The sequence below is a fragment of the Homalodisca vitripennis genome, chromosome 4, assembly GCF_021130785.1.
Source record: "Homalodisca vitripennis isolate AUS2020 chromosome 4, UT_GWSS_2.1, whole genome shotgun sequence".
In the NCBI taxonomy this organism is placed as follows: Eukaryota; Metazoa; Arthropoda; class Insecta; order Hemiptera; family Cicadellidae; genus Homalodisca; species Homalodisca vitripennis.
Window position 1 is genome coordinate 159541500 of NC_060210.1, and position 122469 is coordinate 159663968.

At 31.2% G+C, this 122469-nt stretch overlaps 3 protein-coding genes and 1 long non-coding RNA gene across 4 annotated transcripts; 2 read left to right on the plus strand and 2 right to left on the minus strand.

Moving 5' to 3' along the window:
- Window positions 1-14331: 14331 nt before the first annotated feature.
- On the plus strand, window positions 14332-46000 carry LOC124360446 (UTP--glucose-1-phosphate uridylyltransferase). Its single transcript, XM_046814084.1, is given in 12 exon segments — window positions 14332-14490; window positions 21846-22082; window positions 23961-24143; window positions 24765-24947; window positions 24949-24971; window positions 28249-28324; window positions 29026-29172; window positions 35726-35864; window positions 36810-36947; window positions 41555-41721; window positions 43496-43600; window positions 45650-46000. Coding segments are annotated over 12 exon segments (1581 nt in total). The 5' UTR covers window positions 14332-14415; the 3' UTR covers window positions 45758-46000.
- Window positions 46001-48382: 2382 nt separating this feature from the next.
- LOC124360447 (transmembrane protein 267) lies at window positions 48383-64953 on the minus strand. Its single transcript, XM_046814085.1, has 2 exons — window positions 64259-64953; window positions 48383-52938 (listed from the first exon to the last, which is right to left on the minus strand). Exons 1-2 carry the CDS (start codon window positions 64526-64528, stop codon window positions 52606-52608), a joined length of 603 nt encoding a protein of 200 aa, XP_046670041.1. The 5' UTR covers window positions 64529-64953; the 3' UTR covers window positions 48383-52605.
- A 3387-nt stretch (window positions 64954-68340) lies between these two features.
- On the plus strand, window positions 68341-70739 carry LOC124361512. Its single transcript, XR_006922311.1, has 3 exons — window positions 68341-68460; window positions 68683-68829; window positions 70540-70739. It is a non-coding gene; the product is annotated as an uncharacterized LOC124361512 (long non-coding RNA).
- A 15128-nt stretch (window positions 70740-85867) lies between these two features.
- LOC124361248 (TELO2-interacting protein 2-like) lies at window positions 85868-103237 on the minus strand. The gene is made up of 6 exons (XM_046815292.1): window positions 103174-103237; window positions 101395-101492; window positions 98259-98381; window positions 93647-93808; window positions 92475-92678; window positions 85868-88188 (listed from the first exon to the last, which is right to left on the minus strand). The coding sequence occupies exons 1-6, from the start codon at window positions 103235-103237 to the stop codon at window positions 87904-87906; spliced, it is 936 nt and encodes a 311-aa protein (XP_046671248.1). The 3' UTR covers window positions 85868-87903.
- Between the last annotated feature and the right edge of the window lie 19232 nt (window positions 103238-122469).

The window sequence follows — 122469 nt, forward strand, 5'->3', positions numbered from 1 at the left end:
AAGTAGCCTTACATAGAGTGGTACATACAATGTAATCAAGATAACTCTTGAGAAAGGTTAATTCTGTTTTGCAGCGTTTCTTGATGTAAGGCTGGTATTCGACAAATTTTGGCACGATGGCCTTTTAATAAATTAACTTATACTTCATACTTTCTACAATGTTACTAAATTATAACTATCTGAAATATTCCTCAGAATTTAATTTCAAAACTATTATTCAGGTCTGAAAAATAGTTCCGCAGGGGAGTTTACTAGCCTCTTTTCTGTACAACTCTTCCAGCAGATATACCAACGAATCAAGCGCGTTAACTACAACCTTTGCAGATTACACTGCAGTTGAGGCTTTTCATCAAAACCCATTTGTGACTTCACAGGTTGAGCAAGATGTTTTGAATTTGATATTTGAATGTAAAGTTTGATAGTTCCAGTATATTACTAATTATCTTAAAAAGTATTGCCGTATTTTAGGACTTTCAAGTGACAGCAGATATCTCAAATCCCATATCTAATAGTGAATTTCACAATCCTCCTTGAGCGCAACCACCCCCCTCATATTAATTTTCATCAACACAGCGTGACGAGTCACATGTATAACGATTCTCGCTATATTGGAGGTCTTTTGTTAGATAAAGTTAAAGCTAACCTTGGTTGAAAGATATCTTTATCAGTCTATATAGTGATTTCTGTAAAAACGCTTGTCAGAAAGAGGTGGCAGGCTAGTTAGGAAATTTGGCTGGTTAGGAAATTTGGCTGGTTAAGGAAAATGAAGTTTTAGTGCTATTATTTAGGTATTATAAATACAGAATAAACGCGGAAGGTTTAATTAGCCTAGTTATGTTAATAAATTAAGTATTTACGATTTTTTTTAGAACTCAAGCCTGACAGTTCGCAATACTTTATTGTATAACGACTCGTCAGGGATGTAAACATACGTTCCGACATACACTTACAGAGATACAGGATTACAGTTTTCCTCTTTCTGGACTCTTTAATTTCGACTGTGCGACATTGTGTCGTGTCTTCCACTCACACCATTTGTACAAAGCCAAACGCCAAAGCCAGTCGTGTCGTGCTCTCTGGCATGTACAGCCAGTGGCATAACCAGGAGGAAGGTACTGGGATGTATCCCCAAAACGAAATTAAAAAGTCAATATGCCAAAACAACATCAGATAAAAGATTAAAGGAGTGCATGATCTTTAATATTACAGTAACAGATAACTATTTCGTTAGTTATTGATAGAGAAAACCAGACTGTTAGTGTTTTCAACTAATCAGCATCATATCGTTAGGTTCAAGAGGGTCATGTGTCAATGTGTTGTTTAGTGGTAATACACGTACTCCGAGCGTTCAACTGGCGTTTGTAATACGTTAACATTTGTTGGGTGAAATAACCAAATTTTGAGTATTATTTCACAGTACTTATTAAACAATCACTATAATATTTACAAAACTGTCGCTAGGCTTAAGTTTTAGATATTTTAGGCTATTTGCTTGAAAAATAACCAAAGTTTTCGGTAGGCTACAGCCTTAAACCCATATTTTTCTTATGCGAATGTAAAAAAGAAGCTAGAAGCATTCATATATTGTTTTTTATTAATTTGAATAAATTAAGTGACGACGACAATTCTTTCATATTTCTGTCGTTTTTATCTTTCTACTATTTATTACAGTAATCAATCCTTATTTAATGCAGTCAGGAATGAAATTAAAGCATGGAGCAAAGTAAGGGAAAAAGTATGTTTGACCTTCCAGTTCCAGACAAGGTCATTATTGGATGGTATTTGTTTACATGTCATGTTCACTGCTGTCACTACATTCATTTGGTTCCATCAGTACACAGATCTTAACAGAACGCATGTTAGGTTAGGTAGCGGCCTGATGTTCTTTTTTTATTTTACGTTTTAATAAGTTCTGATTAAAAATTGGATTTGATTTATGTTTTAAATCCTGCTTACAATGGGAACACATACCAATATTTTGAACGTAAGTGTTTTTTAATTTACTATTTCAACTATTTTAGGGTACTATATGTTCAGACATGCCAATTCGTGCAACATTTGTATATTTTACACTATTCACACAATTTCTCTTAAATATTTGGTGTAATGCTCATAAATAAATAATATACGGAAAAATCAACTATTCATTGCACAGTTTGGTCTATCCAAGTTCAAGGTTACTGTATCTAAATAGTAGTAAAGTTGCCAAAATGTTCTGTCATACAGCCAAGTATATTTTTTCATTGGGAAAACGAGCATCAAGGTGATTTTATGTGTAATAGGATTATCCTTTAGATTTTTAGCATTTGCTTGAAACTTTTAGGCTAAATAACAGTTTAAACCCATTTTATTATTTTGGTTTTTCTGGAAATATTTGTTTCAATGGAACAAATTACCCCAAATCCTCTACTATTAACAACAAACGAATCAAAAGTAAGTATTAACTTCATGCATGTTGGGTAAACTGTATGTGTACAGTTCACCTTTTGAAGGCCAGGTGAAAAATTCAGGTTTAGCCTAGATCTCAATCAAGGCTAGGCATTAATCATATCAGAATGACTATGTTCATTAAGATAACTTTGATACTTTCCTGTATCCTAAGAATGTTTTAATTATAAAATGTGTTTGTAGATTAGGGTCAATAACTTTTGATTTTCTTGTACCTGCTTCTTAAAAACTACTTTCAAAACATTTACCCAAAAAGATCTTATTTTTTAATTTTTAATTTATTATTAAATTTGTTTTCTGAGCTATTGATAATAACTATAATAAGTAACTGAAAACTAAATTATCATCAGTAAATTTAGTACTGTATGAACTTAATTTTTTTACTATTGAACTGTATTACAAGATTAATGTAAATCATACTATGGTAAATGATTTTAATCTATCATATTCCAATTTCACTGTGTAATAATTCGAACAAAAAGTTTCTGAAGTGAAAGTAAAGGATAAAAAGCACACATGACTGAGGATTGGAAAACAAATTGAGATAAACACAACTGCAACACCACCACACTGATGGAATTCGTAACCAGACTTTCCCGATCTCAGGTTAATTTGTACTGCATGGTACAGCAAAGTTCTGTACGAAACTGCTCTTGGCCATCAGTGACAGCAATGGTGGTGCCTTAGGTGCCACTTCTCGCTTCAGTTTGTAAAAAAATCCCTTGGTGCCTAAATTTAAGTTCAGACTTTGTAAGTGACTCCAACCTTCATGATAGTGCAGATATGACAAAAGTAATTGAATAAGATAACCAAATGAAGTAATGAACAGATCTACAAAATGAATATAAAAAATATTACCAACAATACGCATGATAATCAATAAGTCCATTTCTGTCTGCTAATTTTTGAAATAGGATATCTTACCAAGTCAGTTTGCCCATTTTTAGCTGCACACATACACTTTGTATAATTGCTTATATTAAAATGTGCTTATTAATCAAATAGCAATCCTCTTCCTTTTTGTGTTATAACAATGAACTTTTTTATGTGATACTCAAGATCTTAAGCAATATTTTGTTATGTTGAATTTTGATTTTATCTGAGAGGAGATGGTTACTTTGTGTATATTGCACAAAAGTGAAATTTTTCCAATAAGTATAAAGAAGACATAATTTGTATGGGTCCACTTTAACTTTAGTTCTAGTAGGCCTAAATATAAATAACAAGTAAAGTTGTGGCCATCTAATTTTTGTCAAATATCTTGTCTTGTTCCTTGTAAAAGATGAACTTAGATACAGAACAATCTTTTTACACTGGAAGGGTGTTGCTTGTATTACAGTGTTTTATCTCGTTACAATAGAGGAGATTCTCTCTATTTGAAAAGTGTGATGTGAAGGCTTCTTCCTTGGTGAATACAATAACCTGAGAATGTATAACCCGGGATATGGCTGTTGAAATTCCTGTAATGTCGAGCACTGTTTTGTTAGTTGTGCACATCATAATTCCAACCTATGCAGAATGTTTATTATTGAAGTAAAGTATATAGGCTAATGTTATATGTTGTATTTTGCAATACATTGCAAGGAATATCTGATTTCATGATGAAAAGTTTGATGTCACTTGATACAACCACAACTTTATAATGAAAAAAAAAAAAAATAATAGGACTAATCAAAACTAGTAGTTTGATATTACATAAATTACTGTACTGCTAGCCATGATTCCAATAGATGTCTCCCATCAGACCACAGAGTAATAAACAGATGTTCGAAGCAAATACTCTTGTTGTGGAAGAAATTCTGAACACAGTGATTTAACCAATCTTTTTCTCAAATGAAATTTCCTGCGTCAATAGTAGAAGACAAAATACCATTATTTTGCATTCTGATAAAGTGGGCAGGCAGAAACGCCAAACCGTTTTATATTACACTGTATAATTTCGCTTGGACTTATTATGTATTGTTATTCAATAAACAATACATTACATTATACTGTGAAACGTCTCAGATAATTTGATATATAATTTGTTATACTTAAATCTGATTTCAATAGCAAAAGTTTGATTAAGAAGATGACTCATTTGACATTGGAGAAATATTTTTAAGTAAAATAGTCACTTGTTTTAAATGACAGATCCACGGTTAAGAGGCAAAAATAATTTCACATAGCTAAAAAGCATTCTCTAAGTACTTTAAGCTCATTATTGACAATAGATGGTTTAACCCTTTCAGGGCCAGGAGCAAATATGAGATGTTGCAAAATTTTTTCACATCTCATATCCCCTTGTGACTAGTCAAAAAGTGCCAGGCTAAAATTGGCGATTTTGCAGTCTCTTAGATTAAAATTTTCATTAAGTTTTCATAAAAATTAGAGAATGACCTAAAAGTTGCACCAAATTACTCGTATAGATATATATATATATCACCAAAAAAAATATATAGATGTAGTTTTAAGTAATTTAAAATTAAAAAAAAAAATGTTTTAATAGATTAAGTTACACAAAAAATATTAAAAAAAATTTTTTTTGCAATTAACTAAAAAAGGAAAAATAATTTTAATGTGGGAAGCTACTTTATTATATTATACATTTAGAAAGGAACAACCATACAAAATTTTGTGTTATTTCTCTTATAAATAAATTTTTTATGACATATTTGGTATAAATACGCATAATTGTACTTCGCAACATTTTATAAGTGTTAAAGCAACTGACTCTTATATTGCAAGAAACTTAAAATAGATATTCACATTATGGATGTACCGGTAAACAGATGATTGTAGGATCTATAAACAGTTTCAATACAGTTAAAAAACACTATTTACCAAGAAATATTTACACAATTTTATTTGAAATTTATTTACACTTTTTCTTTTTACAAATGGCTATTTACAAGTGAGATCGCAAATTGTCAGTCACTGTAACTACTACACACAATAGCTAAGCACGTAACAACTAACACTACTAATATTTACAACCACAAAATAAAATATTGAAGAAGAATCCAGCATACAATAATACGATTACACTAAAGCATAAAGAATTAACAATGAACGATCAAGTCAACTGATAATGTCACGTGACAATTACGAAATAAAAATGCATAGACCTCCAAAATAAAAATGATATTCATATTAATTATCTACAAATATACTAGAGAATAAAAAAACATAAAACTTTAATCATTTTACATTATATTTATTTAAGAAAACGACGAATATCAAGGAGACAATATATTGCCACCAGGCACTTTTCAGACAAGATCTATGGCGGCAATATATTGCCGCCTGGCCCGGAAAGGGTTAAGGGACACTTGCCATCATTAAGTATTATGTAACTGAAACATTACATGTTAGGACTATTTAATTAAGTTAAATTATAGTTGAAGTTGTACATTAAAAAAAACAAACATACCTGAAACAAGCACCTTGACAAGAGAAGCATAAATGAAAAATCACATCAAAGCACAAATACTGCTGAAACACCTTATAATATGCACACCATACACCAGGATAAGAATGTTAAGGCAAATTAATGACAGATTGGTGTGGGCTAGGGGAAGAGGAGGAATGACAAATCTCCGGCCTATTATTTAGTCCTTTTCGCCACATCTTCAGTTTGAATTTAGTAGAAGCCAAGTATTTGCCCTAATTATTCTGTAAGAGTATTTGTGAAAATGAGCAATAGAGGAGACTCTGTTGCCATTATGTTGTCTTGATGAAAGACTCAGCTCAACATTGTTGCATCTGAATAATTCCAGTGATTATGTTAGACTTGTTTTTTTAAACGTTTGGTCTTACTTTGATTGAAATGCATTAGTTGTAAGTGTTGAGATGTCTGGCACATAATTTGTGGTGGGCAAAGCTTCCCCACAACAATTTCATGAACTAAAGTTTTGTAAATTTTGGTAGAAATTTTCTGAAAGGTCAGTGTTATATATGTATAAAAGGTAATTCTAAGCAATCTATGGGTCAACCTCGATTTTTCTCATATTACAATACATGCTGTTCCAATAGTCAATTAAAAAGGAAATGACTAGATTTTCTTGCCGGAAAGCAGTTATAGAGAGCAGGCAACCGCCAGACGGTCATATATTGCTTAGAGTTACCTATTAGTTATCAAGTGGCACTGACGTGATCTGGGCTTCAAATTTGGAACTACTCGAGTTAATTTTTTCCTAAAAGAGCAAGCAGCGCGAAGCGCTGCGTAGCGGGCAGCATCTTGCGTGATCCTTTTTTTTATTAAAAATTTCTGATAAATTGTTATTACATATTACAATATAATGTAGTTAATGTATGGTAAAACAATTTTAAACACATAATTACATGCTGGAAAAGCAAAGTAAACCAATAAAATCCGCCCAATACAAAATCTCCGTAAAAATCTGGTAAAGGAATCTGTGTCATTCCTTTGGCCTGAATCAATTATATATACGAAGATCCACGCACGATGCTTGCCCGCTGCGCAGCGCTTCGCGCTGCTTTGCTCTTTTAGAAAAAAAATTAACTCGAGTAGTTCCAAATTTTGAAGCCCAGATCACGTCAGTGGCCCCTGATCACTAATAGGTAATTCTCGCGGTTGCCTGCTCCCTATAACTGCTTCTCCAGCAAGAAATTCTAGTCATTTCCTTTTCTAATTGACTATTGGAACATTATATTGTAATATGAATGCCTGCTCCCTATAACTGCTTTCCGGCAAGAAATTCTAGTCATTTCCTTTTCTAATTGACTATTGGAACATTATATTGTAATATGAGAAAAATCGAGGTTGACCCATATATTGCTTAGAATTACCGTATAAAAAAATTAGTTTGCTGTTCACTGTATGAAAATACATGCTGAACATAACAAATATTGTTTTCTTTTTTTTAAAAAAAAGCCTGTAAATTCATAAAAATTGTGACAGAGTCCAATGTCATCCAGTCTTTTAGGAGTTCAATACCTTCTTGTCAGGATGGGAGCTCTTGGATTAGTCAATCTAGAGTAGGGTACAGCTGATAGATGGGTGGAATTGTGTGAAGTGCTATCTCACAACATTTTCAGGTAATGTAACAATAAAAATCTGACTGCTGTTAATTATCTGTAGCCTACTTAAAGAAGTAGTAGTTTAGTTTTTAAGTTTTACTAAATATAAATAGGTATTTATTATAAATACTTAATATTTAAAATTCAGGCTAGATCAATAAGCATTATTTTTTGTTTCAAGTGACAGAAACCAGGACTGTGCATACTGATTCAACTAGCACTATCATTTTTGAATGCTTGCAAGTGAAATATTACAAAAATATAATCAAAGAACAAGTTTAAATTATTAATTTTCTAACGGTATAAAACAACATACTTCCTCTTTCAATGGTTGGATCATATACATATATATACACAATGAGAGATATTCTATTGTTTATTGAGAGACAAATATTATCCTAACCTGTGATCTCTGTAGCACTGTGAAATACTATTAGTTTTTATCAAACATATAAAAATTTAAATACTAATACCACACTATATTTACTTTATTTTCACATAAATACAAAATTATTAATAGTGTAATAGTGATCTGTAGATACCAAATTGTTCTTTTAGCATTTTAAAAGACAAGTTTCCATATGATTGGTAAACATTTTTGGTCAGCAGTAAATGTGTAATTATTTATTTTTGTAATACTAATAGTTTTCATAGTAACAAATATATTGTTTCATTGTTATGGATTTTTCTTTCTTTTTGTATTTGGTTTCAACTTTGACACTATCCCAGGATTTATTAAATTCATATTAAATACTAAAATATTTAACAATTTATAATGAAAGATTCTGTAAGTAAAATCATTGCGGATGTTTCATTCATTTGGGCAGATTATAAGGTAAGTAAGTGATATTGTACCTGTATTGGTATTTAGATATGTCCTCCAGATATTATTTAATGCTTGATTATCTAACACGTTTGTATGGAAATATACATTATGCTGTAATCTGAATAGTAGTCAGGCTGTATGCTAGTTGCAGGGTATTTATGACAAGCCATCCAAAGAGAAATGTGTTACTGTCTACTCAGCACACAGGCATCATAGCTCTCTGAGAGTACAGTTATTTGACAAGCACAGCTGACAAAGCAGGCAATATAGTCTCTTTGGTTTTCTGACCTATACAAAATTCACCTGTCCTACCATAGGTACTGTGCATGTATGTCCAGATGGATATATCCTGTTCTGTAACAACTAGGAATGAAATTAAAGAAACATTACATTATTCCTATCAAAGGGACGTCATCATTACAATCTTGTGTTGGATTCATTAATAATTATTTGAACATTCAGAAATACATTGTAGTGGAATTATTTTATTCAAATATATTGACTATGGTAGACATTGACTAGCATCTGTATTGAGATTGTTTTTCCATCTGAGATGGCATTAAAACTTTGTGTTCTGATAATACTTGCAATTCTGTACATTTGTAATTTGGCTTGCCCAATATCCTAAAATTATGGCGTAACTCTTAACTGTTTTCAGTCATTCTTATGTTTTTGACTATTTTGTGGTCTATTCTTCATTTTAAAATATGTTTTCTGATCAATTGCATTCGTTCATGCTTTTAATAGTTGGACATATGTTGTAACCAAGATAACAAGCTGGACTATGCCCTTAGATGTCAGTCAGTTTTTGTGTTTGATGCCCTCTATGTTATCTTCAAGGCCCTCGGCTCTTTGGATTTTATTATAATTTTAAGTTTATCAAATGCAAATGGGATGAATATAATATTGTTAATAAATTTGTTTAATTTTACAATAATTTCATAATCTTTATCTCACTTAATATAGGTCTTTCACTTTAGGCATCTATATAAAATTTCTCAGATTTATAAATGGCATTTCAAAATATATTATGAGGTATCAAAATATTAAATTTTTTCTTTGAGTATTAATATGCATTTTACTAACTTCTCCTGAGTTAGTTTCACTAACTTAATGTTTTTTTTCATTGTCTTTTTTCATCTGTGTTGCTAGTGGCAAATTCATGGACTAATTTTAATACAATTTTGCCTTAGATGAAGTTGTAATTACATGCAGGAGCAGTTATTTTGAAATTGTGTTTTACGTTTTTGTACATACAATGTTCAAACTTTTTAATGTATTAATGTTTTTGAACAAAAATACTTTTTCAACAGTATTTTTCAGTTCATTTGATAAAAATGTTGCAAATAGATTAAACAACGTACATAACTAAGATTTTTAAATTATAATAAGTTAGTTAAAACTTTTGACACATTGAAGTGTTTTTAATATGTAATTGAGATCAATGTAAGTGCTATTAGTAGTTGAATATAATATAATGATTTACTTTCAAACATTATATAAAGTGTATGTTTTCAATTAAAAGGTTGATTGTTTAGTTAAGTGTAAATAGCATATAGAGAAATATCATGTTAGCTTCAATAAAGGATATACATATGACAAATATGTACTATATTTAACATAAGTGAAACAATTGTTGTCTTTACATTCCATATTGAATGAAATTAATAAGCTATTTTAACCCTTTGTATCTATACACGTTGAACAAAAATAACTGAAGCTTTATATGATTTACTTAAATTGTACAATTTTATGTAGTTTAATATCAGCAACAGTAACATTTTGTAATTAATGAGTGTTTTTTAAATTCACTCTGTCAAAGACCAATATTGATTGTTTTTATGAAAAATTATTTTGATGACTTCTAACATTTAACTATCCTAAAAAATGTTTTCATACTTTTTGACATTGTATATCATGGTCATCCTTGATCACATGGCAGGCTGGTTAAATACCACAATGTTTTTTCATTTATTTTTGTTAAATATCTTCCTTTTTTAAATAGATAAGCTTCCAACGTTTATTGAGATATATTTATGTATATTTTTTAGTTTAGTTTTTAAGAAGTATTAATTTGCTAATTATTACAAGGTACCTACATAAATTTGAGAAGAATTTTATCTTTTATTTAATTTCACCATTTCCATGAATTTTGTTATTTTTTATCGGTACATCTTAGAAAATCCTTTCTTATTTTTATAATTGTTTACCTTTGATGCTTTTTAACTTGATTTTGATGTTTTTCTCCAAATTTGATTTGGAATACAATATAAATAGTTGTAAATAATTCCTTTATTGGATTTTGATTGTTTTCTTAAGTATGTAAACACTGCAGACGTTGTATATTACTTTAGTTACAAAGACTGAACCTGAAATTAATATTAACCACATCTACTGTTTGTTTATATTTATTTGATTATCTCCAGTTTAATTAAGTAGATATCATAGAATTATTTCTGCTGTAATCACTCTCAGACAAAATTTCCAGGAGATTTAATGAATTTTCTGTGTTCATTGCTCAGAATATAAATAACCATAATCCAAATGATATTTATGGCTTATTCACTATAATGTGATATGCTTTAGTATGTACCGTGTATGGCTTGAGTAAGATTGTTTATTAGTTTTAACTAATAAAGGTTTCAAGATGTTGGCCATTCATACTTGTGTTAAGTTTTTATCTTGTGTATCTCACAAAATGAACTAAAAATAACACATTTTTGAAAGTTCAGACAACTTCTGTACTTACTACCTTTTTAGTATCTAAGGTTTTAAAATGGCAGCCATTCAAAGTTCGGGAATGGTTAATAATATAAGTTATTAAACATCAGGTAAAAATCTTGGAACATTCAGGTCATTACATAATTACAATATTGTTTGTATTTACATGGTTCTTGATATCTTGTAAAGTTTTGGGGTAAATATCATACAAAGCTTTTAGAAATAAAATGATAATCAAATTAAATTTTAAGTGGGTTTACAAACTTAATTTTTAATTGATTGCAATTAAACCAAAGCTATATTTATAAAACAACTGTATAGTTGTATAAAAAATTTTGTTCTGGTATCAAGATTGTAGAGTTTCACAATCTTTGAAGGTTTTACTTTTATAAAACACACAACTTTAGAGTCATCATACCTCTAAAGTGATGTAAATTAACCTTCTAAACTAGTAATAAAAATTCAGTTTGATATTTTTACAAGACAGCCACCACACAGTAAATCTATCCTTTTCTTACTAAGCCAAGGATGGGATTTTTTGTATTTTTAACTTACTGATATAATTGTGGAATAAATTATTATGTCACATATCAGTATGCATACTTTTTAGATGCCAGTTAAGAATATTAAACTTTAAATAAAACTCTACTAGTATCAATTCAGTTGTCCATTAAAAAATCACAATAACACAGAAAAGATTAAATACATAAGTTTTACTGGAACAACTGTTCACAGAGAGGGATGCTACGGCTAGATCTAGGAAGTACCATTCATGGGACACTAGTACATTATCAAGCTTATGATTTTCATTTGCACAATTACATTTTGGTTCATTTGTGGATGTAAACCCTTTGTTTTGTCTGCCCTTTAGCTCCAGGAAGCTAAGCTAAAAATGTTGAACTTGTAGACCAGACAAATCCAACAGTGATAAAAAGTTGTATATAATATGTGTTTCAACTTATTCAAAATTGGTAAATGATATTTACAGAGTTCCAAAAAATATCAGTATTATTCAGATAATATGACAAAGACAATCATATTTTTCTACCAAAGTCCTCATGGAAAATACTCAGAAACACTTCAAACATAAATCAAAACAATGTTAAAAATAAAGGTATCTTATCTGTCATAATATAATAAGTAAACAGTTTATAAAAAAAAACTTAACTGGCTATTAAGAACCATTCTATCAGTGAAAATAATACAAAAATGTTCAGTGATTTTTAAAACAATTCAGCTTAATTAAGCTATTAGTCTGTAATTCTTTATATTTTTTAAACATTATTTAAAAAATTATATAAGATATAAAAGATAGTAAGAAGTCTTCTGACCATCTCACATATCTACAAATATTTGGTTTCAATTTCATCAAATTTTAAAATGGCTGCCAAGTGAATATTTTAAGGTCATGTTGCGTAAAAATCAGTATGTTAAAAAAATACAAGACAACAGTTTTTAAACTTTGAAATGAGAATCTATCAGTATCTTATTTATTGAAATTGATTCATAAATAACATGTTACATTACATTTTACTGTGCTTATAATGGAAACCTTCCATTAAAAAATTAAACTTGATTAAAAAAATTTAAAGGGTACGAATATATTTATCATGAATATCAAACTTTTACTTTTTATCTGTAAATTCTATTAAAATTAAATGATCCTAAATTGAAAACAAAATTAATGATAAAAATGATCACCACAGGTTGAAGATACGCCAAAATGATATTTATATACATATACTAGCTGAACCGTCCCACGCTTCGCTTTGGCTTGTTTGACGGTTGTGAGAACACTTTATTTAGTTTCACGGTCAAGTGAAGATCAGGAAAAGTTAAAACGTTTTATGTACGAACACGGCGTTTTTGCAACGCACCAAAGTTTGCCCTCCGTAGAATTTGATATTTTACTGATAGGTACTATCTCGAGGGATGTTTTTCAAGAAAATGTATCAAAGAAACCCAATTTCGATCATAAAGTGTTTTCTTTCGGCTCTTTTTCATTTACCTTCCATGTAACCAAATTCGATTACCTTATGTGCAAACATTCACGGATTTTTACAATGAGGTTGTTTTCATAATAGTGTTTAATAGTATTTTCATTGCATTAGATAGTTTATTGATCATTGGTGCAATCTGAATTTAAAATTAGGCAATGACGTCTTCTATGCAACCTGCATTACACTACTGATCAAGCACTTTACAATAAACATTTTCTAAATTTTAAATGTAAACAAATGTTTCTGCCTCTTTGATGAACTTCAGCTGAAAGTATTAACAGCTGTTAAGTATCAGTTCGCTTTGTATTATGTGTCGTAGCGCAGTCTGTCGGATCCAATATAAAACACTAACATCAACAACGATTTATAATTAAAAAATTAATTAAATAAACTATTTAAATTGGACCAAATTTACTCTAGAATCTATGCCTATGTTACTTCCAGGAACGTGTAGAATCACTGTACAAAATTTCACGATGTTTCGTGCATTGGTTCCAGAGTTATAACGGAACATACAAACAAACATTCGCATTTATATATATAGATAATATATATATAGGATTGTTTTGAAATATAAATTAAGGTGTAATTAATTGTTGTTATACAAATTAAATAGTAAGTGAAATAAATTATTTAAGAATATTAAAAATTCTATGAATAAATATTGTGCATTATTAAGTATTATAGGTGTAATACATTTTGAATACGCTCATACAGTCAGACTTAAACTACAGTGGAAATTGATTCTGATTATTTGTAATGTTATATTGATAAAATAATATTAAAGTATAAAAACAATAACTTACACTCTGGTGGGTTTACTGGTGTTACACAACCTATTATTTTCCCTCAGTATAGCTACGTTCATGATAAGTATACATAGTACATGTAGGTTCCAGAGGTGAAGTATTAATATGAGCAGAAAGAAAAACTTTTACGTCCATCCCCACAAAAACTCAGCTGAACTCATGAAGGTTTGTTAGAAGACAGCTTGACAGAGCAAGCAGGTGCACATACGTCTATAACTTAACAAGATTTAATATAAAATCGATGCAGTAGTTGAAAATAATATTTTAATTTTAAATTCCGATGAGAAAAGTGAGGAGTCTAACCTCGCTAGATACGATAGGCTGCCCTATCAGTGTACACAGTGACGTGGCGTCGTTTAGATATAGACCTATTGTCGGTGTCGCAGGTACGGGTGTGGGGGTCACAGCACTGTGGATGGATCGGTGAAGCAGAACAAATATTATTAGAGCACTTTGTTAAAGCGCAAACTAAATTTACAAGAGTGATGTTTTCGGGTTTTATCTTTGACCGCGTGACGCAGCAGTGAAGGGCCTTGATAACGAGTTCGGTAATGAGTTGAGTGGAGTCGGTCGCATTGTTGTTGTAGACATGGTGCTCGGCGCTACTCAGGGCTGGTCCGGCGTGAACGTGGGGGCAGTCAGCTCCCCGTCCGATCTCGACAAGGTAAACTAGCTTCCGTCATCTCAAGGCTTTCTCTTTCTTTTTCTATTGAATTTGAGTTGATTTCAGCATATAATTTTAATGTGGATTTCCTTTCGTTTTGTTTTGGAGCTTCGTTTTAAATAACTAATTAACAGAATCAGGTGTATTTTGGTCCTACGAAATTGGTAATCATTGAAAAGGTTTCGTTGATTGCGTTCGAAAGGAATATTAACGTCAATACCGCCACTAAACAACGCCGCAATTAACTCCCAATTTCAGAAATATATCTACAATTATCAAATGCACTTTAGTATTATTTACAGTAGTGTAAACGTTTTAATTTATTTATAATGTAATTTGAAGGGGCTAACATCATCGGAAGTTTGGAATCGGTGATATAACTTATTGTATGTATTGCATCACTTATTTCGTTTATGGTAAAAATGTGTACTATGAAGAAGTGTACATAAATTCAACCATAGGCAATACTAGACATTATTAATAACAGTAGCCTACGTCTGTGTGTTTGTAACTGAGTATTTTATAAAGAAAAATATAGGTGCTGAAATGTTAAATGAATAGTATCTGCTAGAGTTATGGAACTATAATAGCAATTAGAATTAATCATTAAAAGTATAGAATTTAGACCAAATTCTTCTAATTAAATGCGATACTATAATTTTGTGGTAGTTAAACATGTTTTAAAGGGTAGCGCTAATAAATTATTTTAATCATAAAGGAAATGTGGTACTCGGCCCACCCTCTGTTATCTTCTATGTCTTATCTTGAATGGACTCCAACTACGGACACAGCCTACTCTCAGATGTGTTATCACTGAATCTCGGTGTCAGTCGTAGTCGCCACTAATAAACCAGCACAAGAACATAGGGTGTTATCAGAGGCTGATTATACAATGTTTGTGCCATCTCCGTGCCAGTTAAATAGTCGGCATGGCTCTTCTCTGGTTCGCTTGGAATTTAAAATAAGAAAGAAAATAAATATTAATTTCTTGCCAATAAGATATTTTTATTCTGTTGCAACTTAGAATACAAAAATATTTTGTTAAATGTAACTTAAAAATGTGTTGTACTATTTTCCGTATTGACGCTAAAAGGATGATATAAGTAGAACTGTTGAAATAACAACAGAAAACCTCAATAATAGGATAAGAGAGTTAGTAATTGCCTGAGCTTCAGCAAAGCCTACCACTAGAGAGGTTGAAAAAATTTAATTTCTGTCTGTCTGTCACATGATTTATCTCGAAAACAAAATTGACTGTAGATCTAATATTTGAACACTGTTATAAAAACCTAACTTAATGATAAAAAATGTGTCAATTTCTTTTCTGTATGATTGTATGTCGATATCTAGAATAAAATGAGTTATAGATTTGAAATTTTGCATGCAACCTCAGCAAAGTGGCATACTTGTACCTTGTATTGTAATAGCTTACAAGTAATCAGTAAAGTGTGAGCATTGAATAATTTGTTGTAAGAATATATTATCTTAAATTAGTTATAGATATTTGAGGTGCAGAGTATAGTATAAAGTCTTTTATAAAAAAAATAAAGATATATAGATCAAAAAGGATAATTCATGAAAAACTTTCTGCTCAAAAATAAGGAGATATATAATTTAAACCTTCATATTTTTTTGGGATGCAATCATATATTATTATCAGCATACCCAACAAAAGTGTCTGGTAGATACTGGTTTTTTGCTGCATATATATACAGGGTGAGTTTTTTAAAGTGATCCAATAGCTAACTTTTTAATTACACGACTTAGCACCACACTTTAAATTTGGAACTTGCTCAATTTTAAGTTTCACTCAGGGATACAGTTTTCGGATTTTTTCGGACTGATGATAAAAACTTGCAGTCCACGTAGCTCCTGAACCATTAGAGATATAGAAAAACTCTAAAACACAAAAATGTCTTATTTTGTAGTGTAGAATATAAAAACAACATAAAATACAGGGTTTTCCATAAAATATTTTTAAAGTTGGCCGCCATATTGGCAAAAATTATGAAAACTTCCAGTCCACGTAGCTCCTGAACCATTAGAGATATTGAAAAACTCTCAAAAACAATAATGTATTATTTTGTTGAGTAGAATCTAAAAACAACATAAAATACAGGGTGTTCCATAAGAGATTTTAAAGTTGACCGCCATATTGGAAAATGGCGGCCATCTTCAAAAAAATCTGAAAGTGTATCCCTGAGTGAAACTTAAAATTGAGCAAGTTCCAAATTTAAAGTGTGGTGTTAAGTCGTGTAATTAAAAAGTTAGCTATTGGATCACTTTAGAAAACTCACCCTGTATATATATATGTGTGTGTGTGTGTGTGTGTGTGTGTGTGTGTGTGTGTGTGTGCGTGTGTGCGCGTGCGTGCGTGTGTGTAAAAAGATTAAAGTTTGAATCTAGATTGGAAACATCAATACAGGTTTATAATATGTATCTTCTGTACCTTAAATAATGTATAAAACAATAATTTGTTTTAAGATTTATATTTCTTATTTTGTGACAAATTTTTAAAGAGTAATATCTTGTTTTCCTTTTCATTACAAAGTGTGTGTGATGTATTTTTTCCACTCTTCAGAAGAAGGGAGTTTTTCAGCACCTAAAACGTTCCTTGGATGCTCTCTTCATTATTTTAAAATATTAAGGCTACACAAGCAGAAATAAATCAAGAAGCATTACTCAATATGCCAAAATGAAGTGAACAATATGATTTGTGCAGAGTGAAATGGTGCATTGTCCATAACAATGACTAAAGATTCTTCCAGCCTGGTAGATTTTCACAAAACCACATTTTAAATGACTCATGATTCATCTCAGAATGATATATGTCTGTATCAGCTGTTTTAGATTGAAATAGCCATTTACACTGTGGAATAAATACATTTTCATTTCCCGCATGGCACACTACTACAACCTTTCCCTTTCCCTGTAGGCACTTTCAAACCACTAATTTTGTCAGAATGCTGCCAGATAAAATGTTTTGTATGTTTCCTATATATATATATATATATATATATATATATATATATATATATATATATATATATATATATATATATATATATATAAATACCAATAAATAGAAGTTTTCCTCATTTACCTATTAAAGCTTTCTCAACTGATATTAGAAGTGTAAAAGCATCACCCGGAATATGTGTAATAAGAACATTTTACATTTTACTTTGGAATTTGCCTATAAGGGCTCTTAATATCCTGAAATATTTTGTTCCTTTCAAGAGTATAATACAAACCAGTAGATTATGATTTTTCTAATTATATTTGATCTCCCAGTCTTATTTCAACTCTTTAAATACAATTGTTAATACAATGTTAATAAAGACAATTAATCTAAAAGGTTGGTGTTGCAAGCACAGAACAAAGGGTGTATTGTTAGATATTTACAATGTCTTATGAATAGATCTTGTGGAATCATAGTGATAATGACATTTCACCTTGTAACAGGGCCCTGCTATCTTGTTCTATGTATAGATTTTACAATGTTCTAAATGAAGCAAATTCAATAAGAGTTTTGTCATTACAGTGGAGTCCCGCTAATCCGAACACGTGTAATCCGAACGTCGGTTAATCCGAACAGGTCCAGGAGGAATTATTTATAACGATAATGAACAGTTATATGAACTAATTACTTAAAAAATAAAAATGGGTGCATCGTTTCGTACATAAACAAAGAAAACTTTAATTAAATAGACATACAGTATTTTATTAAGACAAATTGTGTACGGTACAATACATAAATAACCCTTTGAATGCCACAAGGCAAAAAATTTAGTACAAAAGAAATGCACTAGCAACTATATTGCAAGTCATATGCGAAAAATGCCAGGGAATAATAAGAAGTATTACCGGGCTTCCGGAAAAAGAATATATTTTTATTATTTTTCATACTATTTTTATGAAAACAGGTATCAAAATATTTGTAAAAAGTTGTATTACAATAAAATGTTACAAAACAAATGAAACAACATAAAATAATATTAGTTTTGGCATGTCAAAACCAAAAAATGTATAAAGCAATTTTTATTTTTTAGTTTTTATTTTTTTTGACAAATTAATAAGAAACAATTTTACTATGGGAAGAATTTTTTTAATATTCTTTATAACATTGTTAATGTGAAAAAAAATAATGGTTAACTTTTTTATATAATTACTATAGTTACATAACAATGCTTGAAATTATGTACATAATGAAAAAATCATTTTTCAGTACCGGTAACACAACACTAAAACAAAAATAATTAATGCATTACTTACATTTATCCTTTGGTTCTAAAGTATATCTAATATATGGTCTTCATATTTTCCCAAAAAATATGTACACACACACACGCGCGCGCGCACACACACACACACACACGCGCGCGCGCGCGCGCGCGCACGCACGTACGCACGGGAGATATCAATTTAACAAAATCATTTTAGAGATCCTAACCTCAAAACGATGTAAACACAACCATGTAACCGAACGTATTATTTTAGATATTACGCATACTATAAGTAGCGAGTTGTTTACGCGCCAACGATGTTACGCGCCCGGTTAATCACCGCCCGCTGTTGTTGCTTCTATTATTCTGTGTTTTTTTTATCTTCACTAATATAAAGTACTATGTGAACTATTATTTATCTATTGCAGGATAGTTAAGAAATAAAACAATATTGGTTGTGAAAAGAATTCATGAAAAATAAAGCGTTAAAAATTACGATAACAGACGGCGACGACGGATCGTCGCCTGGCACTTTTCGCACAGTAAGTCGGCGACGATAGATCGTCGCCGTGGCACTTTTCGCAAGGGTTTTTGGCGACGATGTATCGTCGCCGTGGCACGCAAAGGGTTAATGAAGTTAAATACAGTACCAAATTGAAACTTATAGGTTAAGTATGAGTTAAATTACTGTATTAAGAAGTGAAATCAAACAAGAATTGGACGTACAAAACTGATATTATTATTAAGTACAATATTAATTGTTAAAAGACATAAGTTCAGTTATTGTCTTCTGTCGCAATTGAAGAGAGTTTATTGGATGACTCACATTGCTTAACAATAGAACTCACACTAAATACGGTAAATGTGCTTAGTATTCGCAAACACGTTTATTTGTCAAGAAATACAATGCAACAGTCAGAAAACATGTTTTAATAAACAATGTTGATAATTCTATAACAAAATAGACCCATTCTCAAGTTTAAAACCGTATTTTTCCGTAATTCTGGCTAATCCGAACAATTACATAATCCGAATAGGGCTCTGTCCCAATTAGGTCGGATTAACGGGACTCTACTGTACTTTATTTAAAACAAGATGTCAAAAGTACATAGATAACTCTTAAGGATTTTGAGTTTTTCATGAATAATTAAAATACCATTTATATATTACATTACGTATTAATTTTTTTTATTTTTAAGCAATCTAAATATACTGTTGATATATTTCACCACGACGGCGAGGTCCATCATCATCTTAACTGTTTCTCATAAAATTTAAAAATCAAACAGCATAAAAAAAAATAAAATTGTTATAAACACATATAAACTACTTAGTTTAAGACAAGTACTCTAATAAGAAACACATATAAACTACTTAGTTTAAGACAAGTACTCTAATAACAAACACATATAAACTACTTAGTTTAAGATAAGTACTCTAATAACAAACACATATAAACTACTTAGTTTAAGACAAGTACTCTTATAGCTGAAGTGCACTAATCTATTATGGCTGAGAAACACGTGGTAGAATTAAATCATCACAGCTTATTCCACATCACATTACAACATATCTCTTAAATATACAAACAAAGCTGAATCAATTCAACTTAAAATTATCATTTATAGACTGAAATATTAAGTATAGACCTATTAAACTGCATAAATAAATAAATCATGTATCATTGTGCTATTATGTATATTATACACAGAAATACTTGTAGAATAGGAATTGTGTAGTAATATTTAATTATAATTTATGGCTTAACTTATAAAATAAACACTCTGATACAAAATAGAATGTTTTACAGCATTATACATCAGTTTCTCAATACCGAATTTAGAGGCATTTAAACCTCATTATGATGTATTTATTATCCTGTATTCATAAGTTGTACTTTAACATAATTTTAATAGGGTTGTCCTTTTAATTATGAATGTTATTTGTTTCATCTCATCAACATCTTAAAAATTATATAAAATTCTTATCTGTGCCCATATCTAAATTTTTATTGTCTACTTCTCAAAGGCCCACCACCACCCAGGGAATCTCCCCTACCCCTTACCCTTACCCTTATGAGGTGAGGAATCACTCATTGTGCAAAACATTTTCAGAAAACTTTAAAGTTAACTATCCCAGAAAAGCTAAAAACATTAAGATTTATTAGAGAATCTATTGGTAATGGTGAGCAACATTGATGATTTCATAACATTTACTATAAAATATTAAATCTCATTTGGATTATACATAGAATTAAACACTTTGGCCAGCAAGGTGCTCAACATCTAATAAAATGAGTGTAATCACTACTGTGCTCTTCAGTAGATAACATATTCTTCTACTCATTTTAAAATGTTTTACGTGTTTACTATCCTTTTGCTGCTTAGCAAATTTTTAAAACCTTTTCCTTAAATGGGTTTAAAAACCCAATACAGTACGTGAAAATAGTGTCTCATTGAATCATCGGGCCAATGAAAGTATTTTGTTTGCATTCTGTCCGTTTTTTTCTAAAGTATAATTTTATGTCTTATTCATTTTACTGATTTTAATAGTGATTAAATTAAAACAATATGACTGAATAAAAATTAAAATATTCTTTGTTTTAAAGTATATTAACTATTGAAATGGCAACTGATTGATAATGTACAAGTTAAACAAAATTATTTATGTTTTTTCCAGTTGTAATATTCTTTGATTGTTCAACTGAAGTTTGTGTATAAAATTGTCAATATTTATTAAAACCTATGTTTCAAATATATTTTACTACATCTATAACTGAAAACTTGAATGAGTATTTTAAGATTTGTAAAACAATTCCATGCTTTCCTCGTGTTTTTATAAGAATATTTATTTTTTAATAAATATTACTTTAAAACACTGTAATTGAAGTTATTAATTTTTAAAGTGTAAACACTACTTGTGTTGCTAGGGATCATTTCAGTCCTCTTTCCTAGACATTGAATAGCAAACAATGTTTGTTTTGAATTTAGCACAGCTCATGCGGGGGGTTTAAATTATTATTAATGATTAAGTTAAATTGTATATTATGTATCATCACCATTGTATTCTTTATTTGGATAACTGTAAATATTCATAGTTATGAAATGCTAATACTAGTACTGATTTCAGATCCGAGGTCATCAAAGAATACCATCTGGCTCTCAAGAGTTCTTAGAAGTTACGAAGCGAGATGCTGAAAATCGTTTACAGCTTGAGTTGGATCGATTGCTGGATAAAGCTACAGAATATGATCGACCTAAATTCAAGAGAGAGTTTGATGGTTTTCAACGTTTATTTGATCGGTTCCTGAGAGAAACTGGACCATCCATCGTCTGGAACAAAATTGAAAAGTTGCCCCCTGGATCTGTAAGTACTGATACTGAAAAGGAGCATTGCTTTTGTGATATTGCAAAATAATTCATATAATAATAATATTTAAGATTAAATTTAACCTCAGTTTATTTGTTATTTCTCTTAAAATTGTGAGTTAATTCCAATGTTACCTTGTGGTTCATAGTATACAGCATGTTTCATATACAAGACCTATATAAAAGACATTCCATCATCTCAAATTGATATAATTTCAAATTTCAGACACTGCATTAAGCAGTAGGTGAAATGGAGCTAAACTAAATATTCACATTGAATCAATCCTTCTCACCATAGCTGTACTATGTGTAAATTATAAAACAGAGATATAAACATGAATTAGGATAATTATTATTGTTTGTTTACTCATAGAAGAAAACCCATACAAATAATTTGAAATTGGAATAATAATATCAAACATAAAAAATGTAATACTAATTTTGAATAACTGTCTTGTGAATATTAATGAACCTTTGGCTTAATTTACTAATATTTAACTTTCTTAACATATTATAAAATGTAAATCACATTAAAGTAACACTTGAACACACTTTTTATCCTAATGTTTTAATGGAGTTAGAAAAAAGTTAAAACAACAGTTCTCTTGTTTGCTAAGACAGACACAAATGTATACAGTGCCTTTAAACACTACAAAATTAATTAACTAAAGTTTTGTTAATTATATATTGTTATGAAAAAATATATATTTATATATGAAACTAAATGATTTAATTATAAAACTTTATTTTGAAAAATAATTGGGAATGTCTACACTTATATAAGTGCTTAAAATATCATGTACTCCATTTGGAACACCGATTAAAAATTTGTTTGAGGCATAAAATAATCATAAATAAATTCTTGTCATATTTATATGTATATATATATATATATATATATATATATATATATATATATATATATATATATATACTGTGTGTGTTATGAAACAATTAATTTATAGAACAAAAAGAAAGTTTCTGAATTAGAAACAAAAAATTAAGCACTAAAAGTTTGTTTATAGACTGCTCCATAAATAGAGTACACTTCAATTTATACAGAGAGGATTAATCTTAAATTTATATCAATGTTGTCTGTGTTGCATTTAAGCTTAGTTTGAAGTCACACGTATTTTCAATGCTGTAAACCATATATTATGTTTTTATCATTGTTTTGTGAAGCATTGTTACCTAGCTGATACAAACAATTATAATGAACTCATTAAGTTGGTTTGTTTCCTTAATCGTAGCAACAAGAGTCTATATTGGCGTCGGAAATATCATTCATTAGAACCAGAAGGGCTCATACATGTACAAAGCTGCGAATAACTGCTAGTATTCAATATAACCACTGTAGACCCAAAAACTGATGACCAAACATCCTTAGTAAAATACTAAAAATATATAGATTGTGAAAGTTTGAAATCTTTTCTCAAAGGACTGAGTAACATGGGTAATAACAGAGCCAGACTGGAATTTGTGTACATTTAAATAATTAACTAGATCTTAAATTGTTTTCCTAACAAAAATTAAAAATTTAGTCCTGTATGTATTTATTCTAATACAAATTCAGCTTTTGTTTGTGATAAAACTGTCTTAGCAAAAAGAAATTAATATGATTTATATACCGAAATTAGTAAGTAAGTTGCTTGGTAAGAGATAACTCTATTTATTTTTAATTTTCAAAGCACCAATAGAATAATCTTTAGAAATATACAACTACATTAAATATCAAATAAATAAAGGTAATGATTTATCTTATCTGTGAATGGTACTGTTACATTTGGGTTTTTCATAAAATTAGTAAATCAATGATAATTTACGTAGTGATTATGAAAATTATTACTCAGAGTTAATATGCTTACTATTTGATTAGGTCCGTGACTATGGAACACTAACAACTCCTTCAGCGGATGTTATACATGAGATGCTGAGTAAACTTATTGTGGTCAAGTTAAATGGAGGTCTTGGCACATCAATGGGTTGTCATGGTCCGAAATCGGTGATCCCTGTTAGAAATGATTTCACTTTTCTTGATCTCACAGTCCAACAGATAGAGGTAAGTGTTGTAAAATAAATGCAAATATTTTTTACAATACCAGCATGTAAATGTTTTTTTTTCAGTTCACACTGCTGTAAAATACCTTTTACATGATTCAAAATAATCATGAAATATTTTGGCCTCGCTGTGAGCATCAACAGACGTTCTGTTAACTGTAGATTTCTCCACGGCCAGGCTGAAATATTTAATTGTGTGAGCAGTTTGACGTGTTAACAGAAAAACTTAGATAATAGTTATGGCTCCAGCCAGCCATGTAAACTTAAGAACTAAGAATAGTACTGACCACAGAAAATACCTGTTTTGCCTGTTACAGAAAAAAAACCATTACAAAATTTATCCAATTTGTGAGAAATTACTGAAGCTAGTAGGGTAACCTTAGTCTAAGCCTTAGGGAAAGTGTTGCTGCATTGGTGTATTTAAATTTTCAAAGTTGCTAAATGACCATCAGAATCTTTACTGAGTGATGAAAAGTAAAAATAGTGTTCCTATGTACAAGTAGGTTTAAAAGCAAGTTATGAAAGGAGTGACATATTGTGCCAATATATTTAATATGTTTTGCTATATTTAGTATGTTACTTAATATTTTTGACAAATAGTTAACACTTCTTTATTTTACAGCATCTCAACAAAAAGTATAAGGTGAATGTTCCATTGGTACTGATGAACTCCTTTAATACGGACGAAGACACCCAGAAGATAATCCGCAAATATCAAGGTCTTCAGGTAGAGATCTACACGTTTCAGCAGAGTGGCTATCCTCGAGTAAACAAAGACACACTGCTTCCAATTGCGAAAAATGTTTTCAGTTCAAGAGGATATTGAAGCGTAAGTAAATACAATTTATTGTATTATGACATGTGTAAACTATCAACAGAAATAAGGTGATATTAAGATGGTTATTGGATGTTATAACTACGCAGATGATATTAAGTTTGTTATGATTAAGAATAGCTACCTTACTAACTGTCTTAGTAATCAGCAGTTTTTATCTAAACAAAAATACTCCTAAGATTATAGATGTGATAACCAAAAATAAAAAAAGAAGAATCATCAAAGGCAACCATAGAGGAAAACAGTGCAAAAGTTTTATTAAGCGAAAATTGACTTCATGGTGTAATTCCAAGTCAGCCGTAAGGCATTTAGAATAAAAACCACATTGGAACAGGAAGCCTGTGGGAAAGAGCCCTAAACGTCGGATGTATTTCAAATCCATAAAAGGCATATCCATAATGTAAGGACTTTCAATTACTAAAATTCCCATGTGAAATAATAGTTTTATATACCTGAAATCAAGAATTCTTTTAAAAATATAGATAGTAGAAAAGCTTTTTTACATACAATAAGTAGGACAGGCATAGGAATTAGAGTAGGTCTAATCATTATTGTGGTTTATAAACTTAGTACAGTATTGAGAAAATGTTAAAAATGTTGTAAAATACACGACAGAGTATAAAATAACAATTTTTAGAAGTTTTGTATATTCAGTGGATATTAATAATTAATATATCCAACATAAAAAATATTACCTAATAAATTTTATTTTTCCATTTGATCTCCATGATTTCCATTTGTGTTGTAAGTATTTAAAACCAATTTAAAAGTAATTTTTCTGTTACGTTGATTTTAACATTTAACATTGCAAATACTTTTCAGACGTTTTTAAGACTTTGTATTAGGGTTTCTCATTGATTATTTGTTTATACTTTAAAACTATTGGTAGAATTACATCGATTCAGGTTTGGTTATTCTGAAACCACTACATCAGACACCAAGTATTTAACACTATAAGATTGTGCTGGGTAAGTTGCAGAGTATGTAGTGGCTGGAGAATGAACCAACTTGTTTTGATTAGGCAAAGTTACTTACCATCCACATCCAGTCTTTGATTAGAGTGAGTTGTAACTGAAATGTTACTTTTACACAAGGCATTTTAGCTTAAGGAATGGTTAAAAGGGTTGTAAAGATGTCACAGATTTGTTTCCAATATTTCTGTTTCTGAATGCATCAGCAAAATCCACATGTGTAACAGATTTATTTGGGTAAACAATCCATTTGTTTTAGTTTTGGATCGTTTTAAATAACCAATTTCTTTGTGAAAAACACATTTTGCAAAGTGGGTTATTCGGCAAAGCTTAAACGAGATAAAATTGAACCTAATTCAAGTGTCTTTTTTCACTCTAGTCTAGCTGTTATTCGCAGCTTCACACACACTTTTCAAGTTCAAAGTTCTTGTACTACTTAGTAAAAGTACTTATGAAGAAGTTCTATGTAATTTTTCAACATAAGTATGTATATATCAGGTAGATAATATTTAAGCTCTCATGGTTAAGAGTATAAAAGCTTAACCTGACTATTGTATTATGTTTTTTACGCATATGAGCATTTCGAGTTCTAATTATTTATTTTCAACATCACAATTGAGTCTGCCTTGTTGCCCTGATTGAGAAAATACAAATACACAGGTTTTGGAAACTTACTTCAGTCAAAAAACGTTTACTTCTAGCTCTTGTCATATACTTCTGGTCTAGGTTATTTCCAGTACCATAGTAGAGTCTGCCTTGTCCTGATGAAGAAACAATATATACATATGTAGGCCTTAGAAGCTTTATTCGGTTAAAAGATGCATACTTTCAGCCGTTTAAATTCACTTATGGTGTCACAGTTTATTTTGCTATTTTGTCCCAATGAAAAAAACCATATACGTATGCAGCTCTGGAAATATAATGTGGTCAAAAAAAACGTCTTCTTCCAGCTCTTGTAATCTACTTTCAGTGTAAAATATTTCCAATGCCATAGATAAATTTGCCTTGTTGTCACAGTGAATAAAATATACATAGGAATGAGAAGCTTATTACTGCCTATGGTAAAATCTTACCTATTTCCTATCTAATTCCGGTGTAAGGAGGAAATCCTTATTTCATGTAGCATTCCAAAATAATCGTTTTGTTTTTCAGACTGTAATCTGGGAAAGAATGGATCATTGAGGTTCTTAGTGTTTATTTCTCTGTTTTTACATAAGCCACTGTTAAAATGCCATATCATAATATCAAGGAAGCCCACCAGTTTATAGTACCTTATGTGAGGATTTCCTTCACAGCTTTGTTCATTAAGATTAGTTTTGTAACATTGTATAATGTATAATGTTGTATAATACTGTATTTAATATGAATTAGATGTTTTTAATTCATCACTGGAATAAAATTAAGATATTAACTTTTTATTTGCTATCTATCTGCATTACACTACATATCAAGCAATGTATACTTAATATTTTATAGACTTTAAACTTAAACAGTTGTTTCAGCCAATTTGTTGAGCTTTATCTGAAAGGGTCAAAAGCTGTTTAGTGTAAGTCAAATTTGGATAATGAAACATTAATACTAAAATTGTTCAGTATCCTGAAATATTCCAGATATCTTTTCTAATCTTACTCTTTATATAAACTTTCCTTGGATTTCAATCAATATTTTACAAAAATAATTAACTGAATTGGTTCAGCTGTTAGCACTTAGAAACACATTTTGCCATTCATTTTCATTTATAATATGTTGCAAACATAGCTAGGAGTGTAAGCCTTTTATATCTTTGCATTTGGCGTCTGTTTCGACTTCAGTTCGCCTGCTCAGTTTTGTTGAGTAAAAGTAATAGATTTCATCTCCAATATAGTTTATCCTAAGGCAGGATGTGCATGGTAAGATAATGTCTTTACCTCAACAATTATCACATTTTAAAATTGCTTGTTAGACTGAATAGTCATGAACTTAAGGCTTTTAGATGTGCAATTTTTAATTACAAATAGTTAATTTTGACACAGCTAAATCATAACCATAACTTGGCTAGTAATAGTAATAGGATTTTGGACATTTTGCCATTGTAATTTGTTAAAAATATAAAACCATGTTTCAAGGATTAGAATCTATGCTCTCTTCATATGTCAAAAAATCTTAACATGCTCTCAAGTACAGACGAGATCAGTGATTTTCTAATATAGGCTCATTTATTATTGTATTATTGTACAAGAGTTAAAAATCCATTTATACTACAATTACCATTTATCAAATATAAGCACCGCATCAAAGGGTTAATTCAATTTGTTTTCTAGATGGTATCCACCTGGCCATGGTGATTTTTATGAGAGTTTAAGAAATTCTGGTCTACTAAAAAAGTTTATTGAACAAGTAAGTTAGTCATAAACATTAACTTTTTTGAAATATAGTGGTACAAACTGTATTTTTTCTATATTATGCTAATTTTTTAACTAAATTTATATTTTGGATTTGTTGCTGTACATACTTCAAGTTATTACCTATAGGATGGAATTTAGACATGCCGTCCATCTTTTTGTTATTTATAAAGTTTTTGCAAATATAATGAATTTTACACATATGATATATATTATCCAAATTATCCATATGTGTAAAAGAGATTTAACTTCAAAAATGTATGAGAAACAAGTTTATATATGTTTGTGTATGTTTTAATTGATCAATTTATTTTTAAACTTAATGTTATCTGGGAAATGTTGTATACTCTTTCCCATATATGTTGTATCTTTATAAAACAGTAATGTAAATGAACCGAGATAATGCCACCTTTGTCTAGTATAGTATTTATAATATGAGAAGAATTTGGAATTTACAACCTTATTCTTGCTCTATTAGTATGTAGAGAACTAATTAAGTATTTTAAGTATTATATAATACTTATTCCATCGAGACTTGATGAGTTTGTGCTAGCTTTTATAAACTATTGCTTTTCCAGATTGTGTAAAGCTGTTATTTTAGTTTGTATCTGTTACTTTGATAGTTTGTTTAAAATGTTAGTAAATTCTGATTGTTACTTAAAGAAATTTATTTATAGTAACTAAAATGTTACACAGGGCCGTGAGTACTGCTTTATCTCCAATATTGACAACTTGGGGGCAACAGTTGACGTCAATATTCTCAACCTTCTCCTGAACTCTTCTCCTGATAGCAGGCCAGAGTTCGTCATGGAGATAACTGATAAGACAAAGGCTGATGTTAAGGTAAAATTGATTTTAAATAAATTTAAAACAGTGTGAAAATTTTTAAGATATTATTTTGAAATAAAGACAAAATTATCTTTATTAAAGCACCTTAGATTATAAGTTTGGTAAGAACAATTTGATGAAAACAACTTCAAGAGAAAATAAATTTCTCTTCTTTGTTATTTTTTGTAAATTGTTTGTTTTTAACTCTATGGATTATTTTAGTGCATTTGTTAATAACTTTAATTAGATGATCAGAAATTGTAGTTTGAAAGCAGTGTATTACTTCAGGATAGGCCATTAACATTATTTGTTATGCGTAAATACATCTTTGATGTAAACAAGACTCAGATTTGATTAGTAATATAAAATTCAAAGTTATTGTTTTTTTTAACAAGTAAAAAATGCCATGTACTTACTAAAACATTTATGTTAATCTACATGCAAACATTGTAGACATTCCATTACTTAGAAAAATTAAATTTTAAATACGGCATTCTTTTATAAAAAAGAATTGTAAAAATAAAAAAGAAAATAAAACGATATTTTAATTTAATAACTGAGTTATGAATTAATAACTGCAGTAATAACTAAGTTATGAATGTTTTAATACATTTTTACAGTATTTTAAAAATTGGCTTCAGATTTTTGCACATTCCTAGAGGGAATGACCAGGGCTAAAAAGGTTAATACTAGTAGAACGAATTAAAATTGTTGAATTCTTAATAATGTGTTGTCTATTTCTATAGTAATGTAGGTATATTGGTATAAACCAAATTTAGTTGTCGGGTGTACCTTGCAGTCAATAGATATTTGGTATATCATAATTTACTGTTCGTTTTGAAATATACGAGGGTCTTCCAGAAAGTAAAGAACGTTTTGTTATAAGTCAATAAAAACAAAAGATAAGAGCATGAAAATTTATTTATAAATACTTATAAACTTACTCTATTTTTCTACAAAATCGCCGGAACTGTCAAGGCACTTGTTGTAGCGTGGCACCAGTTTTTCTATACCGACGTTATACTGTTCTGCCGCCAAGGAATGAAGCCACGTTTTTACTCCTTCTTTGAGGTCTTCGTCACCCAAAAAGTTTTTTCCGCCTAAAAACACTTTCAACTTTGGAAAACAAGTGATAGTCACTCGGAGCCAGATCTGGACTATACGGAGGGTGTCCGAAGATTTGCCATTTGAAAGAATTGAGTTCTGCTTTGGTTCGTGCACTGCAATGAGGCCGAGCATTGTTGTGGATCAGCACCACTTTCAACGACAGCATTCCGCGTCGTTTGTTCTGAATAGCGCGGCGAAGCCGATGCAAGGTCTCGATGTAGGCCTCTGAGTTGATTGTTTCGCCTCTCGGCATGAACTCCACATGGATTAGGCCTTTTCGGTCCCAAAAAACTGTTGCCATCAATTTCCTGGTGTTCAAATTTGGTTTTTCTTTCCTGTTTTTTGTTGGTGAATTCGAGTGATGCCATTCCATTGACTGGAGCTTTGTTTCCGGGGTTCTGATAGGAAACCCAAGTTTCGTCACCCGTTACGATGCGGTCAAGAAACGCATCACCTTCTTCGTCATACTGAGTCAAAAACTCAAGAGCTGCTCCCATCCGTTTAGTCTTGTGGACATCAGTAAGAATCTTAGGCACCCAACGAGCACACATTTTCTGATAACCAAGACGTTCAGTCACTATTTCGTGCAAAAGCGACCTTGAAATTTGTGGAAAAAATTCCACTAGACCACTCAAAGTGAAACGACGGTTTTGTTGAATTTTTCCATCAACTTTCGCTGCCAACTCGTCAGTAACGAGTGACGGACTTCCACTTCGTTCCTCGTCGTGCACATTAGTTCGACCTTCCTTAAATTGAATGCACCATTTTCTCACTGATGACTCGTTCATCGCATTGTCACCGTAAACTGCCTTAATTTGCCTATAAATTTCAATAGGTCGAACATTCTGTGCATTCAGAAACCGTATCACACTACGCAGTTCACACTTGGCGGGATTTTCAATTAACGCCGCCATTTTAAACTTTCACAGGAGACGCAAACGTGACCTCACGGTACCGCTACTCAGCTCACACTGAGGCAGAAGGTGTGGCTAACGAACAAGCTATCTACCGCGGTGGTGGGGGAACTGCGCCGCCCGTGATGCGCAATTGTTCTTTACTTTCTGGAAGACCCTCGTACATTCTTGACGTTAAATTTTGTATAATTAATGTTATTAGGATATGATTAGCTGATATGGTCAGGTTAGAGGACTATTGTTACAATTCAATTTTTCTTTGTCCTAGCACCTTTTCCATTATCAAAATTATTGTGTCCGATCTCAGTTTCCCATAACACATTTCATACCAGTAAAAAGCTGAGATTCCAGTGTTCAATCTTCATACATTGACATTTATGATCAGCCAAGTGTGTGCATAATTATGTAATATATATATATATATATATATATATATATAAATATTGCCATTTATACAATTTAATGTATATATATATATATATATATATATACTTAAAGAAGAGTAAAGAAATTGTGTAACAATGAGTGCTTAAAAATAGTTTTCAAAATTATTTTCTATAAAACATATTTGTTGAATAAACATAGCACCATTACTAAGATTGACTTCTGCTCTTTATTTTAGAATATTATTTGAGTTATTTTCAATTTGTGGTTGTAAAAAACATTACCTTCTGCTCTCAGATTAAATAGTTGTTATTATACAAGGGTTATCCAGAACATAAGGTCCGTTTCACAATAACTATTTGAGTGGCGAGTGATGAACAGCGCAATGTGTATGCATGCTGTTTGCAGTGAAATCATTACAGAGTGTTGTTTAGTTTACTGTGCGAATTTAAGATGTTCAAGACAACCCACCGACTGCGAAATACAATAGGCTTTCAACAGCAAGGAACATTCTTGCAGCGGATATTCATAGACAGATGAGTGAAGTGTACAGCCCTAATTTGATAAGTGACAGCAAAGTGCAGAAGTGGGTGAGAGCTTTCAAAGATAGACAGGAAAATGTCCATGATGAACCGTGATCTGGCCGGCCATCAGTGATCACAGAAGATTTGGTCAATGTCATTTATGATAAGATTTGTCAAGATCAGCGATTTACCATTTTATCAATACCATTGGAATTACCAACCGTAAGTAAAACGATATTGCACAAAATTGACTCTGAACATTTGAAATTTCGCAAGTTGTGCTCACGTTGCGTTCCCAGGTTGCCTATTGAGGAGCACAAAATGAGTGCTCTTGAGTTTTTGGTCCAATATCATAAGAAAGACTACACTTTTAGAGAACATTGTCACAGGTGAGACATGAATTTCTCACATAACCCCAGAAATGAAACGCCAATAATCGAGTGGCATCACACAACGTCACTGGTTAAAGTCAAGGCCAAACAAACAATCTCAACAAGCAAGGTTATGGCGACTGTGTTTTGGGATAGACATGGAATATTGTTAGTCAAGTTTATGGAATGGGTAAGAACAATAAATGCTGCCACTTAATGCGGTATTCTGACTAAACTTCGACGTGCAATACAGAATAATGAACATGGCCTATTGTCATCTGGAGTTCTCTTCTTGCATGACAATGCCAGACCCAATGTGCCATTTAAACTCAAAATCTTATCAGATCATTTGTTAGGGAATTTGATAGACCACATGCCGTACAGCCCGGTCTTAGCACCGAGCGACTTTCACTTGCTTTGCTAACTAAACGTGTTTCTCAGCAGTAAGGGCCTCAGCCCTGATGATGAGATGAAAGAAGTAGTTAAAAATTGGTTATCCTCATAGGCGGCATCAACGACATCAATATTCAAAAGCTTCTAGAATGTTATGACAAAAGTTTAAACAAAAATGGATCTATGTAAAAAGATGTCAGGAATCAAATTTAAAAAATCTGTTCTGTTATTTATTTTTTATAAGAAATCGGACCTTACTTTCCAGATGACCCTTGCAAGATATTTGTACGATATTTTAGTATATTTCTAACTAAAATATCAAAATTATAAATTTTTAATTTTGTTTTGTTTATTCCAAACTTACAAGTAACTAATTTGCATATAATTATAAAGGATGGAAATAACCAAATTTTTGTTTAAACCAGTTACACATTTAATTAGCTTCAAATCACTAACTTTGTTTTGTATGTTTCCATATTATCATCCAAACAAAGTACATTGTTGTAAAACCGGTTTTTGATGAGTTTGATACCTAATTAAAAAAAAAAACTGCTGTAAAATGTATTTATTATTCTATTTATAAAAACCCTTGTATCTCTCTCTATGTTTATATCTAATAGGATTGTCTTTAGTTTATATTCTCAGATTTTTTTATGACTGACAACTTTTTTGGTATGGATATTTTGTCAGAAAAGTTGTTATAACCAAAATGTATGTTCATTACAACACCTACAATTTAATTAGTAAAAATGTTTATTTTTATAAATTATTATTCTACAAAAATTTGCATACAAAGATAAATGGATGATATTTGGACAACAGATATAATTGTGAATATTCTAAAAAAAGATTGAATAGAACTGTGATCTTTAGACATTGTACAAAAAAAAAGACAATGAAACACTCTTTGTTAAATTTATTTTGTAAAATTCATATGAAAACCATATTTTAAACCAATGCATGATATTAAATATTTTTTAAGTTTTATTTCTTGTTTTTATTTTATTTCTCAAGTAATGGGGTTTTCAAACACTAATCATGTGAGCTTAGTATTTAGATCTACAAAAAAGGTTGTGAGTCTGGTAGTTTTTTAAGGAAATATACATTCTAGTCAAGTGAATAAATATTTTTATTTTGAATTTAATATTAAGATGCTACAAAACTTGAGTTTGAAAAAGTAAATAGCTACAGGTCTCCTCCAATGTAGATAGCTGAAGATTAACTTATCTGCTATTGCAAATTTGTAATCATTGGTTTATTTTCATGTCAAGGCCAGCAGCTGTAGGCTAAACATCTGTGTAACACATATTCAGTTCACTACAGGATTAATTATTTGTAACTAACACTAACAGATAATTACTGCCTTCTCCAAGTTGATTAATAGCCTATCTAATTTGTTTTTTTTTTTACAACACAATCTCATTTTTAGTACTTGTCTGAAAGGACAAGTGTGACTTTGTGTGTATATATATATATATATATATATATATATATATATATATATATATATATATATATATAGAGAGAGAGAGAGAGAGAGAGAGAGAGAGTAACATAGATTATTGTAAATTACAATTAAAATTTTATTTTATAAATTAAATTGCTCATATAAAATAGCTTATATCTGCTAATATGTCAGTGTAGTGTTTGTAAATACTGTTCAGTAACAATAAATTATTTTAAAGTGCGTAAAACATGTTATTCCAAACATTTATTTTTAATACAGCAAGTGATCTCTCCTGTATGCTATTGTACTATATTTTGTTTAATACACTTTATTTATGTACATTTGAATGTTGGTGTACATTTCTGTGAATTGGTGTGATTATCTTGATTAACCCTTGAACTGGAGTTTTAAATTTCTTGTAGTTTCTGGCTACTTGTACCTTTTCCGTAAAAGTATTATTTACATTACATATTTATTTTAAACTAACATGAGTTATTTATAATTATTTTACAAAAATGTGTTGAATTTAAACATCATTGTATAAATTAATATATAAAAAATAGAGTTACAAATTTTGCAACATAAAATGATACGAAATCCTATTAGTCTTTCAAATCTTTCATTGCCAGTAATAAACTTCAAACAAAGAATTATTTCCTATTATAAAAAAGGTATTTTTAAGAAATCTTTTCTATAAAATTAAAGCGGACAATGCACCTGGCAAAACGTGATTTTAAACTTCCAAAATAGCCAAAAGTTTTCAGATTTATCTATATAAAAAATTTATTATTTTTTTGTTAAGTTTGTTTTTGACAATGGAAGGATTGTGAAAAAATGAAAATTTGTCCGGACATTTGCCATTGTTCAATGTTAAAAAAAATAGTAACGCTAAGTTTTGAGATTTTTAATCTGATCTCTTCCTCAGGTGAATAACTAACCTAAAACATAACTACAATCTAGGTTAAAATAAACATCATACCATGTTGTGTGTCAATTCCGTGGACACTAACTTTAAAACATGCACTTAATAAAAACAACATAACACAACACTAATTATTAACACTGAACTACAGAATACAGGTCACAATAGGTCTGCACTTATTATACTGCACTGGGACACCAGTGCAAACAAACAAATAATGAAATGTTTTATTTCAAATAATAAACGTTTTGTGATGATTCATGAAGATGTAACACTCAGCTATGGAAAAAAACCCAATGAAAAAAATTCAATTTTTTTTAATCCAATGATATATGAATTGTGATGAAGGTTCTTATATAATGTAAGAAATGCCAAAACGGGTGCGTGTCGATCAGTATTATAATGATGACTGCCAGTTGGAGGGTTAAGTTTTAGTGCTTCGATCGGAATTAATTTACTCTTGTGCTACATTTTCTATATACCAATATCTTAATTGATGTTTACAGGGTGGAACATTAATTCAATATGAGAATAAATTAAGACTTCTCGAGATTGCTCAGGTACCCAAAGATCATGTTGATGAGTTTAAATCCATCAAAACTTTCAAGTTCTTCAATACAAACAACTTGTGGATCAAATTAGATGGTGAGTTTAGTTAGTGCAATGTGCTTGCATAACGTTATTAGTATATGAGGCAGTGATAATTTTAACAAGTTAATATATTTTAGTTTATTAGTTTGACTATCATTCAAGGTTACAAAATGACGGAACTAGTTATAGAAATGTTTGTTATTGTTAAGATTGTATTTAAACTGACAACTTTTTTGTTAGTTTTGTCAACTTCTTAAACAAAACAAAATCTGCAATTTTATAAGCAAATTTTTTTTATCAAATAATCAGATTGCTGATGTTTTTCAGGAAATATTAAAAAAACCTGTTCTAATAAAAGATTAAATGTTAATCAAATTTATTTAGTTGTAAAGAGATTGGTTTTTTTCACTGACATCCATAAGTAATGGGTATGCACGTCAGGGAGACTTATGTGATATTAAGTATAGAGCAACATAATACTTCAGTTCTGTATTATATAGTGAAATTATGTAGTAGAAAATACTATAAATTTAATGAAATTTGAGCAAACTTTTGTTGGGGAAGTAAATAAAATTTCATGTTCAGTAAATATGTCCAGGAATCATGTATATATGTATATTTTATTTATTTATAATTTTATGGCCTACATTGGACCACTTTAGTCACTTTATATTTTCTAGTCTTTCTTCTTTTATCCACCCAATATATATATATATATATATATATATATATATATATATATATATATATATATATATATAAACTGTACTTTATAAAACAATACTTTATTGCAAACATTCTTTTCTATTACAAATGAAAATGAATTGATTACATTGATCAGGATGACAATTTTGGTTGACAGTAAGTGGATTCTATTGTATTTTTTTCTATAAATTGGACTTTAGTGATTCAGTTACCTCTCAAAGACCATTATACTTAGCCTAAATTACAGATTATAAGCCATAATCCAAATTTTAAACTTTATTGTTTCTTCCATAGCAATTGACAGAGTTCTGTCAGAAGGTTCTTTAGTGATGGAGGTCATCGTCAATCCAAAAGTCTTGGAAAACAATGTTCCTGTGATTCAGCTAGAGACTGCTGTGGGTGCAGCTATGAAATGTTTTGAAAGAGGCCTTGGTAAGTATGAATTACTCATATTGTGAAGCCACTTCCTCATTAACTGTATGATGATCAACGTTAACATTATATTTTTTACTGGTTATGGTTAAACAGCTGGTTAATATCTTTCAAACAATGCTGACACCGATATTGTGACTAGGAATCACAAAATGCTTTATTTTTCAAAACAAAACTTTTGAATTTTTAAGCACAATGCTTGAGCAGCCAGATTTTATTATCTGTTTGTAGGAGACTTGTTTTAAACGAAGATATTAAAACGACATTTAGCTTTACTCCATAAGAACAATGTTAAATTTTAAACAAGTGTTTGAAGAACTTTTCCTTAGTATATTATTTCAGTTTCTGGCCTATTTTAACCCTCCCCCATCAACTAAAATATAGTTGAAGCGACATATTTCCTTTTATCACATATTAAATTATCAATTCAAATATTAACCACAATAAATTTGTCATCTATTTGTTTATAACGAATTAAACTATAAAAAGAGATATTTTAATAATAAAATGTTGATGGTGAATTTTAATAAAGCTTAAAATTTAACGTATAGTTCGTGCTGACTGTCATGTTGATACATTAGTTCGTTATTTCAACCTTGATACAAATAAAAATGAAAGTATCCTCAAGAAGTGTTGTATATCAATCAAAAACTTAGATTATCAGCTACAAGGTACAGTACAACCCCGATAAGTCGGCTCCCGTTAACCCGGAAGTCCGGCTAACCCGGACCGATTTTCAATTAAAAATAAAAAATCAGACAAACATTTCAATAATAAAAACGTAATATTTTTGAGTGGTATAGTATCCGTGAAACGATGTTGCATCAGTATTTGATGGGACTGTACGACAGTGAGTGTGTGACTCATGGCATACGGCGGCAGAGTGGCGGTCATTGTCCCGGATTCTCGGAAACAATAACAGACGCATATTTCCCCAAATCCTGACCCTTTCCACTTACTGATGAGGAAGTGATCGCGTCGTTTTTACCTGATGCTAATGAATCAGACGCTGAGGAGGCAGACGGGGACATTGAAGATCCAGTGATGAGTCATGGAGATGCAATGACCAAACTAAACAAACTAATGGTTTATTTCGAGCGGCAGGCAGAAACATCGCCGGCTGAATTGCTCATGTTGAAGAGACTGCGGGATCGCACAGCACGCAAGCGGCAGATGACATTGGCACAACCAAAGCTGACTGAGTTTTTTTACCAGGAAATTAACAGCTATAAATGTACTGTAAGGATTAATAATATTTTAATGTGCATATGTTTGATGTTTTTACAATTATAATGGAGTTTATCTGTAAGTATACCGTATTTTATTAATTTTTACCTAATTCTCCGGCTCACCCGGATTTTCGTTAACCTGGATCGGCCGCGGTCCCGATTAATCCGACTTATCGAGGTTCCACTGTACAACTATGTATTGTCAGTATTTTTTTTCTGAAGACTAGGTATTTTATACATAATTTTATAGACGTTCCAATGTTAGAAATGTCATACATAGATTCCTAATTTCTATTTAGTATAAGGTACAATAAAAAAATATTACTCATCTAGTAAAACATACTTCTGTAATACTTTTACTATTACAAAGGTTGGGGTAATTTACATAATTATATTTTTATTGTTCAATCAAAGAGTTTGTTTCACTCTTGAGTTTGCTTCATAAGACAATTGTTTCTGTCAGTTTGCAATTTTTAGTAAGTTTTAGTATAGCATTTTTTATTTTGTGAAATTTTAAACTATTTATTACTAATAGACAGATATATTCACAATTATTTGTTGTCTATCTGCAAACGTTTATCTGGCTACTTTGTTACAAAAATTATTTACAAAGCTTTCCCAGCTTAATCTACTATCTATAACAATTCCTAGTAATTGTATGGGTTTGAGACAAGTGTAAATTTTATGATAAAATGAGAAAACAATATTTTGTTTTACTATTATTTACAACTAGGCTATTAGCTTGAAACCACTCAGTTGCTACCTTCATGGCATTTTCTTGATTTTTAATTAGACCATTAAGAATACTTATTATTTAAAACAGTGTACTTGTATCATCAGCAAACACTGATTAAATTGGAAGAAGAGCTATTAGACAATAGTTTAAATGTTAGTCTCAATGTTCCTTTGATCAGGTTTGATATTAGTGCACTTTAGATCGTCAGGTAAAATGATCTGACTGAAAGAACTGTTAAGATTTTAATGTGAATATTACAAGAAAATAATGGCATAATATGATATACAAGTTTAGTTCATTAGCTCTCACTCCATAACAATCCAGTTTACTTATAAGTAACTCAAGTGAGATGCTATCAGAGGATATAGTTAGGTAAATTAACCCTTAAAGCGCTAATCTAATTTACTGTCAAACGCTAAGACATAAAAAAAATATTTTTTTTTTATATTTCCCAATGCTAATTTTTGTTTCATATACCTTGGTATTACCTTAATAAGAAAAAATAATAAACATGTAATATTACATATTTTTGAAAATTTTATACGCACGAAAATATTTGAAATTTTGAATAAACTGCATTGCAGGATAATGTACATAGCAACACTATTTGACAGATTACATTACATTTATACAGGTTATTTACTGTATTATGTAATGTATTACATTTATAATGAGTAAATTGTAACTGAAGTTCCTGTATAATTAGTACATCAAATAAATAAGTTCAGTATAAGATTTTGAAATGTAATAATGTGAAATTCAACACAAACTTATTTATATGATAGCCTACAAGGGAAATGAAACAAATATTGTACTTATAAACCCTATTTATTTAGAATAAATAAACTGGACTTGTATGGTGAAACTGGTATAAAATACAAAACAAATAATTGAAAAAAAATATTACACATAATATATATACCAAAAATGCGCTCATTTGTCAAAACTTGGATCATCTGGATTAGCCATTATAACAAAAAATTATAGTAAATGTTAGTAAAAACAATTTTATAAGAATTGTATAAGATAATTGTATAAGAATTACAACGGACTGATTCAAAACACTGTTTAACAATGTAACCAACATACGACCAACACACACGTAGTTAAACAGCTGAATGAAATGAACGCGTCTGTAGGCGTATGCCGCGTCACAGGCCATACAAAAAATAGCGGCGATTGCTTTCAACCCGAGTAGATACGGTTACAAAGTCCACCAACGGTGACAAAGCGTTTTGTCTAGTCCCGACAGTCGAAAGGAACATCGATCTGCTCTCTTACGGAAGTTTTAACAACTAATTCTTCGCAATTTCATAAGTAAAGCTTTTGCGTTTGTAGACGTAATCCGCGTTTAAAGCATCAGCAGTTCCGCGTCTTTAGGCGTTAGCCGCGTTGGAAGGGTTAATGATGCACATGATAATGATTTGTTTTCACAGTGGTTTAAATATTACCGATTAAAGTCCTGGTAAAAAGTCAACGGCTTGTTACGAAAGAATCCCCACAGAAAAACTATTGTAATTGGTTTTTAATATAGAGTTCAAATATTTTACTGCAAATAGGTATTAAGAAGATGGGCCCATAAGCTAGAGGAGCTTTTATCTCCCGAGATAGGAACTACTTTGACTACTTTTAAACAATCGGGAAATATACCTTTTCAATTTTTTTAAATAGGTAGGTAGGTAGGTTTAATGTTCAGCAATAACATCAATGATTTGCTTAATAATCTACAGAACTTAAAAATATCATTAGAGTCACGTTTCTGTTAAAAGAAATACAAATATTCATTCAAGGTATATTAGAAATTATACAACTTTTTATAAATTCAATTTAAATCAGTTTCATTGATGAAAATCGTCACCACAATTATCAGCTGGGAAATAACGTTGTTACTGCCTTACCTTGTTTAAGTGAGACCTACTCATTTAAGAGCTAAAGTGTCAATTGAAGAGTTTATAGTTTTTCTCGGACGCCATTTCATCAACCGAGAATATTACCCTGTTGATGAACGTTATAAAAATTAAGTTATTAGTTCTCACCTTGTGGTTGTAATCCATAAGAAATTTATATTTATACCTTCCATTATCAAATTTTGAATTCCTTTGTTAATTCAAACAGTCTTTTGTATATATTATGAAATTATTTTTAAGTAGATAGTCCACTTGAGTGTGTTTTGAAGCATGTAGTTTTTTTCAAAAGTTACAAGTCTAATGTATGCAATATTTATAATATTCGTCCAATATTTTATGTATGACATTGTTATGTATCCTCTTAAAAGTATAGGATACATTTCATTTTAGCCTAAATTTGTAATAATTTTGTGAGTTTTGAGGTATTGTGAAGAGGATTGTGGATGCCAAGAAATATTTGACTACCATAAGATAATTTGAATTTTATTCATAAAAATGTTGTTTTAAATAAAAATTAATATTAGCTTATTTGTAAATTTTTAAAAAGCATGCCAATTTTTTATTACTACCACTGTTATTGTACTTGCGTGTTTGATACTATAAATATAAAACATAGAATTGTTAGGCCTACTATTTAAACTAATAGCTTCAGCTTATTTTCTTTTGTTTCAAATGTAAAACATAACAATATTTTTGACATATTAACTTCATTTGATAAGTAATTATTGCCATTAGGAATCAATGTGCCTAGAAGTCGTTTTCTACCAGTTAAGAAGACCTCTGACTTGATGCTTGTGATGAGCAACCTTTATGCTCTGAATCACGGTTCGCTTGAAATGAGTCCTCAGCGAATGTTTCCAACTACCCCTCTGGTGAAACTGGGTGACAATCACTTTTCCAAGGTAAAGTTTATCCAACTTAAATATTAATTAGTCTAATTGAATGTATTTTTGAAATGTGTAGTTGATCAAAACAGTTAAATGCTATAAAGTGTATATTAACATCCAGACAAATATTAAGTTTTATGAAATCCAGAATTGCTTTTCTTAGTTGATTTGATATCCATACAATATATCAGACTTTAACAAAGGTCAATGTGAATAAAATTAATAAACTTGTAAGCACAATTGCATTTTATTCAGGATTATACTGATGTTGTGTTTATTTTAGATATTATTCAAAACATAGTGTGGTATGGTAAATACACCGAACCGAAAGGAACTATATTGTATGGTTATTTTTGGTGTTAATGTTTTATTTAGATGTACAATTTTCTTAAATTTTACACTATTTAAACGTACAGGTACAGTTTGTTTTACTTTATTGTACACTATATTTTATAATAAGAACAAAGAGGCTAATGGTACAATTTTGGTTTCCAGCAAATTTATAAATTTAATAATTCATTTTAATTTAAAATTAATTCCATAATTAAGTTTAGTTTATTTTTTTTACTTAATGTTACTTTTTTATAAACTGTAAATAACATATCACATCAATAAAATTGGTTTGGTGCTACTTCTAGAAATAAATTTATGAATCTATAAATTGCTTATGTTCAATTACTAAATTTACACAGGACTTTCTCAATTATATGTAGTATAGGGGCGTGATAAGTTTATATACTAAGATACCTTAAATGTAAATTAATCTAATTGTATTTTTACTACTAGAAAAAGCCTGATTTTGTCATGAAAAACAGCAAAATTATGACTGTTTATGGATATACTGTGGGCTAACAATTGCTAAGTTGGCTCTGGCACGATTTCAAGCACCATGATAGAACAGCCTGGTACCCCGACACAGAATGATTCAGCTGAAAAACTCTGACATTGTACAATTAGCTTGGTGCTAAAAAGATTTTGTAAAGTTAAATAGATAAATGCTTTTACTTCAAAAAGTATGCAAACAGCATTTTTGTCCAACAGTAACACTTTTACAGTTCAGTCAATCCTTGACAGATTTTTACAAATTTGGTATCATTGGTGCATATTTTTTATTAAGTTATCAGTACTAGTAAAAAACTTCAGTTTTGATTAAAGATAGTAATACAACTTGAAAACTGTTACCATTTTGAAACTATACATGTCATAATTTGTTTATTATTTACTGTAAAATGTAAGTATAATATATATACCAGATGTCATTGCTCTAGCTCAAAACTATGTTTAAATAAAATTGTTCATATACAGCATAATGCCAGAAAGATGGAAAACTAAACATTTTCAGTCATATGTTCCATTTGATTTTTATTTTATTGCTCTGAATTCATTTTTGAAAGATCAATAGTCTTTTATGGCACACCCTGTATAATGTTTACCATGCCCGAAAGGTGCACATCTTCAAATTTTGTATATATGTTCAAAAGTACATAATTTAAGAATAAAAAAAAGAAAGACATTTAAAAGAGAATATTTTAAAACCATTTTTCCTTTGACACAATTATATCTACAAAAAACCCTAACTTGTTTGCCTATATATTACTTCTGGCAAACAAAGCCAGGTAACCCAGCTTTGAAGACAGCCTGAAGAAACGCAGTCAGCATCAATAAGTTTTCCATAATTCATACAAAATTTATGTTTGTGGTTTTCAGGTTTGTCGACTATGATTAAAACAGTTTTTTTTGTTTGAAATATATTGGCATAATTAAACTAAATTTCTTAAAATTTTTTCAGGTGAAAGATTTCCTTGCACGTTTTGCCACTATACCTGACATGATAGAATTGGACCACTTGACTGTATCGGGTGACGTTACATTTGGGAAAAACGTCTCTCTCAAGGTAAATCATTTGCTTTGCATTATAATTCAATATTTTTGGATAATTGACTAGTTACCATTTAAAAACTATAAGACACAGCACAGGGAAATTTGATATGGCTATAATTTGACTGGATTATGAAATCACAACAAAGTTAATAAAAATAAATAACATAATAATATAGGTTTTCACAAACATTACTCTGGTGTTTTGAGATTAAATGTTTTAAGTAATCAAACACTGCATTTAATGTGCTATGCATGACTTGGAAGGTAATATAAATATTTGTTTACAATTTCGTAAATTTCAATGTGGGTTAGTGGCAAGGCACACACCCTGTGATATTCTTCTTCCTATATCCTGACCAACATATCTAAGGTAACGGTGGCAACTAAGTATCCATTGCCTAAGATGGTTTATGTTTCAAATTTTCTCTTTGTATATGAGGTTTGTTTATATGCCTCTAGATAAATATTTTTAAAAAACCCATACTGGGTTCCTTGAAGGTCATGGAGCAGGGCCTGCAATTCCAATCCACCTGTTGCTGAATGGAGTATCAAGTGCTTCCTGCACACGCAAACTAAAGTTAGGCAGTCTTCCACCTGAAGCTGCCATCAGTAGTATAAACTAGATCTATGATTAGATCTTGACAGCAAAAGAAACCTTTGGCTAGACCCAACACATGTATTTGTATACTTTGTGTTCAGCAAATTTAGAGTTGCTGAGAACTTGGTACATGCTACTGTTTACTGTCTGAAATTATCTCTTTGAATTGATCTTGACAGAGAAAGAGAAACCTTTGGGTACGCCCAACATATTCATTTGTATACTTTGTCATCAGCAAATGAGTTGCTGTATCCCTTATCTTTGCCCTCTGTAATTAGCCCTTTGAATGGATTTTGGCATAAAACATTATATGATTAAATGAAATTGTGAGTTATTATTTGGGGATTTATAAATTGGAAATATAAAATAATCCAATTTATTGTTGTCTTAATAGTTGGTGTTAATAAGGTTAGATGATAAATTCAGTAAAAAGTAAACAAAACAATGTATTTGATGCATCAAAACTATTAAATAACTAACGTGGAACTGCTTCAGTAATTTTAGGCGTGGGTGCAAAGAGATATAAGTGTTTAGTTACCAAAAATTATTTTTAATTCTCTAATAACACATATTTATAACTAAAATTCTATCGACATTCAAAGTAGAGTTCACAACTGAAATTAAGTATTATCGACATTTTAGGATGATTTAACAAAATTATACAGAATTGAGCCATTATGTTCAAAAAATTTGTTCCAGTAAAGGTGAGTATCTTAATTTAAAAATGGAAGAGATGTTAAGTTGCAAATATCCTAATCCAAATACTTCTTGAAACATGTTAGGTACCAATATGCACAGTGTCAATATTGAGATTGCCAAAAGCTGAAGTCTAAAAGAAAAATGAAAAATTCATAATCTAAAATTGTGATTAAATATATAAATGTTACAGTATTTACATTTGCACAGGTTTGTTTTCTGTGTGGCATTTTGTAAAAAATAATTATTATAATAAACTTTTTATTTTTTTGTGTAGTTGTGTCAAAATCTTACCAGAATTTGACTACTGGAAAGAACATATTATTAAACTGTATTTTAATTATCTAAAGAGTGTACAAATTCTACTTTTTAAGTAGCCTACATCTAGAGAACTTCTAATCACAATATTAAACAGTAATCAGACACAAACTTTTATGATTGAATCATTATTATTTTTACTTGGAGATAACAATAGTCAATGACAGAAGATTATTTTTACTTTGAGATACAAGTTTCCACTTGTCATAATCAATGATAAAAGACTATTTAAGTTGAGACCTGTTGTTTCACTTTCTGGGAACCAGCCGGTGAAGTGTTTGATTAGTTAGGGGGCTATATTAGGAGAACAACTGATATAATGCACAATAATACATTTGTCAATATTGAGACAATATTTTTTTTTGATAATACACTACTGATAGAAAAGTGTCGTCTACTATTATTCTTTGTTATGATACAATACTATCTTCTTTATTATGGTTTTTCTAGGGCACTGTGATAATAATTGCGAACCATGGAGACAGAATCGACATTCCAGCAGGAGCCAACCTTGAAAACAAAATTGTCTCTGGCAACTTGAGAATATTGGACCACTAATGAAAAGTTCTTTGCATATGTCTTGAAATAGCACAAATCACTGTAGAAATAAAGATCCAGTCTTTGAAAAAAGTTTGATTATATTTGCATAAACAAAATATGTATTTTTTGTTGTTTTTATGTGATACTTTATTTTTTAGGTTGCAATTAATTGTTAAATTATTGTTACTTTAGATTCATTTTTGAATTAGTATATAGTGTTGTTATTTAGACTGAAGTATAATATATACATATATTTATTTATATTACATCTATTTATTTAACCTTTAACCAATATTGATCAATTTTGTTTTGTGGCTAGAGGGATAAGTATTTTCTATGCTACGAGAGTGAATAAACGTTTATACTTTTTAGGAATAGAATATTCTCAGGTATTTAGAAGAATACCATGTTAATGTGGGAATAAAGAGATTTTTAGTTTCATACTTTATTTTCTGATATAAGAGTACACAATCTGATGATGGCTTGAAAATAAGGATAAAAAAGTACAAAACGAAAATCCCTGTCTGACTACACGGCTGGAATTGACATGATAAAAGATGTAGATAACATGTATTACCATATTACCAACATGACCACATAAAATATGTTTAATAAGGACATTTTTGCATATAGAATCATGATTTTACAATGTTTTGTGACTCATAACATTGAAACAAAAGCCGCTCATCTTTTTAGGCATGACTACTGAGGACTACATTTAGCCTGCATCATCTTGTGAGCTTTACAGGCTGTAAATAACCCGCTCGTCCTAAAAGAATTAAGGTATTCACAAGTTGGATATAAATGTAAAATTTCACCATATTACAATTTAATCCTATAAGTGGCAAGCGCCGTCTGAGACGTATGATTCATGCCACCGCGAAGTGGCAAGCGCCGTCACAGCCGTCACTTCACATTTAAGGCTGTTGCTCCACAACCATCCATTATTTTTAGGCCTAGTTTGAACTATTCTCCATGAAATTTCTCCATGAAATTTCCTATATATATATATATATATATATATATATATATATATATATATCATATAGTATAGTGTGTATTCATGTTACTAATGTTTGCTGGCCTAAATGAATCCAACAATTTTTCGTTTGACCTGGCGGCAGACGAGAGAACAGCTGTCTACTCGTCTCGTCACTGTTTTGTTTGGCGACTTTGCGTACTGTTATTGTCAGTATATTATTGTTTATTGCGTTGTTTGTTTTACCAGTAAATGTTTAGGTTATTCGTTCGTCATGGAAAATGTTGGGGTACTTTGGGATTATACCGACCACACCAGTATGAGGAACACAAACATATAAATCTTTAATAGAAAAAAACATTATAGAACGAAAAAGCAACTCTTCAATTACACTAACAACGATTATTAAATTGTTAATGGGTTTCCTGTGACGCCCAGAATGCAGCAATATCAAGGATGAGTGAGTGTAGTGGATTTCCACCTTCAGCCGCAACTGCCGACCGCCACGTATATTTTGGATTTAGGCAACTAGTCATGATCTTGTAAAAAACGAATGGTCCCCTTCTTCGCTCCTGGGTAAATCCCAAATTCTCATAGTGTCACCCATCACTAATCTATTACACACACAGTAAAACACGAAAGTACAAGAATGCAGTGCACCAGCTGAACGGGCGGCGAGATTCTGTAATCACGTTATCTACTAGACCGCTCGACTTTGACATCTGTCTGAGGATGGGGAGGGGTTTGCGATAAGACAATTCCTGTTTTATGTTTACGAAATATACTGTGCTATGACAAACTAAGCCACTATTATAGGCCCTACACTACTGGGAGGAAAAGACAAGCCCATTCTAGTGACTCGGAGTAAAAAAAAAACAAAAAAAAACAAAAAAAAACAGTTTGTACATAGATTTAGTTTTTCCCATCTAACTTTTTTGTTCTTGTAAATAGAAAAAAATGCATAGGAAGTAATTTGTTTAGAATAAAATTGTGTAAATTCTGTGAATATGACATTATTTTGTAGCTCCAGTAGTTTCAAAGTGACGGACAGTAGAACTTAAAAATTATTTTTTCTAAAAGAAAATCTTTACACATCTACAATGATATTCATCTGAAAATAAAAATAAGGAACCAAATATCATATTTATTCTTATTCTATAGTTCATAAGGAAAACAAAAATATATAATGTTGCTAGGTTATTACTCAGACAATATTTTCTAAAAATAAGTTTAACGATCACGGCAATTTACCCGAAAACGGCCTGCCACTGAGACCACAAATGACCGCCACTTAAAGGGTTAAATGATTTTGAACTTCAATTCTTTGTAACTAAAATAAGAATTTGTGTCAATAATTGTTAGTGATATTTTATTAAATCCATGTTATGGAAATGAAAATAATGGAAGTTTAATTAAAATCATTAAAGATGGTTTAAAAAGTATTGATTTTTTGTGACTAAGAGCGTCGTTTGCAGAATAGTCCTCAAAATTTAAATTTAAACCAAATTACTTTTTTGACTTAATGGTACTGAAAAGGATATGTCCATCAAAGACTAAAGTTTGATTTTATGGATGAACATAATACTGTCTATACAAGAGATCTTGTATTAAGTTATGGTCATTTTTTAAATTGCTTTATCAGGTTTGAAAATCAGTAGAACCAGTTATACTGATAATGCACTTTTATTATTGATTATCAATAAATACAAATTGCAACAGTCTAAAATATCACAGCAGAAACACAAATTGCATGTGTATCTAATAATAAATAAATTCACTTCAAAGTAGTATACAGTAACACTAGAGTTATTACTATCTTAAATAAGTCATATAAAAAAGAAATATATGTATTAAGTCTATGGCAAGCCTTTACAGAAAAATAACATTTTCAAGAGATATTTAATAAATGTATTACTAATAAATTGGGCACTGTTGCACAAGTGCAAATGTGAAACATAAAATATTCACATTTGAAATAACATTTACTAAATCTCATCAAAATTACATGTCTTGTATTTAAACTTCACAAAAAATCAATAACATTATCATTAGTTATTGAAATTATATTCAGTCTGAAATAAAACCTTTATTTATTTAATGTTAAAATAATATAAATGCATGTTTTATTGTCGTAATATGGAGGAAAGATTATCATTAAAAGTATGATTGAAAAGTTGTACATGTAAATCTAATTTACCTAATCTAGTGTAAGCACTATAATAGCAAGCATAAATTTTCTATCTGGATCATATTCAAACCAAAGTGGTACAGATATTGAAAAATCTACTTATATGATAGAATTACATGGGAAAAATTTGAGGAACATTTTGTAGAACTATAAATTGTATGCCATGGTGATTAGTTTTTCTTCTGTTGACATCGTACAATCAAATAGTAATTAAATATTCAGTCTTCAATATAATTTTTTAAACTAGATAAAAGAATTCAATAATTTTTTATAGGTACCCATGAAATTTCTCTCCAATATTTAATATTTTATTGAATAGCTGCAATGATTTCAGTAACAATTGAACTATTTTCAGCCAGTATGGAGAAATCCTGTCTAAAGGGAGACTAAAGTTGAAGTCCTTAGCTTTCCCGTTAGCACACTAATGGTGTAATAAATTTTAGATATGATAGAATAGCTTTTCATTTGATGTTTTAAATGTTGGCATTATATTGCATTTGATTAAAATTCAATAAAAACAAATCCAGACAAAGTAAAACTTCTGCACATATATGGCATTTGTAAAGTGTAACTGACCTTGACAGATAATTATATGAAACATTTACTATCACCTGTTTAAATGTGTATAAATTGACACCTTTGACATGTGATTAAAAACACATTTACTATCTGGTAATTAAGCCAAGTCCATAAATTAATATACTGGGTAGTGAAGTGCTCAAGGATTTTCAAAATAGGAATAGGGCTATTTGTTAACCAGGGACCCTAATAATGTCCATATATAAATTTCAGTCCAATCGGTCCAGTAGTTTTTACGTGTTGAGTAGCATCCACTCAGACATCATTAGATGTTTATATTAGTATAGATAAGTTAATATTGAGTTATAGTAAAACCTTGATTATCAGAAATAATTGTGGCTGAACATGTTTCAGACAACCAAAATATCCAATAATAAGAGTTATATTAATATGAAGAACCTCATTGTAGATATACTCAAATCATAACTTTAATGTATTATTTTACAATATTTGCAATCAACTTATTTATTCTTGAAAAATCAGAGGCCAGAGTAAACAACAAAGAACTTGCCACAGCAAAATAAGCACTGAGCAACAGATTTTGGTACTGCCAGCAAGGTTGGCGAGTGCGCCACTGATATTCCAAGATAAGATATGGAAGGGATTGTGGTGGCAGAGTGGGGAGGATGAAGGAATGGTGACTATGGCGTTCTGTGCTGTCCTCCATTGACAGCCTCTGCAATAAATACTTTGCTGTCAATATAATATTGGGGTTGCCGCTTGCCAATATTATTTGTCCTTTCTGTAGCTTCTCAATTCAAGGTTACTGGAACTGTTTTCACTACTTCTTAAGTAGTTTCTGATAACCTATGTTTGCTATAATCAAAATTCTGATAATCAGGGTTTTACTGTACCAATTTGTTCTACATCTTCAGGATAATATCTAAAATTATGTTAGTATTTGTAACAAAATAATATATACCCTCTAAGAGGTAATGCATTTTTTATCTTTAAAATATGGTAAAATTATAAATTAACAATTGTCACTTCATAATTCAGTTTTAACTAACTTACTTATACTCATTTTAAACAGTGAATGACATAGTAATACAAAGAAAGAAAACTTCAATATGGTTTTTTTCTATAACAAGCTTGTGGGTGGTTTTAATTATTGATGAAAGAACTCCATATAGTGAGTTTTTGTTCTTTGTGTATTTTTGGTTGGTGTGTATTTATTGAAAGGTCAATCATTAAGAAGCCTATCCCTTGTCACTATTTTTATTTAAAAAATTAATATTTTAAACATAAAAAATAATAAATTGTGAGGAAACAATATTTTAGGAAATAAGTTGTTGACAATAAAAAAATAACATTTAACTTAAATAGTTTATACATAAAATTTCAATAACCTTTCAAAAATAGTTCTTTCAAACCCCTCATTTAATGTTTGAAATATTATTTTATTTTTGTTAATTTATTATTAACAAATTTAAGTAATAATAGAGTTCTCAAAATACTTAATAAAACATGAAATATCACGTTATAATTTCAAACAAGGCAAAAACTCGCTTCTAACACAAACTTTTTATTGTAATCAGTGTGTAGCCTATGAGGGCGGAAGCACTGTGAATCTAAGGTTTACATCACAGGTGACACAAGTGAGCAGGAACAGTCTACACAAAACATAAGCTCATCACTACTTTCAATACAGAACTTGTCCTTTGTAAGAATCAAATCTATTTACATTGCTTGTGGTTGGTTAAAAATTCTCAACAAATTCTGTGAACTATTTATATAGGATTTGAGTAAAAATTAGAGGTGCTTTTATCTTGAAATATGGTAGATATCAAAATGTAATGCAAAATGCTACAGCTAAGTGCAAGTGTAAATTATGATAGAATTTCTTAAAATGTTTAAAATAGCTAAGTTAATATCCACATGAAGTACAAAGTCAAAATCATCTATTTTATCAATTGATTTAATAGTTGAGGAAAACATTGTAATATCAACAATAAATAATTATATAACTTAAGTTGTGTTTTATGTAATTTCTTGGAGGAATGATTTCTGTATAGTCAAAAATAATGAAATTATTAATGGTTTTAGTTAACAAAAATATCAACTCTTTTAGTGCCATGCCGTTTTATCAATTCCTGTGTAAAAAGTACAGTAACTTACCATTGGAAAATGTAATTTAGAGATCATTTTGCTGCACCATTCATAACCTTTTTTTAACGAATCTTGTATAAGTTTTCATTATGTTGTAAACAATAAAGAATAAACAAGGCTTGATACACATTACGTTAATTAATATGTATTATACATTCAAGAAAGATATTTTCTGCCGTAGAAGTGGCAGTCAGAATTTTACTGGGTGACAAGCTGATTCCTGCCTTTGTGCAGAGATTCACAGAATATTTTATAAATTGCACATATATGCTGAAATTCTAATGTTACATATTTTTTCTTAAGTCATAACTGATTTACTTATATTCTAAACACTGCTGGATCTATGGAAATCAGTACTTTATGGATCATCCTCCAGCTAAAGTAAATGACCGGCCTAACTGTAAATGAAAATAAAAATAAGACAAACACTCCATATTTATTTTGTAATCTTCTGAACAAATTGTTTATCACTCATTGTATTTTTTGTGTGTAAAAACCAAATATTAACTAACAAAATAATAATGACGCTTTAATCATACCGGGACAATTCACCAATTGTAATAACTGAAAAATCAGCGGATACCAGCCAAAAACAAAACAAATGTCATAAAAATGCATTGGCAAAACTGAGATAGAGGTAGGGAAAGAGTGAAAACTCAAGACTGAAAAATTTGGATTATAGCTATATTAGCCAGAACATTGAAAAGTAAAGATGGAAAAGGTGCTAAAACAAATACATAGTATTGATGTCAACGTCTCTGCAATTTTTGCACTAGTATGAACCACTGCTTACAGCAATTTCTGGCACTAAAAGGTTTAATATAAACATAAAGAAATTTTAAAAGAAATAATAGACCTGAATACTAATTAAGTAAATATTTTTGGAAATAGTATTCTTACTTATAAAATAATTTGATATACAGGTAAATATATCAAAATCTGATATTCATTCAACATTCAAAACTTTTAAAAAGCTTATACTTTGTTTATTATTTGTTTCTTAAGTTGCCATCATACAGTAACATAACCTGTACTAGAAAGTTGTAAGCTTATTTTATTATGTCCTTTCAATGGAACCATTACTAAATAAGGAAGTGCTAAAGTTATCAGAATGTAAACATAATATGGTACTGGCGGTGAAGAACCAAGAGGCCAAAGCCAAATTCCTCTTCTGAAGCCATCTCTGATATGGTGAGAGAAAAAGGAAATCCAAGTTATCCAGCCAAACCGCCACATTTTAGGAGAATCCCACATCCAGCTTGCAGAGAGTAGCAATAGAAGGATAACGATTGGCAAGGTAGTGCAGTGAAATATTGGCCTCTTCTTTCCAAGACTCATAGCATTCTGTAATTATAAAAATATGACAAATAATGCAAACAAACTTAACCATAACTTTCTATAATTGCAATAAATAATGTAAACAACAAACATAAACATAACTTAAATTAATTTATTCCTTGATAAATAAGCATATTTTATTGTTCATGCTTACTAATGGTTTGTCATTTGGCAACACTTCTTTAATTTTTGATTATTTTGCAATCTTAAGAAGTAGCAACTATCGCATTTCCAACAATTATGCAGTATTTTACTTAAAATCATGATGTCATATATAAGGCAACACCTAACAAATCATATATCAATGAAAATACGAGATTCTGAACTGTTTTTGTTTATAAAACATCAGACTGTTCTTTATTTGGTTGCAATGAGTAAAAGAAAAACTACAATAATTTGTTAAAGTCCAGATTTACGACAGTTGACCAGTTACATCAACAAAATTCAGTCACTTTGTCTTCAGCAGGATTTCAAACATCTGAACAAAGACAAATGTTGACATTTCTGAACACGATTACAAACGTCCGTATATACAGAAATTAGCACTAAAAGTGTTACAAAGCTCTGTTATTTGTTATTTCAATAAATGTTTACAACACCCATTTTCATTTGATTTTTTTATTGTTGTGGAAAATAGATAAAAATTGTTAAGGTAATCAATATTACACAAAAAAGAGAAAGTATAAATTCCTTTAACCTACATTAGACCTAAAATACTAAGGTTTGAACAAAAAACTATTGGAAAAAATGTGAGACTAACAGTAAAAACAGGGTAATAACTACCCTGAGAGTTATAATAACTCCAAGGTTTAGCAGCCAATCTAATTAGGATTTTCTCCAGTACATGTTAATTATAAAGATGTATGGTATTTTACAGAGGGAAACGACAATATGACAATATACTATATGATTGTCGTTCGGTGTCTGCATTGTTGTATAATCAAGTCGTACTATTATCGAAAAAGTCACTCATATAGCTATCATATCATAGCTCATATAGCTTACGTGAATTAGCTTGTACTATCTCGAGGGATCTTTTTCTTTTGTTCACTGGAAGTGTGGGTTAGCAATGATAGGAAATGCTTCTGGCCAAAAATGTGGATTTCTGTTCGCCACCATCCCACACTGGCAAAAAAATGGAAAGACAGTCGTGGGACTGACAGACAGAAGTGACTACTTATTATAAAGGGCTGTGAATATATCTTGAAAAAGTATGTTTGGTTATTAATTGGTTATTTTTATATTTTATCTCTCAATTCTTCAACATAAAAAAGTTTTATACTTTCTATTAATTTTAAACATGTTTTTGTAATATTGTTTCATTTCATATATTACAATGGTCACTGACCTCTAAATATTAAAGTAATACATATTTATACATTTTCTTTATTATCATTTATATAAGTTTCTATAGTTTGGTCAGTATCATTTTCACTACAATCTCATACTTCAGAATTTTCGTATTCTTGTGTATTTTTTTCAATTATTCTAAAAATGAAATTATGGTTTATAATTACTTAAATAAAAAATAAAAATTCTGGAATAAAATCTTGTAAACACAGCATCTGTTTTTCCATATCTCATTGTACTTATGTTGTTGTTTGATATCGTTAATGTAATTTATCTTTTTAAAAGACTTTAAATTAATGGTTTTGACGTTTCTTCAGAAAAATGTAACTGAACGGACATCAAAATGGCCAAGAAAGCGGCTACAGAGCAAACAAGCGTGATGCTTTCTTCCGTGATGCCATGTGAAAGTTTTCCGTACAAAACATATAATCATAGCCTGCCAAAAAAGTATTAACTTCAAAAATAAATAAAATTAAAAAAACATCCTTCCCCCAGTAAAAATCCTTGCACCTTTGTAATTAACAAGCACCACCACCCTAGGGGCTACAACCCAACCTGAAGGTTAACCAAACTACCTAATTTGGATTTTCCCCTTTAGAGGGAGCTTATATATTATCATTTAGGCCTTTAATCACTTGTATTTTATTAATATTGCTATCTTAGTCACTTATTATGCACTTTTCATTCATAAAATCAACAAAAAGTGTGAAGTGGGTCTTGGAAACTAGTTTCATGATTTCCACCCCCTATAACCATATCAAGAGGATAAATGGAATAGTAGTCATATATGAACAATCTTGAAATTGAGATTGATAACTCTTACTAATAATTTTAATATTCTACCTCAAAGTTACATGAAAGGAAGAATCATATGTTTGAAAAAGTGCTTCAATTTTTGTGTGTCTTCTTAATTAGATGTAAAATAGGTGTTACTGTATATACCTATTATGTGCTGTAGGCCTTAAACTAAAGTTAGTTAAAGTTGTGAAATTAATTTTTTTTTAACAAGCACAGTGTTAGGGGGGGATAACTGCTGCAGTTAATAAGCAGCTATTGATTGGAAGTATTTAAACTATAAAATATAGAAACGATTGACCAACAGATATTCAGGATTAATAGTTTCCAGCTGTTCTTATTTTACAGAATAACAATCTTAAGAGCCTATAATGTAATTCGGTTCCAAATGAATTAAAACAGAGAAGTAAATCATGTATATGGTAGTTGAGTAATTGCCAGCCACAAGGCGATGTATATGTTTTATTAGTGTCACAAGGTGTCAGACACATTTAGGCTATCCTTCTAAAGTTATCAGTAGGGTTAACTGCCGGAATAGTCAATCAAAATTTCAACATTGTTAACATAATTATTCTGATCATCAACAAAAATATATATGGTTTTAGGGAGTAGAAATGGCAGATAACGTGTGGCTTTAGGGGATATATTCATAAATAATTACATTTGTAATATTCTGTTGATCTGTTTTTGTGCTGTTTCGATATATGTGTAGGCTTCTTCAATGTTATCTGCGCTCCAGTGCTTCATTAGATATCGTGTACTGCAGTTCAGAGTGAGAGTGTGTCATTTATTAATAATGGGTTAACCATGAACTAGCTCTATTAATTTAAAATCCCAGTGACCATTGTGTGGGTGTGTGTTGCGTTTAAACTGGGAGACTTATGTTCTAATCTGGTAGAAAGGTTTGTAAAAGTAGTAGAAATCGTTTTAAACATTGCAATTATAAAAAATTTGCCCATGCAGGACGTGGATGGATATCAAGTCTTATTTTGGTTTGGTGACCATGTTATTACATCTGTTGTCACCATGACAACGGTATATTTCACTGGAGTTTGGAGTGTCAGCACATTTCGTTGTGGACTGGTATTCTTTCTGCTACGAGGTTTATTTTCACCATATTTTAATGTCCTTTAAGAAAATTGGAGGTCTTTCTGACAGTCATTGAAATTGATGAGACCAAATTTGGAAGATGAAAATACAATTGCAGAGGGTTTTCAGGGGTATCAAAAGATAGAGCAGGGAATCATTCCTTGTCCTTGTAGAAAAATGTGATAGGGACACCCTGCTTCATATTTATTAACCCTATGAGTGCCAAGCGCTTTCGACGGGGTGGCGCTGCCAGTGCGAAGCATTTCTGACAGTTCATTTCTGTCAGTGCCAAGCACTCTTTTGGTGTTTGTGTGGTGTTAAGCTAAATAATTTATAACTTTGTCAAAAAATACACATAATAAGATGAATTTGTTGTATTATGTAGGGAGAAAACTGGACTCTAAATTTTAATATTATGTTGTTTATTTAATTTTATGCACCTTTAATATTTTTTCTATATAAATAAGAACAAATATACTAAATTTCAAAAAGTATGTACCAGTATAACTGAATTTTTTGTGTTAGTGCGAATGTCTAAAATCTGCATCTGTATAGAAGCCGACTCTCATATCTGGCAAATAGCTATTACCAACTGTATCAAATTAAATCAAGATGGCCATTCTTTTTTTTATTTGATTTGATATGTACACAATGAGACAAAACAGTTTTCAAAATCATTCACAGTACATAGTTTTATAAAATGAATTAAACCTACATTACTTCAATTTATATTATACAAGAAAACATTCACCACATTTTTTCAGTTTGCTTCAGACATAACATCAAAATAAATAATGTTTCATCATACAGAAAATAGGCTTCTATAGATTAACCGCTCGCAAAGAAATCTCCCCTCCAATGGTGGGGAGAGGGACAAGCATCTCCTTGTATCTATTTATCAGCTGTATAGATAATGTCTTGTTCGCACTGTTTTTCTTATACTGCAGCTACTTACCTATTTTATAACTATATTGTATTTTTGTGTGAAGGCCTATACAACTGTCGCATTCCAAGCATAAAATATTGTTTGAACAGACTAATGTAGCCATCTAGATGTTAGCCACACAGTGGCAGTGGCCAGGTCAGGGGATAGAGCAGTGGTGGGGATACTGGAAAGGACGACATCACAGCGGAGGAAGGGTAAATACCATACCCTATGTGAACGAAAATCACTCAATATATTTTTGTAAGCGGTTTACCTATAGTAGTCTATGTCAGTTAATACTTATTCAGTAAAGTATATCTATAATATACTATTCACACGTGGGTAAGCTCACTGCCAATGCCTTTGAGATATCAGCTGCAGTATAACAACAAAAATTATACAATAACAAACTGTGGATACATGCATTTTGTTGTACATTTTTAGCTTTGATTTGAGACTAATGCCATATGTCAACAATTAGTAACAGAATAATAAATATTCAAAAAGCTGATCTAATCGTACCTTGGCACTTTTCAGACATACCTGGCAAACCGATTCCTTGGCACTCGAAAGGTTAAGGAAAGGGTTCCGTGCCAGGTAAAACAATTATAAGCAATTGTCTCTGCGACGAGGGATTTAGACACCTATCCGCCAACCATGTAATAAACTTCTACAGATGATCCAGATACCGGCCTATACTATCACAATTGAGTGACAATGGCAGGAAGTGAGGGCAAATATACTTTGTGTCCGTGGTGACAAATCCTTTTCAAGGCTAAATACTCACACCAACACACACAACTTTATTTGTTGCTTACGCTATGCAACACAGTAATGGTAAGTGTTCTCTATAGCTGTCCATCCATATATTAATATTGGGTTTTTACACAATTTCTTAGGTTTTTTACACTTTAGTTAAATTTGTTTGCATTTTTTAATTTACATTTCTTATTAGCCCCTCTATAATTTGATATTTTACTGATAGCTACTATCTCTAGAGATGCTTTTCTTTCGTCAACATCAGCTTGGAGCAGCACAGCTCTGATGCCCAGAAGTACTCAAGTCAACCCAAATAACAACAAATCGTTTTATAACGTTCTCAGTTCATTGAAAAAAGTTTAAGCGTTGGGGGCATATAACAGAATCTGACCCCATTAACAATTGATAATCGTTGTAAGTTTTGTAATTTTGTAATTAAAGAGTTGTTTTTTCATTCTATCATGTTTGTTTCTATAAATTTATATTTTTGTGTTCTTCATACTGGTGTGGTCGGTATAATCCCAAAGTACCTTAAAATGAATACATATATGGAGACTTTGAAAAGAATAATTTAGGGGAGATTCATAATTTGAAAAAATAATTACAAGTTTTAATACATGAAAAAATGTATAATTGTATAATTATAAAATTTAAAAATACATATTATTTAAGAGTTACAGTTGTAAGCAATAAAGACAAATATGAATGTTTATTTCATATTGTCGTGTAAAAACAAAATATTATTGAGGTTTTCTGGCTTCAGTCTATTTCTTAATTAGTGACAAGACCTGCTGTGGAAAATAGTTTTTCAGACGGAACTGAAGTAGCAGGTAAACAAAGATATTTCTTCTGAAGTTCGTATATCATGGGTATGACTTGTTTATACGAGGCACCAAAAGCCAAAGGCACAAAAATCATAAGTATTTTAATAAATATTCGAATACAGGGGTGAATTCGTGACAAACAAGTGAAATAACCCAGGAACAATAGATTGCGGGAAAGAAGTAAGACAGGTCTAGGACCTGTCTGTTAGAAACGCTCAGCTGGGCAAAAGTATTCGAATACAGGGGTGAATTCGAATTCACTGTACTCGATTCTTTTAAGTATTCGATTCTCCTATCACTAGATTGAATCACAGGGGTAGACTTTAATAAGCGGCCTACACTCGTTATTCGATTGCTATTATCGAATGATTTGATTGTTTTTATCCAAAGGATAAAATTCGGGTAGGGTACAATAAGTGGACCCGGTTTTTTATATCGAAATTGGCAAACAATATTACTTAATCATAACCATCGATACTGATTAATTATTTTGAACAATAAACTTAATCTATATTAACAGCTGTAAACACTTTCAAATAATACACGTAATCGTAGTGTTATTACTATATATACGATTACGTGTATATATAAAAAACTATTATTATTATTATACATACACGTAATAACATATAATTACATGTGTATATTTATAAACAATTCAATAATTATGATATAAACCATATGAATTGTGGCTCATAATTATTTATGAATTTTCCTGTTTGATCAATCTCATTCTGGTTCGTTTATTATTTATGAAATTTCTTATTTATTTATGAGTTTTCCTATATACTCATATTTTAATTTAAAACATATGATTGTTATTTAGGACTATATACTTTTATATCAATTGATAGTCTAGGATTCGAGATGCGAATATTAGGTATCGATGATTATATTCTTCTATATATAAAACCGGGTCCGCTTATTGTACCCTACCCGATAATTCAATATTGCAATTTATATTTCTATTTAATAGTAATTTTAATGCAAACAATTAACAACAAGAAGTAACTAATATTTTGAGACTTTGAAAATGGCGATGAATATGAGGAAAATATGTAAGATATTTCTCACAAGTGACGAGATTTGTTTAAGTGGCTTCAACATGTAGGTTTGGCTCCTGATGGTAACACATGGGGAGATTCATTCCTCCACTTCACAAAAGCGGTTACTTATTGAGGGTAGGGTACGATAAGCGGATCCGGTTTTTTTAATCGAAGAATGTAATCATCGATACCTAATATTCGCATCTTAAATCCTACACTATCAATCGATATAAAAGTATCCCTAGTCCTCAATATCAATCATATGTTTTAAATTAAAATATGAATTTAATATTTACAGTGATCAAAAAAATTATTATAACCAAAATTAGGAAAACTGAAGACGACCATATTTGCTCCTCTCACAGTTACAGTTGTTTCTTTCCCACAAATTTCACATAATGGGTTTTTTGGTACGAGTCCAACATGTTGAAGTCACAAAAAACATGACTTAGTATCATCTTTCAAAGCAATGTCGTTTAGTTTTCTAAAATTGACTTGTCATTTTTAATAATAAAATGTTACTTATAAATAATTGAAATATTACATTACGAGTATTATTTGAAGGTGTTTACAGCTGTTGGTGTAGATTATTTAAGTTAATGGTTCAAAATAATTAATCAGTATCGATTGATTATATCAATGGTTATGATTAACCCTCCAAGTGATGACTAAACCATTTCAAAGTGCTAGGCCATTTTCGAGCATATGACATTTCTTTTTTTCAAACAACTTTTTATATACAAATATATGTTCAAATTGCATGTATTACATATGGTTTTTTTCATAAACATATGTTCAAGTAAAAATAAAAATGCTTATCTTTTATCATAAAAAAATCTGGTCCTTCTAACCGGTTGTGTAGTTTTTATTTTTCAAAATCCTTGACGTATAGTTTTTACAAAATGTAGTAGTCCTAATTCTAAAAAATATGCAAAATCTTCAAAATTGAATGCTGAATAAGAAAAATATCACTTCATAACCTTTTGCACAACATATCACAATACTAATTGGTAAAAAACAAAAAATGTTTTTTCGCCCAAATTTGACTAAAATGTTTTCCACATCAACAAGTGTCAGTAAGTAGTTGAATAGTGAGTATTGTCTCAAAATAAACACATATTTAGTTACTAATATGAGTAAAAGTAAGAAAAATGACAGATAAAGTATTAAAAATACAGAAAAAATGGCTTATATACATATTTACATTAGACTAAAAAAAATAGTCTGAGTCACTCTCTGGTGGGAGTGCTGCTTTCATCGCTATCATTTACACTCAAATCGTCATCAAAACAGCGCTTAATGGCACTTGAATTACTAAGTTCACTCAGAGCACAAATAATTACTCAATAAACAATAATATAAGTCACTTACAAATCAAAAGTACGAAGCAAAACAACAACGTCACGGTCACAGAGCATAGGCCGTGAGACGACCGTAACAAACAAACATGCATCGAAATCAGCTGACTATTATTCTTACTCTTCCTCGCAACCTTCTGAATTACATAGTTATAATTACGTTAGTAGATAGGGAATTTATTCCTACATGTAGCCTTATAAACCACGTCATTATTGAGCGAACTGTTCGTCTGTGATATGAAAAAAACGAACATATCGCACAGTTCGATAGTAGCACTTTGAAGTGGTACGAACATATTGCACAGTGCGATAGTAGCACTTTTAGGGTTAAGTAATATCGTTTGCCAATTTCGATATAAAAAACCGGGTCCGCTTATCGTACCCTTCCCCTTATTGATATCAAGCTGGGGCAAGTTATAAATATTGTAATGTTTCTTAGATATCAAAGTCTAGGTCACAGTTGGTTTCGTTGTTTTATATTGGTATTGTAAAATTTATGTATTTGAAATTGTAATGACGAGATTCTTCTTGTTACGGTAATTTATTATAACTCTTCTTGTGTACGATTTTTACATACATCGAATTATTCGATAATAGTAATAAAAAAGCGAGCCTAGGCCGCTTGTTAAAGTCTCCCCAATCACGGTCACAAAAGATCTCGTACCGATGAATGTACAAGGAAATATTGCTCCACATGTGATAAGTAGTTTCATTTATAATGTTTTACAACTTCATTATTTGTCATTTCCACGCCATAAAACCTTATTTTGTTTTGTTCAGGATGATGATAGTAATAGGTACAAAAAAATAATTTTTTACCGGCTCGGTCTTTAACTTTACAATTACCTTTCAATATAGTAAAGAGTAATTAAGTGTTACACTGTTTTGTTTGTTACATTTTATACATAGCCTAGATAGGTTTTTAATTGTTATTACATTATTAGGCTACATCTTAACCCTAGAACTGGCAATGGTGTCACTCTGTACTGGCGGCTATATTTTAACAGCCTCCCAGACGTTTCTTATAATGTATCACATTTCATAACTGTTAGTCCAAATATAAACTATTATATGTCAATGTATTCACAACTATATGGAGAGCATTATAACAACACTATCTTATTTTTTTTTTTTAGATGTAAGAAAAATGTTTTTTGGACATTATTTTTGTAAATATTCCGTTGTAAAACTGCTTAGCAATAAGCTTTACATCAAAACTGTAAATGTATAACTTATTCCAAATCTTGCCCTGATTCCAAAAATATATAATATATAATCGACAGGTCGGGTGAGCGAGGGGGCCAGTGAACATAACCAAATCTCGAAATCACATGTCCTGGGAACATTTGTCGAACCACTTCCATGGATGCTCTCGCCGTGTGAGCTGTGGCACCATCCTGCTGAAACCAAATGTCTCTCATGTTCACTTGACGCCTTTCAAGTTCTGGATGAAGGAAGTTGTTTAACATTTCAACGTAGCAAGCTGATGTCACAGTAACTGCAATTCCTTCCTCTTCAAAAAAATAGGGTCCAACAATACCCAACTTTGAAATGCAGCACCACACACTGTTACCTTTAAACTGTGCAGAGGTCTTTGGTGTAATTCTTGTGGGTTCTCCGATGCCCAATACCGACAGTTTTGAACATTGACGTAACTGTCAAGATGAAAATGTGCTTCATCACTCATGAAGACTGTAGCATCGGGATCTTCCGTAAACATTTCATCCATTATGCGACAAAACTCTCTGCGCTGTAAAAGATCCCCTTCATTAAGCTGCTGGACGATCATTAATTTGTACGGATGGAACTTGAGGTCATCATGTAAGATGCGGTGAAGCGAACGACGTGACATACCCAGCGCTACAGCATGTCGTCTAGTCGATCATCTAGGACTAGTAACAACTGCCGTTCTGACTCGTTCAACATTTTCCGGAGTACGAACTGAACGGGGAAGACCAGGTGGTTTCTTTTTCATCACAGAACCAGTACTTCTAAACGCTGCAACCCATCGGAGTACGGTATTTCGATCAGGCACTGCACCTCGACGTGCAAATCTCTAAAATATTGACGGAAAAGACGTTGCACTCTGACTACAGAATCATTGTTTCTAAAAAACTGCTCGACAACAAACACACGATGTTGAACGCTCCAATGCTCCATAGCGACTGAAACGGCATTGTATGGGCCGTCTGCCAACATTCATTCAAGGTCAATACCCACTCCCGTCGCTGCGTACTAGCGGTTCGAAAAACATGCGTTTCCTCTGCACCACCCTGTATTTACTTATTTTCAAAAATGCGTAGATTTCTAAATAAATATTATTGTTCGTGGGTAAACATAATCTCATGACTGCATTTATACTTATATAAGTGTGACAGATAAAACAAAAATAAAATAAAATAATACATTTTAATCTTACCTTATTTGATATGTAAAATATTATACAAAGTTTCATTTTTCACTCAGCGTCACTAGATCACTAGATCTCTAAAGTTTTCACCCATACTGAACAACTAAAACTATAACCTAAGAAAGCTAAAAAAAAAACAACACTAAAACACTATAAAATACAATTTCCACAAATACTATTGGATTCGTAACCTCAAACACAAAACCCGGCACTTGTTTACAGTTTCACAACAATGTGGTTGACCCGTACTACGTTCACATCAGCTGTCTATAGAGAACAATGTTTTATGGTAAACAAAGAAGACAATAATCGATGTAAGAACAGTAAATCGGTACTATATAGTTAATGCTCTTCCAGAATATATCAAATAAAAATCATTTATATCACCTTAATTGCCTAAAATTTCAATAACTGTACATGTCTACTTTACTGTAATTTGAAACACCTAGAACGTAATTTGATTTCAGTAGTTATATTGAAGATTCGTTACTCATGAGTATTGATGATTCAATGAGTAGGGTACGATAAGCGGACCCGGTTCCGGTTGGCCACTTATTATACTGCAGCCAAAAAAGCAAGAACTTGTTTCTTAAATTCAATAAATACCTAAATAAAAGTCATGGTACATTGTAAAATTTTTTTGGTAGGATAATCTTCAAACATTCTTTACAAAAACAGGCTGGCATTTTTCACAAGTATTCAGGAAAAGTATTTCATTTAACAGGTTAAATAATAGATAGCCTATGCTTACCCATCAATGTTGTACTTGCCTTTAATTTGAAGGATTTTGCCATAATGAAGTGGTCGATATCAATTGCAGATGCCATTAGTCCACATAAAAACAATTCAAATACTGAGTTTATTATCATTGTGGATTTGTTATGACATTTTAAAACAACTATTAACCATGAAAGGACAGCAGCTACACCATGTGTGCTACTGTCAACTAAGGCTTTTATCACAATATTATTCGTAACACTCAGGACACTATCAGATACAAGGCATATAGATGCTAAAAATATTGTAATTAAAAAGAACATAATTTCGTTAGTTTCGTAAGAAAAATTTGAAATAAATTACATACACAGTAAGTATATATAGTTGACAATAGACCAGTCAATATAAAGTTAACCTTTTAACTATCTCCGATACTTGAATACAGGTAATAATGACGATCTTGACAAACAAGACTATCCAACCTACAGTACATCTTTGTCTCACTATTTGCTCACAATTTCATTCCACTTCCAGAATAGGATTGGATTGGAATGGACATTGAACAGACAAATCAAATTGTTAGAACTTAGAACAGTGACCATATGGATACATTAAGGATAGTGTAGCATTTGTAATCAGTCTTAACAACAGAGTGTTGTCTAACTAGACCAAACTCATAAGTTTAGTAAGGAGTACACACGCACAGTGTATTTAAGTATTTACCTTGACTTTTGACGTTTATTTATGCGTGTTTTTTTCAGTCTGCTATAGATATAGTGATCTGAAACTCTTAGGCAGAACCATAGAGCAAAATGTTAAAACCGAGATCTTTTATAAATACTTTAAGGCTAGGTCTTAGAAATTCAAAGATCCCAGTTAGTTTGGAAACAAAATATTTTGTTTACTTGTGAAAATGCCATATTCTATTATAAACTCTGATGTCCTACTTGGATTATCTAGTCCAGACCATAGAGTGATCAGGTATAATATTGCATCCAATGGTAAAATCTGTGTGACTTGAAAGTTATGGCGAAAGTTTTAAGTGACAAAAGAAGGAAACGGCGATTATAAATATATTACAGAAACAAATTTAAGACGATATTTTAAATAAACTCTGACTTTTTAACTTGAACATTAGGTCATATAGTCAAGCGTTTAGAGGCAGGTTGGTATTGTATTGTCGTCATCTTGGAATCTTGCGGGATACATACATTATGTCAACAACAAAGCATGCCAACAGCCAGGGTTTATCTTCAGATCGTTCCGAGACTTTACAACACCTTTTACTCTGATCACCCTCTATAAGACACTTTTGCGCCCAATATTGGAGTACGCATTTGTCGCCTGGTGTTCCTACATTAGGAACACACTGATCCTTTGGATAGAACTCAATTGAATTGGCTCTATTGGTTGGAATACGCATGGGTTTCCGTTACTCTGAAGCATTAGTAAATGAAAATTAACTTTTCTTGGACTTGAGACTCTTGGTCAACGAAGATTAATTCTCACCCAGTTGTTCCTCTAAAAATTGCTAAATGGACTTATCTATTGTCCGGAGATTATGGACTCCACTATCTTTAACGAGCCAAAAAGAACTCGTGCAGAAGTGTCTTTGCTAGACGATTGATTCCAGCCTACTACATATGGTCTGAACGGAAGAATTTCTTGTCTTCTCAATGACGCCAACGAGCTGCGGAGCAGTGCTAACAACTTCGGCCAGTCGATGGGAGCCTTCAGGGAGTGTCTCAGACACCACATGAAGCCTAAACTTTGTTTTTTCTTTTGCCTCATTGCTTTGTTGCTAAATTGTTCTCTCTTTTGTTGAAGTGAGATAATCATATATATCCCGTATTCATTCCAGCAGCCTCAATGACTCTATCCCCGGTCACAAAGGAGTAAATCGACTAAGTGATAAGAAACTTTTCATCTAAGAAGTCTAATGACTCAAGCTGTGTGTCAACGTGGCTTCTCAAACAATGATCGAATAATTTATTGAGGCCCATTGAGCACTTGATTAATTAATCTCTCTTTTCACTCGGGTGCGTTTCCCCCTCTCACAAAATTGCTAGTCACCATAATTTTTAAAAAGGGCGATTCCCTGTCTACCCAAAATTACCGCCCAATCTCAGTGCTGCCGGTTCTCAGCAAAATGTTAAAAGGGCCCTTCTCACTCGATGCCTGAATTTTTAAAAAACACAATATACTGTCTAAAACCCAATTCGGATTTCGAAGTGGAAACGCGACAAGAATTGCGTCTGGTCGACATGATATTAGAGGGAATCGTAAGTCAAAGGAACATGCTTTTCTCGACTTATCAAAAGCCTTTGACTGTATTGACCATCACACCCTCATTCAAAAACTAGAACATTACGGAATACGAGGAGTGCCACTCAATTGGCTGAAATCGTATCTTAGAAACAGAACACAGTTTGTAGGCATTTCAGGCGTTAGATCTGACAGAGAGGCCTGCGTTACAGGGTTCTCCAGGGTTCCATATTGAGGTCTGTACCTTTCTTGATCTACGTCAACGATGTTGGTTCATCAATAAACCATGGACAAATCGTCTAGTAAGCTGATAACACGTTTTGTTTCAAGGGAAATTCAAAAAGAGTATTCGAAGAGGTTACATTATTATTGAACTCAACAATGCAATTCAGCATTTCAATGATCTGAACCTCAAACCAAATCCAATAGATCAACGTTCATTCAATTTTGTTTGTGACAAACTAACTCAGATTTTTGTCCTACAGTGATGTTGGATAAAACTGAGATGAAAGAAGTCTACTCAACGAAATTCCTTGGAATACACCTGAACCGAGCGAGGGTTGACCTAGGATTGTAATGTAGACAGTGTTTGTTCTAAGTTTTCCTCGGGAATTTATGTTTTGAGGAAACTGTCTTAGTATTGCCCAACTCAAGAGTTTAATTTGTCAACAATTTGCCAAATTTAATCCAAAGTGCTCCACAGCCCAAAACGTTGAAAACTCGTCTGAAAACTGCGTTGATTACAAAATCATTCTACAGCACAGACGAGTTCTTGGCCCATCAATGGGAGTCCGCAGAATTGGCCGACTGACCAGTTGCTGAAGTGGGACAATTCGAATGAATGAGAATGAGTGAGTGTATTAATAAATTGTACGTTTGAAAGGGATCTTGATGGAAGAATATATGTCAAACTTTATATACCGCTACCATAAAACACTTTTTATAGTTTTCTGACGATTGCCATACACTGTTAAATTGCCTTTGCAATAAAAAAATTATTCTTACGACATTGTTTTTGGCCGTTTTTTTTTTTGTTAAGTTTATTATTTTTATTTCCCAACCTATATTATTGTTTTCCGTTATTGATATTATTTTTTGTTCTTAGAATAATTTTACTGTTAATTATTATTATAACTTCATCATGCATTTATTTATTTGGGCTCCACAATATTACATGTTTGTTATTTTAAATGTTTATTGTTATTGATTTATTTATGTGCTTTAGCTTCTCTTCTGGTTGTTATGGATTACTTTGTGGCACATGAATTTAATTTATTGTTGTTCAATTTGGAACGGTTTTATTTGTTAAGTTTATATTCTACATGTTATAGCAACTATCACACATTATATCTTCCATTTGGTTATAAGTATAATGTTAAATGCGTAATTTTGTTCCAAGTCTTTGTAACGGGAAACCGTTGAAAAGATAAAGAGATAAAGACGTGTGTTTGTGCAATGGCGCAAAGGAGTTAAATGATACAGCGTTAGATAAAAAACACAGTAAAGAAAAGTATCCAAATGACAAGCCAACGAATCTGGTTAATTTTTCAACCGTATAAATACTAAATCTAACGTTCTATCTAGTAATATTCGTATTTCCTTACAAATAGTTAATAAATTTTAAAATTCTTTATACAAATTGTAACAACTGAGCGAACTATTTTTACTGTTGGACGTTATAGTTAAGTCTAATTTACCAATGTAACAGATTTGTAGAAATTTGTTTTATCTTTTCGTGTTATATATATGTAAGCAAAGACATATAAAAAGATCAAGGATACATTTTATTTAGTGGGCTTTGGTTAGAAATATATAAACCATGCCTTTTGTAACCATGGCAACAAGTAGTACTTTTTAAAAACAATTCAAACAATACATTGACTTGGCTTATGTTTGTTTATATGAACTGATTTATTTGTTTACTTGGATATTATTCTACGATTGTGACCTCTCTGAAACTATTTATACAGAATTTGGATGCTAATATGAAGTAATGTTAGCTTTACTATTACCATTATTTGCTTTTTAGTTTTAAAGTGTAGTTCATATAAGGGGTAGGGTAAGATAAGCCCACCTATTTATATCATATTGACAACTGATATTACCTAATTATAACTTTTGATATAACCAACTGATAATGATTTTTTAACAATAACTAACATGTATCAACTATAAATACTTTCTCATATAATAAACGTATTTTCTTTTATAGATAATAACAGACAGTCTATAACTTGTGAAGAACTGTGAACTAAGTTTAAAAAGTGGCATATCAGCTGACCTGCTTGCAGATCATCTCTGTGAACATTTGTACAGAAGAGAAGTAGGTTTTCCAGAGAAGATGTTTCAACAACTTCTCGTAAGCGGTTAATTATTGCTACCCAGAATAAAACATATAAACAATGATGCATATTTAGTATTTCCTGTTATACATTTTTATGTTGTTATCATTTCTTGTTATTTATGAGTTTTTCCTATTTCCAGTTTTAATTGTTTGTTTGGTCATTAGAACTCATTTATTCTTTATAAGATTATATTAATGATTTTAATTTACAATATGATTGTGCTTATGACTATAGATATCTTGATATAAACCCATATTCGATAAATGAATATTAAGTATCGATGATTGTACTAATCAATATAAAAAACCGGGTCCGCTCTACCCCAAATAAGAAATGTCATAAAACAACAGAACAACAGGATTGTGTTTTAACATATTTTACCTCAGTAGATAAACAAGTATATGTTATATTTTTTGCAGAATTGTGTCAATTGTAGTATAATAATATTGCTTGAGTAACCTGCTGAAATCATAATTTGTTATTCATTATGTTTATTTGTTTATTCATTTTTAAACTTGATACCAGCCATTTAGTTGCAACTTACCTGCTACAAATACCAGCTCTAGTTCAAATGGTTCTAATCTTAAATTGATAGATGTAACATTTGCATTATAAATGTTTAAATAAGTTAGACATTATTGATATTAAGATTCAGGCAAAATGTGGTTAATCTATGAGTAAGGATTTTAAAGAAAAATGTCCTTACAATATTCTTATATATATATATATATATATATATATATATATATATATATATATATGTATAAGAATATATATATATATATATATATATATATATATATATATATGTATAAGAATATATATATATATATATATATATATATATATATATATATATATATATATGGGAGTTTTTATATTTTTAATTCCTTGTTTTATAAATGTTTAAAATGTTGGACATTGACATTTTAACTGAAGTAGGCAGTTTAAGATGTCTGAAACTGTAAAAGGTTAATAATAAATTAACAAACTTATTAGAGGAATAAATGTAGCCTGTAATGTTTTTTTAATTGATTTTATGTGCATTGTTTAAAACAGAAATACAATAACTGGAGTAAATAATTAAATACATTCTTAAAACCAAAGGTCAAATTTGAATTCTAAACATTAAAATTTTACTTAGATATAGTCTATCATTTGGTACAATAGTATTATGTTTTGTTTATAATGTTATGCACTTGTATGTACATAAAATAAGTAAATTGTAAGATGTAATCTATTTAAACTCTGTAATTTGTCAATGACAATTTTTTTTTAAATTCTTTGTGAGACCTTTCTTGATCAACTAAACTGTTAAATTCATTCATAGTACACCTTATAAAAGCAGTATATGAGTTGGTTGTAGAAAGGGTAATGAGCTACAAGAATTGAGTAGATTAGGTTAAAACATAATTTTGTTTGATAATGCACCACATATTTAACACTATACAACCTCGTATATTTTATATTGTCTGACACTTTGTTATACAATGTAAAACATTTTTGATTGTTTGAAAAGATAGGTCAATTGGTACTAAGCTTAATTAGACCTAAGTGTAATTACACATAGATTATACCCAAGATTTGTGAAACAGAGCACTGATAATTTGTGTACCTCTTTATATTTAGTACTTAGTTTGATAATATGATAGTACTGTACTGTACAACATAATTTTCTCTTAAGTTATTTATAATGTTTATTAATAAAAATTTGTTTGTTTTAGATCCTTACTTTGTGATTTATGGAGATTGAGGATGCAGATAAGTATCAAATAATGCCACACGTATGTAAGATGTCAGCAAGTTTTAAATACGCCAGCAATAAAGTAATTGCATAATGTCAGCATGGGTAAGAATAATTACAAAGAAAAATATATAATTGTTAACTTGCTAATTAGATATTTATAAATTATTAAAGTTTTTCAGCACAATGTAGCACGTTTCTTTTTTCTTTCAGTTCAGATTGACCCACTTCAATAATTAAGTTATACCTTAAACCCGTTTATAAGAACAACAGTAACCTAAACTAATGTGCAGGTGGTTTATTATTACTATATAATAAACCTACTATATTGTATTGCTACTACAATTTTTACCAATTGAAAGAAGCCGTATTGTGGGGATCAGGATTTATAACTAGGCCCAAGCTGAAGGTTACACTTTCTTTATCTTTGGTGTTAAGTGTAAACAAGTTTATATTGTTTATTCTCCTATACTCCTTCATCTTTGAGCTTCCAATCTTGTAAATGTTCAAAGAAGAAGGCAAGAGCATACAAAATACAAACCAGCTACTATTTAACTGTATTAGTAATTAATAGTCTTTAAAAATGTTACTCAATCAAGGAACTTTATCTATTCAAGAATATAAAAGGTAAAAACAATAGCTGACTATATGGTTATGATTTAAACATTTTGTATATTTTAATTTCATGGTTCTTTAATAGACAAAAATGTAAGTAGATTAGCAAATTAATTTTAATGCAAATTTGAAGTTTTTGATGTTATGGTATAACTATAATAATGTTGTTACAACACGTTTAAAAAATATCCCAAACTTAGATTTTGTTTGAAGTCATGTATGCGAAGATGTTTGATACTCAATGTAGACAAAATGTGGCATGTACATTACTTAGAAATATGAATGGAATATAGATTATATTCTTTATATTTTAATATACCTGAACCTTTAACAATATTCTGAAATAGCACCCAGAAATACTCTTATAAGTGATTTAAAGGTTCATGCACTGGTTGAAATTGTAAATATATGGCTGATCAAGTATGTAAGCTGTTACAGAATTTTTTATTTGGAGAAATGAATACCAGCTGTTTAAATGAACAGCAGAACCAGCTGTGACAGTTTTCAAGAGTATTGGTATATATTCTAGAAACAGAAAATTTAAAATGTTTTGTGAGAGATTAGTGTTACTGAAAATAGCAATGACAGTATTGTTATATAATACAATTTAAAGAAAAAAGCTGTAAATGTGTGTACATATGGTACTTGAAATTGACTTCTTTGACAGCATATTTAAAGCAAATGATGGGATAAAATTGGAAAGGCTATCTTGACTCAACAAAGTATTCGCTCATTCATTCATTTCATTTCATTTTCATTTTTATTCGCTCTGTGACTACAGTTTGTCAAAATAAGTGAGCCTGTAACCATAGCCAATGGAATTTGAAAGTAATTCATCAGACATAAAGTGCAACTGTTTTAGGAAAACCATTGAGAGGGCAGCAGTTTAATTTTACATTTATGAAGGATATAATACTGCTTAAGTATATAAACAATTTTGTAATTCCTAGACTGAATCAAGGAAATAAAATGATTTTGTGAAAAGAGATTGGAAAGCAAGAAAATATACTATGGTGTAAATAAATAAATAAACATGCCTTTTATTTCAAGCGATTATCAGATACATCTGTTTTTCATAATAACTCACGTCAACATAATACAATATATTTTAGACACTAAACTTATTTAAAACAGTTAAAAGTACAAAATTAAAAGTATAAAACGTTCACTCCAGTGAAAAGAGGTGCTTCTTTAGCTGAAGTTTAAAATGGCGACCTTTAAACAATTTAAGGTCACAAGGGAGACTGTTGTACATCTTTGGACCAAAATGGGAAAACCCCCTTTGACCAATCTCCAACCTCACTTTGTTAAAGTGAAGTTGGTCACTCTGCCGAGTGTTGTGGCAAATGATCTCGGCACAACTGCACAGCCTTTCTGCCAGGTACCATGGCTCCCGCTGGAACACTACATTGTTTATAAGGCAGCAAGTCTGCATCCTACACACGGCATCCATGGTCATGAGTCCTGCAGCATCTCGAAAGGGTGACACGTGTATGGGGTTTACAGATGATGATATTTTCCAAGAACAAAAACTGATGATACAAACAAAGAGTGATCTTGGAGGCCCACAAAGCAGACATATTATGTGTTCTTTTAGGGAATTAAGCTAATTGATATTATTATATACGTGATAGTTTAAATGTTCATACTTCTGTCAAGCAAGAGGGTTATGATTGTGTTGAAATTTTACATAAAAACAAAAATATTATGTACTTCAAACATGCCTATTCTGCTGGAAAATTGTTACAGGGCTCTATCTTATTAAATCATAACTGCTTTCTAAGAAATCTATGACTTAGATTTTGAGGTTTCCTCACAGTGTTACTGAAATTGTTGGTGCTATTCAATGATTAAATATAACAAAATGTTTCACAAATTTGAATTATTTCATTGGTGTTCATAAAATCTGTTTCACATTCCAATTTCAGGAACCATAAACACTGCTCTTAAAATTCAAAGTCTAGTTACTCTAAATAGACTATTAGAATAATTTCCAGTGATCATCACTTATCTGGGAAGTTTGGTATGTCATTTATGAAAGATATGCATATGCATTTTCTGTTATTCAGTAGAAAAATTGCACGCAAAGCCATTAACTGCTAGTTGTTTATAATTTATAAACAAGAATATTTATATTGCTTGGGCTATAAATAATAAAATTGGTGTGTACAAAATTTTAGAAATTCTTTTGACCAAAATTATGAAATTTTAAGAAAGTAACGAATACATATAATTGTTTTCACTTATTAAATTCACATGGAAAAAATGGTCAAAGCCGCATTTTTGACCAAAATTGTTTTGACCAATATGATACAAATAAAAATTTGATATATTCACAGATGACTTAAGTTTACTTAACTTGCTTCTCATATCATTAATGTGTTGGTAATAAAAGACACTATGCCTATTAAACTTAAAAAAATATTTATTTTGATTTTTTAATATTGAGTGTATGCCATTTTGAAACTTAATGGTGAAGTTTGAGTCTTAACAATCTTTGCTCCTGTCGTCAAGAGAAGCACTCAGCTTCTCTAGTTGTGATCTCTCTATTGATGGAGTATGGTCACGAAATTTGTCAATGACATAGTTGTGTAGAATTCCCCATCAAGTCAGAGTCAAATGTCTTGAAGAATAAAATTAATGGTCTCAACTTCGTCTTTAAAAATACCTTTTAATGAGCATGGCTTATCATTTGTTGCTTTACCAGTCATTATACTCGTATATTTATAGTCAGAGATAGGGCTTTTAGGTTGGGAGACTGAAATATAACACCAAAAGAGTTTTGATCATTGGGTATTTTATCCTTGACATATTTACTATGAGACCAGAGTAATATACACTAAAGCTTTCCTAGCACATTGGTTACAATCATTAATTTATCTAGCAATATTCTATGAGTCAGAGGCTTTTGAATTTTAGGGACCAATTTTAGACATTTAACTCTGCAATTTTAGTTTCATTTATCAATATTTTTTGTTTGAGTTTCAAATTTATTGGTGTTTGATTTTGTTGATATCTGGGTTAATGATAGTAGCTCCCATTAAAATTTTATTTATTTTATTAATTTTGTCTAACTCACTATTCACTCTTGAAGTTAATGCCACAATACGGTTATAGACAATAGACAATAGACAATAGACAAATTCTTTATTTACAAATTCTTTGAGAATTGTAACTCGTCAAAATTTGTTACAGATCATATAAATACAATTGCGTAGTTTACAAACAATGAATTTACAGGTAAATGTCCAGTTTGGTTGTTAGTTTTGCTCTCTGTTCAGGTATTCTTCTAACGAGTAGAATGGATTTTGCAGCAGCCACAGCTTCACCTCCTTCTTGAATTTTGCCGCACCATGTCCCTTCAGGTCTTCTGGCAGGTGATTCCACAGTTTTAAACCCATGTAAGAGGGCTTCTCCTCAAATAGAGAAAGTCGATGCCCAGGAAGATGAAAATCTGTCGCTCGTCTTGTGTTGTAATGATGTGTGTTACATCCTCTGGGAAAACCTCTCTCGTGCACACAGGTTACTGCCTCCAGCACGTACAAAGATACAACCGTCAGAATTGAGAGGTTGATAAAAGCTGGTTGACAACTCTCTCTTGGCTGTAAGTCAGCAAGTGTTCTCACTGCTTTTTTCTGTGTTACCAGCACACGTTGGAGATTTCCTGCAGATGAATTACCCCAGACCAGGAGACCATAGCGAAGGTTCGATTCAAATAAAGCAAAGTAGGCTGTTTTTGCAGAGGGTACATCACTTATTGATTTTATTCTTTTAACAACATACAGTCCAGTACCTAATTTCCTGCACAGGTTGTCAATGTGCGTTGTCCATTTGAGATCTTCATCTATTGTCACTCCCAAGTACTTTGCCTCTGATGCTGCTTGGACGTTAGGCAGGTGCACAGTTTGTTCCTTTTTTGGGGCCCAATATGAGTTGCTGGGTTTTAGCTTCATTAACTACCAGGTTATTAATATGGCAGTACTGAAACCGCCATGTTCATTGCAGTGAATGACTCTATCTCCAGGTTTTCTGGAGTTCTATCGGCTAAAATTAGAACGGTATCATCTGCATACATCAGAGTTGTAGCAAATTCATCTAAGTACTTAGGTAAATCGTTCGTAAATAGAGTAAAGAGTACAGGACCCAGGACTGATCCTTGGGGGACGCCCCTTAGAACTGGAAGTGGACTGGATCTGATGTGTGCAATTTTATTGTTTTGAGTATGCCGGATTTCAACTACCTGTTCTCTATTGGTTAGATAACTCCTGAACCACTCAGCTTCAGTGCCCCGTACTCCCATGGTATTTAGTTTGGTCAGCAGTTGTTCATGGTCAAGGGTGTCAAAGGCTTTGCTTAAATCTAAGAATATTGCTGTTGTTGTATTGTTAGCTTCATTTTATCCCCCCCCCCCCCCCACCCCCCCCCCCCCCCACCCCCCCCCCCCCCCACCCCCCCCCCCCCCCACCCCCCCCCCCCCCCACCCCCCCCCCCCCCCACCCCATATTCCCCAAAGGAGAAGCCCTTCACACATCACACTTTTCAAATAGAGAGAATCTCCTCTATTGTAACGAGATAAAACACTGTAATACAAGCAACACCCTTCCAGTGTAAAAAGATTGTTCTGTATCTAAGTTCATCTTTTACAAGGAACAAGACAAGATATTTGACAAAAATTAGATGGCCACAACTTTACTTGTTATTTATATTTAGGCCTACTAGAACTAAAGTTAAAGTGGACCCATACAAATTATGTCTTCTTTATACTTATTGGAAAAATTTCACTTTTGTGCAATATACACAAAGTAACCATCTCCTCTCAGATAAAATCAAAATTCAACATAACAAAATATTGCTTAAGATCTTGAGTATCACATAAAAAAGTTCATTGTTATAACACAAAAAGGAAGAGGATTGCTATTTGATTAATAAGCACATTTTAATATAAGCAATTATACAAAGTGTATGTGTGCAGCTAAAAATGGGCAAACTGACTTGGTAAGATATCCTATTTCAAAAATTAGCAGACAGAAATGGACTTATTGATTATCATGCGTATTGTTGGTAATATTTTTTATATTCATTTTGTAGATCTGTTCATTACTTCATTTGGTTATCTTATTCAATTACTTTTGTCATATCTGCACTATCATGAAGGTTGGAGTCACTTACAAAGTCTGAACTTAAATTTAGGCACCAAGGGATTTTTTTACAAACTGAAGCGAGAAGTGGCACCTAAGGCACCACCATTGCTGTCACTGATGGCCAAGAGCAGTTTCGTACAGAACTTTGCTGTACCATGCAGTACAAATTAACCTGAGATCGGGAAAGTCTGGTTACGAATTCCATCAGTGTGGTGGTGTTGCAGTTGTGTTTATCTCAATTTGTTTTCCAATCCTCAGTCATGTGTGCTTTTTATCCTTTACTTTCACTTCAGAAACTTTTTGTTCGAATTATTACACAGTGAAATTGGAATATGATAGATTAAAATCATTTACCATAGTATGATTTACATTAATCTTGTAATACAGTTCAATAGTAAAGAAATTAAGTTCATACAGTAATGATACTAAATTTACTGATGATAATTTAGTTTTCAGTTACTTATTATAGTTATTATCAATAGCTCAGAAAACAAATTTAATAATAAATTAAAATTAAAAAATAAGATCTTTTTGAGTAAATGTTTTGAAAGTAGTTTTTAAGAAGCAGGTACAATAAAATCAAAAGTTATTGACCCTAATCTACAAACACATTTTATAATTAAAACATTCTTAGGATACAGGAAAGTATCAAAGTTATCTTAATGAACATAGTCATTCTGATATGATTAATGCCTAGCCTTGATTGAGATCTAGGCTAAACCTGAATTTTTCACCTGGCCTTCAAAAGGTGAACTGTACACATACAGTTTACCCAACATGCATGAAGTTAATACTTACTTTTGATTCGTTTGTTGTTAATAGTAGAGGATTTGGGGTAATTTGTTCCATTGAAACAAATATTTCCAGAAAAACCAAAATAATAAAATGGGTTTAAACTGTTATTTAGCCTAAAAGTTTCAAGCCAATGCTAAAAATCTAAAGGATAATCCTATTACACATAAAATCACCTTGATGCTCGTTTTCCCAATGAAAAAATATACTTGGCTGTATGACAGAACATTTTGGCAACTTTACTACTATTTAGATACAGTAACCTTGAACTTGGATAGACCAAACTGTGCAATGAATAGTTGATTTTTCCGTATATTATTTATTTATGAGCATTACACCACCAAATATTTAAGAGAAATTGTGTGAATAGTGTAAAATATACAAATGTTGCACGAATTGGCATGTCTGAACATATAGTACCCTAAAATAGTTGAAATAGTAAATTAAAAAACACTTACGTTCAAAATATTGGTATGTGTTCCCATTGTAAGCAGGATTTAAAACATAAATCAAATCCAATTTTTAATCAGAACTTATTAAAACGTAAAATAAAAAAAGAACATCAGGCCGCTACCTAACCTAACATGCGTTCTGTTAAGATCTGTGTACTGATGGAACCAAATGAATGTAGTGACAGCAGTGAACATGACATGTAAACAAATACCATCCAATAATGACCTTGTCTGGAACTGGAAGGTCAAACAGACTTTTTCCCTTACTTTGCTCCATGCTTTAATTTCATTCCTGACTACATTAAATAAGGATTGATTACTGTAATAAATAGTAGAAAGATAAAAACGACAGAAATATGAAAGAATTGTCGTCGTCACTTAATTTATTCAAATTAATAAAAAACAATATATGAATGCTTCTAGCTTCTTTTTTACATTCGCATAAGAAAAATATGGGTTTAAGGCTGTAGCCTACCGAAAACTTTTGTTATTTTTCAAGCAAATAAAATATCTAAAACTTAAGCCTAGCGACAGTTTTGTAAATATTATAGTGATTGTTTAATAAGTACTGTGAAATAATACTCAAAATTTGGTTATTTCACCCAACAAATGTTAACGTATTACAAACGCCAGTTGAACGCTCGGAGTACGTGTATTACCACTAAACAACACATTGACACATGACCCTCTTGAACCTAACGATATGATGCTGATTAGTTGAAAACACTAACAGTCTGGTTTTCTCTATCAATAACTAACGAAATAGTTATCTGTTACTGTAATATTAAAGATCATGCATGCTTTTAATCTTTTATCTGATGTTGTTTTGGCATATTGACTTTTTAATTTCGTTTTGGGGATACATCCCAGTACCTTCCTCCTGGTTATGCCACTGGCTGTACATGCCAGAGAGCACGACACGACTGGCTTTGGCGTTTGGCTTTGTACAAATGGTGTGAGTGGAAGACACGACACAATGTCGCACAGTCGAAATTAAAGAGTCCAGAAAGAGGAAAACTGTAATCCTGTATTTCTGTAAGTGTATGTCGGAACGTATGTTTACATCCCTGACGAGTCATTATACAATAAAGTATTGCGAACTGTCAGGCTTGAGTTCTAAAAAAAATCGTAAATACTTAATTTATTAACATAACTAGGCTAATTAAACCTTCCGCGTTTATTCTGTATTTATAATACCTAAATAATAGCACTAAAACTTCATTTTCCTTAACCAGCCAAATTTCCTAACCAGCCTGCCACCTCTTTCTGACAATCGTTTTTACAGAAATCACTATATAGACATAAAGATATCTTTCAACCAAGGTTAGCTTTAACTTTATCTAACAAAAGACCTCCAATATAGCGAGAATCGTTATACATGTGACTCGTCACGCTGTGTTGATGAAAATTAATATGAGGGGGTGGTTGCGCTCAAGGAGGATTGTGAAATTCACTATTAGATATGGGATTTGAGATATCTGCTGTCACTTGAAAGTCCTAAAATACGGCAATACTTTTTAAGATAATTAGTAATATACTGGAACTATCAAACTTTACATTCAAATATCAAATTCAAAACATCTTGCTCAACCTGTGAAGTCACAAATGGGTTTTGATGAAAAGCCTCAACTGCAGTGTAATCTGCAAAGGTTGTAGTTAACGCGCTTGATTCGTTGGTATATCTGCTGGAAGAGTTGTACAGAAAAGAGGCTAGTAAACTCCCCTGCGGAACTATTTTTCAGACCTGAATAATAGTTTTGAAATTAAATTCTGAGGAATATTTCAGATAGTTATAATTTAGTAACATTGTAGAAAGTATGAAGTATAAGTTAATTTATTAAAAGGCCATCGTGCCAAAATTTGTCGAATACCAGCCTTACATCAAGAAACGCTGCAAAACAGAATTAACCTTTCTCAAGAGTTATCTTGATTTCATTGTATGTACCACTCTATGTAAGGCTACTTGTTCAATTGTAGAATGCTTACATCTGAATCCAAATTGATGATTCAGGATTATATTTAGCTCAGTAATCAACGTCTGCAATCGTTTTAAAACCAATTTTTCAAAAAGCTCCAAAGGAATTGATAGGGGGCTAATCGGTACGTAAGAAACCTGATTAGGTGGTTTGCCAGGATTCGGGATATCAACTATTTCGGCTATATTCCATTGAGATGGAATGTACTCAAGTTTTATGATACATTAAACAATATAGTTAGGAAAATAATTCCTTTTATAGGGAGCTCTCTTAACAACTTTCTCGTAATGAGGTTATAAACGAATGATCTTTTAGTAATCCGCTCTCCTGTTGTTTCTTTCACTTCCGAAGGTGTCAAAGAGTCAATTGTCAATTGAAAGCTGGTTTGGCGATTCTAGGAATTCTGTTATTGCTGACCTTTCATCTTAATTGTTGTCTACAGGGTTAGGTTTGAACACGTTAAAAATTATTAGCGAACAACTCTACTTTTTCTGTCTTACTTTTCGCCCAAGTACTACTAGGCTTAGAAATAGGAGGGATTGGGTATTGTGACTGTTTCATACTTTTAATCACTTTTCACAACGAGTAGTCAGTCATCTCAATTGCGGAAAGGTTGGCCGTGAATTTTTAAATTGTGTTGAAGCTCTTAGTATGTTTTGTCAAAATGATTCCTTGAATGTTGCCTGCTATATTTTTCGCAGGTGATGTTTCTAGCCTATATTTTTTTGTACAATGGATAATTAACTATACTAGTACTTTCATTTTTGAGCTTAAGACATAATACTGTACAGAAGAGTTAGTTACAGTTAGTACTTTTGTTTACCAGTGTAGGAGGCTTTTCCTTCAAAATATTATTTGAGCTGATTTTTAGTATCAAGGGCTAATGATCCGATGAACAGTCAAAGTATGAGGTGATAGTCATTAAGTTTTTGAGATTCTTCTGGCCACAAATAAATAAATATAATCCGGTAGTTTGTTTAAATTTATTGGTCAATAAGTTGGACATCCAATTGATAAATAATCCAGATTATTATTATCTATACATTTAAACAGACTTCTTCCTCTATGATTTACTAGCTTAGAACCCCACATTATATTTTTAGCATTGTAATCGTCTCCCACTAGGATGTGAGAACCTAGAAACCCACCGTGAGTGGTGTTATTGTGATGGTTAGTGCTATAAACAATACAAAAAATTAAGAGTTGTACATTAATTTATGTTTGTGAAATGGTTTCAGATATCAATATGATATAAATTTTATGCGTGGAATTTTATTTGTCAGGCTTTCTGAGACACGATAATTACAAATTTAATTAAAAACCCGTTGAATATTTTATTGAAATTGAGATTTTCTTCAAACTTAATTCAACCCGATGTTACCCCAGCATAAGACAGGAATGATGCAGGTATTGCAGAAGACGTATGAGCTGTGATACAAACGGATTTAAGCCTTTGAGTAAATTTATCAGCCTTACCATTTCCTGATAGGGGAGGAGGTGCATTCATAGGTTTGTTACAACTAGTAGTATCATGATCAGAACAGCATTTAGACAATGGTTTAGCTGCTAGCAGGAAGACTTGGTACCTATATCCATACCTCTGTCATATTATTATATGTTTATGTAGAGGCACAAATATAATAATATGGTACAATGTAAAACGTGGCAGAGCTATGGACATAAATCAAATACAATTTTGGTATTCAATAGGTACTGAACATTGAAAAAGGCCAATAGGAGCAGGCTCTAAATCGATAAACAATATGGAGGATCCTTAGATCTTCCACTTCTTAAATTCAATATACCTACTGTTTAACAGTATGACCACAAACTTCCATAGCTATTTTTATTTCCTGCGGCTCAGTAAAGAAGTGCATGTTTTTAGGAACAGCCCTGAAGGCTTTGTTTTTCTTGATTTGGTAGGTACGTAAACTCACCTCAAGCACAGTGAAGTGCTTAAGGAGAATACGTTATGCATAACAATGGCAATAGTTACAGTGTTAATTTTTACCTTGTCCCTAGTAATGCATTTGTAAGAATCAGAGTTACTCGTTATTACTTTTTCAATACTTACAATCATCAATCATATTCTTTATATTAGAAATGTTAGGGAAAAATATGGAAGGAGGTCTTACTTCCGTACACTTACTATGTTCTCCCTGTTCGGCATTTATTTCAACATCTACAGGTTGTTACGTACAGTACTGTTTAGTACTCCAAAACTATTTTGTAAATTAATTATATCAGGGTCTTATATCAGACCCTGCACAAGAACTTTTAAAGTTCGATTCATTATCTGAAGGCAAATAAATGTCTTATTTTTAATTGGCACAACTAACAACCAGTTTGGATTTGGAGGCCATTTTCATCATGATAATAATTGTTCTAGGTGAATCATGAAATTTCATAGTAGCACAATAACACTATGATCATTGCACACACTCCACAAATAGTCCAATTTAATAGTTTTCATAACAGAAAGTTATGATTAAACACTATAACCAAGAATTTTATTACATATTTTTAATATTTTCAAAATTAAAAAAAGAAAGTATCAATTATTATAATAATAGAAAAATACCTCCTGCAATAGAATAGGGAACTGTTCTGTCAACACAGCGGAAGTAGAACTACTTTTCAGAATTTGGAGAAAATATAGTAATAACAAGCAGTTACAAGCTTCTTCGCACGCAATTGCATAGGTTTTGCACCTGTAAGAGCACTTCTGGTTCGAGTGAATTATATTTCCGATGCCAATGTTGGGTTGCCTTATTTCTACCATCAAGACAATGTGTTAAAATAGTATATTTATATGGTAATGTAATTTACTTCGATGTTAGCAGTTTTTTGTCCCATAGCTGATTTTGCATCTTTCCTGATCAAGAAAATATGTATACTTGCACAGCTCTGAGAAGCCTATTTCTGAGTAATAATATATATATATATATATATATATATATATATATATAAAACCCAAAAAGTTTTGTAACACTGATGACCAGCCACCCTGTATATATATAATTTTGAATAGGAAGTTTTTAAAATATTTAGCTACCTTATTGTATACAGGGTGTAGAAAAATACAATAGACAATTTTTTTATATTTTTAACAGATACTTAAATTTTAAACTTTGCAACTATTAACAATGGAGTTTTTTATTATTGATCCTTTAAAATGTTCACTTATTCCTATTCAAAATTTAATGTAGAATACGAAAATTACGTCATTTACTCAAATCCGTTTACAGGTAGTTGAGAAATTGCTGTAATATGTTTAAAAACATGGTTATTTTAGAAAAATTTAAATTATTCTTTTTGAAGCCAATTTTTTTGACTTGAAACCTCTTACATGCATCATTAAACTTCATTTACTTTGTAATTTCACCCAAAAATGTTTGTAAAACTACACTTATTTTTGGTTGTGCAAAACCTATGTACTATCTCAGTATAATTGTTCAGAGAAGAGATGTTGTGGAAAGAACAAGAACTTACGTCATCTAGTGAACGTTTTATGAACTTAAAGTTTGTAGCATTTAAGTAACAGTGGTTGTTTCTCTGTAAAATCACTATTTAGGGAGAAAATAAGCACGCAACTTGATGTAAAAGTAATAACAGTGGGTGGTAAAGGTTTAAATTGTTCTTAATTTAAAAAATTATAAAGTTCTAATAATTGAGCATTGTGATCTTAGGAGAATTCTGTACAAATAACAGATAATTATGCATTTGTTTGAGATACATTAGTAAATAAATGATCAATTCAGCTTTCTTTAGTTTTAGAGACTTGTGTAGCAATGGTAAGATAGTGATAATTTTGATTAAATTATTTTTAGTTTTAGACTTGTTCAAGACATTATTGCTTATATAACGAGCAATTTCAACATTACTATACTTGATATTAAGTATTTCTAATAAAATATCAAATTTATCTTAGAAGATGCTATCATTACAGTCTTCAAGTGTTCTAGAAATGCCTATCTAATACAAATAAAAACTGTCCTAATTTAAACTCTAATAAACAGTATTTATTTGCTTTATAATTCCTCGAACAGTTAATCTACTTGATAGAGATGTTTAAGGAATAGAATTTTCAGAAGTGATATAAAAAAATATACAAGTAAATTTGCTAAAGGTACTTTGTGGAGTGACAAGAAAAATAGTTTCTCCTTTACTAGTATAGCAGAAAATTGAAGTTCATTTGTTGGCCAATCATCATACCTTCTGATTCTGCCTTGGCTGTATGAATGGCATTCAAAAACTGTATTCACTCATTTTAAGATGCAATGCAAGCCATGCGTTCAGCATACTTCAGACCCAACATTTTTGTAAATGGTGCAGTATTTTTGTGATACACAAAAGTCAAAAGCTTTAGTCAGCTGAGCATATGTCACCTTTCTAAGCCATCGTCATTATTCAAGACAACTAGTGTCAATTGTCCGTCTTGTTTTTCCTGAAGCCAAATTGATCAGAATATATACTTTTATTGCTTTCTAGGTATTTTAGTGTCTCAGAAAAAACTTGTTCAAAAACTTTGCTCATCACTGGAAGGATTATAATTTTACAATAGTTCACTAAGCTTGTATGAACTGACTTTTTTAAAGTCAAAATGACTTTGCTATTTCAAAGAAATGGAAAGGTTCAAGTTTCAAATGAAAAATTGATCAATTTCATGTGCGGCCTCAAAATTTGCCAGAGCCAACATTAGAGTACTTACACTGACATAATGACAGCGTCACATGATTAAGAACAGACCCTGTACAACACAAGCTATCTCCCCCCCCCCTCACATGAGCTAAGGCCATGGATGATACCAGTTCTCTAACACAATCTCATGAATATAAGATTCTGAAAATGACAAACTCATGGCGCTGCAGAAGAAAAATAAATATCAAATTCAATGCCAAAATGTAATTGGTTATAATTTACTAGATCATTGGCACTTGATTGAAATTGGAAGTAAAGTTAGGAGAGCTGCATTGGTTCCCACAGTAAATTAGGAGCATCCATGAGTGAAGTTTGTCAGTATTTGAAGTGGAAGGCGAGAGGTTGTGAATTGATCATGGGAGCTGGTGGCAACCAGTCATCAATTATGTGATGCTTTATTGTGGATATTGTTTTAAGGGCTGTGCTCTCACATGTCATCTTTTAAATTGAAAGCCAGGTAAGTGAAATATTTGGTTTTTGCTGAAATCCCTTTCTCCTTTGCTGAGACAAATGGTGTTTTCAAACAAATGGACATTACAGAATTGTTATCAGTATCCATCTGTTGATTTATAGTGCAGTGAATGCACTTTTAATTAAGCTAAATATATTTTTTACCATTCAGCATAGTCAAGAATCCCAAGATAACATTTCCTTGACTGGTTAATTTAGTTTACAGATCTCTTCCTCTGGGATATGACCTCTTCCAATAATTGTATTTCAGTGTCAAAAAAACTTGAAAATTTAATTGACATAAATTAAATTCCCATCTTAATTGCAGTTTTGTGCTAACATTGTAACAATATAGTAACATTGGAAAATTATATTTATTCCATATAAGGATGTCTTGCTAACTAATCTCAAAAATATATTTAAAAATGGCAGGGATCATACATGTCTTTTGGCCAAATAATCCATCTCAAAAATTCATTGACAAATTAGAAGAGCTGTCATCATACTTCGAAGAAGATACAAGTGCATATACATATTAAAACAGCACACTTGACGTTAAAAATTGGGCAAAATTGTAAAATAATTTCACTAATACTGATTGACTGAATGAATGTAAGTAGCTATCTTTACTCACATTTACCATTTGCTGAGATCTTAGCAGTACTTCTAGGTGAGTTAATTTAGGCTTGTTGATTTCCATTATTAATTTCATATTTTATGAACAATTTAAATTTGTATGATGCATAAAAAAGTATCATTAATAATTGCTGTAATTCAATAACATACTATACAATTGGATATACAAGTTAACTATACCAATGAATTTCCATATAATCAAGATCTTAAGCAGATATTGGACATTCATATATATATATATATAATTTCAATAAGCATTGAATCGCAAAAAGCACTTGCTCCGCCGGGAGTCGAACCCGGATCTCTCACTTGCCGGGTTCATATATATATATATATATATATATATATATATATATATATATAAATCGATGTTAATATCAAAATGATAAAGAACTATTCTATACTAAGTTCGGTCTTGATCGGTTTTCAGTTTGGTTTCATCATGTTCACAACTTTACTTTACATAGCTAGTACATAACATTGTCTTTGATACCATGTATTATTATATGGAAAATGCTAGTTAGGGTTAAAATAAGTAATCCCACTTTTATTTACCAAAAATGTATTTGAGCACAAAACTTATTCATTGACAAAAAGTAACAACATAATACTTCAGATCATTTTAATTTCAACTACAAAGATAGCTTAACTAATACAACTTTAAATATTTATCCAAAACATGCATCACACATAAAAAATTAAACAACTTTTAAAGAAATATATTATACTACCACAAAATATTTCAATTACCAACTTATTGATGTAATAATTACTCCTATAAAATGTTGTTGGTTGGCGTATTTATCTTGTAGTATTTTAATGTTAAATTAATTATATTCTTAAAAGAGCTCCAACTATTCTTATATGCGACTTGAGCTGATATCATTGTAGGAGCTGCAGGTGTGGAGGCTATGATATCCTAACACTGGTTAATATAAAGATGGTCTGGTACTAATGTTTTCTAAATGTGAAATAATCTGAAAATTGTATAATGTCTGTAAATGCTGCTGAGTCCACAAAACTCGAACTCACATGGTTTACGTAGTGCACATAACACTATAATACAAATCATTGTTAACTGTACTATATATTTTACAGTTGTAATAAACTTAAATTGTGCGTTGTTATAATTGCATTTCATAACTTACTTTATAATTAAAAACATATCAACTGGCACTATATAAAAGAAGTTGACCAATAATTTGTCTAACACATGTTTGTTTATGTAAAAATATAAAATTCTAAAGTGTTCTTTGTTAATAAACTTGAATTGAAAAAGAATGGAATTCTATATTAAATGAAGGCATTAAGTTGAACACAATAGAACTGTTAAGACGGTTTCTAATGAAACAACATGAATTGATTTACAAAATGTAATGAAGGCTATTTAGACCTAACTTTGGCCTATTTATTAGTAAAATTAATAGTAATTACATAATAGTATATAATAATTAATTAAATATTATGTTATATAATATTAAGTTATGAATGTATTAATAAAAATATTAAAATCAGCAATCAGATAATCAGTTTGAAAAATCATAAACGCAAATCTAAAAAACATTGTTTTAAAAAAAGAATAGGATTATGGACATTCACCTACATTTTTTGTTACAAAAACTAAAATGTAAGTTTTAAGAACTAGCAACTGCTCTCTTTTTCAGTTGTTATAAAATACAAAATTAAACTTACTTATAAAGTGAACCCATTGAGTGCTATGGTGTTGTCATAAAGTGAGAGATGGTATAAAATATGCACTGAGTGCCAGTATTGATATTTTGGTAACATTTAACATAGCAAAATAATTTTTAAATTCCAAAAACTAGCATTTTTAAGTATTTAACTTAGGTATAACTTTACTACATTTAATTTTGATGTAGGTAAAATTTGTTTAGTTTGTATATGACTTTCGTTCCATATAAAACAAAACATATTAAATATACCAAAACTTGATTCAAACATAACATAATTTTTAAAAGTAGAACCATTTTTTCCTAAAAAAACATTTTTCTTTTTATTCTAGGTTAAACCATGTGTCACATTCTTCATTGAATTGAAAAAAAAACACAACAAACAAAAAAGGATTTACAATATTTGCTAAATTCTAGAGTATGATCCAGAATTTTATGCAAATGACTTCAGGATAACACATAAGGATTTAAATAATTGTGTGCTAAAATCAAACAAACCTTAGCCTAACACCAAGAACAGCAGAAACACAACAAGTAAAAAAAGAACACACTGCTGTAACATGGTACATGCACAACAGTCAAAGTGGAGCCAAGTGGAAATGAAGCAGAAAATTAGCTTTCTTGTATGTGTAACTTTATGTTTAAAGTTTTTACACCTAAAGAAGAAAAAAGTATATAATTTCTTGAAAAATTGAGTTTCAATTTTTGAACCTTTTAACAGTGGCAAATATCTGTACTCTTGTTATTCTTTCAAGACATTCGTTATCACTAATGAGTTCAAATAAACCATTTTTTAAATATTTAATTCATTTAGTTTTAGAGACTTGTTGTTTCTCTTGACACTTTACCAAAATCAATAATTTACAAAAAATATACTTTATAGTCAAATCTTACAAACTTTGGCTTAAAATCTCATTTTCCATTATTAGTTTGTAAAGATCGGCCATATCATCATTTTCTTTAATTTTATTCACAAAATCACGGTACATCAAGTTAGAAAGTCTTTCTAATGCTCTAAAACACTGTTTTACTAAGATCCCAGATGGTCTTGTACCATAGTTTGAAATTGATCCCTTTGTTTTTATGTTTATGATAACTTTCATGAGAATGACTACTATAGAATGGAAATGGCTTGATATCCTTGGCCATGCCGAGTTTATAAATGTAAGCAATGCCTGAAACAAACAAAAAAGTGTTCATAGTTACATTCAAATTCACAAGAAGTATATATATATAATAAAAGTACAAAGATATTTGAGGAGAAAAATATTATTCCATGTACACTATGTCTGTGTGCAAAGATATTTGAGGAGAAAAATATTATTCCATGTACACTATGTCTGTGTGCAAGGAAAGAGCTCTTATATTACAATCTCCATTTAGAACTATATGATCATATTAACAGATAAAAGAATAAAAAAATTCATATTAAAAAAATGTAAAGACAACATACAATATTCTTTATTTACACATCGATCAAGAACAAAGATGGCGCCAATACATTATTTGCAATTAAAAGTTAAAACAATCATGGAAACACTTTCTTTCCACTAGTCACTTGAATATTTTCTTCTTCAAAATCTGAGGGCAATGGTTCTTTTGAGTTTCCCTGGTAGCATGTTGTAAAGCCTGGCACCTGCATAAGATGGTATCTTTGCAAATAGAGCTGATCTGTGGGCTGGAAAATTAAAATCATCGCCATGTATTGTTTGACGATTATAGATATCTATGTAACTGCTTAAGGTTTGTTGCATTACCTCAGCGATGTAAATATATACCACTGTGAATACACCCCAGTTCTTAAAGCCTTTCTATAATAATGTCTTGAAGATTTAAGCTAGCCATGATCCGCATTACACACTTTTGCAAAATTACTCGCTGGAGGTTGGCAATAGAACTATTCCATAGCGAATATGTATCTCAAATACTGCAAAGTAACCTATTCTGATAGGTTCAAGAGTGCTAATGAGTTTGAGTCTCTAAGGTGGTGTTTACATCAGTATTCCAAACTCTGACCGCTAGATCGCATGAGCAACATCATTTTCAGTTTTCTACAGTTTCTGCAATAAGAAGCTTGCTGGCCCAATCCCCCTACACTCCAAGTACTGGCAATTAGTTATCTAATTTGTCCCACCTGCTCAGAGCTTCAGAGATCCTCCTGAATCCTAGATCTGGCAGTTTCTAAGGTAGTAGGGTACTATTTCATGTTTTGCATGTGTTCTTTTAGAATTTCATAACAAATATTTTATACTATTCAGGTAATTTGTATTGCTGTCTTTATACAATTCTGAAGTTTGTTTATGTACCCAATAAAAATATACATCTGTCTTGTTTTATATTAATTGTATCAGGTTGAACATACAAATGTAACTTGTAAACAAAAACTTCAAGTTTGGCAAACAATGCGAAGTAGTAAAATTGGTTTTTAGAACTTTAAAAATAAAACATGAATAAAAACTTAGATATAACCATTCTTATCCCAAATTGTGAATGGCTGTTAACTTTTAAGCGTAAGAATTGTCGAAAAGTGTAAGTGCAATAAATCTTGTCAATTATTGCATAATATTAATTTGTATTAAAAAAACTGTAATATTGTGTCGGTATCAGTAAATAATTTAATAAAAGCGGTGCACTGCTGAATCATATACAGTAATATTGCGGAAATAGTGGTGAAATGTCATACTTTCTAGCCAATTCAAACTAAAATTTGTACTAAGACAATACACATGGATAAGTTATAATGGATTACTCTGGATACCAATACAAGTCTCTCAACCATAACTTGAGTATCCACATTGCAAAAATTCAAGACATATTGCAATTTTATGAACATGCATTCTATAAAACATTAAGTTTAAATTAGTGTCTAGACAGATGACTAGATAAAAGCATCGAAATCTTGTTGTCCTTTCAAATCTTCCATCGACCATAGTCAATAATGAATATGAATCAAACAATTACAGTAATATGCCTATTTTAATCTTTGTATGTTTTAAGGTTTTTATATAATAGCTATGAATTATTTTACCAGATTAATTCAATATATTAAGATTTGTTATAAAGACAGCCATAATAAAATTTTTGAAACTACATTAAAGAGGTCAAATTTCCTTTCTGGCTTAGTTGGAAGAAAGATAGATTTCACATGTGCTGTCATCTCAAATTATTATAAAGATTTAATTTTCTTCTATACTTCTAATAATTTTGAAAGACCGATTTATGGAAAAATATTAAGAATATCAAAAGGTTTAAATTGCTTTAAAATGTTATCTCAATTCTAATTTATATTATAAAATATCCCAGACCGAAATTTTGTAAAATCGTAAATGACTGCCATCCTGAAACTTTCCATTGGTTGAGACTAGCCAAATACCTTACCCAAACATTGTATAACTTCAGTTTGAATTGGCTATAAATTATACTAATCAGGTGTTCATTATTATTTCTGTAATGATACTGTATATTATTGAAAGGTAAAGGTTTGTACTGTTGTTATCTGAAAAACTTTGACAGAATAAACACGTAACAAACGTTGTGAATAACTTGAGAACTGTAAAAATGTTTTTTACAATGAAAGTTGTCTGCTATGGAAGTTCAAGGTGCGGTTTGTTCGCAATCTGTAATAAGTACATAGACACCAGTACAGAACAGTATCTTCTACAGTTGCACCCAGAATACGAGCACAATTAATGTTATCAATTACTAGCTCTTAAATATTTTCTGTTAGCCTTTAGGATAATGCAAGGACAGAATCACCCCATCATGACAACACAACTACAAAGTATATAAATGCACAATAAGCTGTGGTGCTTCACAATGTGTTCGTTAGATTTATGGATTACAAAACAACAGGACACCTTATACATGTTAGATTATTTGGTTTGAACAGTTTAAATTGTCCAACTGATCATCACGAGTGTGGGGAAGTCGTTTAGGTAAATAGTTGATCAGAGAACTGACGGAATTTCTAGCCGTTGTCCAACAAATCCCGCTCTTGACAACGAAAACTGACGGCGTAGTTGATTCGGTCGGCTGGCCGTCTGTAGACTGGCGACCAACATAAACTGTGTTTACACAAGTTCAAGTAAAATTGCAAGAGAATTTGCACAACTACTGTTGCATAATGTGAACAAAATAAAACATTTTACTCAGAGAACTGCCGTGGTAGAGTTTAATCGCTGGTTGTCCCAGGAGTCAATATGAAGTCTGTTCACACATGGTTGTGATGTCTGCAATTTTTACAATTGAAATTCTAATAGCTGACATTGGTCTCCAGTTCTTGCAAACAACTGTCTGACACTGGTTACGGCAGCACTCGAGAGCTCTTGCCAATGTTTAGATGCCATTTTTAAAGTAGGACACAAAAAATTTTTAACATTTTTTTTCCAGTGCAAACGCAATTCAGTTGAGGTTTGGATGTGACCATGATATTAAAACATAACATCGTTTTTTTTTTTTTTTTGGAGGGCCGCGGCACAGGAGTAGATCTAACCAAGATAAACTCTAATGAACTAATGGAGGCAACCCTCAGATGAAGCTCAAAAATACATGTCAATCTTCATTCACAATTTCACGATCCACGTCGCGTAAAATATGCTGTTTTGAGATTGATCAGTTCTTGATTTTAGGAGCTGTCAAATTAAATCTTAATTTTATATGTTCTTGGATTCATTAAATTCCCGGCTTGTTCCCGGTCAGGTGGCCACCCTGTTTTATTTACATATCTTTCTTGACAATTTACGTTAAATTTCCCAAATGTATGTTTATCTTTGTATTAAAAAGATTCATTAAAAATACAAATAAATTTTTTATTATTTTTCATTTCTTCTTGAAACATTTAAAATTACTATGCAAATAAAGGGGAGGAAATCAAAATATAACTCCAATCTGGAGGGGCAAACAACAAATATGGCCGCCGAGCTATCCATGAAAGCAGCGCGACCATCTGTGCTGGCCATACGAGTTGTGAGGACAAACTACAGCAAAACTAACGCAAGCTGTCTGCGACCTTGTTGTGACCCAGCGCTGCTAGCCTTTCGAGTGCAAAGGATTAATTATATTGTTATGTATAAAGGATTTCTATTTCATGTGGTTTTATTTGTTTCTGGCATTTGTGGAGTATTCCAACATACTTCACACACCAAACATTCAAATGCTTCAGAGCTGGAAGTTTTTAAATATATGGTAGTGTCAATGTCAAGGGTTAATTATATTGTTATGTATAAAGGGTTTCTATTTCATGTGGTTTTATTTGTTTCTGGCATTTGTGGAGTATTCCAACATACTTTACACACCAAACATTCAAATGCTTCAGAGCTGGAAGTTTTTAAATATGTGGTAGTGTCATGTCAAAACCTAGTTGATTTATTTGGAGACCACAATGAGATATGCCCTAAATTACTTGGCAATACTTAAATACTATTTGTTTTTATATTACTGCATTTCACTGTACAATACTTACTTTTAAAGACATTTCACGGGTGTGCTCTTGTTCACAATAATCTGAGAATATCAACATAAGCTTTCTAGACCAACGAGCACTCCCAAGACCCATGGCTTGCAGAAACTCATTCAGATTTTCTATGTAAGCTTCTCTTAATACAAGTTTTTGCTCCATTTCCATTGAAGGAAGCCATATGTTCAGGACGTCATCAAAATGGTTCCACTAGAATAAAAATGTAAAAACCACTATAAAATGGCATAATTTTATTTCATCAGTAACTTTACTCAATGTTTTCTGTATAAGTTTGTCTGATACTCTATCTCATATTATGATGACAATGTTTTTCTGGTTTTAATGAATGTGTACTATACTGAACTATAACCCAATATATATATATATATATATATATATATATATATATATATATATATATATATATATATATTTATATTTATGTATACACACATACAAATTAATTAATATTTTAATTAATTATTGTCTTTGTCAATTATTTGACTTCTCCCAATATTCAAGTAAGGTGACATATGGCTTATTTTTTTCAGGATAAATGGAAATCTAAAAATTATCTTGACTAAAAAATGAAATATAATTGCAAAAAGTTGCACAATCTTTAGATTTATATAGACATCCTTTGTACTTAATAGCAAACCTTAATTCTTTATAACTGACTGACAAGACAGTGACTACATAAAAACCCAGTTGGCCATAATGAAACAATAAGTCACAGTCATAAAAAAGGTAATTTTTACAGTTAGTTTCTAGGAACAATTTTTACTGGTAAGTATGTGATTGTCATTTTTGATGGTTGAGAAAACTTAATCTACACAACACCAATTTTCTGGATTTATATTGAGAGAAGTTAAAATTACAATTTTAAGCTCTATTAAACCCCATAATTATCTTAAAAAGATTATAAAAATTATTGTCTCCAAAAAATCTATAATACATTCATTCCCAAAGCGTACACATGCTAACTTTGTAAACCCCAATACTCACTACAATTACATTGACCCATTTAAGAGCATGCTATAAACGCATGAGATACTTCACTGGATGATTTTCATCAGATCTGCCAATGGCAATATTCTACTATGTGGTTCTAAAAGACTTTTAACCAAATTCAAACTAGAAAACTATAAGAAATGCATTAGTTGACAAGTAATACATACCGTAAGTGAGTGACTTGTAGGACTTTGTTCAGTTTTACTCAACAATGCTATGAGACATTTAGCCAAATGTGGGATGATTTCAGGTTCCCTTAAATAAACCATGTGCTCTACAGCTTTGTATATGACTGCTCCTTGACCATACTGATTCAGGTCAGTACGACTCTAAAAATATAAGAACAGCTTGAAATTTATCGTTCTAGATGTACTGTATAAAAATAAACTATATAACTAACCAGCTGAGGCATATCAGACTTTAATAAAAGGCGTATTCCCAAAGTCAGGGCCCTCAGCTTCCATGTATATATTAGCAGGCCTGAACAGTTTCATACATGCAGTACGATACGATATATTATTTATACTGTACAAAACTGGGAAATCATAAATAAAGAAACAAAGAAAACTTCATCCAAGGTAGCAGAGAAAAGTTATGTTTTAAAGTCTGATAAGGGGAGTTTCAGACCCTAGCCAAGTGGCAAATAGTTTTAATAATTATTTTGTTAATATTATTGAAAACCTGTTAAGTAGTATGCCCCCAACTCATGATGAAGATATAACTCCTACCAAAATTCCCGAATTTAGGTGTCCCCCCATTAGATGAAAAAGAGGTAAATGATATCTTGAACTCTCTAAAAAACAAGTGGTCTAGTGGGTACGATGAGGTCCCCCATTAAAATCATTTAAATTTGCAAAGGACCCCTTAATAAAACCCTTAGTACATTTAAATAAATGCTTCTTTCATCTCAGGGATTTTTCCTAGTCAACTAAAAATTTCAAAAGTGATACCAATCTTTAAAAAAGGTGAGGAAAACTGAAATTCAAAATTATCGGCCGATATCCATTTTACCATCAATTTCTAAAATTTTTTGAAAAAGCAATGTATTTAAGACTAGTGACACATTTAGAAAAATATGATCTTTTTGACTTTGAACAACATGGGTTCCGAAAAAACAAATCTACCATTACTGCTTTAATTTGCTTTATAGAATCAATTATCGAATCAATGGATAGGAAAAATAAAGTAGCTGGAATCTTCATGGACTTGTCAAAAGCTTTTGACAGTATTTCCCACATTAAAATGATACAAAAATTGAACAAATTAGGAATAAAAAATTATTATTTAAAGTGGTTTGAATCCTATTTAACAAACAGACAACAATTTGTAGAAATAGCCAAAGTAAACAACAACCAAATTTTGAAATATAAATCAAAACCAGAAATAACTAAGTATGGGGGTACCCCAAGGGTCAATTTTAGGCCCATTGTTTATTTATCTGCTACATAAAATACATGCCTAGGTGTCTTAGTCAAATTAACCAAACAAAAAACCAACTCTGCATTTACGCAGATGACTCCAATCTTATTATCTCTACAAAGAACAGATACAGAACTAGAAATAAAACTCTTTTATTCAACTATCAAAATTACAAGAATTCTTTTTTAATAACAATTTAATCTAAACGCTCAAAAGACTAATTACATGTTGTTTACAACAAAACAAAATAGGAAAGATAGCCAAGTCCAAAATTCATATTGATACTGAGGTCATATCCCAAGTTCCTAAAACCAAATTCCTAGGTATTTACATTGATAGCCATCTGAGTTGGGATCAGCATATTGACCATGTCTTAAACTAAAATTAATTCTGGAATTTATGCTCTAAAAAGGTTGTCTAACTTATGTAATCTAACTGTATTAAAAAGTGTATTTCATGCTCACGTTCAATCGCATGTATCTTATGGAATATGTGTGTATGGAGGTACATCCAACCAAAAATCTCCATAAAATTTTAATTTGCCAAAAAAGAGCTGTAAGAGCAATGTTAAATTTACATAATGATGACTCGGTACGACAACATTTCATTGATTTTAAAAAATTTTAACAGTTCATAGCCTGTATATTTTAGAATGTATTATTTATGTCAAAATTAATTTAGGAAAATTTTTAACACACAATGATATTCACCATTACGACACACGTATAAAAATAAAATAGTTTTGGATAATCATAATTTAGAATTGTTTAAGAAGAAAACCACATATAATGGTGTAAAGTTTTTAAATCTTATTCCAAAAGAAATTGGCGAAATAAATGATCAGAAAAAATTCAGGTTATTGCTAAAGAATTTCTTGCTTAAAAATGCTTTTTATACATTTGACGAATTTTGTAGCCTAAGAAACAACATGCAACTTAATTGAAATTTTAAAATGTTTTCGACAATGTATTAAAGCATAGATTTAGACATTTAACTATAAGGTTTTAGATAAAAATTATATCTGGAACATTACTTAGATATAGTCTGATGAATTGTGACACTATTTATTGTATTTCAATGTACAAATATGAATAAAGATTATTTGAATTGAAATTGAATTGAATTGAATTGAATTGAAAAACCACTGGAGAATTGTTCTGAATTGATAGTTGTTTGCCAACCAGAGAATGCAGATCGTAATGTCTGTAATAACCATTTCTCCCATAAATATGCATCCCACATTGTTACAGGATAAGTGAATATCACACACCAAACAAAATGCAACGCAGTGGCACCCACCATTCAAAGTTAACACAAACTAAAAAAAGTTTAAGAAATCTCTGTACCCCTTTAAACAAATTATGGCTAACAATAATACAATTTTACTATTGGAGTGTTTGGTCGGTAGATTTTGAACATAAAATGTAGGTCAACGATTACAGCTGAGATTTACCATAAAAAACTTCCTAAACTGAGGCATAATATGATCAAAAATTGGCAATGTAGGAAACCAGAAAAAGTGGATTGGTGGATAACAGCTTGAAACAATGATGACATGTCATTGTCATACTGATTCAACTCTTAGGTGGCGAACTTCTGTGAAGAGATTTTCTAGAAGTTGGTACAGCTTATGAAGTGTTCAAAACTAAAAGATGATTATGTAGAAAAATTAGGTAGGTTATTTAGTAAATAAAAATCTTTTCTCACCGGCTTATTTTTTAAACAACCAAACAGTTGCTTCTTTAGGAATATGCCTCTTACACTAAAAAACAGTACTATTGTCAACTCTCCCATAAACTTTTGTAAGCAAATATAAAATTACAAAAACAAATTACAACGCAGGGAAGGTTGAGGATGCTAATACATTTACTCAAAGTTCAGAAGTTCTTTTATGTCAGCTCACTTAATAAGATTTAAGATAAATCTATTTGGAAACTCCTCTATGGAGGCTGCCGAACAAACAATAGTATAGGGCATCTGCTCTCATGCTACAAAAGTAGTTTTGGTACTTTGGGATTATACCGACCACACCCAGACATGAATCGTTATTTCACATTTCGTTTCTACTGATTACTAGATTTAGCGTAGAACAATATTTCGTCAATATAAAACAGGAATTGTCTTATCGCAAACCCCTCCCCATCCTCAGACAGAGGTCAAAGTCGAGCGTCTAGTAGATAACGTGATTGCAGAGTCTCGCCGCCCGTTCAGCTGGTGCATCGCTTTGTTGTACTTCCGTGTTTTACCTCTACATTTCTCCAAACACAAAAATTCAACAAAAACAAACATTTACCAAACTAAACTCTTTATTAAAAAAACACTAAAAACTTGTTTTTATTCTTGATCACATTCCGCCACCCAAAATGCGAGTGCCTCCGGCCATCAGCGCGGGGCAGCACCGAAGGTGCTGCCCCGCGCTGATGTCGACGAAAGAAAAACATCCCTCGAGATAGTACCTATCAGTAAAATATCAAATTCTAGAGGGGCTAATCAGAAATATAAATTGAATTGTAATGGAAAGGCAATTATATACCGTGCAAATCACGTGATGCCGCGCGGTCTGCCGTAATCAGGATTCTCGAGAAAGATAAGATAACAGCGAACACAATAACGATCACAATACCTGGAAATGCTTGTAAGTTTGTAATTTTGTAATTGAAGAGTTGTTTTTTCGTTCTATCATGTTTGTTTCTATAAATTTCTATTTTTGTGTTCTTCATACTAGTGTGGTCGGTATAATCCCAAAGTACCGTAGTTTTTAAATGTTTTTACATAAATTAGTCTACTTTGTACTAAACACAAAGATACCCTGATATGCACATCATTGTAGTAGTTTATGTAAATACATATAACATTCACTGAATTAATCCACTATAAAGATATTAATGAGCAACTTTTCTCTTTAAATCAAAACAACATCTCACTATAGTTCATATATTTACGAGCTGGGAGAGTTTATAGCTGCACAATCTCGTTAAAAGTGTTAAACTTTAGTTGGAGGTAATTTTGATTCAAATCCATGCAGATGCTAAATTGTTTTGACTCTTTACTTTATCTGCTTATAAGTTTTTCACTCAAATTAATAGCCAACATGGGAATGGGCAGAGTGAAGTTAAAAAGAGGAACAATTAAACATCGGAGATTGCCAATATGATTGAATCATTAACTGATACAAAGATTTAATGATATAATGTAGCTTCTGAAAAAATGCTTCATAACAAAAGTTCACAATACTTTGGTTCAATGGTAATCATATACAGCTCCATTACAATCTACATATTTGCTAAATCTTGATGTATTCAAATTAGGTTAATTAGGTTTTTCAAACTGAATGAAACACTTATTGCTTAAAAAACATACCACATTACTCGCCACATGTTGCAGACACTGTAAACCCTTGACTTTATTGGCATAAACATGATCATCAGTCAACAGAAGACATGTTGGCAAGATACTGTGTAAGTGCTCCCCTACGTGTGGACACTGAAACAATTTAAACTATTACTTCAAAACGCCTTTACAAATCTTTTGAATTTTCAAATAAAACAAGGAATAATCCATAACTAATAACGACTCAAATAATATTGACAGAAATTAAAAATACAGATCAAAAACTTATATATAAAGTCATCTACTAGGGATATAAAATTTCATTATAAGCCATTTATGAGCCTGACTGATCATTAATACAAAACTTGTCAGTCAAGGCTACAAGTTTGAATTTTGATACCTAAGTATTTTTATAAAATGTTCGAGATCCAAAAATAATACATCATAAATAGGCTTAGCTAATTTGTGGCATTTCTGATTCTATCCTTCCATAAAAAAGACCAAAATTTTCTTCTAACAATTTAAATTAAAGAAATAAGATATTTAACACTGATTTCATGCCATCTTTAAAATGTAAAATGGCGTTTAAAACTGATATAGGTGGTAAATGTAATAGAAAAATAAAATAGTTTTGTATCAAGACAAACTAAAATATAAAAAGAGTAACACAGGTACGATAACTGGCATGTCTAGCTAGTTAAAAACTAGGTAGCCTATGATGCAATAAATTTAAAACAATCAATCCATCGTCATTATTTCCTGAAATTATAAGTTTATATGGTACTTTGGTATTATACTGAGGCCAAATTGTCCCTATCTATTACTTGGTATTATGCAATATAAGTAGGTTTAGATTATCATAAATATGTTGTTAGTAGTACCAAGGTTAAAGTTAACCCTTATGAGCACTCACCTGATCTGAGCCAAAATTAGGGTACTATCTTAAGGGATGGTATTACACACTGCTCCCGACACTGTTATTAGTTTCGCATTACAAGAAACAAACGTCATCAGTCTTTACTAAAAATAAATATACATACATTTGTTTTCAATCATATGTTTTGCAAACAAGTACATTAAACAGATAGTACTGACCATAACAACATGAGAGCAAGAACAGCTAATGGTCAGCAGCGATATGGTAACATCACCTCAAATGTTATCAGACTATTTTGGTGCAGAATGTTCTAACAATGCAGACTCATTAGTGCATAGATGTTGTGTGAGCTACAGGTTTTCAAAAAATCAAAAGTGTCTTCTTTTGTAAATTTTTGATATGGAAATATTTAACCGATTATATTAATTTTATTATAAATAAATAATTTCGAGCTTTTACTGAAATATTGACCAAGTTTGGGGTTCCAGAAAACATAAAGGGAAACCTAGGTGTCACTGTCAATGGCTAGGTTGTCTGAGCCTGACTGGTCGAAAAGTTCTCCATCTGACAACGTTTCAGCAGTTTTGGGGGGTACGGTCCAATAAGCGGACCCGGTTTTTTATATCGAAGAATATAATCATCGATACCTAATATTCGCATATCGAATCATAGACTATCAATCGATATAAAAGTAATAACAATCATATGTTTAAATTAAAATGTGAATTTAATGATAACAAATAATAAATGAACATAACCAAAATCAGGGAAACTCATAACTTTAACTAAATGAAACAGAACGAAAACGTTTTTACTAAAGTTGTGTCCACCATTACCTTCTTTTTTTGCATCTGAAGACGACCATGTTAGCTCCTCTGACAGTTACATTTGTTACCTTTCCACAAATATCACATAATGGATTCTTAGGTACTAACCCAACATCCTGAAGCCATAAAAAACATATTTTATCGTCTTTTAAAGCAATTTCATGAAGCTTCCTAAGATTGACGGCCATTTTAATACACAATGTTACGTGAAATTTAAAATATTACCTTAATTGTATTATTTTAAAGTGTTTACAGCTGTTCATATAGATTATTTAAGTTATTAAAAATAATTCATCAGTATCGATTGATTATATCGATGGTTATGATTAAGTAATATCGTTTGCCAATTTCGATATAAAAAAACCGGGTCCGCTTATTGGACCGTACCCGTTTTGGGACATTATTAAAATGAGAGCCTAAAACAAAGCACATAATTATACACTATAAGAGGAGTTTGATCTTTTACGCTAAAAACCGGTTGTCCACGTAACTGAATGTGTCAAATTATTATTTAGAAGCATCCACTACTAAGTTTGACTAAAATCAATGAAAACACACTCAAAACTCACCTTTAAACTAAACAGAATCCAGATAAAAGAATCTACTGCCGCTGGATAATTCTTCCATGTATTCTTCAGAAGTTTTGGCCTCAATTCAGACAAACAATCATCAACTTCTAATTTTAACAAACTTGATAAATCTGAATATCCATATCGAGTCAATATTTCTTTTAATAAATTATCGGCATACATCATAATTTTATGGTTTGTCCACATATTAATTGTAGAATTTTCTCCAGCAACCAAAATGGTATACAAAACAATTTTCTTTGGAATAGCTTCACCTTCTCTTATTTTTGTTAGAAGGGAGATAGCATTTAACAAATTAGTTTCCACATTCAAAATGTGTTCTTTAAAGCAACTATCTTGAAGTGGTTCATCAAAATTATATTTTTGTTCTGGTAGAATTGAACGTTTTAAAAGTTCTAGCAGATCTATAAAGTGAGGATTTACATTATCATCAGAAAATGGTTGACCACTATGTCTAACACTTTTGTTTGCTACTGCCATCTTGAACAAAGTGCAGTCTAATTCAAAGATAGCCTATTGCCTACTTTCTTTAAAAATTAGAAAATGTTCGTAAAATGCATAAATAATTGTTTTTTCTTTACCAAAGAACTTTGTTATATCAATGAACGTTACAAATATAAAAACTTACAATGATAAACAGACAATTTTATGAGAACAACAGTACATAGTAGTTTTAGATCACCAAACAACCAAGCTTGACTAAGGTTAGTTTTGAGAAATTTTACACTATTAGAAATAGACACTCCTTATAGGCAATTTAAAGTATCACTAAATTACTAACACTTGATGCAATGCAAAATTAGTTGTATAGTTAAGTAACCCTACTTTCACTCAAAACAACAAACCGTTAGCTGAACAAAACAAATACAGACAGTAATCAGCCAACAATCCAGAGCCAAGTCCAGCTGAGAACTTTGTTTACTACAAACGCAGAGGAAGTTAGCACTTTTCAAATCCACCAAGTCAGTCACTAAGACGGATTCATAGAGTAAGAATATATTTCTCAGTACTCAGCAACACCTTTTTTGTGACAAATTTGTTATTTACAAATCTATTAAGTATCATATGAAAAAATAGTTATTCTGCAATTTATATAGCGTGCAAAAAAGTTTTTCTGAATAGCACTGTCTATTGTGTCATCACTGTTTGAATCGGACTGTTAGGTCCAAAACACGTCTATGAAATCGGGTTTTGTGGTCATTGTCTTTGTTCACTCACTGTTGTTAAAGTCACTGTTCTTTAATAAATTCACAACAAGGTAGTTAGGGTAGTTGTTAAGTTTCAACTGATACTTGGCTCTTTGTAAAAAAACCACTTCACAAATGAAGGAATAACTGTTTGGTGTTTTGTAAGTCACTTATCAAGTTGTTTCAATAATGTCCCTAAGGACTTTCAATTGGCACCAATTGGAATTGGTTGTTCCCCTTATTCGTAAGACGTATCGGCTTCAGGACCACTTAGCAGAGTGAACATGTTGTTTTAGTTGGTATGAGGAACATGTATTTAAGAAGTCGAGCTAACGTTTATGTTTCAGGTTGAACTGAAGCCATTTCTTTGATTGGGCAGTCAAAGTCTATGTTAACTAACTATCGGTATGAATACCGATGTTTCAATGGTACTCAGGTATTTAACTTCGGTCTTTAGTGGAATTTGGATAATATTCAAAACAACTGGAGGGTAAATTTCATTCCTCAAATTACAAGAATACGATGTCCACATCTATTTTAGTTTCCCTTTATCTTATACATGTTAAGTTTTGCCGAGATATTCATATTGAATTGAATTGCTTGTGACGTTCCAGCAGCATTGCGCTTTTAAGGCAATCAAGAATACAAGCACGTATTCGTTCAAAACTCATTCTACAAGTTATGAACACGTCATAAATACAAGAAATGGATTTAAGGAAAGCATTTAAAAATAAGCAACAGTACAAAAAACGTGTTTTACTATTAAGTGATTCTTAATCTATGTGGCATTCTTTCCGAGGGAAAATGTTTATTAAATTTAATTTATGTTTACATGCACAGGCTTTGAATTTGCATCCTTAATATCAGTGGGAAAGGCGTTATAGATTCTCATGCATAGGGGATAAGACATTTTTCATACCGCGTGGTGGAATGCCTGTGAACTGCCACAATGGTCTTGATTCTCGTATTGTACGAGTGATAAAACCCACTGGCAAGCCTAGGGTTCTTTCTTACAAAAATGCAGCACTCATAACCAACTAAGCCTGCAAGCATAAGAATTTTAAGTGATTTAAAATAGGGTCTGCATAACTCTCGGCTGTTAAGCTATAAAACAGTTTTAATGAACAATTTCTGCATTTTAAGAGTTCTTGCTATTTGAGACTCCCAAATCGTAATATAGATTCTATATTATAACATATAGAACAGTATACAGATGGGCCAAGAGTCGCGCGGCCGAGGCTCTACTAGCCATCCACGAAACATTCACCTCACCCACTCGGTGCCATTTTGTGATTGATTCAAAAGAACTGAATATCGAAACACTTTTATTTGAATGTAACCACGAGACAACTGAATAAATTAATAAATATTCCAGAATAAATCAATAAATAGTTCTTGCCTCTCGGGTCACGAGAATACTGAAGGGTGCATTTTAAGGGAAAGCCCAATGTTCTTTGAAAAGACGCCCCTCTCCTCCACGTAACATCAGGCGGCCGACCGGCCCTCGCGCGCTGACCCCTTGGCCCATCTGTACAGACCAGGGGGAAATGGCCGAGAGCAAAGCACGTCGAACGAAGACGCCAACAAATTTGTTCCTCGTTGAAGTCGAAAATGAGTGTCTTGTCCACGCAAAGACCCGGTCTGTTGGTAAAAAAATGATGATTTAAGGGACTATCGTTAGGGATAAAATTGGAAATTAAGTTCACAGGTGATCCACTCTTAAAACCAAAGTGTATATAAGACATGTGTTACAGTTCACGAATATTCTATTACAAGCAAACCTATTGTAGCACTCTTCTACACTTAATTTTGTGGACCAGTTGACTAGAAATTAATATCTGAAATAACTGAAGCGTGAAGTCGTCAGCGTACATGACCATTTGGCCCTGTTTAATATGCAGAGGCAGATCGTTCATGTAGATCACAAAAGGTATTGGCCCAAGAATGGAACCCAAAGGAACTCCGTGACTTTAGTTTCTGACTGATAATTAATTTATCACTTGCGAGTTACACAAATTGCCTCATTCAAGATATGTATGACTTGTACCAAGTCTGGGCGCGGTCACGCACACCATAACGCCCGTTTGCCTAACAGGACTTCGTGTATAACGCAATCAAACGCTTTGCTTTGGTAAAAAATATTCCGATGGTAACTATTTTGTTGTCCAACGAAGTAAGGACATAGTGAATGAATTAATCATGGCTGTAGTTGTGGACTTGGACTTGATGAAACCATGTTGCTGAGGGTATAGGTAATAATTTCTCTGAAGTAAAAAAATAACTTTTCACACATTATTGATCCTAAAACTTTAGAAAAGACCAATTGAACTGAGATAGGACTAAGGTATTCTTTTTTTATTGAGCCTGATTTGTAAATGGGTTTGGTTTTATTGACTTTAAGAGCTGATCGAAAAATTCCGTATGAAAAAGAGATGTTTATTTGAATGTGAAAACAAGGGCTATAAAAATAAATCTTTCGTGATCAGAAACATCAATAACGGAACACTATGCAGCGATAAGGCTCCTTAGAACAGCCTCGGTCGCTAACGAAGCGGACGATGATGGGTTTATGTTACTTTCTTCCGTCGGGCTCAGGCCTAGAATTGCCTCCAACTCTGTAAGATCTACAAATAGTGTGGACCAGCAGTTCAACACCAAGCATATCCAGGCACAGCTCCATGACTATCCTGTCAGTGTCCTCTCCAGTAGTCTCGTCGTTGTTTCTTCGCTGGTACTACTCCAACTCATCCGCTTTCCCCATCGGAGCTTCTCTATCTCCAGGTTGACGGAGGTAAGTAATCCGGACTGCAGCCTCCACTACAAACTTATAGTCGGTCAGCCTGGCGACGAGCTGGGTGATGACGTAATTCCTAGCAAGATATTTGTTTACGCAATCAAATACAGGGTCAACCCTACTGGACTCATCAGTTGGAACCAATGTTGTTAATTCGTAGATAAGCGCAGCAGTTTCTTATCAGAACTAGCTGGCCTTTGCATCCGGATATCAACATTTTCACTTAATGAAACAGAAACTATAACACCAATGATTTTTTAAATATCCAAATAAAAAATATATTTTGACGTTAAATAAATTTCTCTTGAAAGCTTACAAAGCAATAAATGTATGCTCAGTATTGACTTTAATTAATTACCAATATATATTTCTACTAGCAGTTTTTAATCAAACAAAATAACGTGATTTTTTATTTCTTTCAATCACAAAAACGTTGTTAAATATTTGGAGTAAAATTTTGGCTTCTAATATAATGTAAACTATATTAGAACTTAAACGAATGGGATGATTTTCTCAGGCTATTTATAAAACCTTTTGTTTAAATCAAATTAATTCGTTTATTATTGTTCAATAACAGAGTTACTGTGCGGTCAGACACAGTTCTTCGTTCAGTAAATACATAATATGTATATAAGTAAAATTTTTTTTAAATAAGTTTTAAAAGTAGTTTCCTACAGAAACTTGCTTGCTTAGCACAAATAAAACGTAATATTGTATCTACAAACATTTTCAAATTGTACATTATAAGGATTGAAAAATAAAGATAGTATTATCGATTAAAATTAAGATCTGTTGGCAGAAATAGTATAGACTGGAATAAATTAACGTGGGCTAAGAAAAATTCACTCAAAAGCTATAATTTTGAATAAAATGTGGCATACAGTTCTCAGTAAGTGTAATACCAGCCAGTAACGTTCACAATGCCTTTTTTTATACAAGGAGACATCATAAAGGCTTGGGCTGTTTCCTCATAACTTTACACCATGTATTTTCACACACACTCGTATATATGTGTGTATGAAAAAAAACAAACTCTGCCATAAGTAAAAAAATGTCAGTAAACATTAAGTTGTAGTTTTAAAAGAAGGTACCAGACTCTTGCTAATAACTTACCAGTTTAATTTTGAATCTGAATTTATTCCTAAAAGTTTCAAAGTTTTGTCCTTAAAATAACATTTCTTAAAGTACAAATAATATTTTGAGCATTTTCAGTCTCAATATTCCCACTATCACTTGATTGATTATTATATACTATAAACTTGGGCCTTAGCCCATTTGAGCCTATAAGAGGCAAAACTTCTGAAAAAGTAAGTCATATTACTAGGGTTCCACTACTTGTCCCTGTTAATAATAAAATCTTAAATTCAGCAAAACGCCAAGCCAATAACAAAATATATTAATAATAACAACAATAATCACTATTATAATACATACATACACATGTATACATCAATACTAATTTGATCTATGTAATAAAATTTAATTTATTATAGACTAATTAAAAATTTATATTGGTTAAACAAAAGAATTCTTATGAATTATAGAATAGGTTTTCCAGTAACCAATTAAAAAATATTTTCTTAAAAGTAATATAGGGATACTTCTTAGTTACAGGGTGATTCATGAAGTTCTCCCCCCACTTCTACAGCACATTGTACTAGTAAAAATAATGAAAAAAATGTTAATATAAACATAGGTCCGAAAACGCTTCGTTAGCGAGTTACAGCTAGCGAAAGATTTCGCCTGAATTCCTGGGTAAAGAGTAAAATAAAGCCATACTGAACTTTTGGAAAGGTTAATTAAGTAAGAAATATCGTGGATTCTTATGTATTTTTACCTGATAAAGCTAATAAAATAGGTTTCAGAACTGTACCTGTAGTAGTTTTTGAGGGATTCAGGGTTTTAAATGCAAAAAATTGGGGCACGAAACAATGTTTTTTTTTTAAGTTTGATGTACAATAACTTTGTTAAATTGGTAATAAATACATAAAATCAACAAACATTAATTGTAGAGAATTTAATTCTGAGAAAATTGATATAATCAAAGTCTAAAATAAAACAGAAATAAGTACCAAAAAATCGATTTTTATTCAGTATACTACATTACTAGCTGTTAAAGAAATACCGTACGGTATTTAGTTAAAATAAAACAAAAAACCAAATGTTTGTTCCTTAATGATGAGATAAATTGAGAAAACAAGATTAACTGTTAAATAAATTTTGTTTGTAAATAAAAATATCATGTTTTATTACGTTGTATTTTTTTTTAATAAAAATTTACATCAAATGTTCGAAAATAAATGAAGCAAACATTTTCCCATTATTGTTTACTAATCATCGAAATGCAGTTTTTTGTTTTATTAATTTCTAAATTGGTAACGCACGAATAACAGCTGATCAACAATGGTATTCTGTACTGTTACGTTAGAAACTGTGTATTAGTGGTGTTTTGCAAGCTACAGCAGGAGATCGGGTTCTGTGAATCGTGTTATTAAATGCAATTTTTCTCTGAGTTATAATTCGATTGTTTATTCAGCGAAAAAAATGCCTTACTTATTTACATCAGAGGAATACGCTGATATAGTTTTTATTTTGGGTTACTGTAATGGTAGTGCTAGAGCTGCTGTAGAAGAATATGAACTACGTTACCCTAATAGGAGGATTCCAGATACCAAAACAATTTCAGGAACTTTTCGTACTCTTCGGGAAACAGGATCACTACCAAGTACTAGAACCAATTATGAACGAGCTGTCCAACTTGATGATGATATTGTTATTAATGCTGTTCATCGCAGTCCAGGTGTAAGTACACGACGTATTTCTAGGCGGATAGGAGTTTCACAGTCAACGGTGTGGAGGTCACTTAAATCGAAACAAATTTTATCCGTTTCATAAACAAAAGGTTCAACATCTACAGCTAGGGGATGGTCCGCTTTCGCTTGGAGTTTTGCAACTTTTTGAATATTAATAATCAACTCTACAAGCGTATTTTGTTTACGCATGAGGCACAATTCACTCGGGATGGTGTCAATAACTTGCACAATGAACACTCATGGGCAGAAGAAAATCCACATGAGGTAGTGGAACAGAACTTTCAACACCGATTTAGCGTCAATATCTGGTGTGGCCTTTTGCACAATCGGCTGATTGGACCTTTTCATATTACCTGGACACCTAAATGCTGAGTTCTATTTGCATTTCCTTTAAGAAGAGTTGTCGCAGCTGTTAGAGAATGTTCCTTTACATCTCAGACAAAATTTGTACTTCCAGCATGACGGAGCACCTCCCCACTTTTCACGTGCCGTTTCTGCTTACTTAAATCATCAATTTCCTGGACACTGGATTGGTCATGGAGGGCCTCACCCTTGGCCACCAAGATGACCAGATCTATCTCCATTGGATTATTGCATCTGGGGATGGATGAAAGACATTGTATACAAGACAAAAGTGAATTCTCGTGATGAATTAATTGCCCGTATTATAGATTCGGCTGTGCAGATACAGGGAAGTCCTGAAAAATTAAGAAACGCAACAAAAGCAATACACAAACGTGCTGCAAAATGTATTGATAATGATGGCCTCATTTTCGAACATCTATTATAAAAAGGTCTGCGTACGGTTAGCCCAACCTGATTAATTTTGCTTAAAACTAGTAATGTATTATACTGAATAAAATCGATTTTTTGGTACTTATTTCTGTTTTTATTTTAGACTTTGATTATATCAATTTTCTCAGAATTAAATTCTCTACAATTAATGTTTGTTGATTTTTTATGTATTTATTACCAATTTAACAAAGTTATTGTACATCAAACTTAAAAAAACATTGTTTCGTGCCCCAAGTTTTTGCATTTAACCCTGAATCCCTCAAAAACTACTACAGGTACAGTTCTGAAACCTATTTTATTAGCTTTATCAGGTAAAAATACATAAGGAATTCACGATATTTCTTACTTAATTAACCTTTCCAAAAGTTCAGTATGGTTTTATTTTACTCTTTACCCAGGAATTCAGGCGAAATCTTTCGCTAGCTGTAACTCGCTAACGAAGCGTTTTCGGACCTATGTTTATGTTTATATAACATTTTTTCATTATTTTTTACTAGTACAATGTGCTGTAGAAGTGGAGGGAGAACTTCATGAATCACCCTGTATATGATTATATAATTTCAATGAAATTTATATGACTTTTAAGTGTTTGATTAACGGATAAAAATCAATTGTGTTAATATTTGTTCTTGTATTGTAAGTATGCATGGAATGATTAAATTATAATTATTCAGAATTTTTGAAAAAGTACACAACTAAGTTATATAAATAAAGATTGATTATTGTCTGTATTGTAAAACGTGTAAATAAAGGTTTACAATGATATACCGAGCCTCAATTTGTAATTACTTGAAGAGCCTTTTTTTTTTGCAATATTAATATATCCTTCATATTAGAACGATTCCTCCAAAATCCATATCTTAGAATTGATTGGAAATATGAAAAATATGCAGATCTTGCATAATTTTCAGGAACACTAAATTTAAGCCGACTTAACAAATAAATTATTCTTGAAAGTCTGGTGTTTATATAATTGATTAAGCTGGTTACCTAACGGAATTCCTCAGAAATGTAATTAAATTTACTCAACTATCAATTGACATAGTATTGATGTTGGATCTTAAGCTTAATAATATATTTTTGTTTTTTCCTGTTATAGAAGAAATCCATTAGATGAAAACCAGAAACATGCAGCCAAAACTGTATCATTAGTATTTTTTGGGAATTTGGATAAGCTATTGTTAGTATTCAAAAAAGTTGTGTCATCTGCATAAAAAATAGATTTTGATTTGATTATAATAAAAAATCAATATATAATCAAATATATAGTAAATCATTTATACATAGAAGGAAAAAGAGTGGCCCAATGACTGATCCTTGTGGGACGCACCATTTTACCACAACTTTTATCGGACTGATTTATTTTCTAGATATACTTTTTGCTTCCGATTATTTAAATTTGATTCAGTAGATTTAAGTGCTGATCCTGAAAATCCATAAAAAGTTAATTTTGTAGTAAGGTTTTTGTGATTTACACAGTCAAAGGCCTTACTCAGGTCACTAAAGGAAGCCCGAGCTAAAGCCTTGTTCTTAAAGCCAGATGATTATATCTTATGAGATCATCTATGCGTCCATGGTTGATCTCCCTTTTCTATACAACCAAATTGATAAAATGTAATAAATTATTATTTTCCAAAAATTTACTTATCTGATTATATACCAATTAATAGTTCAATTAAGTTTGACGAGACAGGAATTACACATATTGGTCTGTAGCTCTTTGGTTGGTCTCTAGGGCCCTTTTTATGAATGGGACAAACCCTTGAAAGTTTCAGGCACTATAGAAATACCCCTACTTTTAACAATTTATTTATACAGAAAGTTAAGGGATCACTTAGTCAGTTAAACTTACAATTATTTGTTTCAACATTTCAACAATTGTTTGACATACTGTAAACATTAAGATTGTGAGGTGCTTTCATTTTTTACTGTATTTAAAATATTACTAGGCACAATTGTTTAAATTGTCCAGCTAAATACTGTAGTATTGTTAGCAGTTGTCACACTCTTATTAATTATGATGTAGCTTGGACTGTTTTAAAGTGACTTAGCTACCTCTTACTTAATACTTTCTACTAAGGCAATGAATTGAAGATTTAAAACGTTAACATCAATTTTGGGTTTAATTTTTTTTGCAGTTTAATTATTTGTTGAATGTAATTATCAGATTCAATATTTGTACCTCAATTATCATTGAACATCAACTTGAGGTCAATTATTTCCCTTAATGGCCAAGTAAGGGCATTTGAAAATATTGATAATAAAGGCAACTTTACATGAACACAATTATTTAATATCTACACATATTTTCTATGGAAAATTTCAAAGTATGATCATAGTTGAAGGAAGAAATAAAAAACGTTAGGCTTATAATATTTGAAATATAATTTCATAGAACACAACAAATTCTATTTGAGTATCATTACAACAAAATAAATAATATCTAAAATACAGTAATAATAAATTATTCTGATCAACAACAAATCACGTTATCTAACCTATTATTACACAGTAGGTACAAAAATATGTAAAGCAATGTGGAGTGAAACAAAAAGAGATGTAAAATTATAGTAAAATGGCACAGGGCTAAGCAACTGTAACAGCACCACAAAGCCCATTCTGCAATTTAACTTATGTAAGTTTCCACACTTTATAAAGCTAATAGATCTGATATAGAATGCTTATATATAAATTTGTCAAATATTGTGCATTTAAGGCTGGTTTACACTGAAAACTTGTGAATACTTAATGAACTAGAACTTCCAAAAACATTATTTCACATGCAAGATCACACATGTTGATTTACTTTGAAATTTTTTCATATATCAACCCTAGAAGTAGTATCCACAGTAAATGCGGCTCGTTATCATACTTTCATATTTTTAAAGTAGGAAATATTATCTGCTCATGATAAAATTTATATGGCTGCGAAGAAGAAGCCTCAAATATCAGGGTTTTAAACTTTTATTGAACTTTTTGTTTTCTTTATTGTGATATAAAATAATTGCAACTCAGAATAAAACTATCCAATTATACTTTAAATATTGTGCATATTATAAATATAATTATTTTCTTTAGCTTTTCAAGTTAATTTCTAGGTGTAACAAATTATTAACTGTAGTTTTAAGATCTTAAAAATGTGATTCATTATATTTTTGGCCCCTTTCCCTACGGGCTGAAAAAACTAAATTTGTTATTTTATAAACTTTTATAAAAATACATGATTGTTTGTACTGATACACAAACATATGTACTAATACACATAAATATTGATTAACAAAAAGTACTTACTCAACCAGGACTCAAACCCAGTTCTGTAAACTGCTTGGTGAGCATTTTTAACCATTACCACCACCCAGCTCTTGCTTTTTGTCTATCAATTATTTTGTACTTGGTTGGTTTTTTCACAAGTTTTTAAATAACCAACCTTTGTTTATTTACACTATGTGATCAAAAGTACAAGTATCGGAACAGAAAGTACTTGCTGCACCAGGAACTGAGATCTCTAAACATACAAATACATAGAGGAAGGCGAGTGCACGTGAATGTGGGTGTAGGTCGAAACTAAATGTAACTTTTTACTTGTATGTTAAGATTAGCTTATATAAGCAACTTTTGAATGAAATAGATTTAAAATTAAAATATAAACAATTTACAAACGTGAAAATTCTATTGTGACTTGTGTGCTAAATTTTAATATTAGTAGCTAAACCGTCAAACGTAGAAAAAGTTCATATGTACACGGTATCTGTATTATCTAAGTCTATTTGTGTAACATTACTATTATGTAATATTTTTCAACAGTTGTTCAAAAAGTCTCTAAACTGAGAATCACTCAAAGTAAAAGAATGTTGATTTATTTACCCATGCAAACCTGCCTTTACTTTGATCCAATTGTACTAGGATCTTAGTTTTCAAAGTATGCTTTATTCTATTGCAGCCAATGGTAATTTTCCAAGGCATTATCTTATTTGACTTGCTTCATACATCTTAGGTGGTCATTTAAAACCAAGTGTAGTGAAACCTGTAACTATTCATTTACTTCTGTAGTTAAAATATCACAAAGCAAAACTATATGGTTTTAACAGTTATTTTCTGATCAACTTTTAGTCGAAATGAGAATATTCATTTTGAAACTCATATAATAAGTGCTAGAGCTGTGTTTAACATGCAGAATTATCTAGTAACCAATGCCAATTTAAATTGCTGTTATCTTGAATGTCAAAAAGGTATTTGTAATAGAAAATGTAATTGATAGTATTGCTTTTGTTTAGTTATATCATAAAAATATCAATTACATTTACAAAATATTCTTCGTTTAAATGAACAAGCAATAAAAAAATACAATTAAGCCTGATCTCAAATGAATTAATAAGTAAAATATACAAAACAAATCTATAAATGCTAACACCAGTAAGGGCAGTGAAAAACTCATATAAAACACATGTAACATAATATATCAGTCTCTATCACTACTACCGTGTTATTTTAATTAATTAATAATGTGCATAACATTTTATAATATACCTTTTTAAATGACATTTTAAACCAGCTTCAATTAAATGCCTCCAATGATTCATCAGCAAAAGGTGATACAATTTTGAAAATTTACATTACTGATGAGTATACAATGTTTCTTAAAAATGATTAAACGATAACACACATAAAATTAATTATAAACAGCAACATTTTAAAACAGAATTTATGTATTGATATTAAAACCTGATATACCTGTAATGCACAGTACTAAAGCTCATACTCTTATTATCAATGTTCTAAATGCAGCAAGAAGCTCCTTACAAATTTAGTAAGTGTTTACATCATTTATTAGTTCTATAATTCACTTCAGAGGATAACCAACTTGACAGTAAAGGTTTTCCGTGTCTTAAATTCTTGTCTATTCACCATGAGTTGAACTCTCAAAACACAAACTTAAAATACAAAACTAACAATTTTTTCATTATTATTACACACACTGATGTCAACTGTTACTGAGCTGAATGCTCTCGTTCCCACTCTCCGATCAAATCCACTCCTTGCCAACTTCAATCTAAATGGTACCACAATGCAGAATCCTATTCATGGTGAACACCAAATACCCCGTGACAATGAAATTAAGACAACAACCAAATGATTAATATCCTGGATTTTTATGGAAGGTCAAATCAATTTAATACTGTTTCATACAAAATTATAACATTAATTTCATTTTTACTAAGTTGTTAATAACGAGTTTAATAAGGCATAAAATAAGCAATCAATTTGACAATTTTGTGCAAGAAACTGACACTTGTGACTAAACTTTAAGTTCAGATCTCACTTCGCTCTATCATATGCGATAAATGAAGTAATAATTTGATGTTATGTTGACTGGACAGTAAAATAACACAACTATTAAAAACAAGGTGTAAAACAAAATGAAGTCGTCTTTCAGTACGTAACCAAAACAAACAAGAAAATACTTTATCAATATATAAACTATCAAGAGAATTCCTGAATTTTACCTCTAAGCAAGGTAATTGTAGTTCACACTCAAAACAAGGTAGATAAACAAATAATTTTAATTAATTAAATCTAAATGGATAGTGTTACACATCATAAAGAGTGATACAGTGTATAGACTGTTTGATAGTGTACCTTTCCTTGTATTTTAAATACATGTGACAATATTTTAATAGATGTAAGATAAATAAAATAAAATAACCTAATCTCTACAAATAACAAGAAACTTTAAACAACAATTATTTTAAGTGTCTAATTTTTATATTTTATACAATTCTAAGTAGTAACAAAATTTAAAGAGTATTCCAATAGATTGAATGAGAATATATGGCTAAATGATTAACTTAGAGAAATACACAAACCACATGATAAATCTATCTCAAAGTACAAATTTTAATCTAGATATGTTATTAGAATTACCTACACAATTATATTTTTTTTAACACACACATATGCAAATTGGTTCAATATTAATATATAGTTCTTGTATTGATTGAAAACAAAAGTATATTATTGATTTTTCTTAAGTTTTTTTAATAATACAACAGGCCATAAATATGACTAGATTATTCATATTATTTATTTTAGGCACCAGAACACTATAAAACAGAACTTTAAAAAAGAGCAGAAACCTAAAATTAAATTCCATGTAGCAAGAGTATATTCTGTAGCCTACAAGTAATTTTTGAGCCTTAAACCTCTTCACAATATTGTCAAAGGTGTTACTTTTTTCTGTACATTTACAGAGCAAGTTTTGTGAGATACATACCAACAAAAACTACTCATGACAAGCAAGAGGAAGAGTATGTATTGTAGGCGACGTAAGATCGTACAGTATTCGCGAGATTCGTGATACAGACTGACCTGTGGCTGGTTGATTAGCAACACAAGAGGAGATGTATTGATCTATTGAGGAGGTAAACTGTGAGACAAATCACTTACATTGTTGAGGTGTCCTAACCATAGAGATAGACAGATTGAGATATCTGTCTCATACACAATGTACACAATCACTTGGCACATAATCTTGTCTCATACTTAATCATTTTAAATAGTTTTGATCTCATATTTGGGTTGCTTTGAAAGTCATGGTCAACACCGAGGCAACATAAGTACATAGAGCTGCAGGTGTTCCGTGGGCTGACATATTGCACCGTCAAACCTTGCCATGCAATAGATGAATTAAATAGTGAGAAAGTATGGATGTCCTCCATAAACATCTATTCATAGCCATTTCCTTTGCCTTTGTTCTTTATTAACCTAAATCATGAAAGCATAAATAGAATGGTACAATTAAATTTACAATACTCTTTTGAATATTTCAAGTAATTATAAAAAAAAATATACACATCCCAATGGTATAATCAATTATATGTACTACATTTGTTCTTATCATACGATTATGACTCAAACACACAACTGGAGTATCACTACAGGTATTGGTCTAGAGAGCGTATATCTTAATAGTTGCTACTATCCCACAACTGCCACATTAAGACAGTCTAATCATATGGTTATAATGGTTGAGACCATTCTGCTGCAAGATGACTAAATACAACTTCAATGTTATTTTCTTAAATAAATGTACGTTTCAGTAACAGAAAAGACAAATATAACTAAACTAAAAAGAACTGAATGTTGTGCGTAATATACACATACTACACATACACTCCTTCTCTTTTAAAATGTATAATTTAATTCTAAGCGAAAAATCAACTATGTTGACAGTCTTTGACAATAGTTGTGCCTAAGTTCACAATTTATATGATGATCTTTACTAGTAAACATAAACTATGATGAAAAATGTGTGAACTATGAATCATTATGATAATGACAATACCCATGTTTATCTCATAGTTTGGGCACTATAGGGCAATATACAGACATCAAAGATCTAACTTAAATCTTTCAGTGCTAATGTCCGTATATACAGATATTTGAAAACTAAACAGAAATGCCAACATCTGTGATGTTCACAGAAAGAATCTAGAGTGATAATTTGTATTGTATTATAAATTGGTTGGTATATAAAAAATAAGACTGAACCAGCTGACAATATTGTAAAATAATCAGCTGTTTGATTTTAAACTTATTGCAAAATAACACAAAAATGAAAATGTACTTTCTAAAAAAATTAATATTACGTTTTCAGTGATTAAATATTAATTGTTTTGTTTGTTTTCAGTTTTATTTTCCCTTTCAAATGATATTATGTTTTTGAGTGAAATATTTTTCATAGCTATACTTTTTTAATTTGTAACAGTAAATTACATTTCAAAGTAATACACATATTTTTTTTAATTTGATATGTTTCATATGCAAAATAGCTGAAAAAAACCTGGGATTCTACTGTACAGGGTGAAAAATCCCCAGAACTCTTAGACAATTTAAATACTTGGTCTGGCACTAAAAGGGTTAACTCAAAAAGTGCTAAGCAGCTGTCAGTGTGGCCGCCTAGTCTGTTCTACTCCATACATGAAAAGGACGAGAGGTACTGAACCCTTTGCGCTCGTAAGGCCAGCAGCACTTGCAACACCAAAGTTGCAGAGAGCTTGCGTTAGTTTTGTCGTAGTTTATCTCCACAGCTCGTATGGCCAGTACAGATGGCCGTGCTACTTTCATTGACAGCTCAGTGGCCATATTTGCTGTTTGCCTCCCCAGATCGGAATTATTTTTTAATTTCCTCTGCGTTATTTGCATAGTAATTTAAAATGTTTAGAGAAGAAACAGTAAATACGAGGGTAATTCGGAAAGTAAGGTCCGATTCGCGTTAACCAGACTAACAGTAAGCGAGCAGCGAAATGCACATGCGCCCTGACTCCCGGCATGCATTGCGCGCAGAACGACGCCATTTGCAGTGAAATCGTTGTAGCCTGCTGTTTTCTGTGGCTTTTTAAAATGTTTAAAACTATTGAACGTCCCGCCGACTGTGAAATACGGTCTATGATACGGTTTTTGACAGCAAAGAACGTTTCAGCAGCGGATATTCATCGACAGATAAATGAAGTGTACGGTCCAAATGCAATGAGTGACAGCAAAGTGCGGAAGTGGGTGAGAGGTTTTAAAGATGGACGGGAAAATGTTCATGACGAACCACGATCTGGTCGGCCGTCAGTGATCACCGAATATTTGGTGAAAGCCGTTGATGAAAACATTCGTGAAGATCGGCGATTCACTGTTTCTTCATTGGCAATAGAATTTCCAAACGTGAGCACATTGTTTAAAATTGTTTCTGAAATTTTGGATTTTCGCAAATTTTGCTCACGTGGGGTTCCCAGGCTGCTTACTGAGGAACACAAAAAAAGAAGAATGGGTATTGCTCTTGAATTTTTGATCCAATATCATCAGGAAGGTGATAACCTTTTAGACCACATTGTGACGGGTGACGAGACATGGGTTTCCCACATAACCCCAGAAACGAAACGCCAGTCGATGGAGTGGCGTCACTCGACGTCACCGGTTAAAGTGGTTAACAAGACTGGTTATCGTCGCCGGCGGCCGACTTCTATGACACCGGGATTCAAAAACTTGTAGATCGTTATGACAAGTGTTTGAACAAAAGTGGAAATTATGTAGAAAAATAGTGATTGATGTCAGGAATCAAATAAAACAAGTTTAAAAAAAAAATCTTTTGTGGTTTTTTTTTTAATAAAAAAACGAACCTTACTTTCCGAATTACCCTCGTAGTTTAAAATTTATTTTTATTTTTAATGAATCTTTTTAATACAATGATAAACATACATTTGGAAAATTTAACTCTTATATGTATATTGTTAACAAAGGTATGTAAATAAAATGTTATAAAGTAGACTTTTACAGTTTGTTATACTCAAACATGAACTTTTTACATTTTTCTCAGTCTTTAAATTGTTTTGTGGAATAAAGCTTTTAAAAATACATACCTATGTGTAGTCAAGAATAGTTAGCACTGGTCTACTAGTAAAACCTTCTAGGTTTCTATCTCTTCTGTTACTTCAGTGTATAGGCCCACTATATGTCATTCGTCTTATTTACACAGTCAATGTTTGGAGAAGTATTACGGGCTAGTTTAAAATTTACAGCTTTACTTAAAAATTACTTTAAAACAAAGCTGCTTGATAGGTTTCAGAACTCACCACTCATTATGAAACAAAGAGCATATTAGAAAATAACTGCTATGTTTAGTAGTGAGTGGTGCTGGCCATACGAGTTATGCATGTATTATATTATCTTGGCCAGTACAGCTGGACATACGAGCTGAGAGAACATTACGGCAAAAATTAATTCACGCTGCCAACAAAATGGCGGCGGCCAGTAGAGCTGGCCATAGGAGCTCTGAGGACCAATTGTAAATACTGCCTTGGAGTGCACGGGTTAAGATTGGGTTTTGCTTGGTCTGGTGAACTCACATGAGAGTTACTGGTTTTAGCTCTCCTTACATTAACAGTGACTGGCTTGAATATTCAAGTACAGAGACAGTACACTGTTATATAGTAAATGTACCAGACATAAAATACATATTTTTAATTTTTAATCTACATTAGAGATAAAAACCCACTTGTTTTAAATCAACTTTTTTATTTTGTTTTAGTTGTATGGATGGAATAAAACCGATAACATCAGTGTTAAAGTTGCCTTCTGGAACCCAAGTGGTGAAACAAAATTTAACCTATTACAGATTGCTGATGAGATATTCTGTCATGCAGTGGCCAGGCCTTATAGCACGGTTATGAACTCTGCTCATCATATCACACTGTCTTAAATGTTGGAACCTAATAGTTACAATAATACCTGGTAGAATATGGTAGCTGTTTTCTACGCCAACTTAGTATTTTTAACAACGATCTAAATTTAGTTTAACTTTATAAAATTTCCATAGTTAACCAACAGATCACAACAACAGTTTAATTATTTGTTTAGCAAGTTTAACTTTCTAACCACTGGTCATTTTTCGTAACAAGTTAGGTGTGGTTAAAATTATTTTAACCAAACCTAGCTTTTAACTCTTAAAAGATACTATTATGGTTACAATTTCATAATAAATGCCTTACAAAGATAACAACAAAAATAAAATCAGAATGGTTTTTTTTATTACGTAGGGACAAAAAAATGCAATACAGTGTTTTGAGTTTGGTACACTTATACAAGAATACACTGATCCTGCCAACTTCCACCCAAACTAACCACCGTTAATATAAGGCACAGACCAGTGACTGTAATAAGTGCACACCAGACCGCAACAATCTCTAACATCAGGTGCAGGTATTGACTCTGTGACTCCAAGGCCAACTCCCGTGTCTGAAAGTAGCACCTTAGATTACTCAGCCATCCTGACTTGATGTTTTGAGTGTGCAAATAGTTCATGTGTGACTTCAATCCAGCAGTGCTCCCTCACTCTAATGCATCACAATCACAACTCTTAGCACTGATAGGATTAATAGCTCTACTAATTTGTTATTTTACTTAGATATTAATAAACATTAGTAACATTTTATATTGTTTTACAGTATAAAGGCACAGGTACTAGTTTAAAAATCAACTCTACATTTAATGATAGGTTTGATAGAAGACTATGAGTGGTGTAGCATTATGTGTTCCACGGATTGGCCATGATAAATAATAATTTTTGTATCTGCTGCGCTTAAACAACCAAATCTGCAATAGGTTAATACTGCATATCAAAACATTAAACATATATCTTTTTATACAACCTCACGGGTGTACTAAAAATGACAAATAGATTCCATAAACTGGAAAATTTTATTAATTTACATATACAATACATTAATTTGATGTGAATAGTGCACATTTATCAACTTGTAATTTTATTATTACAATGTGGAGAGTAAAATAATAATGGAGAATTTTTTCTCTTTGAGGATTCAAAGTTGTCTACAGTTTCTAGACAGTGACTGAAATTTATTTGATAATTTAATTCTAACCTTAATGCATACACCAGAAATTATATCATTATGACCAAATCAATCATTCTGTTCAACTTATTATTTGATAACGTAATATAACTCATAATATACGTTTAGCTTGTAAAACTTACAAAAGTATTAGCACCAGAAGAATTGGTACATAAAATAAAATCTAGATTTTGATGTTTTATGTAAAGTAGTGCATACTAAGTTTTGAGACAATATGTTACTTTTAGTTATACAACCTCTTTTACTTAGCATTTTTAACCCTCCAATTACTGAGTAAAAATTTCTCTTTTAGTGATATGTTGTCTTTGTACAGGTACAGTGGAGTCCCGCTAATCCGAACACGTGTAATCCGAACGTCGGTTAATCCGAACAGGTCCAGGAGGAATTATTTATAAAGATAATGAACAGTTATAGGAACTAATTACATAAAAAATGAAAATGGGTGCATCATTTCGTACATAAAAAAGAAAACTTTAATTAAATAGTCATTCAGTATTTTATTAAGACAAATTGTGTACGGTACAGTACATAAATAATGAAGTTAAATACAGTACCAAATTGAAACTTATAGGTTAAGTATGAGTTAAATTACTGTATTAAGAAGTGAAATCAAACAAAAATTGTACGTACAGTACTGATATTATTATTGAGTACAATATTAATTGTTAAAAGACATAAATTCAGTTATTGTCTTCTGTCGCATTAAAGAGAGTCTATTGGATGACGCGTAGTTTCGTACAAATATTGAACGCGTGGACCCGTACAATATCCAGTACGCTCACATTGCTTAATAATAGAACTCTCACACTAAATACGGTAAATGTGCTTAGTATTCGCAAACACGTTTATTTGTCAAGAAATACAATGCAACAGTCAGAAAACATGTTTTTAATAAACAATGTTGATAATTCTATAACAAAATAGACCCATCTCAAGTTTAAAACCGTTTTTTTTCTGTAATTCTGGCTAATCCGAACAATCACATAATCCGAATAGGGCTCGGTCCCAATTAGGTCGGATTAACGGGACTCTACTGTATTATATATATATATATATATATATATATATATATATATATATATATATATATATATTTTATGACAAAAACTTATAATATTAGTATGATCTAATTCAGTGCAAAAAAGAGAATGATGTATTTATAAAATAATATAGGGCACATAAAATGACTGATTTTTTGGAGGGAAGGGAAGGAGGTTGGCTTATACAATGTAACTTCAAAACCTCAAGGAATACAAAAAAGGTTAAATGACTAAAATGTTCACATTTTATTGGCAACAAAAAACTAAGTATTTCCAATTTAAGTATACTTCTTTACTTTGAGTCACTTCTGCCATTTTTCTTTTCCTACCCTTTTCTATAGGCCTATAGAATTGTTTTAAGTTTATGGAATATCACCAGAACAACATAAATCACGCATTTTATGTTAAACTAACACTGACCATACAAGAATAACAAGAACAAACCGCTGAAATCTGTTGCTCGTGGTAGTATAGCTATTCAAGCGGGTGACTATTCTTTTATTTTATACAATACAAGAGCAAAATAGTCGATTCCGTTATTCGGATACTACGACCAGTACAGGTAATGAACCAACCTTTCCAATGGTGCTTAGTTCAACAATACCGAACAATAAGTTGCTGAGCTACACCAGACTAAAGTAATGTGTTGTAAATTACAACTTTATCACTTCACAACACATTTCAGTAAGTTGTATTTATGACTCATATGACTTGGAGGGTTAAATGATTACCAATACTATAAAAGTAATTTCTGAAATACAAAGAGAAAAAGTTCTTTACATGAAGATTAGAACTAGGTTCTGTACTTGGTACTTATTCATTTATACAACAGTCCTCATTACTCTCAGATGAGGATCAAGAATTAGCATATCTTCCAACAGTTTTTTATTTACAGTATAAAAATATGCAAGGGTGACGTAAAATTATTTTGTCCTATTTGCTATAACAGTTTAAATAAGTTTAAGTAAATTTTTCTTTGGGGATTGTAAACAATGTTGAAGAAATACAGTATGCCAGACAGTACACATCTGACATTGATTATGGCCCTGTAAACTGTTTTGACAGTATACTATCCACATTAATTATCATTATCAAAACTTTAATGTATTTTATTATAATTTAATTTTGTTAACAAAAGTTAAACATTTTTATTTAAAAAAATTAAACTAAAGATGGCCAGTGTTTGTAATGAAACGGTAAATTTTCTTAAGCATATACATGAACTATTATGTCAAATTCCAGTTTTTTGGGATGATTAGTATCTTAAATATGAAGAAATAGTTGGATAAATGTGTAAATGATATTGTTAAAGTCCGTATTTTTGCCTATGAGTTGTTGGACATTTTGTGAGACAGACTAAAATTATAACACCAACTTTCTACAAAACTGCTAATGAAACTAAAAATTAAAACCATAAACATTTTAAATTTAGAAAATCTTTTCAAGAATTAATACTAACCCCCCCCCCCCACCCCCCCCCCCCCCCACCCCCCCCCCCCCCCACCCCCCCCCCCCCCCACCCCCCCCCCCCCCCACCCCCCCCCCCCCCCACCCCCCCACGGAAAATGCATCGGAAAAAACTCTACTGATTAGAAGTTCGGCCACTTTGGATTTCACTGATTGGGGTATTTATGAATGAGTTATAATGACGATTTTTTGTATTATTACACTGTAGACAAGTATATAATTATCGGAAAAATCACTTTCGGTCGGAAATAAAATACACCTGAAAAACTCTAATGATTAGAACTTCAACTACTTCGGACTTCGGTTATTGAGGTAAACGTGGTATTTTTTATTGAGTTAGGACGACGATTTTTTGTTATCATTAAACTGTACTCGACTACCTATACAATTATCGAGAAAAAAAACACTTTCCGGTCGGTAAATACCGAAGAAAAGCT

What these genes read in the sequence shown, in the direction of transcription:
- LOC124360447 (XM_046814085.1), bottom strand. Translation starts at nt 64,528, where the DNA reads ATGTTCTTTTTAATTACAATATTTTTAGCATCTATATGCCTTGTATCT. An exon ending in CAAAATCCTTCAAATTAAAG is followed by an intron (nt 52,939 to 64,258) that starts GCAAGTACAACA and finishes TTATAATTACAG; the next exon opens with AATGCTATGAGTCTTGGAAA.
- LOC124361248 (XM_046815292.1), bottom strand. Translation starts at nt 103,237, where the DNA reads ATGGGCCAAGGGGTCAGCGCGCGAGGGCCGGTCGGCCGCCTGATGTTA. An exon ending in CTACAAGTCACTCACTTACG is followed by an intron (nt 92,679 to 93,646) that starts GTATGTATTACT and finishes TTTTTATTCTAG; the next exon opens with TGGAACCATTTTGATGACGT. An exon ending in CCCGTGAAATGTCTTTAAAA is followed by an intron (nt 88,189 to 92,474) that starts GTAAGTATTGTA and finishes TGTTTGTTTCAG; the next exon opens with GCATTGCTTACATTTATAAA.